Genomic DNA, 144,179 nt, shown 5'->3' on the forward strand with positions numbered 1-144,179 from the left:
TATATAAACAAATGAGGCAGTGTAAAAATTGTTTATACATTACACAGTCCTTATAGAAAAATAAATACCTTAGAGGAAATTTTACATCCAAACATTGTTTTAAACTTTAAAAGATCTAAGGAATATAATCAGGCAAAGTCTCTAGGGTTGTGTTTCCTAAAGTTTAATGTGGATTCATGTAACTCAGAGAGCTAAATTCATGCACAGGTTCTTATTCAGGTGGTCTCAAGCAGGGCTGGAAACTGGTTCTAACAGTCTCCCTGGGCTGTGGATGTTGTTCATCCATAGCTCACACTTTGAGGATTAAGGGCTTGAGACAGAGAAAAATGACAAGATAATCACATTTAAACATATTCCTATGTTATACAGAAAGTTCTTTTGATTTCTGCTCAGTATTAAAGAGCTAAAGTTGAGAATGGTAGATACTAGGTTCTGAACACGATTCAGGAAGAAGATTCTACAGTATGCTAGTGTAGAAACTCGAAGTTGGGCACTACTGAAAAGTTTTCTTAGGACTGTATGACATTATTCAATCTGAAAATTTTTTCTCTAATCCAGGAGCACATCACTTCATCATTAACTAATCTAACGCTTTGATTTACTGATTCTATCTTCATAATCACAGACTATGTTTACTTTCAGAATTCCTCTTATCAGATCTTTCCTAAGATCATTGGAATAGTGCACATCTAATTGTATCTGTAGAAATAAATGTCTGGTTTTGCACAAATAAAAATCCTTAGTATTTACAAAAACCTTAGTATTTACAAAATCTGATCATTACTGTATCACCACAGTTTTGATTTATTAAACATTGTGATTTTTGCAGTTCAATTTCTCCCAAAATGCTTATCCCAAAACTAGAAATCATTTTTCTCTCAAGAGTCAGTAGGGCAAATGTTACAGAGAAAGCAGAGTGAGGATTTTAAAGTGATACCTTCAGGCATTTTTTAAGCTGAGGAAGGTATGACTTTGTGGCAGGCCAAAGCCTTCTCTCCTTCCATATCAGAGCTGCCAGGTACTGCATTTCTTCCAGTCTCTTCCGTTTCCTTCCGTGTTCCCCAAATACCTCAGCTTGCTCTATCTTCTCTATTTCCAGCTCTTGCTCTATCTCCTTCATGTCCAGGCGCTGTCTATTCTACTTCATAAGATAAGTGTTTCGTAGAGAAATACTAGGATTCTCATATTTCCCTAGCATGTCAGAGGTTCATCTGGATGTTTTGAGTCTTAAAGGGTAGCATTTTAAGTTTAAATTCTAGAGTTAATGATCTGAAGTTATTTGTAATTCACCCATGGCAATGGGCCAAGTAGTGGTCCTCTTGGTTTCAAAGGAAATCCTGCACTGGGAAAAATTCAGTAGAAAAGGCAAACTATATTGAAGGCAATAGGGAGTGAGATCATCACTGTTAAACTCAATTCTGCTGAAATAAAGGGCAGTGGAGATTACAAAGGCTGAAGTGAGTTAGGAGGAAAGCACTGGAGGATACTGGACCACTCTTCCATGTGTTTGCCTACTGACTTAGCAAAGGTAAACTAAGTTTTTCCTTCTTCAGTGGAAGATTTTTTTTTATCCCTTGGGGCATGGTGCCTAATATCCACAGGAGTTTTGCTCCTACACTAACACAAAGTCTTGTAGAGAGGAAGTGGGGTTATCTTTTTGATATTTACATTTCAGAGTGGGTCCTGCATCCTTCAGAAAGACATTCCTGACACGAAGGTTTTATAGAGACTTGCAAGTACAACGCAGAGGGCCAGAGACATTTATAATTACTTTCCTTCTAATGCAAGTGCTCTAAGAAAACATGGGTCAAGAGTCCAGTGCCGGGGCCAGTGCATGCTGTCAAATCTAAGCAATTCACGGGCAAGTTGTCCACTGGTAATATTTCTGCTCATTTAGAATGTACCATTAAGGCCTTGAGAAAGTAGTAATCCAATATTTGATATGGGCAGGTGGGAAGTGTTCTCACGAGAAGCGGAAGTTTCAGAGTTCTTCTGCAGAGCTGTGAAGGCTTTGGTTGAACAGCCTCAAGCACTGGTGGTTTGACAGTCATGACTAGTCTCTGGGTGACAGCCAACCCATGTGGGAGCCTAATCTGCACACCAAACTCTTTTGCTTTGGTTGCACCATTCACAAAACACTGTGGTACACTCTCAGACGCACCATTTGCTATACCACCAATTCCCATGCCTTCCTACTTTCCACAAAGCATAATTCATGTGTTCCACAATTCTGAAAATTCATAGCCAGCTCCAGGTGAAATGATCCAATCTTGCTAAAGGTTCCGTCTCCATAATGATGTTTAGGCCATTAATAATAAAACTACAAGAGCTGGTACTCCCACTCCCCCCATGATCTGATAACATTACACTTTTAATTATTTCCAAAACAAGGGAATGGAAGTGCTTGGCAATTAGTCCTTGTCCCAAACTTCATTCCCTTTGGAAGATTTAGCTAGGCCCTACGTAAAGACATCTTTCCCTATGCTTAGCAATATGATTCAACGATGGCCTGAAATTGGTTTTAGGTATGTTTTTTGTTGCCTCTTTTTCTAGCATACCTTACTGCTCTCTCTCTCTCTCTCTCTCTCTCTCTCTCTCTCTCTCTCTCTCTCTAAGTAAGCCTTCCATTCTGTGCACCTTTTTTACATCTTCAATTCTTTCATGCATTCAGGCAATAACATGGAATAAGCCCTGGTTGGGGCCTCATTGCCTGCAACACTGTTTGCATTAATTTTTTATTTCTGTTGGAAAGAACTTCTACATATTCATCTTGATAACTATAATCTCATGGCTCTAGAAATCATAACTCTAATGTCAGGATGTTGGCAGAGTCTCACATCCCTGAGAACTCTCTAGGGCTTAAACTTGCCTTGGTTTTTATATCTTCTGGTGGGTTGAACTGTCCCTTGACCTATAGCTGCATAAGTCCAACTTGTGATTCTGTCATCACATGACTTCCTTGTTTTTCATATTTTGAAATTTTTACTAACTGCATTCAGAAAAACACAAAAGTAATACATAGCATTTTAAAGTATTATTATTTAATATATTATGACAAAATATTATTCAGTATATAAACATTAGGATTATTAGTCAGGTATGTTTTACGCTTGTTGTCTCATTGAGACATTGAAATCCAGGGGCATTTTTGCATTGAATTTTACATTCAGATTTGCAGGAGCCACATTTTTAGTGCTCATGGATTAGTAGTTTAGACATTGCAGGTATATATAAGTGAGACTTAATGGCTCTGAATCTCTAAGGAAGAGTTTATTAACCTTAAGTGCAAAGTTTTGTCTGCTAATTCTTCTGCGTCTTTTAGAAGTCACCTACTAGCTATGACATTTATCTGTCATGTGTGATGTGTTATTTTAAATGAAAATATTCAACAAATTAAATGCTTAGAAATTTGACAGAGTGTAGTTATGAAAAAGAGAGAAGATCTGAAAGTTTCAATTGACTAGATATTTTAAAATGTCACTAGGTTCTTAATGGTTTATAAGTACACCGGAAAGCAAAATGTGCATCAATACAGTGTGAATTGCTGCAAACTAATTTCACAAAGCACCATTATAAAGACCTTCTCATTCTCCACTCCAGAAGTTTATTAAGTCAAATGCAGTTTACAGTTGTGGAGGGCAAAAAGAGAGGAATGTACTCTATCAATTCATTGACGTCAGGATGAATGGCTTCTGGTGAGATTCTTTGGTAAAGATTTGTCTAAATGGAAAGATGGGAAGGGAAAGAGAAAGAGACAGATATCTTCCACCCACTGATTCACTTTTCAAAAACCATTACTAAAAAGAATGAAGCCAGGTGTAGACCAGGATCCAGGTACTCCCTTTGGCTCACCCATGTCAGCAGAAGAAGCCTAAGACACATGTGGCCTTCTGCCTCCTAGACATGTTAACAGGAAACCAGATCAGAAGTATAGAGTCACCACGACTCAGACCACAAACTAGAATACGGACATCTCACAACAAGTCCTATCATGCCACAATGCTCAAAATGTTCATGGTTTTGTTCTTCTTCCTGTCCAAATTTTATACACACACTGGCTTTCCTCCCAGATGTCAAGTGTACCACTCTTCAAGGACACATAACTCACATCACTCTATCTATGATGCATACTTATTTTTAGTTAAACAATTGAAAAAATAATAATTTTCAATATGTGTGTAATTGGGTAATTTTGTCATCATTGACTCACCTAGAGCTGTTCATTTAACTTCTTCCCAGATTGCAGTTTTGTATAATACATAATTGTTTTCGAATGGTTGCCATGAATTTGAAAAACCACAGAGAGGATCTATGAGAGGAAGAATGGGTTCTGTCTTCTTTATGTTTTCAAGTACATATATTGGTGTATAGCTTCATAAGGGTATTCTGTTCTTGGTATCTACTTATGTCTCACATGAGCAGACAGTTGTTCACCTTGTAAATAGATAGGCTGGAAACCTGCCACATGAACATTTGGAAGTTGACAGCCTGTATTCTCTGTGATTCTGCCTTTCAAATAAAAATGACTTGCTTAAGTGAACAACTGCTTTATGATAGATGATGCAAAGAGCAGTCAGAATATGGAAGCTTAAGGGCCAAGTAGAAGTAGCATACCAGGACAGGGCTTAATAGGGTTGGGATGTCTGACTCAGCCTTGGGTTGTGGAAATTCTAGCTATTGCTTCTTCCTTGCTGTTTTCAGAGTCAAATACAGGCATTTGCCTAGAACTCCTTGAAGTTGTACACCCTAGTGCACAGTTTTGCTCTTCTTGAAGTAACTTTCCAAATTGACGAGATAGTATTTTTTATGTCAATCTCGATTTTTCATACTTAAAGTCCATTAATCGACTTCTCTTATAAAAAAGACAGAAGCACTCTGAAAAAAATGCCCTAAGGAATATTCATGTTTTAGTTCTTGTTTAATCACACTGTGATATATTTTTAACTTTCACTCCTCATTCTTTAGATCTGAATACCATAATATCTTCTGAAAGCGTGAACAGCATTTTTTATTTCTCTATACATACTTCTCACATTCTGTTGTCTATATCAAGAATTTTCGCATAATTCTCTATGTAGGTAATTTTTCTATCTCTCAATTTAATTTTCTGTTCCTTATAAGGGCTTCTTTAATCTTCTTTCTCTATAATGATCTTTTGTTTGTTCTACTTAAAACTTTTTTTATTAACAAATATCATTGATCAATAATGTTAGAATAATTTCTTATTGTAAGCTTTCATGAGAACAGAAGATATGTTTTCTATGCTTATGTCAAGAGGTACCTCAAGCCCTAACAGAGGAAATCCAGAATCCATTGATGGACCTTTGCTTTACTTGTGCCTCCATGAAAACACTTGCTTTGGCAGCACATATATTAAAAAATAGTGATGACTAAGGTGATATGTATTTGCCTTCTGGTACAAGTTTAAGTTATGCATTATGTGGCTGGGATTTCAGAAGAAATTTAATAAAAAATGACCAATTATATGTCAATGTAAATGTGTTATGTGATAGAAAGACTATCTATCTTCTATGGTAATCATCTAATTTTATAAGAATTTTGTTGTTGTTATTGGAAAGGCTGGTTTGCTCCCCAAGCAGCTAAAATGGCCAGAGCTAAGCCAATCCAATCCATGAGCGAGGAGCTTCTTCCATGCCTCCCACTGGATCCAGGGTGCCAAGGTTTTTGGCCATGCTCTACTGCTATCCCAGGCCATAGGCAGGGAACTGGATGGCAAGTGTAGCATCTGGGAACTGAACTGCTGCCTAAATGGGATCCCAGCACATTCAAGGCAAGGAAGTGCTTGCCTTGGAAACATTGAGATGGGCCCAAGTTATGTAATTTTAAAGTAGAAGATAAGAAATGTTAAAAAAAAAAAAAAGATCAGTTACAGGTATTTTACAATAAAATATCAGCTTGTGTAATTGACCAAGCATTAGAATTCTGTGAACTCTCTTCTCACATAGGTCTTGTGTGCTTTGCTGTTTCTCTTTGTGTTGTCCAATTTTAGAAATAATTGTTCGAGGTCCATTAGACAGTAGCCACCGCACTGGATACTACATCACTCTCATCAGTGCCTGAGTGGGTTTCTCATTCTCCATTTTGTCGCATGTGAAAACTGATGACCTTGGTATGGTTTCAGCAAGGATCCTGCAGCCTTGTTTAGTGGAAACACACCTTAATATATTCAAAATGGAGTCAATTTATCTATTTAGGTCTCTTTTCTTCTACTGTAGTTCTAAATAAAATTTGGTGTTATGACTTCCACTACTATCTAACTCTGTTTTTTTTTGTTTGTTTTGTTTCATATTTAACCTTAATCAATTAACCTTTGAATGGAACTAAACTGAAGGTGAGTTTGTTTCCCCTTTGAATTTTCCTTTGTACAATACATTGGAGAAAAGAATTACTCCCAAGAATTTTCCCAACATATTGCACAAAGGAAAATCCAAAGGGGAAACAAATGCAAAGTGAATTCAAAACTGAACTGAAATGCTTATGCAGGGAAAGGCAACTGATGAGCAGTTAATCCACTTCTCGGAGTGTATTCCATCATAGCGTGTGTGGGTTGAGTCTCAGCTCTGCTCGCAATTGTAGCTTTCCGCTAATGTGCATTTTGAGAAGCAACAGATTATGGCTTACCTAGTTAGAACCCAGCCAATCAGAAGATTCTGACTCCTGCTTTGTTTCTTTTTTTTTTTAAGATTTATTCATTTTTATTACAGCCAGATATACACAGAGGAGGAGAGACAGAGAGGAAGATCTTCCGTCCGACGATTCACTCCCCAAGTGAGCTGCAGCGGGCCGATGCGCGCCGATCCGATGCTGGGAACCTGGAACCTCTTCCGGGTCTCCCACGCGGGTGCAGTGTCCCAATGCATTGGGCCGTCCTCAACTGCTTTCCCAGGCCACAAGCAGGGAGCTGGATGGGAAGCGGAGCTGCCGGGATTAGAACCGGAGCCCATATGGGATCCCGGGGCTTTCAAGGCGAGGACTTTAGCCGCTAGGGTACGCCGCCGGGCCCCTCCTGCTTTGTTTCTCAGTTCTGCCCTAACTATAGGAAGAATCAACAGAAGGCTCTTTTTTCTAATCTCCCTCTGTCTCTCCTCTATTCTCTCTCTTTCTCGCTCTCTCTCACACACACACTTCTTTTTCTTTCTGCCTTTCAAAAAAAAGTTAAAAGAGACAGTCTAAGCCACCTTATAATTTGCAGCATGTCTATTAAATTATTTGGAGATGGAAGGGGATAAAATTCAAGCAAAAATGGCTATAAACAGAAAAAAATCATCCATTTATACCAGAAACTGATTTTTTGAGTCATGATGGGTGCAGCGGCAGAGCACAGGGCCTAGATTTATCAAAGGCTCCTGGGTGTCTAGGTGTGGAGCTTCTCAGGGATGGGTTCCTACTGCTTCATTTTAATGTTCTCCTCCTTGTTTTATGACTTCTGGTTTCAGAAGCAGCTAGCCATTTGGATGACAATATTTTAAAAAGAACATCAAAGCCAGCAGCGACACAGCCTGGCTGTTGGTCTCCTGAATTCCTCAAAGACTCCCTATGCCTATCGGAGCTTCTAAGGGACAGGCTGCTTCTACACAGCTCCAAAAGCACTTCTTGTGTTCTAGCTGCTCAGGTATCAGAGGCCAGAAACCATACAGGTGATACAATTGAGACGGGAGACAGAACAAAGGGACTGGTCTTTTTTCAACTCACCTGGGTTATGGAGAGGGGACCATCCAAAGGTCTGCATGAGTCTCTTCAAGGTATCAAACACAAGCACAATACTTGTAGGAGGTGCCTAAGAGTCTCAGTTCTCCTCCACCAGGAAGAATCCAGCCTAAAATATGAGCAGGGAGCTGGGCACGTGGATGCCGTGTGGGGTGGTCAGCATTCGGAATCCACCTGGGGAGTTTTAAGTCACTGAACACCTGCACCCATGGCCTTGATCCTGAAAGGAGAATGGCAATGACAGGAAAGAGCAAATACATAGTTGGGGACTACAGCCTCTGAAGCTCTAAACAGCCGCCCTTCCTTTATCCACCTCCCTAAAAATACAACCCCTCTGGAATTTAGCCTTAGCCAGGCCTTGGCTAGGGGGCTGCAATGTTCATGCAGAGCAATGGGTGCCACAGATCACTTCCACAGGTGCATTCCCACTTGAGGGAAAGCATACTGACCTTGTGATGGTCAGTTGAATTGGTCATGTAGCTCTGGTCTAAGAACCAGAAGTCATTTGTGAGTCTCATGTTGGGTGGTAGGGCTCCCCACAGGGAGATAAGTAAGGATGAACTTGCTTTGGGCAGTGGGAGCTGAGGAAAACCTTTCAGGTGACTCCTTCAAAGAAGGAGGAAGGTATTCTTTATCTGCTTGTAAGTTGCCCCATCCTCTGAATCAGAAGATGCCAACCCCCCAGCTGCTTGAACTAAAGTTTTTCCTATTCTACAGCCCTTGTATAGCTTGTGGTGGTCCTAGAGATGGAAAAAAAATAGAATAACAGAAAGTCTGCCCACTTTCTCTAATGCCTACAATAGAGATTCAATTGTAAGATAGTATTGTAGGGCCCAGCATGATAGTGCAGTGGTTAAAGTTGTCACCTTGCACGCCGTGGATCCCACATGGGAGCCAGTTCTAGTCCCAGTGGCCCTGCTTTCCAGCAAGCTCCCTGCTTGTGACCTGGGAAAGCAGTTGAGGACGGCCCAAAGCCTTGGGACCCTGCACCCATGTGGGAGACCTGGAAGAGCTCCTGGCTTTGGATTGGCTCAGTTCCAGTCGTTGCAGTCACCTGGGGAGTGAAGCATAGAACAGAAGATCTTCCTCTCTGTCTCTCCTCCTTTCTGTATATCCACCTTTCCAATAAGAATAAATAAATCTTTAAAAAAAGATAGTATTGGAATTAATGCTTCCCAGGTTACACCATCAGAGAGGGGATATTTGGGCCAGGCCTCCATATTAAAGGTGGTTAAGTCTTTTTTTCCTCAAGATCCCAAAAAAGTCTGGAAGTCCACTAGTGAGAAGCGAGATCCCACTCAAGTTACAAAATAGATACAGTAAAAAGCATAAGGAAAGAGCTACAACCCATCTCCCTGTCTAGCTTGATCCCTAAAGTTGATCTCAGAGCTAGGGGCCAGGCCAGTGTGAACCCTGTATGTGGTCATCACAGGAGTGGCCCTGCTGACGGCCAGGACAGGTTCTGTGAGCACTGGGCCTACCATACCTGTCTGTCTTGCCTCACCTGCCCTTGACCCATCATTTCATCCTACATGAAGGCTCCAAAACACTTGGTCACCCTTCCTTTAACATAACCTCTTTTTTTCCCAAAAAATTTTAAGATTCCCCAGAGCTAAGAAGGTTGTCTCTTACCACTTGGATTTTCATTCCTTGGCGTGGTCAAAATGAATGGAAAAGGAACAAACATTTTGTTAGGTCTTAGTCTAGTTCAAAATTAGTGAGGCATCTAAGAGCGACTCATGGGACTGTGCCCTGTAACAGGTCTGAGGAGGATGTTCCATTCCAAGAAAGGACAAGTTGCTTTCCTGCAGTAAAAGGGGCAGTAACAGCAGCATGGGTAATGGTTGTTTGAAGACTACGTTTTCTAAATTGCTTCCCTAGCTCATTTGGAAACAAAGTTTGAGAGAAAAACATTAGAACTTAGAAATAATAAGTGAAAATCCAGGTGAAAAGTACCAAATGGGAGCTTGATTTTAATTGTTGCATAGAGTACATATTTCTTTGCTATTCTAAAAAAAATATCCTTAGCTGGCAATGCAACAAGGAATGAATATGAATACCTAGAGAAAAAATATTGGATGAGGAGAAGCAGGATCTATTTGATTATAAAGAATTCCAGTTTTTAAACAGCATGAAGCATACTACTCTGTGAGGATTTGGGCAATTAAATTGTCATAAAAGTCCAAGAAATTCAAATCAAGACATGTTTTGCTTCAGATGATGCAGGTGGTAATGTTCTCAGAATTTTTATGTTGGCAAGACTTAATAAAGACGTCAAGAACTGGAGGCAGAGACGACGGGGCTAGGAAACTGATTTTATTTACACTATATTGCATGTTAAGGCTTGATGGGGAGGGTGATGCTGTGATCTAGAAGGATGAACTTCCAAAGGGTCACTCTTCAAGTCTGAGGGGTCATAATTCTAGCTTTCTACATTACAAAAAAAATTAATGAAAACTTTCAGTTTTAAATATTAATAATTTTTTTTAAAAAAACTGACTTTTATGTGTCAAGATCAATTCTATCTTAAACTTCAAGCAAAGGTAGTCTATTTTCATTGTTCAGTTTAAAATAAACTATTTCACTTAGATATTAAAAAATTGTTTATATCCAAAATAATGCCATATGATATAATCATACAGATGTGCATGCATTAAAATTGTAATTCATCTAAACCTTGAAAAACATTTTCATTACATGTTTTCCAATATAATGCTAAGTTCCCTTGAAAATGCTTCCTATTTTGCTTGAAATGCTATTAAGAAAACAGCTATTATTAAGCTAAAAAACAATAATGCTGTGTTGAGTCACTTCTAGCTAAATTTTATTTTTACCTTCCAACTGTAATCCTTTTTTGCATATTTCATCAGAATTGATCATCTTACAAATATTTTAAACCGCCTTCACAAGCACAGATTGTTTTAAGGGGCCAAAAGAAAGAGGAGGAGAACGATTGGAAGGTAATAACGACAGAAGGAGGGAGCTTGGACATCGTTAATCTCACGTGCAGTACGCATTCACTCCCTGCCACATCCAGGGAAGAAAGCACTGGGTTCCTGCTCCATGGGAGAAGACCCAGGCTCAACAGCTGTAAGATTTACCCAAGGTCACGCCAACTGTTACAAGAGCTGACAAATAAGACTGGATTTCTATGGGAAATGCAATCATGAAAACGTATCTAGAATGGTCAGTAGTCAATTTGTTTTCACAAATGACTTCTCTTTCGGTTTCCGCTTTTCTCTGGTTGAATGAAAGCAATTCTAAATATGTGAAAGAGAAGGATGTGTTCTGAGGGATGGAAGGGACTATTTCCTCAGACATTCAAATAGATCGCTATTGACCAAGTGGTGCACCTGTCACAGAGTTTCTTAAGCCATGTCAGACTATATATACATATATATATTTATATATAAGCAAATTATATTTATATATTGTATATACATACCTTATATACAATATACACACATGTATTATATATACAATATGTATACGAGGGCATATGGCTGCCAATACACACGTATTAACAAAGGCGGGCTAACACACACACACACACACACACACACCAACGAGAACAAATGGCTTCAACTAAGCATTCTGATGATGTTTTCTTCAAAGCTTCACAAGAGCCAAGGAAGCTAGATGAGAGCTCATGCAATGCCTGCATGGTTCAATACAATTACAAAACACACACCGAAGAAGACCAAAGTGGAACAGTTTCACATCAATCCTTCCTCAAGTCCAAAATGCTTGGAAGCATCTTTCATGTAAGAGAATTAGAGTGAATTAAATTCATTGTTTCCTGAAAATAATTTTAGGATATTTAAACATAGAAAAGTTGAATAACAAACCTGAAATTGTGAAATCAGGAGTAATTTAGATATCATTTCACTTTCTACTCAAATTTCTTCCTGTAAGTGCTAACTTCCTTTTGTAACTTGTAATCTCCTTGGGGAAAGAAGAAGTTTTCTTTCCTCATAGATAGTTAATGTTTATAGTCTATTTTCTAACGTACTTAAAATTGATAAAATATTATACAAATACAAATTATCTCTAGTGCTAGTACTAGCAAAACTGGTTAAGAAGTATTACCTTCATATATCCTGTGAGATCAAATGATTTTTGAGCCTGTATGATTTTAAGCTATGCTTACATCTGAGCAAGTAAATTCAGAACTAGTCCGTGGGATAATAAGCACGATGCTGATTCTTTAAAGCCTTGTCCTTCAAAATCAAAATCCTTCCTCGGTCGTAGTGCAGGAAATATCTTTCTTCTGTGTTTCCGCTTTTAACAAACATGATCTATTATTTTACTTACAAAGTCATGATATTTATAACCATTTCTAGCTCTCAATTCACAATTCAGTTGTGAGGAAGATGTGTGGAAAACAACTCAGAAAATAATACTCAGCTCATAAAGTTTAATTTATGAAGAGAGTTTTATATGAAGGGTCTCATAAGAGTTTGAGAAACACATACAATGTAAAAACTATGCATGGACTTGAATTCTTTTCACAAAATGTACGTGTGTTTTATTTCAATCTTCCATTAACATTTTGAATACCCATATGTGTGTTCTTAATCTGTATTGATTACTAAGTACATAGTGGATGTTGATGTATATTAGTTTAATATCTACTTTTATTTGCATCTCAAACAGAAAGAATAAAGGTAATTAAAACAGCAATATAGGAAGACAAGAAAATAATAAGTTGCTTTGATTGATGGGCAACTTTCTTCATCGATTACTAAAATACACTTGCATATGCACTATTATGTATATTCAATTTAAAATTATGAAACAGAGACTTAAAGCAAAGCCACAAGGCTAGGCATATAACTCACTGGTTTAATTAGAACATCATGTATAAGTTATGTTACTGAAAAAGAGTATAAATTTATACCAGCAGGAGAAGCCCAGGTCACTTTTTAAGTTTATTCTTATTCTTGGTTGTTGACTGGCTTCACAGAAAGAAAAATATTATGCACAACTGCTCAATACTATTTTATGTCTGCCCTCACTTTCTCATTTCCAGTTTACTCATCTTATGTTCCATGGATACCCTATGACAAGAATAAGGCACATAAAATTAGGTAACATTTGGGCCTGGCATGGTAGCCTAGTGACTAAAGTCCTCTCCTTGAATGCGCCAGGATCTGATGTGGGCGCTGGTTCTAATCCCGGCAGTTCTGCTTCCCACCCGGCTCCATGCTTGTGGCCTGGAAAAGTAGTCGAGGACAGTCCTAAGTCTTGGGACCCTACACACGCGTGGGAGATCCAGAAGAAGCTCCTGGCTCCAGACTGGTTCAGCATCGGCCCCGTTACGGTCACTTGGGGGTGACCCATCAGATGGAAGATCTTCTCTGTCTTTCCTCATATTTGTGTATCTGCCTTTACAATAAAAATAAATAAATCTTTAAAAATTAGGGGACACTTATGCAGCACTTCCTGTGTGTCATGTAACTTTATTTGTAATGTTTAGCTCACATGCAAAAGCAAGGAGATCTGGCCCTACCCAGGCAAATTGAGGACCGACTGGAAATTCAGTAAGTCCAAGTCCAGTTTGATAATATTTTATGGGCCATGGATGTTGTTATATATATCCAAATGATGGTTGGCGGAAAAAAGGCTTGACACATGATGGTTTTTACAACTCTCCTGATTCCTGATTCACACTCTTGAACATGATGCAATATGCTCTATGAATAATTACTATGAATTTTTTTAAAGTAAAAGAGATCAGATAAAGTCAGATGTGAAAGTACATGGTAACTGTTATTTACATGTACTTAAAATGTTAAGTACGATGTGGAAAAATATGACTCCTCACAAGTAAATTTCACTACCATGTTGCCTAGAGACACACAGATTCCCATTGAGAATGAACAATTTTCTTATTTTTTCACCTGTTTGCTTATTAAATAATCTTTAATAAGGTACTGCCCTAACTACTATGGAAATCAGACATGATGCCTGTTGTTGAAATAAGTGGGGAGAAGAATAAAAAATTAAATAAATCCATATTTTTTATTTTTATTTATTTTTATTGTTAAGGTAGATTTACAGAGAGAAGAGAGACATAGAAAATGGTCTTCCATCTTGGGTCACTACTTAAAAAGGCCAAAATGGCTAAGCTGACCCAAAGTCAGGTGCCAGGGAATTTTTTCAGGTCTCCCACACGGGCACAGGGTCCCAAGGCTTTGGACCATCCTCTCCTGCTTTCCCAGGCCACACAGGATGCTGAATGAGATGTGTAGCAGCCAGGACAAACAAACAAACAAACAAACAAAAACAAACAAAAAAAACCCCAGCAGATCCCATATGGGATTCTGACCTGTGCAAGGTGAAGATTTAGTCACTGAGCCATCATGTCAGACCCGTAAATCCGTATTTCTAAGTTATGATTCTTCAGAACAGCATGATTACCTCAGCCTGAGAAATTTTAGTCTAATGAAAAGAATTTGTATTTCATGGGGAGAATCCAAGTACCTATGAAACTGTGTCACATAATACAATGTAATTAATGAATTAAAAATAATAAATAAATAAATAAAAGAATTTGTATTTTATCTGACTGTATTCTACTTTATGTGACATTTTCAGCAAGGATCAGTTTGCTTGGACATCATTGACATCTTAGAGATTATCATAGGTTCATCCTGCACAAATAAGCGGAATGTCAGGGAAAAAGACAATAGTTCTGTTTCACACAGTGCTTCAGATGTCACGTACAAGCAACATGAAGGACAGCTAAACACTAAAAGCTTAAGAATAGAAAGCCTTTGCAAGTGGCAAACTGCTGAAGAAAAGGTAGAAAAAAAATAAAGAATGTGGAAAACTATTGAAAACCTCTTTCAGAGTGCAGGGACTTATGAAGACAGTCATTGTATTTTGAATTTTGAACTGAAATTATTTTTAGTTATGAAATATAAAGTACATATAATTTCATTATTCAGTGACGTTTTAGTGGCTTTAATATGAAGTTAAGGCGGGCCTAGTGTGATAGCTCAGATGGTTAATCCTCCATTGCAAGCACCAAGATCACATATGGGCACGGGTTTGGGTCCCTGTTGCTGCACTTTCTGCTTCCTGCTGAGGACGGCCCACAGCCTTGGGACCTTGCACCTGCATGGGAGACCCAGAAGAAGCTTCTGGCTCTTGATTTTGGATTGACTCAGCTCTGGCCATTGCAGCCATCTGCGTAGTGAACCAGTGAATGGAAGATCTTTCTCTATGTCTCCTTCTCTCTGTAGATCTGTATTTCCTGAGAAAATAGATTTTTTTTAATAGGGAGTTAGTGAAAATCCTGAAATCAAGGCTTCCAATCAATTAATGGGTTCCATTCTAATATTTATTCATTTGTCCTACATAAAAAATGCTATTACCTGACTATGTTTAAGGAAATATCTTCATTTTTAGCTTTCACTCTTTCTCTAACAGCAAGTATTGCTTTGTAATCAGCACGTTACATGACAAAATTGAGCAAGAACGGCAATGGTTACCCTAGGTTTGGAAATAGTGATGAGTACAAACAGGATTTTGAGGGGCAGGGTCTGGAACAGGGGTTAAGCACTGCTCAGGACACCCAAATCCCGTCAGAGTGCCTTGATTGAGTCTTCCAACTCCAGTTCTCTGCCGATGCATGCTCCTGGAAGGCAGCAATGATGGCTGAAGCAGCTGGGTTACTGCGCTCCTCAGAACACCGCAAAGGACTCCTAGCTTCCGGCTTCATCCTGCTTAGCCTGTTGTTGCAAACACTTGAATAGTAAAGCCACACATGAATGATCTCTCTCCCCCTCTGCTTTTCAAGTAAATAAAGGAATTTTTTTAAATTAATGCTAAGAAATTTGTTTCTTTTTATGATCAGAACACTTAAAATCCATGACTTCACTAATTTTGAAATATGCAGATTATTATTTTGTCTAGCCAATCACTCTTCTTTTTCGCTTCTCTTTTTCAATTTTACTTTTGATGATGTTTACTTAATTGGGAAGGCTGCAGGCCCATGTGGACTACCGATTAGGATGGTAAGAATTCAGGATTAGGGGAATTTGGGTGAAACCATTGCTGTCCATTGCCTGACATAGTCTTAGAATATTGATTTGCCAGATATTTGCTGTTAACACTTGGCTGGGGTAGTTTTATAATTTGTTCTACCCTTCATCTTCTGCCATGGTACTAGATGTCTTATGCATGCCCCAATGTACTGCTGCATCATCCATGCTCATTTATGAATGCCATCTATTGCTCCGTCTTAGCAACTGAGGTGGCCCAGCTCTAATGCATTTCCTACACAATCAGACCACAGATCCTCTGGTTTTTCCCATGGCTAGACTCTCTGAGTCCAGTGATTCAGTTGGCAGGTGGGGTGGGGGAGACATACCCAAAGAAACCTCACCAGAATTGACCTCAGACATGACTCTTGTGTGTACTTGCCAGTACCTGGTCCTGGTCTGTCCGTCACCCACGTTAGCCTATGCACACAGGGATGGCTGCAGTTACTGGGTCAGTTCTCTCTCTAGCCCCATCTCATATGCAAACCAATGGATGCTGCACCTCAGCCCAACACTGCTCCCCGTACACTTGTCCCAGTTCTCACACTCACCAGTGGGAGCACTAGCCCAGCAAGTGAGTCCTCATTGCTCTGCATTCCTGTCCAGGTTTTATGTGTGTACTGGGGGGAGCTGCAGCCCAGCCCGGCATGACCAGCCTCACACTGGCATTTGCTGGCAGGTTCCAGCTCATGCTGATGGGTATTGCAGTCTAGCCAAGCCCAGCCAGTCCCCAGTCCTGGCTCTAATTTGCATTGTCTGGTGTTGTGGCCCAATCTGGCCTGTCTTGCACCCCATCCTGGTTCACAGATCTGCTAGTGGTTGTTCTGAACTAGCACAGCCTGATCCATCCCCATACCCGAACCACATATATGCTGGCAGGTGCTCTAACCAGGCCTGATCTGGGTTTCTCCCAGCCTTGGTTCTTGTGCTCACCTACAGAGACTGCATCTTGATAAAGGAATTGCCCCAGTTCCACTATCAAGTCACCTCCCAGTGGCAGATCTTGCCCATATTGCTGGTTCTTGGCTGGCCTGACTTGGTTCATTTCCTTTCCTGGCAGAAACAGTGGCTATGTCTGGGCTGCCCACAACCATTCCAGTTCTCACTGTTGGGTTCTACAGCCAGCCACACCTGGCCCACATCCAAACCTAGCTCCCACATGGTTCAGTGGGTGCTGAGACCTAGGCCAGCCTTTCCTCCACACACTTTGGTTCTCATGAACATCAGCAGGTGCTGGAGTCTAACCCATTCTGCAACACCCCAGACCCAGTCCACACACATGATGAGGGACACTGCAGTCATGTCCAGCCCAGATTGATGCCCCCATTCTGGCTCTTGCGCTCACCAGTGGGAACCACAACCCAGCCGGGGCATGCGCTTAGTTCCTCAACCGGAACTGTTCCCAGCCACAGGTCTTATGCATGACAGTGGTTTCTCTAATCTAACTTGGGTTAGCCCATCCCCTGTCTTGGTCTTTGTTATTGGATGCTGCAGCCTGGCCTGGCCCTACCCATACCCATTCCCAACTATTGCTGGTGGATTCTCCAGCCTAGCCCTTCCTAGTATACCCTAGTCTTTGACCCATGCAAACCGGTAGTTCTGATAGCCTAGCCCAGCATGACCAGCACTCCATGCTGGCTCATGCACGGGCCAATTTCCTACTGCTGGCCTGGCCCTTCCTGGTTTGGTCTCCCCACAAAACTCCACCCCAACTCCTGATACAACCCATATACTTGTTTACAAGTGGAAGTTCATTGCCCAGTCTGACCAACACCCAGGCCTGAATCACATACTCACCAGCAAGAGCTACATCCCACCAGGAGAGTACCACAAGTTCCCCTACCAAGTCCTTGCTCAGACCCAGATCTCACATGTGCAAGCAGGTGCTAGGCCCTTACCTACATTGTCTGCCCCCTCCAACTCAGCCTGTGTATGAACTTGTGGATGTTGCCAACCAGCCCACCCCACATCCTGTTCTTTGGTGTGCCTGCAGGTGCTGCAGCATGAACCTCCCTGACCTAACCACAATCCCAGTACTCCTGAGTGCTGGAGAGTTCCATGTTCATGCCTAGCTCAGCTCTTCTCTACTCCTAGCTCTTGAGCAAACCAGTGGAAATTTCAGTTCCATAGGGGTGAGCCCACATATTCCCTCAAAGAATCTGCCCCCAGACCTGGTACTCTTACATGTTGGGTAGAGTCATCGCCCCACATAACATCACCTGTTCCCTGGCACTACACTCACTGGCAGGTACTATGGACTAGTCTTTCCAAATAACCCCCCAGCCTTAACTTTAGTGTGTGCCAATGAGTGGTATTTGGCAGGGTTTGATGCTCAAGTCTCCCACACAAGCAAATATATTGGTCCTCAAGATCCTCCCGTTCAAGCTGCTCAGCCTCAGCTCTCTCGCTTACCTGCAAATATAGTGGCCTTGTCCATGAAAGTCCCTCAGAAGTGTTTCCTGCCACTCATCCCTCTACCCCTTTCTCTGAGCAATCCACAGTCCCTGTGTCTGGGAGCTCAGGGTTTCCCCAGCCTGGTCTTTCAAGCTCAGTCCTCCAGTGAAGACATGGAGCTTTGCCTGCCAACCAGGGCCCCAAGCTCCTGGCACACATGCTGGCCTGTGACTCCAGCCCTCACCCATCCAAGATCCAAGTACATTCACAGTTCCCCTAGCCCAGTCCACTATCAAACCATACCAGCATGCTAACCTAGGGCTCTCACCTCTTCACCCTTTGCCTCACCAGGAAACAAGCATGTGGGCCCTTCACCAACCTGGACAGGAGCCCTCAGATCCCTGTATGCCCCAGCTCCAGGCCTGCCATCTTCCAGGCCTCCGGCCAAACCTCCTCCCAAGCCCCCATGAGCCTGCTTACAATGGTGCTCATTTTTAGCTCTTGTTTTCTGGTGTTATTTCAGTAAATATTGACTGCAGCAACTAGGTTGTTATTCTGTTCCTACCATGTTTTCTTTTCCAAATAGAAAAAAGCAGAACTGGGTAACTCATTCTACTTAGTACAGGATTCTTTGGTTGTGAGCCATAGATCAGAACCTTTTTGTGTACAAGCTCTATTTTAGCCAGTAAGTAAAAGTGGACTCAGCACTATAATTGTAACTCTTATGATTGGCTGAGGGTATACTATCAACCCTGAAAGAGATGAGCTTGGTGGTTAAATACTATAATTAATGTTTATTTTGGGTCTTCAAACTAAAGGTTTAATTAGCCTCCGCCCTTTCTGTTTACTGATGAATGCATTGCCTACACTGAAGAGCTAATGTCTTTGCTAAGAGCTACTGCCATTGTTTATTCAAAATTTCACTGGACTCTTAACTTCGGACCAGAAATGGTCTCCCCAAGAAACTGTTCAACTCATCTGGATAATAAGTAGCTGGACTCTATGCTTGGCATATGTTTGCAAGGAAGGAATCTTGATTGAATTTGAACTGTAATACTGCATCAAGATGGAGGAATCCACCAGGGGGAGAGGAGAGGGAGGGATGAGGGATTTCCAGAGCCTATGAAACTGTCACATAATGTGAAATAATTAATTAAAAAAAATTCACTGGACTCTACTTGACTTTGTGGTTGAGTTCTTCAGGGTTATTTGAATATAATTTCAAAGTGAAAAAAAATTTATGCTGCTAATACCACAAGTGTATCACTGGAAATTAAGAAATGGTAGTATACTACTTTAGAAATTATTTTCAATACAATTTTATTTTACTTTGCTTTTAATCAGATACACAGATACATATATATGTAATATAATTTCCGTGAGCTATATGGACAAACATTTAATTTATTCTATAAGTCATACTATCATTCTCTTATTTAAAAAAATACTATATAATACAGTAATTGAAAAACTAAAGTTGCTGTGTTTCTAATTTCAAAGATGTGAAATGCATACTGACTCAACAGTAAAGAGAAGTAGTCAAGCGTGTGATGTTTACTTAGATAAAATTTTGTTGACAATCTTAACTGTTGATTCTAGCTAAATCAATGCACTAGATAAATAATCTTTCAAATTTGTCTGGAAGTTTTAAGGCATCTAAGTTTTCTTTCATGTTTAAACAACTTAAAATTTCTACTCTAATTAAAAAAATAAAAATATACCTATAGTAACTGTTAACTTCATTGTGCAAGGGATTATCTCCTACTTGATTTAAAAATGTGATTCTTCCTTTTGTCTTAAAATAGAGCCATTTTCATTTTACAAAGGAACATTTACAATCTTTCATACAAAAACAAGATCATTTTTTAAAAAGGATCTGCTTATTTGAAATTCTGAAGTACAAAGAGTGAAAGAGAGAGTCCTTTTGCTGGTATACTCCTCAGATTGCCAAAACCTGCTGCTGCTGCTGCTGGGTCTGGCTGAAGCCAGGGGTCAAGAGTGTTACCCGGGTCTCCAACATTCACCTAGGCCCAACTACGTGGGATACTGGCTTCACAAACAGCAGGTTTACACAATATGCCACGACATTGCCTCCACAAAGCTTTTTGTACACATGTTTACCTTTCTAAGTAGTGACCCAGAATAATAATATTTCTTTTTTTTTTTTTTTAAGATTTTTTTATTATTATTGGAAAGCCGGATATACAGAGAGGAGGAGAGACAGAGAGGAAGATCTTCCATCCGATGTTTTTTTTTTACTCCCCAAGTGAGCCGCAACGGGCCAGTGCGCGCCAATCCGATGCCGGGAACCAGGAACCTCTTCCAGGTCTCCCACGCGGGTGCAGTGTCCCAATGCATTGGGCCGTCCTCAACTGCTTTCCAAGGCCACAAGCAGGGAGCTGGATGGGAAGTGGAGCTGCCGGGATTAGAACCAGTGCCCATATGGGATCCCGGGGCGTTCAAGGCGAGGACTTTAGCCGCTAGGCCACGCCGCCGGGCCCAGAATAATAATATTTCTTGATCAATAGAGTTGTCATAAATGGATGTCACTTTTTAAGCCATCTTTGATGTCATATAGATTGAAAGGGAGAGAGACTGCAAATAAGTTCAATGTAAGATAAGAATGGAAGCATCTGTGCCTTAAAACAACAATGCAGACTGCATCTCTAGTTCAAAGAATCAGATGTAAACAATCCCTAGGAAGTCCCTTCTAAGGGCAGTGAAGCACAGGATCATGTCATAGATCCTAATGAAGTCAGCTTAGTGCGAGTGTGTGTGTGTGTGTGTGCTGAAGAGTAAGATGGAGAAGAGAGACAGAACAAATGCAAAGGAGAGTGGAGGAGAAGTCCACAAAGACAGTCTTATAATCAATTCAGCATTTTAAAGATAGTGTGCCTCTGATACGCACCGACACCTCCCAATATTCTTAGTCTCCTTTAAACCACATTATTCTATCTATTCTTACAGGAACTCTGTTGTATAGATAGGAAAGTATGGGTGCAATGCATATGCATGGCTATCATGCGTAAAACCCAATAATCAATGTCTCTATTTCTTTTTTTCCTGTTTTGGTTCAGGAATAGGATTAAGGTAGGGTTAAATCTTTTTCACTTAGCTCCTTCAAAATAAAAATTATATTCTGTGAAGTTTCTAAGAAAATCAAATTCACAACACATTGTTTAGTATTCGAACCCAAACTATGTCCCTTTTTGTGATTTATAAGGGTTTTTGGTGTGTTCACTGTGTTTGAGCAGGTAACATTCGGGTCAAGATAGTATGTAAGCCCAGAATATTTGCGAACATGCAGTTCAGAAACAGGTTATGTGCTCTCCACCTTGATGTATCGGTAGGCACAGCTGTGCATATTTTAGGAAAATAATATAATGTGATGGAGGAGGAAACTCAGTGACACTGGGTGTTAGTAGATAAAGCATCTGCTTTGCTTTTTCCATGCTCCCAGCCTGATGTCAGATGGCATAGCCAAGACAACCAGGCAGCAAGGACCTTGGGTTCTGATACACTGGGTATGGGAGGGTCCCCAATCTTCAGAGAACTGTGAATTGAACAACAAAATTCTATTGACGGAGATATTTCTGTTTGTTTCTATGTCATACAGAATTTACCCAACAGAAGAGAAACTGGATATTAAATCCCTTCAATATATATCACACAAATTAAATTTGAGACGGCAAAGTAACACTTAGCTACCAGAATTATAGGTGAAAGGTATCTAGCTAGTGGTAATAACTGAAGACATGAGGAGTTAAGCACGAGTCTGCATCTTGCAGTCATGTATTATGCTTTTCAAAGTTACAGGTAATTGTCATAAACCAGTAGGTAAATCATTAGACAAATATATTTATAACTTTAGCTCGACCCATTCTTTCAACCCTGACATGCTCCTGAAATATTTATATAAGAACAGTTATGAGAACCAGTGATGAATCTTATTTTTTTTAGTATTTCAGCCAACTTATAATTAATCTTTTTATTGATTAATAGGTTACATCACGTGTTCCTATTATGTGTGGTACAAGTGTGATAAGATAACATTTACAAGTACAATTTTTAGATTTGACATCATATTATCTTATATTGAGCAAACCTATGATATTTGACCTTTTTGATTGGCTCATCTCTCTAAGCATAATGTTTTCCAGTTGGGCTCATTTGGCCACAAAGAAATATATTTCATTTTTTTAATAGCTGAGAAGTATTCCGTAGAGTAGATGAACCATAGTTTCCTTATCCAGCCCTCTGTTGATGGGCATTTCGGTTGCTTTCATGTTTTTGCGATTATTCATTGTGCTGCTGTGAACACAGGGGTGCATATTGCTTTCTTGTGTAACAGGTCTTTTGGATACATTCTTAGAAGTGTTATTGCTGGGTCATATTGTAGTTGGATTTTCAGTTGCCTGAGTATTCTCCTTACTGATTTCCATAGTGGTTGGCACTAGTCTCAATATATTCCTTTAGCTGGAAATTCATGCTTTCCTGTAGGATTCTCTGAATGCTCTCAGGTCAATACTAGGTGTTCCTAAAACTGTTAAAGTTGTCCAGAAAAAAAAGGTTCTTATGCATTTTTTTCAAACACTATAAAATTGAAAGGATAATACAAGATGATATAATCTAATTCTACATCCTCATGTGACTTCTTCACTGGTAATTCCCTAATGTATTGACATATAACTTCATTTTATATTGATGCAGTCAGTTTTGTAGGCAGTAAAATATGGGGAAATAATGCTCTAAGGAAGATAGCATGTCACATGCTGAAGCCAAACATTTTACAGAATTTCAAGGAAAGGAAACAATTACTACTGCTCAGTGGTTGAAGCGTCGAGGTTATATTTTAAGAATATTGTATATGTTGAGTTATTGCAGTCATCTATATAACATAATTTTCACAGTTATACACATATTATTAAAATAAAGTGTATGTGTTTTCAAAAACTTCATGGAAGTATCAATAATTCACTATAATGCCTTAAATATAGGATATGAGTAAAAGCATAGAATGTAGCTTGAATGCTTTTTGATGGTAAAATGATTAGATTTTTGTTTTGTTTCATGTGACAGAAGACCAGAACTAAGATTTAAGACTAAAATCACAAATCTAATGTTGAGATAGTGTTTAGATACCTTACAGTGAATAAATCTATGTTAATCTCTGGTCTATACAGGAATAAGAATTAGAGGTATAGATTTAGGTACTATCAGAGTACAGTAGGCTACTTTACAGTATCTTATGCAAATCATAATCAGACTGAAAGGGGTGAAGCAGCCCTTTCCAAATTTAAGCCTATTTCAGATGAAACAGAATAACAACAAAGTGTAATCATTGAATTTAGTGAGTAAACCATAAGCGTAGGATGTTACAGAAACCTAAAGAAGACAACACTCCATGAGGCTGTGTCCAACCGTGGAATGCTCCCATGAAATCAAGGGGGAAAGCATTTTTAATATGTAGCCTCATTTAATTCTCAGAAAATCTGTGAATAGTACTAACTTATATCCAATTATGAATAAGAAATAATGATTTGTCCAATGTGAGTTAATAAGTGGTAGAAGAATTAGAGTGGAGCTTCAAAATATAGATACTCCTCTTTCACACTATAATAGTAAGTCTGTATTATCTCTTACTTTAGCAGTTATTACACAGCATCTTTTGTCATTTTCAAGATGCGCAATCATCTAAAATCTAAAACTTTTCTTTAGGAAAAGCATAAAGCATGTACGCATATACTGTTACTGTTCTCCATATTGGTTATTTTTTAAAAATTGGCTAATCAATATTTTCAGTGTTTTCTGTGGGAAAATGGTTCAACCAAGTTTTGGGAGTACCTGCTACTCTCAATAAAACAGGCCAGTCATTTTCATGATCTTAATTCAATGCATTTATGGACTTTAAAAGAAACTTAAATTCCCTTGCACCATTAGGTCTAGACTTTATGAAAAAAAAACTATTTTAGACATGAATGAAAGCCACAAAATGGGCTTTCTGATAGTGCCAGAAAAAGAATACTAGCTTCCGGATTTCAAAGTATTTTTTCTTCATTTCTAACTTTCACAATGAGCTACAATGCTGCACCTACAATAAATTTTGATGTATGAAGGTAATGTGAGCTGGAAAGATATTTGAAATTGCACAGAGAAACGTGCATGAATAACAAGTGCACTCTGAGCAGCTACTGTGCAATTACTGGCAGGTGGATATTCAAGGTGCTTTACTTTCTCTCTATATGATTAATCTGCATGGCCAGTCAAGCTTTGATTTAACATCTAATTTCAGCAGATGTGGCTTATGAGTGTTGGTTTTATAGACATTGCTTTCTCAGCTTATTTGAGAGAAAAGTAAAAATAAATATGTCATAAATATAGGAGCTGATATTAATAGACTTACTAAGCAAGAATTGCATTACAATCCCACTTCTAAGGAGAAATACAAAAATGATGCTTCCAAAAAAGTAACTAATGTCCATTTTAACATTATATTAATCAATATTGATTAGTTTCTAAAATACATATGTTTCTTAAGAGATTAATTTTACAGATTGTAAAATTGAGATCTGCAATAGTGAAATGCTTCTAGTTCTCACATAATGGTCATGAACACAAAAATTCAGGCTATAATTCATCAATTATAACAGAAAAAAGCTAAATTATGACTTAATCCAAATCTCTTCTCACATCATTTATGATGTTAATCTCATATTCAGCAGTGAATCGTCAAAATTTTAGGAGACTTTTTATTATAGAAGATGACATTTTGGGAGGAAGGGGACCAAATGATTTGAGCGTCACTATGTATTTCTCATCACAAATGCTGAACTGAACTGAATTGGCTGTACTGATTATTCAGTTAATAAATCCATTATTGTTGCATATGGGTAAGTAGATGACATGACTTCATTTCATATCTGGCAACAGCCTAGATCTGTAGATATCCTTTACACAGAGTGACTCCACAGATGATGTGTCCAAAATCATTAAGCCACATCATGAGAGTAAGTTGTTTTTACCAAAATTATCTTGGGCCAGTAGAAAGAGAAGTTGGAAATAGTGTTCCTTTTAAAGTTATCTCCATAGGGCCCGGCGCAATAGCGTAGTGATTAAAGTTCTCACCTTGCACGCGCCATGGATCCCATATGGGAGCCGGTTCTAATTCCGGCGGCCCTGCTTCCCATCCAGCTCCCTGCTTGTGGCCTGGGAAAGCAGTCGAGGATGGCCCAAAGCCTTGGGACCCTGCACCTGCATGGGAGACCCAGAAGCGTTCCTGGCTCCTGGCTTTGGATTAGCTCAGCTCTAGCCATTGTGATCATTTGTGGAGTGAAGCATTGGACAGAGATCTTCCTCTCTGTCTCTCCTCCTTTCTGTATATCCGCCTTTCCAATAAGAATAAATAAATCTTAAAAAAAAAAAGTTATCTCCACATTGAATTACGGTTTCCAGAGAAAGAGAAAGTTTGTCCTACTAAGTCGGTTAATCAGAAATAATACCAAACATCAATATTTGTTGTCTCTCAACACTAGCTGTTATTATTTTAATGTAGCGATGGAAAATGATTACACATTATGATATAAGAAATGAAATGTGGATGTAACAGAAACTCAAAATATGAGAAATTCTTTGTAGCTGGAAAGTGGTGGAGAATGAAAGATTGTGAGGTTCATGTTTCAAAAAAATGATGTTGATTAACTTATTGGAAATGTGATCCTGGATATGGATGCCAATAAGAACCTAAAGGGAAGTGAGGAATGTGTTGTTTGTTACTAAAGGGAAAAAAGAAGTCTTTGGATATCATAACAGAGGGTTGGGAAGCTTCTGCATCTGGAGTAACACAGGAAATCTAAAGTACATCTTATGGATTAGATGATTTAGCTAAGGAAATTTCCCGTCAAACTATTAAACGTACCCTTTTCTTATATTTGACTCATAACAAAACTTGAAAGAACAAAATTATGCTGAAGAAAGAAGTGAAGCCTGAAAGACTCAGGATTTGATCATTTTTAAAATGTTCGTCCTTTAAAAATATCAAAAGATGTTAAAAATAAGGAACTGGTTCTAAGTAAAGATCATATTTAGAGCACCACAAGTCAAATATAATTCCAAGGTAAAGTGAAGAGTGCATGTGTATAATCCTTTGTTAAGTTCTGGGAAGAACAAATAGCTGCTGTTTTACACATCTATATATTGAAGATGCCTGAGAGGACAGTTGAGTCATGCACACACAAACATAAAGGCCAAGTGCTCTCTGCAGGATTCGGGGCATTCCAACACTACAGCTTCTACAAACCTTCATGGTGTTGTGCCTCAGCCATTCTGCAAATATGAGGTTTATTTGCAAGAGATGTGTACACGGGCCCTTCTGTGACGAAGTCACCCCTCTTCCTCAAGAAGACTCTCAGAAGACCCAAAATGATTTTAAAGTAATTTATACACAGAAATCTTACTTACTTTCTTTGAAGGAAGCAACAGAGTACACAATGCAAAAAGCATTAAATCTGAATTTACAGTAGTAGGCGGATTAAGACTATTCACTTTAAAATCTATACCACATTTTATATATATATATGAAAAATCCCACAAATTGCAGAACCATAAACATAGATGGTCGAATCAAAGGTCTCAGACAGTCATTTTAGGGCAAACATAGAATTGAGTAACAGATAAGATATTTTTAATTTGTGCCCAAAGGGATCTCAGAATTGTGCAGGATCATACTTGTGTAACTTTATAGGATTCCACACTTCTCTAATTTCTGTGTATACCCGGTTCCTTCTTAAGGTGGTGTGATTCTTCACTATGAGTTGATATGTTTCCCCCTCTTTTAAAGATTTTTTTATATTATTTTAAAGTGTTACAGAGAAAGAGGGAGAGATAGAGATAGAGATTTTCCATCTTTTAGGTCATTCCCCAAATGGTGGAATCAGGCATAGCTGGGCAAGATGGAAACCAGAAGTCAAGTTTCCTGTGCGCATACCAAGCTCTTGGAACACCCTTTGCTGCTGTTCTTGGGACACTAGCGGGGAGCTACATCGGAAGTGAGCAGTAAGGAATCAAACTGGCATGCTTTTGAATGCTAACATTGCAGGCGGCAACTTAACCCACTACTTCATAAGATGTAATACTTTTGAGGACACTGGGATGGGATGGGTACACAGACATGAACAATTTTGCAACAGAAGTTTGACTCCAGCAGCCAGCCTTAAGATGACCTCCATGGATTCCCTCATCTTTGGGTAATTCCTTTCCACTTGAGCAAGCATAGGACCCTGTCACTAACAGAATGTTTTCAGAAGGAATGCTACATTTCTGCTAATCTTAGGCTATAAAACTGCTCTGTAATCAATCTCACTCGTGGTCTTTTTCTCATAGATCACTAACCCTGTGGGATACTGTCAGGATAGTACGTTGAAGTGGTGAGCAGAAAAGCAGAATGTGAGTGGATTAAATAAAATGCATTGAATCAAAAGAATGGATACGACCACCAGCTTGAAATCCCAAAAACAAGCCTCAGAGTCACATCAGTGCTAAAATAAAACAACTATGGTTTAAAAACGTCTGTACTTGGGCCCGGCGGCGTAGCCTAGTGCCTAAAGTCCTCGCCTTGAACGCCCAGGATCTCATATGGGAACCGGTTCTAATCCTGGCAGCCCCACTTCCCATCCAGCTCCCTGCTTGTGGCCTGGGAAAGCAGTGGAGGACGGCCCAAAGCTTTGGGACCCTGCCCCTGCATGGGAGACCCGGAAGAGGTTCCAGGTTCCCGGCTTCGGACGGCGTAGCACCGGCCGTTGCGGTCACTTGGGGAGTGAATCATCTGTCTCTCCTCTCTGCATATCTGACTTTGTAATAAAAATAAATAAATCTTTAAAAAAATAAAATAAATAAAAACGTGTGTACTTAAGAAACCCTGGTCTAAGACAAAAGGTCATTTCATTGTCTTTGGTTTGAAAGAAGCAATTATTACTAGCATAAAATATGCTTTGCCTTTACTTTCTCCATAGCCTCTCAGTATATGATGACAAAGCACCACTGTCTTCATCGTGCATGACTCTGGGCATAAATCATCATTCTCCTTAATGGTCAGATGCATACCTTGTAACAAAATGCCAAACATTCTCCATTTAGTGAATTTTCTCTGTATAGCTTACCGAATGCCCATATTTGCTTTAAAATTGATGGAACTATCAATGAACATTAAACATTGCCATGAATAAAACCCCAATACAACTATTATTCTATTCTAGGTTTTGAAATTGTTCAATTAGTGCTAAAGTGTAAATTAATATGCTAGAATTATGCTACCACCCGACTTTCACACACTCCGTTGCAGTTTGATTTATTCACAATATGATGTTGGAGGAACCATTTAATTTCTTTGAATTCCTTCTCATCATCTATAACTAGGGATTTGAAACTGCCAAGTAATGTGTATTTCAAAGGAATGAAACGAGCACACCTAATAGTCTGATTACACATCTTGGGAACTAGGGTAAACAGCAGGCTGTTTTCTTCTGTTCTCTTGTGTGTGCTCCTGTTCAACAATTTAGTGCCTCTGTGAGATGGAATGTTTTCTTTTCACTCATATTCGAGATTGATGAGATTTCCATTGGAATAGCCCTTTTTGGGATTTCTGTATAGAGGCCTCTGTAATATTTAGGTAATTGACAAATCGGAGAAGAATGCATAAGGCGTGCCCCACCCAGCTGATTGTCTTTGTCTGACATGGTTTACCTCCAGAAAGTTTGGGATTTTTTTTTGTCTCGTGTCTCTAGACCTTCTGGACAGAGGAGGCCCTGTTCAACACTACCTTATTCTGTCTATGCACTCTTGTTTGCATCTGAGGCTCAATATTCGGAAACTTCCTGCTTGTAATAAACCTCATCTCTTCCAACCAAGTCTTTACCAACAAGAAGCAAACAAAAAATACAAAGTGTGCACTCTTTCTGTTAAATGCTTTTTCTTCATTTCCTGCTTTGCAGGGACATCAGGTGGGGAAGGAGACTGCTGTGCCTGCGGGATGCTCAGAGGACTGGGGCACCCCAGGTTGGTACTGTTACTAGCTGCCCTGGAACTTTGACAGACCCTGAGTGCCGATAAAATAACCTGATTTATCTCAGTTGCCTTTGCTTCGGAATTCTCTGAGACTTGGAGTTTGTGAGGTGGTTTGCCTTTTTTATCCCCTTGATTAGAGCAACAAAGAAAAATAAGACAGGATATGAAATCTGAGGACTGTCGTTTCTGAATTTCCTGTCTATCTGAGGAAACTTCCTTCATGAGTCATGACTCATTGTCAAAGTTGGGCCTCTCCATCTTCTCACTTCTCAGCATTCCTCCCCAGTTTTCTCTCTCCTTTTGCGTTTGTGCATGTACACACACACACACACACACACACACACACTTCCCAAACCTTCAAAATCACAGTTCACCTACCAGTTACTGTATGTTTATTTTGCCCCAGTTTCTATGCTTTATCATTTCGTTTTATATTTACACATTCCTATGTCTTTGACAGAATTAAAGAGACAGAGGCACATCAGCAGGTAGACTTCCCTTGTGTTGATTCTCCTTAAATGCCAACAATAGCCAGGATTGGCCTGGTGAAGAACCAGGAACACCATAGAGTTCTCTAATGTGAAATACGAACTGAAATGTGCAAACATTAATCACTCCAAACTACACTGTATTATTAAGAGGTTCATTCTATTTTACTGAACTGCTATTCTTTTAGTATATAAAATTCTTTAAGGAAACAACAGATCCTTAAAGAAAAGGATGCGGGCCCGGTGGTGTGGCCTAGCGGCTAAAGTCCTCTCCTTGAAAGCCCTGGGATCCCATATGGGCGCCGGTTCTAATCCCGGCAGCTCCGCTTCCCATCCAGCTCCCTGCTTGTGGCCTGGGAAAGCAGTTGAGGACAGCCCAGAGCACTGGGACCCTGCACCCGTGTGGGAGACCTGGAAGAGTTTCCAGGTTCCCGGCTTCAGATCGGTGCACACCGGCCCATTGCGGCTCACTTGGGGTGTGAATCATTGGATGGAAGATCTTCCTCTCTGTCTCTCCTCCTCTCTGTATATCTGACTTTGTAATAAAAGAAATAAATCTTTAAAAAAAAGAGAAAAGGATGCTTAATTGTTATTGGATGGATAAAGCACTGGATCCTAAGAAGAATTTTAAAAAAATAATTAGGGAAAAGACTAAAGAAAGCTTACTACAGTTTTGTGAAACTGCAGTTTTGTGAAAGTTGTTTTCTGTGCCAAAGGATAAGAAGGTTTATTGGGAAATGGTAAAATGACACAAAAAGCAGTTGATGAGGTGGTAACTCCTAGAAGAGTTATGTGAGCGAGGATTCATAATTCTTAAACAATCTTACAGCATAATGTACCATTGATACATTACAATATTTGTTCACAGCATTTATTTCAGACACAGCAAATTTCAATCTATACATGCTGTCAGAATACATCCGCCAGGATAAACTGAGGTGGCAGATGCGACGCTGGAACCCTGCTGAGAAGAGGCTGCAGGAAGAGAAGGCAAAAGGATCCTGGCCCAGCATGCACGCTGTCCCCAGTGAGGCACTGGGGGTGTTTTCACACACTCCTTGATGCTAGGTGAACATCTGTGCTCTGTGTAGTCAGCTAACCAAGGACAGAGAGTATTCCTTATCTATCCCCTATTGCAATAGTGCTTTGGTCAAGGTGCCTTGTTATCTTTCGTTGAACTCCCCACTGACAGACGTGACCTAAGTCCTAGTTGTGTCTAAACTATTGTTTCACTTAAGTATTAAGAACTGTAAATTAACTGTGTTGTCCAAGAGAGCACTGTTCCCTGTTTTATTTTTGGTCGCATCTACTTCCCAGGAACCCTCAAGGTAAACTTATATACAAACTTTACATCCTTTTAAAAAATTTAACTATGTATTTAAAAAGCAGAATTACAGAGACAGAGAGCGAGAGAATGAGTGAGAGAGAGACAGAGAGAGAGACACACACACAAAGGAAGGCCTTCCTTCTGCTGGTTCTGTTAGGAAAACTGTGCACTCAATGTTGGGAAAGAGGCACAGAAAGCCAGAGAAGCAAGAAGCAAACTCATAACCAAATTGGATTTATTAGGGGTAAGTTCAAATAGGGCTTACATGAAGCAATTACATGGCAGAGGGCCAGTAGTTCCAAAGGCTGAGCAGTTTATCCTTTTGAATCTTGGGGCATTCCTACAGTAGGGGAGCAGGAGAAGCTTTCTTAGGGCATTCAACTGATAGATTTCACTCCTGAGGGGTGGTGGGCAAGGGATGAAGAAATGCAGAGACCAATACGGGGGCTAATTAGACAGGTCTTTTGAAATGTAGTGTGGAGCCCTTGGTAAGGGATAACTTTATTGCCCCCCACCAGGTTCATTCTCCAAATGTCAGCAAAGGCAGGAGCTGGGATGGTTTAAAACAGGAGACATGAGCTTTTCTCTAGATCTCCTTCTGGGTCGAGGGGTACAAGCACTTGAGCTATTCTCCACTGCTTTCCCTGGAACATTAGGAAGGAGCTGGAGTGAGGGCTGAACATCTGGGACTTGAACTAGCACCCGTATGGAAGAACAGCACTGCTGGCAGAGGTTTTACTCACTACGGCGTAGTACAGCCCTCACACACTTTTCTTAATCTCTTACGACTTCATTCATTATTACGGTAATAGCTGTTTTCATTTCTAAGATAGTATGTTGGCAAATTTTATTTTTACTTCTATTTTTAGGTGTACTGTGTTTGTATAACACTTAACACATAGGCGTTGATAGATAGCAGGCCTTCACTGAGTATTAAAAAAAGGAACACAACTATATCAACCAATAACAATGTGGTGAAATTTTCATTATTTTTTGTTCTAAAGTAGAATAAAAATGAGTTTTCAATTCACTTTCTCTCTAATATGCTAATATAATGTTATGCTATTGTAATCTTACTTTTGATATAATTGATCTAAAATAATTGGCTAGACATGCATCAAATGCAAAAAGGTATGATATATTTATACCACCAAGTTAAACAAATTCCTACTTGCTTTTCAAGTGCATTGGAATCTGGAGGTAGACATAAATTAGTAAAATGGGAATTAAACTTATATGATTGGTTTCAATGCAGTAAGCGTAGACTGGAATGAGAATAAGAAAAGTGGTGTCTAATGACCTATTAGGGTTTTCTTGAGTCATTTAGGATCAATAGATAAAGTCCCATGCAGGCAGAGAGGTACTAAATGTCATGAGCTAATCCTGAGTAATTTCAGCATAACTAAAATGGCTGAGAATTGAGAGCTTGAAAAGCAGAGTTTCAACAGGAGTTATAAAAGCAAGTAGTGATAGATGATGGTATTGTCTTACATGCTAGCTTTTCTAATGAATGTCAGCTTTATCTGAACTTAGGGACAGCAATTTCAGTATATGACTTAATAGATCAATAAACAGATGCATAAGTGAAATAATTATTTCAAGAAAAAAAATGCGTTTGCTGGAAGAGAACCAACTATCAGTAGAACTATGAAGACTGTCACTATAGTTCTTACCACTTTGAGACTTAATCATGTTTAAAGCTTACTAATCATATATGCAAACTCCTGCATTATACTGAAAGCACGTGGACAAATAAAATTGAGAAGTAGCTAGACATTAATATGGAAATCAACTTCTAATGAGGGCTTTTTAAAATAAGGCAGTGCTTTGTCACTAAGGTTAAAAGGGGGCAATTTTATTTAGTTAGGGAACTCAGCTAATACGGGGTGTTCAGTTATCTCCTTACATTCATTTTACAGGTTCTTGCTCAAAGAATATCTATTTCTTCATTAGCTTGTTTAAAACATTAACATGTTTACACTTGTTCATAATAGAATATGTAGATGACCTCTGAAGCAATCTACCATATTCAAACTCAACATTCATATTAATTTTCTGAAGACTCTTGATTACTTTATAGTGCTAATTATGGCTATTCACGTGTCATTTACTTTGAAATGATGTGTATGTTTTCTTCTCATACAGGAATGCTTAGTTTTGCACAGTGGAGTTCTATTTCAGTAAGCCTTTCTGATTTAATGGCTGATTTTCCTTGGAAATAATAGGTGTACTTGTACAATGCACAGTAACACATATGTTTAATACAGATAACTGGCTGTTTGTCAAATTGGGTCTAATTAAACTTTTTCTGCATTATGGCATTACTCTGAGTGCTATTAGGATGGAAAACATAAAGAAACTGGATCTTCTAAGTAAGTGCATTTGTAAAGGTGGCATTTTCTGTTTCATACCAGCTTTCTTCCATTTGCCAAATGCTAATGGCTGAAGGTGCATGACTTAAGCTTAATAGTATGTGCCTTACAAACAGATATTCTGTGATACAACTAGGAAATAAAATATTAGTATAGTGGAATTTTAAAGGAAAGCATTTTATTTTGTATCTTCAGATATTAATTTATATGAACAGATGATGATAGGGAAATGGAGACGATCTTCCATCTACTGTGTGACACCCCTAAGGGACACAGCAGGCAGGGCTGAGACAGGCTGCAGCCAGGAGCCAAGAAGGCTTCTTTCTCACAAGCCTGACTAAGTCCAAGTACTACCTTCTCAGATTCATCAGTCGGAATCTGGGTAGCAGCTGGAGCAGCAAGAACTGGAGCTGGCACAGCAAATGAAGTACCGGCTCCGAAAACAGCAGCTTAACACAGTCTCCCCAGAAAATACATGTCTTTTTTAGAACATTCTATTTTTATAGGAGTTCCCCTCATACACAGAACGTGGAAAGCTGGGGAATTTCCTAGCTAATAAATAAAATCTACAAACAGCATCTGTTACAGGAAAAATTGAAGACGGAAGAAATGTTACGTGTTGAAATTTTTATATTAGGCAGAGAAATCTTCAGAAAATCTGATTTCTCATAAGCAAATTCTCATAAGAAAATATACTACTCATATATTTTCATTTTAATATGTAGCATATACCACATACTAGTCATGAAGCTAGTCAGGAGGATCATTTGCTAGAGTGCAAAATGCCTTCAAGTGTGTGTTGCCTGGCTTGCTAACGGACTGAATGGTTAGACTGAAGTAATGAAGAAACAGTTCTACGGAATGATTTACATTGAAAAATCAGCTTTTGTCCTTGTTACCACCAAGCTTTACCTAACCCATTCCCATTTAAAAATTTTCCTTAGTAATTCTTCTAACTGGAAGACTTCCATATCAGAGACTGACAGAGTTGATAGTTCTCAGATCTGTAATAGCATACTCTACATCTCAATTGTTAAGGCACCTTGTAATTTGAACACTTTACATGTTGTTGGATTACCACTCCTCTGTACAGAGAGGTGTTGTCATTTGCATAATATTGGTATGAAAGGGAGTAATGGATGTTGATTAGTAATACAGGGCATTGAATCACAATGCTAAGGCTCCAGTCCCAAATTTCCATGTATGTGCTGGCTTTGGCTCAAGCGCTACTTCAATAGCTTTACTGTTTCAAATTCCTAATCACATATTGGGTACATCCGGAAGAACACAAAGTTAATTTGGATCAGACATTGTTCTGATACCTCACAGATATTAGTCCATTCAGTTATCACACCAAACATATCTATAAAGCTTTAGGATTTGGGGTTAACACACATTAACTTATTTATATCATATAGATAAATTTTCAGTATTGAGTCTAAAGTTAGTGTTTTCTTACTTATGCATACCTTTATTAAAATATATATATAAAAAGTTGGCCTGGCACAGTAGCCTAGTGGCTAAAGTCCTTGTCTTACACGCACTGGGATTCCATATGGGTGCTGGTTTATGTCCCCCAGCCCTGCTTCCCATCCAGCTCCTCTGTTGTGGCCTGGGAAAGCAGTAGAGAATGGTCCCAAGCCTAGGGACCCTGCACCTGCATGGGAGACCTGCATGAGAGGCTCCTGGCTCCTGGGTTTGGAGCAGCTCAGCTCTAGCCATTGTGGCCACTTGGGGAGTGAATCATCAGATGGAAGATCTTTCTCACTGTCTCTCCTCTTCTCTGTATATCTGATTTTCCAATAAAATAAATATATATATTTTCAAAAAGATAGTATATATTTTTAAGCATTTCCTAAAATAAGTTCTTATCCAGAGTGGTGTATTTTGCTATTTTTCCAGTCAAAGTAACTTGCTTATGTAGTACTTAATCAAATGCTATGAAAAAAATGTGATTCATACAAAATTTTATGTAATATTGTTCCAATCATGTTTCTAGAATTTGCAAAGTGTACTGCAAACCTCGTGTGTTCCTTGTTTCGGTTTTTGATATTATCAGAAGTTGCCAAAGGATTATGTTCTTTTCACAAATGGTCTTTATGAGGTACACTGATTACATTCAAATACTGCAATTGTCCAGTCATGCCCTCAAGACTAACAATTAGTTATTTTGCATATGTAGGTTACACAAACTATGGCTCTCCAAACTAGAAACAATTTTAAAGTTCTATAAATTTAAAACTCATTTTATCTCCAGAGACATGAACAAATGACATTTTCTACAACCTCAGAAATTCTATAATTATTTCTGTACCTCCTGACTTTAGATGCATTCATGAAAACATTAGTAAGGCAACAGAATGTAGAAATACTCAATTATTCAGTAAGGTTATAAGGAAATTCTTAGTAGTAGTTTAGGTCAGCCACAAATTGTCAGCTACACAGTAAAGCCTTAGCAGAGAAAGTATCCTTAGCTATGTCAGATTTGCTAGATTTTCCTGGGGTGAAAATAAGACACAGTTAACCACCTTATTAGTCTAAGGTACAGAGTAATTGAAAGTGGCAGGCACATTGCTGGTATTTATCAGAGAAAGGCTTATAACTCAAAATCATGAAGTGTTAGAGAGAGTTCCTACCATATGTAAAACAATGCATTATTTTATTGTCAAGAAAATATTGCTATGAACACATCATGAAAACATAGCTGGAGATTATATATTATAAAGCATTTGTTTTGTAATCTGGAGCAGGCCCCTACTCTCGTTACATTTTGGTAACAAATACTTTGACATGAACCCTTTCACCAGGATTGGTGTGGATCTCAGAGTGCTGTACAATAGTGCAATTGCATAAGCAGAATTCACTTAAAAGGCCCTTACACAGCAAATTTTGTAGCATCCATGGGAAGGTAGACAATAGGCATGTGTATCTAGTGAAAAATATGAGTAAGAAAGATATGAACAAGAATACTGAAAGTCAAAATGTAAACAAAAGGAGAATTTTGATAAACAACAGAGAAACCAACATGTCAGCATTTTCAAGGACCTCTTAATTTATAATGCAATAGAATTAATTGCATAAGGAAACACAACTGTCTTCATTGGTCAATTTCTACATTAGAGGTTAGCTTATGTAAACCCACATAAAACAGATTTTAGGTACATGACTAAACATTTCCATATACAGCTCCAGGTAATACAAGTTCACGTACTCTGTTGCACTTTGAAGTTTTGTTAAGTGATGAGTTATCAAGTTATACTAAGGAATAAATACTCAAAGTGTTTTATCATCCCTTGATTGTGCATCATCCTGAAAGGAGAAATCAGTGGAACATATTTTATCAACAACCTATCGAGATCTTAATACATGAAAGAAATAAAAGTGCAAGTATATTTCCTTTGTAACACTGGCTAGACATAGCAAAATGAAAGAAGAGTATGGCTATTTATACAACATAAAAGAGAGGTCAACATAACCTTCAGAAACAAAATCAGAAAAGTACCTTTGAATTTGACTGAAATACTACAGCTATCTGAAGCAAAATGATGATGAATTCTGTCTCTTAAAGCTAACTGTGGCAATTATGAGATTCTCAGAACAGTCTTGGAAATGATGGATTTAATGTTCTGCTACATAAAAGACAATATAAAAGCACTAGGCTGGCAAAGCTTGTTCACACTGAATGTCCTTTTCCTTTGCAGAAACAAACGACAGTGAGAATGACAATCCCTAAGGACAGTTTGGAAGCATCATGTATCTGAAATATTTTTTGGAATTTCAAAGAAGAAATGAAAAAAAAAGAAAATGTGCATAGATTATGTTTTCTTCATGTGTCCACTGGGGTTTAATAGTGGAGAACTAACTGAAAAAAAAAAAAGGGAACATTAGTAAAAGGAGATATACTTTGTGGGGAAATCTGACCTTGTACAATCTGGAAATAAGACAACAAAATAGTGACTCAAAGGAATAGTAACAAAAATATTTGTACCAATAATTTTGAGCAAGAGATATTATTTTTATATGGATATCTACACCTAGAAATGTTATTCAAAGTCAAAAAGAAAGTAAATGTCAACTCAAGAATCAAAACATCCACCTGACCATCAGAATCTGGGGACTAAATTAACAATAACTTTGAAAATAAGGCTGCATCACTCAAAAAAATGGTCGTAATGAAACTTCTGTACGCCATTGCTTACAGATATTAACCACTCCTTGTACCCTTACTCCGATCCAGGTAATCCTATTCATTTTATTGGTAAGCCAAAGTAGTTCAGTACTGTTTATAACCACATTTATTGAAGAGATATCTATTCAGGCATTGAGCTACCTATTTCTTTGGCTTTGCTATGTTTCATGGTAAATTTTACATTTAATAAAAGAGGCCAAAATCCTATCCAATTCAGTAATGGTGTTTGTGTCTCTCATATCAACACAAATGTCTAGATTCAAAAATCAAAAAAATCAAAACTAATGAAAGTGTGTATAAATTCCAATTTTATACCATGAATTCCATAAAAATATGTAAACAACAATGGTAAGTTCTTAAGGAGGCAGATGCCTTTCTAATAATTACTAGTACTTAACAATGCAGAACAAATGCATTTATTCTGTTCCGTTACTCTTAATGACAATATATTATAATATAGTACCTAGAATAAAATGTTTCCGAAATTGTGCTTTTCCCATCTCAAAATTATGTACAATTTACATATATAGGCATGATTTTTATCTTATTTGTTTTTATTTTTCTCACTTATTTTATTCCTTATCCTATTTTAATGTTTGATTGTTTTTTATTTCTACATTTTCTCTTTTATACTTGTTCAGATATTTCGTTGCTCATTCAAAAAACTTAGTAATTTTTCATTCCTTAAGACAGTTCACATATTATTTTTATTAATATATAGCATTCCAAATGAATTTTTTGGAAAGTAAATAAAGTCCTGTATGTAGCATTATAAAAAACTGCTTTTCTCTTGTCATTCTTACAATGCAACCATTTAAAATCAATGTGCATATTGTCACAGTATTTCATGCATGGTTGTTTCTTCTTGCTAATTGGAGCATTACTTGAAAATTATGCTTGGCTGTATAAAGTACTCACTGCCATGCAGACAAGTTTACAGATGTAAAGAAAAGTTTAGGAGGTTGCAATGTGTGAATTTTAAAGATTAACAAATTGGAAGAGAAGCAGAGTAGAACAAATGTAGAGCAAAGAAGCCAGCATCACTCAAATTTCTACTTTCTAGAATAACAGAATTTTAAAAAGTAAATGCATTTTCTACGTTGTAGGCAGCGTTTTAATGTTTCCCTTAAATTAACTCACTTAATTCATATAACAGTTTTACAGAAAAGGTACAGTTGTTATTCCTATTACGCAGATGAAGAAACTAACAGCACAGCAGAAAGATTTGCCCCAGCTTTTACTGAGGACGTTAGTTAGAATCCACAGCCTGAGTTCCCTCGAACTAAAGAATATGCAGAATCTCAGAGGATGAACGAGAGAGAGAAAACTGGAGGCTTCAGGATGGCCCATCCAGGAGTGACAAACTGCAACCACATTAGCAGACTTTTCTAAATAAGTCTATCACTTTGTAATACTTTTCACATTGTCAGCTTTATTGTGTAAGGTTTTTGATAAGAATGCTTAACGGTGAGTTTATAGAATTAATGTTAACCTTTAAACTCATGGTAAGAATAAGAGAAGCAGTAAGATTCAGTTACATCAGTTTAAAGAATAACATGTTGGTCTACCATGGACCCTTCAGAAGGAATAATTTTAAGATGTGTATGTGTATGTGTGTGTAATTTTTTGGACATAATCTTAGTTTTTCCAAGGGGCACAGATAGGAATTGTACTTTTTTTTTCTATTTTTCTAAAAAGGGATCATATGCAAAGCAACTTTAGATAGCCGATTCATAATTCTATTGAGGTAGTTGTAACACACATATGCACAACTTTAAGAAAAGAGGAGATATTTTTCTCTTTTGATAATAAATGACATATGCTGAAGGGAATGAGAATTGAAGGTCACAGGCTAGACCTGCTTGCAGTGGTTTCTTAGAGAGGGAAATCATTTGGACAAAATTCATAAGTAAGAAACCACTCTGATGATTGCCTATAAAAAGGCCGCATATTTTTTGAAGTACTTTGTTATTTTGGATTTTTAAAACACTGATTTTTGCAATGAATTGTTATGTCAGCACTTTATGTAACTAAAAAGGAAAAGTGTGATGAGGCTGCGTTACTCTTTAAGGAAAGCGCATTGCCCATCTCTGGTATTAGCTTTCAAACCAGCTATTTCTAGTAACAGGTCAGATGTACCCGCTGGCTATTCTCCCAGGCACTCCTCAATTCATACTTTATGCTGAATGGGCTGCGTATTTTGAGTTCATCTATTACTTTGCCACACAACATTTACTCTAACATTTAAACATGATAAGCTAATGTGAATCTACTTGGCGAGTTTTTCCTGGTAAGATATGTAATAAATTTTAAATAGTATGGGATCTAGAATGGTTTATTGAGGAAGAACGTGTATTTTCTATCAAGGAAAATTATAAACTGTATCTCTGCATTGTAGGTATACTATAATATTGTTACTATGTCAATTGTTTGTTTATACTCCTATTCACTGGTGCTTGGCTGTGAAATCATGACAAACCTGACTTTTTCACTCATGATTTCATTTTTCTTATCTTGACCCAGAAAGCAGAGGCTGGTGTTGTGGTGTAACAGGTAATGCCACCACCTGCGGCACCTGCATCACACATGGGAGTCACCCGGCAGTCCTGCTGGCTCCACGACTGATGCAGACACAAATACAGACACTAGTAGAAGGAAGATTTTTTTTTAAAGGCTTATATTATAGGTACCACCTGTATTAATATAAGAAGAAATACAGAATGCAATCTTAAATGAATGTCAAATTCAAGGGGATACTTCCTAATGTTACATATGCCGAGAAGTGGATTTTTTTTAATGTACCAAGAATCAAGACTAAAGACACAGACAAATGGAGAGGGTGTTTGACAGACCATATTCTAAGAGAATATGAGGGAAAGTGGGGAGAGAGATGAGAAAAAAAGATCTTACCTCAGTTTGTAAAACAAAAAGCAATAACAACAAATTGTCTCTAACTTTGAGACCTGGAAAGTAATTGAATGATGAATGAATATACATATTTCTTTGCTAAGGTTTATTTTATTATTATTTCTAAAGCAGATTTACAAAGAGAAGGCAAGACAGAGAGAAAGATCACCTGTTCACTCGTTAACTTCCCAAGTGACCGCAATGCCTGGAGTCTAGCCAATCAGAAGCCTGAAACTTCTGTCATTTCTCCCAGCAACTTGCGCCATCTTCTGTTGCTTACCCAGGCCATAAGCAGAAAGCTAGATAGGAAGTGGGACAGCTGGGACATGCCCAGACTCTATAAGGATTGCTGGCACTACAGCAACAAACCTCACCTACTATGCCATGACACCAACTGCTAAGCCATTTTAATAAAGATATGGTTAAATATAATTTTAATATTGGTGAACAGAGTTTTGTTGATGAGTTATACATCAATAGTTTTCTTCCATATTTCCGTTAGTACTATCACTACTCCATGTATTAGGTATAGAAATGTTACAGCAAGGAAAATGTTACTCTTGAAATAATTATAATATTTAAAACATTCGATTCTTCATTGAATTTGAGATACTATCTCTTGATAGTAAACAATGGGATCTCTAGCTGCTTATTCACTAGTTTGAGAGATTTTAAGATGTGGCTATATTGTTGCTGTTGGTTGAAGACTTAAAAAATTTGGGAACGTTCTTTCTAATTATAAGTAAAATTATACTACCAGGAAGATGAAGGAGAAAACATGGATCGCTGCCATTGGTTGGATTTTTTTCTTAGTGAGTTGGGAAATAGTTTCCGTTACTACAAATTCCACAGCTATGTGTTACAGAATATATTTTTAAATTTTCTAAATATTTGTTAATATAAAGAACATCTCATTTTAAAAATATTTTCTTGTGTTGGAAAGTCAGATATACAGAGAGAAGGAGAGACCAAGAGGAAAATCTTTCATGGGGTGATTCACTCCTCAAGGGTCCACAGTGGCTGGAGCTTTGCCAGGAGCAAGAGCCAGGAGGCAGGGGTCTCTTCAGGGTCTCCAATGAGGGTTTAGGTTCTTAAAGCTTTGGGATGTTCTCCACTGCTTTCCCAGGCCACTAGCATAGAGCTGAAAGAGAAGTGGGGCCATTGGGATTAGAATCAGCACCCATGTGGGGTCCTGGCACATGCAAAATAAGGGCTTTAGCCACTAGGCTACTGTGCCAGACCCAATCTCATGTATTTCACAGAAGCAATTCTAAGAAGACAACCATACTTCTGCCCACCTGTCCGTGTGTGTGTGTGTGTGTGTGTGTGTGCGTGTGTGTGTTTCTTTTTTTACCCTTCATTTTTTGCAGGATGTCCTTATATTCTCTACAATTCAAATTCAGGACAGTTTCAACAAGAATATCAGCCCCTCAAACTCATGCCTTCTTGTTTTGAATATTAATTGAAAGTCAGACAAGGGCCCGGCACAGTGGCCTAGCAGTTAAAGTCCTCGTCTTGAAAGTGCCAGGATCCCATACGGGCGCTGGTTCTAATCCCGGCAGTTCTACTTCCCATCCAGCTCCCTTCCTGTGGCCTGGGAAGGCAGTCGAGGATGGTCCAAAGCCTTGGGACCATGCACCCACGTGGGAGACCTGGAGGAAGGTCCTGACTCCTGGCTTTGGATCGGTGCATCACTGACCGTTGCAATCGCTTGGGGAGTGAAGCATTGGATGGAAGATTTTCCTCTCTATATATCTGACTTTGCAATAAAAATAAATAAATCTGAAAAAAAAAAGAAAGTCAGAGTGGACTCCTCCATCTGCTGGTTTATGCCCCAAATTTCTGTAATAACCATGTCTGGCTGGAAAGCAGAGGAGGCTAGAGTTCCAAGTCTGCTGTGTGTGGCAGGGTTCCAGGGGGTGGCTGGAGTTGGAAGCAAAGCCACGATTCAAATCCAGGCACTGTTACATTATGTTGGTGTCTGTGGAGTGTTGTAACTGATGCACTTGTTGCCCACTATATGAGACTGTCTTAATACCCATTTATATCTTGTCATCTAATACAAAATCTAACATTTCAGAGCCTCATCATGTGCTAATAGATCATGCCAACTAAAGACCATTAGGAACACATAATTAATCATTCATTACTTTGCTATAGTAAAAACAGAACACATTCCATAATTATAATTGATTTTTAAAAAAAAGGTTATTGGGAAAGGATATTTAGTAGATTTGGAACACTTGGATGACACATAAAATTTTCATTATAGGAACTGATAACAGTTCTTCATGGTGAGGGACAGCATTGCCTGCAATCGAAGGTACCTTAGAAAATTCTGTTGCCTTCTTTTTCTTTTTTTTTTATTGATTACATTGCATTATATGACATTATAGGCACTGGGATTCCCCCCACCCCTCCCCAAACCCCCCAACCCCCATCCATGGTGGATTTCTCCACCCTGTTGCATTACCACAGTTCAGATTCAGTTGACATTCTTTCATTGCAAGCATCTACCAGGCATAAAGTTCAGCATCTTATTGTCCAGATAAGCTCATCAGTTTCTTGGGGAGACTATCTCTGGTCTGAAGGTAGAGCTGGCAGACTGGTTTTGATATTTCAACAGATCTGAATTGCTGCCATTCTCACCACTCCAAGCACAATGTGGTCGTTGGAGAATCCACTGATTGACACAGTCCATCATAGAGTCTCCATTTGCCCAGCATTTTCATTGCCAACATATAGCTGAGATGGTTGACTTGTTCTGTCCTCTGTCATTTGATGGTTAGCGTTCTGAGTCTGAAAGCTCGATTGGGAAGATCCCCAAAGAAACTTTGTGTGAGTTGTTCCCAGACCAGATTCTTGTATGTACTGGCAAGAACCGGGCCCAGCACAGTCCATCGCTCCTATCAGCTGGTGGTTGCAGTTGCTGGGTTGGTTCTGTTTCCATCGCTGTCTTCCACTAGAACCAATGGGTGTTTGCAGTCCAGCCTGGTTCTGCCCAGCACATACTCGGCCCTCGCTTAAGCCAGTGGGGGCTGCAGCCTAGCCGGAGCGACCCACAATAACCCCACCAAGCCAACCCTCTCCCCTGGTTTGCCAGTATGTGTGGCAGACTAGTCCAGTCTGTCCCACATTCCCTTCTGCTCTCATACATGTCAATGGGTGTGAGAACCATGTCCTATCTAACCAGGTCAACTATCCAGCCTTCACGGATGTTGTTGGGTATCTCTCTGTCTAGCCACCCCAGTCCAGCTCGTGTGCCCCTTGATGGGGAACCTCAACCCAGCTAGAGAGTCCCCTAAGCCCCCCAACTGGTCCTGTTCCCAGCCACAGACCGCACACACGCCAGTGGTTGCTCTGACTCAGTTTGGCATAGCCTGTCACCTGTCGTGACCCTTGCCCTAGACACTGTGGCTCATGCAGACCAGTTGGTGCAAAAACCTAGGCGGGCGTGACCTGTGCTCCATTCTGGTTTCCAATCTTACTTGTGGCCTAAGGTTTGCTCAGTACTGCCCGGTGCACCCGTTCCATCACCTTTTCATACACACTAAAGCTGGCCTTATTCCTGGGTGTCCCTAAGCAACAATTTCAAATCATAAAAACCCCACAGCTCGCCGCTGGGTGGCCAGCAAGCAGAGCCTGGCACCCTTTGGTGCACTGGCCGCCCAAAGCCTGGGACTCAGTCACTGCCTTGCAGCAGTGGTCAAAAACACCTTACAACACTGCTCGCCTGGCACTATTTCTTTCATGCTTTGACCAGTGGGACTTGAGACATGACGTACATGTGCCTTCTTGTGTACTCTATTATTCTTACTTCATGATCCAAAGTTTAAGTAAATAAACCAGATACTTAGATTTGAATTTAGGGGAAGGAAGGGGTTCTTTATAAATTAGACCATTCTTAATGGACAGATTCATAACTGAGCTCGCAACTAAATTCTCAGACTGTTAAGAGAAATACCACTCAAATTATCTCAGTCCAATTGCTCAATCACAGAAAACTGATGTGAGTATACGATTATTTAAACAACAAAAGTTTGGGGTTTTCCTTTACTTGTGTCTTAAAACTCAACTAAAAAAATAGCATGAATAGAAAAGAGATAAATTTGTCCATCTTCATTCAAATAATAACTCACTCAATTTTTTGATAACTGGACACATTGTTTTCCACAAGTTTTACCTAATAATTTTTTAACTTCTTGAGAAGATAAACCATTTTCAATGGATTGGGACTCTCAAGAGCTTTCTTAAACTGGAATAAAAACGAGAACAAGTAAAATATTGGGAAAAATGGAGCTAGACCACACTGAGAAATGACTAGCCCATGAATGTGTGCATCATAACCACGGAAACATTGTTGAGGAAGAAGAAAAAGGCTTAGGAGATCTAAAACTGTGCCTTGATCTAGCTTCAAAATATGCAGGACTATTTGCACATGTTTTAAGTTTTTTTTTTTTTTTGTATGGGAAAACTCAATGGCAGTAACTTAAAAGTCTGAATTGCTTATAAATTGAAAATAATTTGGATTAACTCATTGTGAAAATGGATACTTCACTAAAAGCATGAAGCATATCATATTTTAGTAAAGTACCAGCTTCATTGAAGACTGTTATAAAATAAAGTCAAAAGCCAGATTTTCCCATAGCTATAATTTAACAATTTGGAAAGAAAATTAATGTGTCGGTGTTTGTCTTTGATTAGTACAACACATTTTATTCAAATTGACTTGTTATTCCTTTCTGTTTCTGCCAAAAAATACCTGGTAGACACTGACAAAAAAAAAAAAAAAGAATATTGTGTGAGCCAAATTTCTGACATTCATTTCCTTCAGACATTACTTTAGTACAAAAAAGGACAATCTGGTGTGCACAAAGAAGAGATAAACATATTTGAAGCCAAATCCTTTAACTTAAAGGTTTAGTAACAGAGAATGATTTCCTTAGGAGGTGAGTCTGTTCTTTGAAAAATCTAAGACTAGAATCATCAGAAAGCAGAAGTAACACATCTTGCCCACTGTAGACCTGTAAGTAGTTAAGGACACTGGAAATGGAGAAAATTCCAACTGTTAGAAATGAAAATTAATTTTTGACATAGGGTGTCAACACACACACACATGCACACTCATGCACACAGAGGCTTTCTTATACACACATGATCACACATACACTACCACAAGAAAAAAAGAAAAAATGCAATGACTCTTCAAAATCATAACCTAGATAAGTTAGAAATACTATCCATTCTTAATTATATCTGAGCCACAGAATACAAGTTCAGCTCTTTGAAACAAAGTTATAAATAAATAGCTAACGTAGGCTTGCACCATCAGAGATTATCAAAGTGATTTTTGAAGGTGAATTACAAAGACAAAGAGAAAAAAGAGATCTTGAATATTTTACAGTGTAATTTTTTTAGTTCACCCAATTAAAGTCTATTTCTTTAACTTACAGCTAGAGGTCAAATATAACTAGGGGCATTTTTAATTAATAACAGCTGTGGCAGCAAAGGACTGTAACATTACTGAGGAAAACTCAATGCACGAGGCTAATTTACCTGTGTTGCAATGTAAACTGTATCTTTTTAAGAACAAAACAGCAGATATTTATTATACAATATTATCAGACACAAAATTCAGCTTTATATGTGTATATGCAAGACTGAAATTCATAAACACATATATGAAACATGGAGAATTTTGTTACGTACAATTCATCTTTTTCCCTGTAGCAGAACAAACAAAATCAAACCAAACCAGGAAAGCAGACATGTAATCAGGCAGCTAATACATGCGCATAACCAAAATTGACTCTCTGGGTTTGAGACCTAGTCCCAGCTCAATTGCAGCATCCTGTCAGAGCAGACTAGGGAGGGCAGTGGCAATGGCTCAAGGCGCTGGTTTCTCAACCCCAGTGGGCTTCCTTAGGCTTGGTTCCTGATTGCTGGCTCTGCGTCTGGCACAGCATCAGTTGTTGCTGTTATTTGCAGCGAACTAGTGAACAAGGTGTCTCCTTTTATCTATTCTTCCTTTCCCACTATCCTAACCCATGAACTAAAGTATGTAAATAAATTAATAATAATAATAATAATAATAATAAATAATGTCATGTTATCCAGATATTTTAAAGAAGAATTAGGATGTTAAAAGATTCCAAAATGATTTTATTTTAAAGGTAGAATAAAAATCTCTGTCTTTTTTTTTTTTTAACAAATATCCATGTAAGTCCATGAAAGCATGTAAAGAAGTGTAGGTTAATCCGTACGCTCTGGGTTTTGGATGCAAACACAGCTTGGATTCAAATCTCTGTCCCGTCTGTTAATGTAGACACGTTTTCTTAGTTCACTAAGGAATAATTGAGTCAAACAAAACATCCTCTTTTAAAGACTGGATTATTTGCATTGTTACATGTAAGTTAAAACAGTACCTGGTCCAAACCCTTGGAAAGCACTGCCACATGATGGAAAAGACCGTTTGTCTTTTCCTCCAACGAAGAAAAGAGTGAAATTCAAAACTCTGCCTGTCAGCTGGAAGTACTATATTCAGTTATTCCAGTCATATAGGAATAGGAGAAAAACTATTTGAAAAAATTTAAAGGGACAGAAAGAGAGAGAGAGAGGCAGAGACAAGGGTGTAAGGTGCTGAGAGTTAAAGAGGGTTATCTCTCATCTTCTGATTCATTCCCCAAATGTTTGCAGTGCTGTGAGGTTAGCCCAGACTGAAACTGGAAGCTATGAGTTAAGAACCTAATCCAACTCTTACACATGGACAAAAGGAGAAAAAATCTAGAACTATCATCCATGGAGCATAGTAAGTCTCCTCCCAGGCACTTGAATATGACATTGTGGGAGTTCCATCTGGCAATTTAGTAATGCTAAATATATATAATTTTTTATAGCTCATTTAACTTTATAAATTTTCATTAGTATTGGCTTTTATAAAATATATGATCTGTTTATTAAATAACATGTTGTGTCAGTTACTAAAACTTATTAAACATTAATGTGTGTCACTCTAATTATGTTTTAGTGGAAGAATTCATATAACGAAAAATTGGATAAATATTAGGTATCCAAAGATAGGTATTCAGAAAGTAGCTAGACATGAGTGTCATGACTCAGGAAAAGTTTATGGGTATAGCCTAAAAGTTAACAATAAATGTTTAAAAATATCTGATTACAATAAATGTTTCAAAATATCAGATTGGATGTTTTAAATTTATTTGGGAGGCAGAGAGTAAAGAGACATGGAGAGATCTTTCCTCTACTGGCTAACTGCTCATTAAATCTGCAACAGCTGGGGCTGGGTTGGGGCTGAAACTAGATACTAGAAACCTTGTCTAGCTGAGCAAGAATCTGCTCCTTCCCAGGTTCTGCATTGACAGGAAGTTTGATTCATGAGTTGAAGTTAGATAGTAAGCCCAAATACTCCTAGGGAATAGGATGAGTGAATTATACATTCTAGGCATGCTGTCCACTCCCTCTCAGAAATCAAGGATTCCTAATGTAAATGTAAAGCTAAGGACTGGAGCCTATGTGTGGCACAATGAGCTAAGCTATCACCTTCAAAGTTAAGGACTTATCTGTATATAGAAAACTACATTGATAGATAAAAATAACCGTTAAAGGTGCCACCTCGTCTTAATTATCTCATTTAATTAGGCTTTTAAGCTAAATCTTAAACTGAGTGAATACACTGGTAAAAGGTTACTATCCTGGAAGATCGCGCTTGCACTCAATGTCCAACATTGTGTCAGGACAGAAGGATCTGGCGGTGAAGATGCGGAAGAGTTGAGACATAGATAGTTGGAGATTGTAGAATGAGAGCAGTTAGCCAGGGACTGACTTTTAGAAAATCACTTAAACATTTAACAAGAAGAAATATAATGAAAAAGAGAAGCTTGGGGTAGAAGAGATTGACTGGAAATAGTGATATGGTAAGGGAAAAACAGATTTGCCAGTGTGCTTTAATATTAAAATAACCTGAGTATTCAATAATAAGAAAATCCAAAATATCTATTGAATTTGTTAACATTTCCAGTGTTGGAAATTTTAGAAAGAAGGTTTTAGTACTGGTGGGTGAAGAAGTAAATGAGATAATAGGGAAATAAAAATAAAACAGATTTTGCATATATACATCATCACAAAGCTTGTAGTTCAAAGAGGCTTCATGTGAATGAAGGCCACAGGGGTTTCATAAAGGTCTGTGTAATGAGGACAGAGATCTAATGTATTTATTTTCCAAAGAGACAGAGCTCTCAGAATCATTTATTGCCCTTTTAAATGTTCTCTGTATTACAGCTAATGATAAAAATAAAAATGTTCATGATGGTACTTTAACTGAGCCTCTGACTTCTGGGAAATGAGGAACTCGTTTTGACTGCTGCTGGAGATTGCTGAAAATTCAAACTTTGATGCTTCTAAAATAATTGTCTCTATCTCTCTAGGGATATGGAGTGAAGGTGATTGGGTGAATAGAACGTCTGCCTGAGAGTTGATTCGATGTTTTCCTTTTCATGAGACAAAAAACTCCTGAGGCAAAACCTGCGAATTGTTGTATTCTAAGATTGTTTTTTAATGCAATAAAATACTTCTTGAAACTTAAGAAAAAACGAGTTTTATTTAAAATGTTGTTAGCAAGACCCTGTAATCCATAAGAAAGGTCCCAAAGAAACTGTTGAGAAGAGTATACACTCAGACTAATTAGTCTGTTGTAACCACAGGCCATGCCACTCAGTACACATCAAACCCTCAACGAAAGGATCTTGAAGCCAGTGTTGAATATTTCTGATGCAGTAGCTTAAATATATTTCTTCTCATGAATGTTTATAAGCACTAACACTTTCTGAAAGTTTACAAAAGAAACAAACACAATTGTAAAGCTAATGTCAATTCAGTAACACAAAAGATTAGCAGGGCAACTTGGAGGTCAATGTCACAAGAATGCAGAGAAATCATGCTTTTTCATCACATACAACACGACTGTCTTGGCAGAGCAAGCAACAGAACTGAATTTGTGCTGTGCCTATCCCTACAAGAATGTTACATTAGTTTCTAAGTAGATCAGCTCTGGTAGCCAGAGGACTCCTTTTCGGGGGTGTGCATTGATGTGAGTTTTTACAGAGATTTTTATTTGGGAAGAATTGCTGTGTATATTAAATTTTTGTATATACTAAATGCGCAACCAATTTTCAGTGGGAGAATGAAGAGTTAGGGTGCAGCCCTTAAAAAACTGAACATTAACATATCAAGGATAAGAAAACAAAAGATGTAATTCAGTCAAGACAATGATTGACAACTTTGCCAGGATATTAGGGATTGAAATGGTGAGCATTTGTAGAATGGGCAGTGACTTGGTAAGGTCCGTTACGTGGTAAATGTGACACCATGGCAGAATGCAAAGAAAACAGAACAGACATTCAGATAGTTATGGGAAAGTACTGATTTTATTCAAATTATTGTTTTTAAAGAAAGAGCAGATACATAAGGGAGACATGGACATATTTTATTTTCAGTTTGTTAAGTGGTTTATTTATTTCTCGGTTAATAAGAACAACCAGAGTTTAAGATAAGAACCAGGACAAGTATGAAGTCAGTGTGTCACAGCTTCCTCAGTGATGCAGCCTTCTTTCATAGTGTCTCAGAAATTCTGAAATAACTGCAAAAGATCTTTACAAGGATTAGAAGTCTCTAGTGATATGGCCTCATCTTGTTTTAGAGCTCAATTTTGAATGGGTTTTCCTAGTTTTATCTTGTAATTTGGAAATAAATGTAGGTATTCTGCTATTTCTATAAAAACTCCTATACTTTGTCATTAGCCTACAATGGACATTAACCCATCACCACAACCCTAGGTCTTTATCTCTTTGATTTTGAACTGAATATTTATGTTGTGTCTCCATTTGACCATATGGTTTATGGGGCTGATTTACTGTTTCTTGAATTTTAGTGACAATTTACACCTAAAATTAGTGCTTATTGAGTAGTTTAGATCAAACAGATTAAGTTACGATGAAGGCCTATAAAGAAATTATCTCATACAACATACGAGTTGTTACAGTGCCAAAAGACAGTACTAAGTTAACATGGTTAAGGATTTTAGTGGAATAAATATGTACTTTTATAGAAAATACCAGCAGCAATATTTAGCATCACTATGTACAGAAACAATGAAATTTTATTCTCTACAACCCTGCAAGGGATGTATTTTTATAGATTTCATAATATTTACATTGTATTATATATATATGTAATTTTTAGAGGAAGGACTGATTCTACTGTCATAACTAATTTGCTATGAGACATTTAATTGCAGATGAATACGATAACGGCACAAATTTGTGTGACTGCTGACTGACAGAAAGGTGCAGTAATCCCTGGAAGTCCATTTCAAAACCTTTCTCTTTTTACCACTGTTATAGACAGATTTTCATTGCTTCCCATTGCTGTCTATAACACAAAATTATTATTGTATTCAGGGGATTACTGTGATATTCATTTATCCATTACCAAATGTTTCTTGACTTCCTGTTGCATGTACATATTACGCTCTGTACTATAATAAAATATAAGTAAGAATAGATTGCCCCTTCTCCATAAAGCTTACTCTTCAGTAACAGAGCCTTCATAGTATGAAGATTGATATTGCTGGCGCAGAGCAAGCCAAATAATATCCACCACCTAATTCTATGACCTTGGGCTTCTAAATTCTCCTCCTTAGTTTCCTCTTCTGATAAATTTTTCATATGATATTATATGGAAAATACTGAACATGGAAAATAGCACATAGTACAAATTGACTTTAAATAAATGCTTTAATTTAAATGCTCCAGAAAAGAGCAAACTTGTGTGATCACTGACCTCATTTCTGGGTAAAGGTGTCAGCAAGCGATGTCTACATGGTGAAGGTTCAACCTAAGAAAGCTAACATGTGCTTGCTTTTAGACAAAATGTGACTTCTACTATGACCATGAAAAGGGAGAGCAGGACTTCGTGTCAGACAAAAAAATAAATTCTCTAGGAATCTTTAAACAATGAATGACCCTAGATCAACCCAGTTCAGAATGGTATTCAGTCAACTCTTGACCTCTCCCTTGGGCCCATATCAGTACAAACCTTTGAGGTTAAAATAAAAATGGAGACAGAGATAAGTGCAGGTAACATCCCGTTCTGAAACTCTCCAGATAATAGACCTTTCCTACTTGGTTTGGCTACATCAATTTATTTTCCGGACTCTTGGTTCTGAAAATTTATTATATCAACTAAGAATAAGAGACAACAATAAAAACTATACAGGAACAAAAACAACAAAGCCAAATTGAGTGATAAATGTATCCAATGTTTACGTTTGCATATCTACACCATTATCTAGAAAATGTAATCTATTCATTTGTGTGTTTTAAGAAAAATATTTTAGGAGTTATTCTGATATTAACAAACATACTAATGCTTGTGTTTCCATTATATAAGGATATGAAAATGCGTCAATAAAAGATTGGCTAGAAATGCCATATTTAGAAACATATAGTAAGAGCATAGAGTTCATGATTTTGTTGTTTCAGGACTATTGAAAAAAAGTAATAAAATTTATGCATAATAGTTACAGGCATTATATTTCTCTTCATGCCTTGGAATTGCTAATAGATTTAATACTATAACGAAGAAGTGAGAGAAGCAGCATGGCACTGAGGTTATAATTCGAGTGTAATGAAGTTGCGACACAGGCTCTTGAGCTCAGATAGACCCAAGCCAGCTCTGAACTCGGGGAGAGGACACTTGATGGTGAGGCCTGGGTTTTGTGCTGGTGTCTCTACTCCTCACTAGCTGCAGGTTGCTGCAGTGGATGAGTCCTATCCTCAGTGGGGAAGCTCTTTTGGGTAAAAGAAAGCCCTAAGCCTGCAACATTCCGGGAAGGTGCGTGAATAAATGTATTGATTCTGACGCAAGATGCTGCAGGAAGCCTCATGATATGTGGCAGGTTGCCTCTGTACCTCTGCCTGCCCAGCCCATGTGGGACGCTATGGGCACAAGACACACTGTGTCTCCAAAGGGAACCTCTGATGAGAGTCTAGGCTAACTGAGACCCCAATCTGATCTGCTCACTGGGCATGCAGCAAGAGCGATGAGCTAAACACCAGTCTTTATTCTCTGCCTCTTTAACGAACTGTGCTAGGACTTCCTTGGTAAACAACTCTAGGAAGTCAAATGTTACATTCATCCTGCGTTTTAGCAGGTAAGTAGTTTACCCTGAGATGTAGCTTCCTGTGCTTCATGAACTGTAGCATCATTGGAGGGGACAAAGGGATAGATTTATCTTTTAGCTAGTCACAACGTCGTTGCGGGGTGGAAGTACTGTTAGGACCGCCATTCTGCCTGTCCCCTTTCCCTATCCTATATAAGCTTCTGACTTCTCTCAAATAAGTGGACGCTCTTCACCACTAGTTTGTCTCCAGTGTTTCTGCTGCAGAACACTGTTGCCTCACCCTTAGGTGGTCTTGGGACCTGCTGGACAGAAGATCCCAAGGAATGATCTTTCCAGCAAGGGTTACTGGATTTTCTCAATTGGGCTCTCCATAAATAGAGGAGGCTTCTCCTTTATTGCAGCCTGTCCATCCATAAATATTTTCATGTAATTGAGCTCTATCCTTTTTCCTCTCTTACTCTGTGCTTCTTTCTCTAAGAGAAGTAGCTAAGGAACCTATAACTTACTATTTTAAATGCAGTTGTATGGTTATTGCAAGAGGTACAGAAGGAAGAAAAGAGTGCCTCTCAGTTGTTCCCTTTCCAGTTGACACTGGAGGAAGTAGTCCTTGTAGGCAAACTCTTTGCTTTTTAAGATCCGGGATTTTGTCTTTGTCAAAGAAGATGCCTGAAGGACACCAATGTGTGTTACAAAGAAAAGGCAGCTTTCCCACTTAAACAGACCACATAGAGAGCCTACAGGTTTAGAATAAGCAGGATGGTTTAAAGGCCAATCAATTGATAAAAGAAATGTCATTTTATTTTTTCCTGGTGATATATCTTAAACTCCTGGGTCTAGCTAAGCACTGGGCAGTGGCACAAAGTGGAGATAGATTTTTGGATGTGTTGATATTCTAGAACAAAGAGAATCTATCCACTGAGTTTATGGAAGACATCAATTGTCCAAATTTCTTTGTTTGACAGAGAGTGGGCACGGTCCTTTGTGTGTCTTAGCTCTAAGGCTGGAGGCAGTTTTTCAATGTGAAGCAGATTCACTGGTAACTGACGACCATTTGGAATGCAACTTTCACTGATTTCTATATTCACAAGATGGTGTAGGAGAATTCGACATAATAAGTGACATGAAGCAGGTGTCTGACCAAACAGCACAGCATTGTAAAGCCAGGATTTATGGTGATCTCATCAACAAAAACTCAGAAAACTGCCCAAGGAAGAATAAATCACATCACATTGGTACATGCCTAACTTTTCTCACAGTTGAGAGTGTGCATTAATCAGTAGAATAAACCAACGCAGGGCATCCTGCTGCTGAAAGTGCACGAACAGACCCCAGGATGACCAGATCCATTGCTCTTTATCGCAGTCTGTTTCCATTGCAGCATATGCTACACATCATGGGAATTCAACAAAGAGAGAGAAATGTGCAAATCAAAGGTCACCCAAAAATTCTAAATGTTTTTAAAACTGTAGAGCTTAATCTAAAGTATTACCCAATGAATGTCCTTTAGGTGAGTGTTGGGTGGCCAGTGACATCTGATTGTCTACTTTTGGTTTTCTTTCTACTGATTATGCTGTTTACAGCATTGAAGTATACAACTTCAATGATTTAAATTTAATTTTACTTACATCAATGTAAACATAAAGTCCCCTACTTTATTTTTATCTCACACAAAAGCCACACAAGGAACTGTAAATGTTTTAAAAATGTAGAGCTTAATCAAAAGTATTACCCAATGAATGTCCTTTAGGTGAGTGTTGGGTGGCCAGTGATATCTGATTGCACTATTACAGCACTGAAGTATAGAACCTAGTTAACTCAAATTTGATTTTACTTATATCAGTATAAACACAAGTGTAAATGAACTTGGTTCATTAAAATATGAACTCTTTGACCTGTAGAAAATGTGAATCCATTACCATGGCTGATTGGGTTTTTATATTATTAAGTAGTTTGCATCTATTTGTAAATTAATATCATGTCTTATAAGCTTGTGTGACTACAATTCCCACACTCTTTGAATCAGTTTTAATATTTTAATGGCTCTATTTGCTGAGTTACCTTAAATTGAAGTGAGAATGGATGTATTAGTTTTATTCTGGGATTTTGTCTCACAAAAACATCAGCATTTTAAGTGAAAGCATTCACATAGGTACACAAATAGGAGCAGTATTTATTCAACAGTAAAACAGAAAATATGCATTTGTACATGTTTATGTCCTTCCTTCCTTCCTTTACTGCTATTAATAAATATTCTTTTGGTCTACCAAGTGTTGTAGTTTTTCATACAGATGAATTTTTTTTCAGTTAAAAACATATAAAGTTACAGGTTATGATTTGTCCTATATTCAATTATTTAAATTTTTGTATTTGGAAGAGACCTAAAATTTTTAAATTATGCTTGGGAGTCTTCTATGTAAATTAAATACTGTAATTTGTATTAGAGTTATGGTTACTGTTTAGATTATAAATTTCTGAACTAGTATGATATTTCAGAATCAATATACTCTCTGAAATGTTGCATGTGCTATCCTATTTTATTGACTAATCCAGACACAGGAAAACAAACTGAAGAGTACTTATTCTCTATGTGATGTGATTTTCACACCAATGAAGATTTTGCAGTCTGAAGTGTAGAAGAAGTTCCAGAGGGTATAAGAAAAAAGTAACATGCTTTTGGAGGACTTAAAAAGCAGAAATAAATACACATTCAATTACTTTTTAAAAGATTTATTTATATATATTAGAAAGTCAGATATACAGAGAAGAGGAAAGACAGAGAGGAAGCTCTTCCATCTGTTGATCCACTACCTAAGTGGCTGCAATGACCAGAGCTGAGCCAATCCGAAGCCAGGGACTGGAGCCTCTTCCAGGTCTCCTATGCGGGTGCAGGGTCCCAAGGCTTTGGGCCATTCTCGACTGCTTTCCCATGCCACAAGCAGGGAGCTCGATGGGAAGTGGGGCTGCCAGGATTAGAACTGGTGCCCATATAGGATGCTGGCATGAAAGGCAAGGACTTTTGCCACAAGGCTACAATGCCAGACCAAAATTCAATTTCGCTAAAATAGTTATGTGAGTGGACATTGTGGCACAGAGATTTACTCCTCTGCTATGTCCTGCAGGCCAGTTCTTGGTTTGAGGTTTAGTACTCTGCTTCCAATCCAGCTTCCTGCTAATGTAACAGGAAGAAATGCGAGATGGCCTGATTCCTTGAGTTCCTGGCACCCAGATGAGGGATACTGATGAGTTTCTAGATACTGGATTCTGACTGCCCTGTTTATGGCAGAACCTTGGGGGAATGACCCAACTGCTGGCATAAGTCTCTGCTTTTCTTTCTCTGTGTTTCATTCTACCTTTAACATAAGTGAATGAAACTTTAAAAAACTTATGTAGTTCAAGTCAGGGTAACTAACTGTCCTTATCAATGTTTAAACACTGTGCCTTCTGTATTCTTATTCTTCTAAAAATATTCCTGAGGGGCAAGTCTCACAGACATTCTGCTTATTAACCTCGTTAGTACCTTCTCATGTACAATTTGCTGACTAACATGATCTTCTGGAAGAAAAGCTGTCATGAGCAAGAACTTTCCCAACGCACTCACATAAATATTGCCAAGCGAGCCTCAAGTGAACACAGGTAATTTTTATGCATTTGCCAAAATGCCTATGAAGTATAAAATTCCCCACGAGCAAAACCACATAATGAGGGAATCTGAACAATTTTTGTTATAATCTTTTAAGATTTTGTTCACCTGACATTAAAAACTCCTATACAATAAGATTCCATTTTATTATATTTGTGATTTGACAATAAGTAAAAGTATGCTTCAGTTTGTACCAATAAATAATCATTAATTATAACTGAAAACATAAGGTCAAACATACTCCTGCTTATTCCTTTGATTCTCATTATAAGCACGTAGATGAAAATGATGACTTTTCAAGTATCATTTGGGAGAAAAATGAAGATCAAACATTCCAAGGAGAAATAAGTAGTGGTTTTGCTTTAAAGATAGTCACTCTATGATACATTTTTATGGAGTTCATAGAAACTGACAAAACTGATATTTCAATTGAAATTGATGCTTTAATATGATTTTTTCCTGGCAAAAATTATTGTTCTGATGGGATTGTTTTTCTTTTCTTTCACTGTAAAATTGTTAACAAAGAATATGTTATCATAAACATATGTGGTATAGTAGCACAAGTATACCAAGTATGAAGACCTCATATGGAAGCAAAATTTAAAACGTCTCCCATGATTTTAATATCATGTGCTAATACTCCTTTGATGATACCACAGATCATTCATCTCATAGCTGATCAAATAGAAGGAAATCCAAGGAGCCTTGTTCTAACAAAATGTACCTTCTACTGAGGTCTAGAGAAGTCAGGCATCAGTAGTGCGGAAGACAGGCAGCTAGGTATAGAGCCTCTATTCTAGAGCTGCAAAGTGATGGATATTGTCAAAAGCTCCACGAGTTTGAACAGCACCTTTAGTTCCAGAAGGAAATTCAGGCCAAGTGACATTTTCATTTCAGTTTTCAAAATCCTGGTTCAGGGTTTCAGAGTTAGTCCCTATGAAAGGAACTCAGTCAAGTGAAGCTAGCACATTTGATATACAAAAATCTAGAGAGGAAAGATAGACATTTGGGTGTACACTGAGTGTCCTCACCTGGTGGAGGGGAAGAAGTCCACAGGACACCTCTGATCGCCTCAGTAGGACCAAAGTACCCAGGATCTGCTTTACCAGAGTTGAAACCTCATGGTTTAATCAATTGCCAAAGTCCATATCATATAACACCATTACATTCAGGATAACATTTTGAGATGCCTTTGGAAGGAAGAGCTATGTCCAGACTATTTGTTTTTCGCTTTTCTTTATAACTGAGAAACAGTAAATGGGGAACATATGACATTTAAATGCTCAGATACTATGGGAATCATTTAATCATATCTGGATAATCATCATATTTATTCGTCATTTATTTGCATTGGCAACATTCTCAAAACCCTCTCTAGCAGTTATTTTGAAGTATTTATTTGATTCTTGCCAGGCATCGTTATCCACCAAGCTGCAAACATTAGGAGTTATTTCTCCTACGCAATAGAACTCTGTTGATTTACCAGCCTTCCTTCATGCTCTCCCCCACTCATCCTTCCCAGACTTTGGGAAGCACTCTTCTATCATTTATTTCCATTACACCAGCGTTTTAGTCACATCCTACAGGGATATGATGCAGTATCTGTTTTCTGTGCACCAGGTTTATTTCACATTACATCCTCTAGTTTTATCGGCAAACGACAAATTTTCATCTTTTTTATTACTAAATATATTCTGTCACATAAACTTCAAACTTTCTAAAGTATTTTCCTTTAAAATATTCTCAACATTAAAGTACACATGTTTCCATCACAACGTTGTAGCAACACATTCAATACATGCATATTAGATTATTTTGCATTTTCTCTTTAAACACTTTGAAATTTTTATCAATAGTAACTGTCTGTTTTTATAGTGTATGATGTGTCATTTCAATATATTTATAAAACATGTACTGATGTGATTTCTTTAACATTAATGTGCTGTTGAACACCAAGATTGACTCCACATGTTGACTAATGTTACTTGGTGTGTTAATTTAAATTCCGTTGATATTCCTCTGACAATATACTGAGTAATTTGACTGCTATATCATAATCACAAATAATGATTTCAACCCAATATTTCATAATTTTAAGTTTTACTATTAGAAAGCTATGTGATCCAAATAACTACTGAATATATTTTTTAGTGAAAGTACTCTGTTTTTCACATAATGACATATCAGAAATATATTCAAGGTAATTTTTAAATATTCCTATAAACAATCAAGATAAATCAAGCATTAGACATTCAGGTATTTTTCTTCTCAGAATACAAGTTGTTTACTTAGAAACACAACATTCTAAATCTTAAATTATAGATGACTCTGTGCATATCAATAAAAGGGAAAAAATTAAAAGTTTAAAAATATTTCATACTTGACTATCTCTTCCAAACACCTGAACTTTATTTTGCTCAAGGTTTTTTATAGGCGGAACATCACTATCATAATCAACTGGGATATTTGGAAAGGTACACACCAGAGGACTCCCAGTCTACAGGAGTATTGAAGTATGTGTAACAACAACATCCTGTGGTAATTTGTACGCTCATTCAAATCTCAGAGTAATGACTACAGATCAGAGTCTCTTTATTTACACCCTAAATTACATACAAAAAAATGTTTTAAATACTCTCATCTTCTTTAAGGCTGAAGCTGCCATCCATATAGAGATTTATCCAAATTTTCTTAAAAAAATATTGAGGTGAATACTGATCAAAACAGAAAAATGAGAAAAAGTAAAAACAAGAAATTCCAATATTTCAGGACTCGAGAATATAAGATACTAAAGATGGAAGCAAAAGAAAGAATTGTCAGCCGATGTTTCTCACAAGGTGAAGAGAATAAAGACAACAACACTGACACAAGGAGTTCTAATATCCGAACTCATTCATGACCCTGGTAAGACCGATTTCAAGAGTGACAATGCACAGTTTTTCATGAATGGCTCCAAAGAAGAGTACATCTAAATTTATATAGTGGAGCTTTGCACTAAAGAAAAGATAATCAGGTCAAGGTTGGCTTAGATGTTGAAAGGGATCTAATGGTTGTTCTTAAGAAAATAGACATTAGCAACTTGTCTTCTGTGTTACTGAGAACTATTGTTGATGTACACCAGTGAGAGAATTATTACTAAATCAAGGTCATTGATAAGTAAAGACAGATATCACCAAGCAGTTGTATGATTCAGAGGAGATAAAAGCTAATATGGATAGATTAACCGCATACAAATAATTGGAAGTAACTTCTATTTTCTTGTTGTCATTTGGAGGGACAGATAATGTAAGAAGGATAATGTACATGCATTGCATGTTTGAAAGGGACAGTTGTGATAGACAAATTGTCCAGGAACAACTGAAATATATGAAAGATATGCTGAAAATGTTTGGAAAAGACAATACATGATGCATGATCATAAAGATTTATAATCGTACATTAAAAGACTAAACTTTTATCTCTGAGATTTTGAAATCAGCCTTTTAAGTACAATTGATAATATTTAAATATACATGTAAAATGAAATATATTTTGTCAAATCCTTTGAACGACAATATTTTGCATTGTTGAATTTTCAGGGCTTACAGGAGAAAATTTAAAACTAACTCTTTCTGGAGGCAACATGCCAAATAGCTTGCATTTGTTGACTCATCCACAGCTAGCTAAAACATTGAAATGTGGCTATTCCCAGTGGTAGATGTTAATCATTTGGATCACTGCTTGCTCTGGAAGCAAACTGAGCAGAAATTGAAATAATTCTCTCAAACCCAAGGAACAATCTCACAGGAATTGTCTTATTTTAGATTTCTTGGGTAAACTGTGCTAGACTTTAGCCTAAACTCAGATCATTCTATCAAAACCCAATGTTGTCCATTGTGTTTCATAAGTTTCACATGACCTGCAACGATTCCTTCCAGGAGGAATTTGATGTCTTTACTCCCTGCCCCATAGGTTTATTTATTCTTCACAACAGGTAGCGACATTTCATTCAGTATTTATTGAACATCTCCTGTGGGCACAATACTAGGAAACCGGTGATAGTAAATGAGGCAGATTATATTGTTAGCAAGCAGATGTTGGAACATTATTTGTCACCTGTGACTAGTTGGTGCTTGAAAATTCAGCAAAGCGGCTGGAATTTTTTATGCGTATGAGCATATTATTTGCAGGAGGTTGGTAAAAATGTAGTTCATTGGAGATTGGCTTTCAAGTGAATAAATTCATAAAACTAATAACTTCAAATATTAGAGCTCTGTTTTCATCAATAGCAATGAAAACATGTTCTCAATGGGAAGTAAATGCATGTTTATTCCCCACATTGCACTTTCCTCTCAAGTTATATAATACACAAAGAAGAGCTACCAAAATGCACCTTGAAATATAGCCTGGTTAAAACCCTATAGACAATAAATATTTTTTTCAATTTCTTCTTGGTTTTCATGCATGAGATGTTTTATTAAATTATATCAATGGAAGTAATTTGAAAGGATTTCTCTCTTCTCTCTCTCTTTCGCTCTCTCTCCTTCTCTCCCATGTTACATTAGCACATAACCAAATTTTGCAAAAAGCAAAAAAAAAAAGCAAAACAAAAACAAAATCAACAAAACAACAGGATATGTGTTTGGCATAAAAATAGGAGATCACTTTACAGCTGACCCATATGGAGTTCACACATTGACCTTGTACAGCTTATGCTGTTGTAGGCATCTGGGGAGTCAGTCAGTGGACAGGCTATCTACCTACCTGTCTGTTTGTCTATCTGCTTGCCTACTCATCTACCTATTTATATTTGCCCTTCAAATAAATAAAGAATAATACTCTTTCCCCCAAGAAGATACTTGCATCGGTGATAGAATGGCCGTGATCCTTTGAAAATCATATGATAAAACCTTACTTGCCAATGTGATGGTGTTAGGAAAATGAGATATTGGAAGGCAACTGGATTCAGATGGAGTTGTGAAGACAGAGTCACTTTAATGGAATTGGTGTCTTAAGTCAACATACAGACATTTGAAGTTTGTTTCCCTCTGCTCAGGAATAACACCAAAGGGAGGCAATATGTGCAAGACAAGAAGAAAACTCTAGGTTTGCAAACAGTCCTGGCATTCTCGTTGTCAGTGTTTCATGTCTGGAATCATGAGCCGTAAATGTCTCAAATTGAATCCACTCAGTCTGAACTCTTCTGTTATAGCAGCCAAAATTAGCACAGAATGACCCCAAATTGTAAAATATATTGGATCCCCATAGTTATCCATCAGGGCAATGAACCATGCCCTGATGGCTCTCTCTCTCTCTATCTCTCTGAACCATCCCTTTTTGACATTTTCTTTCTCTCTCCCTTCCATGTGTAGCTTAGTCTTTCAAATAAATAAGAAATAATTTTTAAGCAATTAAGTTCAAATGTATTCTCCAGGTCATCATCCATGTATGTTATATATTTTAATGCACTTTAAAAGCACACATTATATTCTTAACTACCTAAAATAAATGTATTACAATGCATAAATGTACTGCATCTCACCCTAACATGGGGCTTAACTTCTGTATCCTGTGTATTTAATAATAGAAAAACTAGAATTCATCATTGTTTGATTTAATTTGGGGAATTTTAATTTAAAACACAGAAATTCCCCTTGCAAGAATTTCAGCATTTACCAGTGAACTAAAGTGGAAAGAAAGGAGTTAGCATGCCTCAGTCACTCATTCGAAAAAGCATATGGATTAACTCAGCATATGAGAGAAAATGCATGTAAAAGCTATAAATAGAAATGCCAGGAGAGTAGTTGTCACTGCTTTATGTAACGCCCTAAGAAATTTTTTTCTTCTAGGTGGAGTACAGAGAAAATGTTACTTGAGATTGTAGAAACACATTTACACAAGGACCAGAGAACGTTCTCAAGAAACATAATTCTCTCCTGTATTTATGTTATGTAAACATATAACCTAGAAATTCACTCCTAAAGGATCTCCTGGACTGGATCAAATCAGAATCAAAAACTTCATTTTCTTAGTCAAAGGACACAGAGCAACTGTCCAAACAGCAAAGCAAAGGCTGTCCTAGAAAGAACAGAAGTGGCAAAGGAGAGCCATCCTCTTGGATCACAATGGATTGTGATTACATCTATACAATTGTTGAGAATTCACATAAATGACATATGCAAATAAATGGAAAACTATAACAAGACATTAGTGGAGAATCTGTAAGATTAAGTTAAACAGCGTTTGAATATTGGACATTTGCACATTTTGATACCTTGGCTATGCTTACTAAGGACAGAATTACTTTATGTTTGGATGGTGGTAGCGCTGTGTTTCTCTCTGTAGATATCAATTAAAGGATTTGTGATTTATTGGTGAATTCTACAACTCCCTGTCAGAATAAATGAGAACTTCCTGTAATCTAAATCAAGATGTTTAGTGAAACCCCAAAGTTTGCTGGATTCTCTCTCTTTTATTATCGCACAGCCTTTGCTATAGTAGGCACCTTGAGAATAATGTGAGGAGAAGGTGGGGGAGGAGAAACCCTAATGCCTATTAAAGAATTTTAAAAATAAAGAATTTAAAAAAAATTGGCCCAGTGCGATAGTGTAGTGGTTAAAGTCCTCACCTTGAACGCGTTGGGATCCTATGTCAATGGCAGTTCTAATCCCACTGGCCCTGCTTCCCATCCAGCTCTCTGCTTGTGGCCTGGAAATTCCTCCAGGTCTCCCACGTGGGTACAGGGTCCCGAGGTTTAGGGCCATTCTCCACTGCTTTCCCAGACCACAAGCAGGGAGCTGGATGGGAAGCAGGGCGACAGTGATTAGAGCCGTCGCCCATATGGGATCTTCTCACATTCAAGGCCACTGGGCCTCCGCGCAGGGCCCAAGAATATTTTTAAAGTATATGCATAAAACCACAGTTAGAAATTTTATCTGAGTTAAAGATTGGTTGTTAAATTCTAATTTAAAGAGAAATAGTTTGTATAGAAAATATTTCCCATTTACATCCTCTGGAGATTTTATGATGATGATTAAGAACCCTATCTTCTGTATATTCATCTCTAAGATTAAATTCTTTATAATTAAGCGAAAGCAGCGTGCTGTGATGTTTCTAACTAAAAACAAACAAATCACAAAGAATAAACTACCTCATTAAAGTTAAAAATATAATGATTATATGAGTATTTTTTCCAAAAGGCTAATTTTCCTTTGCAGTCTATAACTTATTAAAATATGTTCAACTTTTAATTAAAAGTAAGTTTCTAGGTGCTTGTTGCTGATAAAGTTAAAAATCAGCACAGGCTTTTGATGTACTTACAGAGATACCCCAGAGATTACAGGAAAATATACAATTGTAAAGAGTTAGAGTAAAGTTAGGAAGAGGGTGCCATGCTTAGCATAACAGTTCAAGCATCTGCTAGGGCTCAGTGTCTCAGATTGGAAGGCCTGGGCTAGAAACGCAATGTTGGCTGCTGCCTTCAATATCAAATCAATGTGCATGCTAAGAGGTGGCAGGTGAAGCTCACATAACTGGATCCTGCCACCTATATTGGGCAACTGGTTTAATTCCCAGGCTTCTGGTTTTGGGCTGGCTAAGCCACTGTTGCTACTAAGATTTCTGGAGAAAATCAGAGAATGGGAACTCTCTGGAAGTTCTCTCCAATCATTTGCTCTCCTCTTTTCTCCCTTCCTCTCCACCTCCCTCCTCTCTGGTCTCCTCCACTGCCCTCTTTTCTCTCTGTCTCCTCCCTTCCCCTGCCCTCCTGTTTTCTTCTGTTCTCTCCCTTCCGCTCTCCCCCACTTCCCTCCCCTCTTCTCCCTTCTCTCTCTCTTTCTCTTTCTGTTTTTCTGTGTTTCCATGAATACAAGTTTCTCAAATAAAAGTAAAATCAGGCAAAAACATCAGAAGATGAAACTAAATCTTTCACTTCATTTGGGAATGAAATAAAGTCTAGAGCTAACTATAAACCCAATTTTCCAAAATGGTCTTTGTAGAGCAAACTATTCTTCTGACTTCCATAGTCAGCATTTCATCTGGCATCCCCCATTTTCATGTCTTATGTAGATCTAAGTTAAGTTGACCATATCTGAAGCTGCAATCCTGAACTCTTCTTTCTTACCCTTTCCACTTCCTGGGACTTGATCATTGAATCTTTCATCAGCTTCTTCACCTGAGCTCATCGATAATGCTAAGGCCACACATACTGATATATCATTATCTTTTCTCACACCCATTTCTCTTCAGTGTAGTGATATAAAAATTACAGCACAAGCGTGGTTCAATTCCCAGGTTCCTTAGTTCTTTAAGAATGCACTAGATGGCTTGTGCCATTGCTTACAAATATTTGCTGCATTGGATAAAGTATGTATCAATAAATAAAGTTCATATTTTTGTTTTTATCTTCTAATTCTTTTTTCCCATTAAATTTTCGAAGTTCCCCTTGGTCAGTAAAGTTTGCAAGCGTGCGCACACACTCATGCCATATAATTATCAGATCAAATATATGCTTCTTGGGTGAATAAATGAATGAGTAATCAATAGTCAGCTGACCATTACTGCACTAAATACTAGAGAAAAGCTAACTCTTACAGCAAAATTTATCTTTAGTTTGTTTTTCACTTTGGAATTTCATATTGCAAAATATGGCAGCTCAGGTTAGGGCTGGCAATGAAGGAAGGAATATACAGCAGTAGTCACACAGCGAGCCAGAGATCTGAGACACAATGATTTATTCACATAGTTTTTATTTAAAAAGTTAATGTAATTGGATGATGAGAGCTCACTCCACCAACATTAAGCCAGTCCTCACTTCTCAAGTTCATGGTTGGGTCAAGTTGCTACCTTGTTCACGAAACACTTACTTCTTTGAGAGGCAGAGTAACAGAGAAAGCTATTTTTACCTGCTGATAGATAAATTTTCTATAGATAAGTAAATTTGTACCTGCATCAGGTAGAAATCCGGAGTGAGAACCTTATGAGTAGCAGAAGCGCAAACATGCAAGCCATCATCTGCTACCTTTTCAGGTGCCTCAGCAGGAAGTTGGATCACAAGTGCAGTAGCTGGGACTGTAACTTGTTCTTTCCTGTGGACTCTGGCCTCTGAAATGGAGTCTTAATCCACTGAGCTGCAACTATAGCCACAAAGACTTTGAGATTTAAATGTATTCAGGAGTGAAGGAGTCAAATTCTGACAAAATCATGGCCAAGCTCGGGAATCATCTGAGAAAATGAAGTTAGACTGCCTGAATTAAAACTGAACTAATCACACCAGTGTCCTGATTCTATGAAAATAACTAAGGCATTATGTATGAGACCAAGTTCTTTCTTGTTCTTTATTCTTTCTGCTATGGGAATTATGGATCTCATTAGAATAACAACATTTTTTAGGTCAATGTATTTATCTCATGAAATGTTTCTGCATTTTTTAATTTTAAAAGTGTCCAACTACTAAAAGAGATTTATTTTTGCCCGAACAAAGGAAACTTTCAGTAAGACTCACTTTTACTCCTCATACAACCAGAGTAAACTTCAAAAAATTGACATTAGACATAAAATTTCGGCACACTTACGAAGAACCCTCATCTTATTAGACTAGGTTCTAGAAAAAAAAAATGAAATCAAAGCAGAATTTTTGAAGTATTTTCTAGGAAGTTCAATTTTTGATTTATTTATTACGAAGTGCAATTTTGCTAAGAAGAAAAGAAGCAAAAATTAGAATTCACCCAGATCAGCGGTGTTAACAAGCACAGTTCATTGCTTTGTTTTCTAGGATGTCTTTATAACTTACTGTTGGATTGGATAATATTTTTGCAATGGGAACAGTTATCTATTTGCTTTGGTCTCATACCCAAGAGGGTGTCATTATGGGCACTGGCAAGCATTTGGCTTATTTTGCCTGGTTGCCAGGGAAATTAGATCTGACACAGTGGTGGCATTCTTAGAGGCTTGTGCCAGGAACATTCACAGGCTTCATTATTTTCAGAGTTTTATATCCCCTTGTGGAACAGGTGTGGGATATGTTGGCTTAAATATAAGATGAACAGATACTCTAGTTTCTCCAGCCTTAGATATTAGAGGAGCAGAAAATGCATTTTAAGGGATAGACGAGTTATTTTTGCTAAAATCATAGAAAATGATCAGGTGCCTTCATGTACCACTAGAGGATCCCACAGTTATAAGGCCTTTAGTATGAAAATCATGGAATTACAGCTACAGTCCTAAGGATATGCACACTAGCCAAGATGATCAGAAATCTTCCACTGAAAAGGGGAAATCTAACTGCAATCTAACATATTCTTATCAAATAAAAATACCCACGGCCATTGTCAGCAATTCCCACCCTTCAGGTGTGGGTAGGTCTCATTATGTTTTGAGTATTTTGATCCAATTTAAACTTAGACATCTATGGTGATTATAAAAAATGTTTCTGAGTTTATTGGATGTATCTTGCCATTTTGTTTTAGATATCATTTTAGATTTGCTTTAGCTTTCTCGTGGCAACATACGATACAGAGCATTATTGTGAAAAGAGGATCATATTTACTTCTGCTTTAAGAGAATTTACGTTGCTGAAACACTCATACAAAACTGAGTTGAATAATCTGGAAAAAAACAGTGAGCTGAATATGAAATCTTTCATATTGCTTCACTCTTAGTCCGGTGTAGATCCTAGTAGACCTGTTATCTTCCACATTATATTCATGTGTTCCATTTTAGTCATTTCAAAGGATCCCTTGTTCTGTTCTCCCATCCATGCATGAATCCTCCAATAGTTGATGGTGCCTCTCAATGTGATTAAATTGGAGGATGCTAACATTCTGAGAAAAGCATGCTGAGAAAAATATACAAAATGGATAAATTGGTGGTTTTTTAAGAGTTTGTAATCAAACAAAAGAGACTAGGAGTCCAAGTTAACTTAGCAAATGTGTGAGTGGACTAGTGAAAACAGAAACAATATTCTCTAAAAGGAAGTGTTCAACCATGCTAGAAGAAGCCAGACTAAGTAATGTTATATGCCCTTGCTTCACTCAATTTGCGTTTCTAGTGTCTAAAGGATCACTTTAACCTCTGTACCTGTTGTCTCCACACTTAAGCATCATTTCACCTTTCACACATTTTCAACTTAAATTTTAACACCTTATTTCACTGAACGATTTTTTTTTAAAGTAGAGAAAAATGTAAACTAAAAAAGCAAGTAAGTTTATTGTGTTTCAAAAATTCTGGAAATAAGTGTGTGGTTTCTTATTCTGCATTTCCATGAAGTTTTGAACCCCTCTATACTTTCATTGCCAAAATAAATCTTCCAAACGCATTTATCCTTATAAACATATATGCAAACTTATCAAACTTGACATGCCTGTAATTAAAATGAGGACTTTCTTTTATAATCCCATCAGTAAACAGCACCTGCATTTTCTTACTGCTTTGATCTTCAAGATATAGAATCATCTTTGGTCTACTTGTAATGATGTTTCTCTATCTGTCTATCTATCTATCTATCTATCTATCTATCTATCTATCTATCTATCCATCCACTTATCTATGTTTAAAACAATGAAATTCCTGCAGGTCGAGTTTTGGGAGTCAGATTCTAATTTTCTTTTCATCCATGGTGCTAATAACCAAGTTCAACCTATCGTCATATTATACCTGAATTGTTCTAGAATGCTTCTGTTTGATCTTCTTCCCTTAATGTTTTTCCAAAAAAAGCCGTCTGACTTTGTAAAACTGTAAGTCTCACTGTGCCATTTTTCAAATTAAATTCCATCCCGATAAATAACAACTTTCATCTGACATGAAATAAAAAATATATTCCTGAACATGTGGGACCAGATATTGTCAACTATCTCTTGCTATTACTTAAATTTCATTTGTTACACCATCAGCTGGCACACTCAAATAAATCCATTCTTTCTGCAGATATGCTCCTGTGTGACTATTTGCTATTTTTCTAGGTCTCTGTTCAAATATCATCTCATCAAAGAAAACTGTCTAGCTGATAAATTGGTTCTCTAACATGAAAACAATAAAATTGCTCCATTCAAGGATCACAAGCTAAAAGCTAGCTAAAACTGCATAATTTAATCTAAACAGTAAGGTATTCAACATGATTCTCTAGTTCCTTAGTATGTTCAGTATTTCTTTGTTAATAATTACCAGTAGAATAGATAGTATCTAAAACAACTCCTAGCTTATAATGTGAGTAAGCATTTCATTTTTGTTGAGAATTTGAGGGTTGTAGAAAAAAGCTTTTCTCTTCTTGTTTTTGTTATTTTTATCATAAATCTTCAGAAAATTGAATAAAATCACTTTAGATAAACATTTCTTAGTGAGCTAGTAACTCAAATGAAGGGATGACATCTATATGCTAGTCCAAATATTTCAAGTAATTTTGACCTTTTATGAATATCTTTGGTTATTGCTATTAGAACTTTTAGATATTCTAACAAAACCCTCAATGTTTTTCCCATGTAATTTGAATATATATTTTTATAAATTTTATAAGTAGAGATGCCACCATTTATATCCCATCTTCCACTGTTATGGCTTGTATAATCAGGGAAGTTTAATTTAACCTTTCTGAAACTCATTGATTTCTTTCCTGAAATAGTTTCAGTTCCTAATCCGAAGCGTGAATGTTCATCAAACACCTAGCTTGGTGCCTAGGAATAGCAGGTGTTACATAAAAACCATCTATTGTTATATAATATCAAATGCAGTTTTAGCAAGTGTATAAATCTTAGCATACTGAGAAGAGATACTCTCTTCTGAAAGATGTAGCAATGAGAGATTTTTTCTTGTTTAATTATATGTGTTTTTTCCCTAGCTACTGACAGTTCCAATTCCTCCTTTCTAAGACTTCACCATTTAAAGAAGAAAAACATGAATGCTGTGATTCAATGATTTTCACTTTTTGTTACTGATAAGTATAAAAATAATTAAAGTGTTTATTTTCTCAAGGTACATATTTAAGTGAGTGATATAATAAGGAACCATTTACAGAAGCTCACTTCTGAGTAATCTCATGGATAAAATCCAAACTCTGACATGACAGGTTCACCATATTTGATAAGCATATGTATTCATGATTTCTTTGCCAAAATTTATTATTTATTTATTTTAAAGGGCAATACAGACAGACAAAAAGACAATTCTATCCAGTGGTTCACTTCTCAACTATGTGCCATGGCTGGGCTGAGTCAAAGCCAGTAGCTAGAAACACAATCGAGAACCCCACACAGGTTTCAGAGATGTAACTATTAATACAAGCAACAACTGCTACCTTGTAGGCATTGACAAGAGACTTAATTCAAGAGTAGAGCCAGGATTTAAACCTTAGGGCTCAGTTCTTTTCAAGTGAATAGGGTCTTGGATTGGTTTTTCATTTATGTTATCTCATGTTTTTCAGTTTTATCATCTTCTGATCCTTTTTCAGATGACCTTTGAAACACTGGTGAATCTGGAGGTGCTCGAGACCCTGTGGCCAGAGAGTGAAGATGGAAGCAGAGAGAGAAGAATGAAACAAGTAATGGTAGTAAAATAGATGATTTTGTGTTGACTCAATGAGTAAGACTGGCAAAGTGGACCAGTGTGTCAAATATAAAATATTGTTTATGTTCTTAAAATTCTTATAAATATTGTTATATTCTTTTTATTCTTAAGCATTTTTCATAATCAATAAAATATGTTAAGACATGAATCTAATCACATTTCATTTTTTCACCTAGCGTTTCCTGTGTCAATCTTAAAGTGAAAACTGTGCGTACTCTCCCTTACTGTTCTGTGTTGAGTAGTGTGATTGGATCAATATCATATGGGGTCACTTAGACATGCACCATACAATGTTAGCAAGCGCTCTAGTTCTCTGAAGGCTTGACGGAGCCAGACTTCCAAGATCATCACACAGAGCTGGTAACGCATGCTGACTGTTGCTAAAGGTTCAGTTGTGACGAGCCAGACTTCCAAGATCATCACACAGAGCTGGTAACGCATGCTGACTGTTGCTAAAGGTTCAGTTGTGACTTTAAAGACAGCTGTTGATTGGATGGTCCTTCCACATGTGAGGTGAGCATGGTGCGTATTTCAGAAGGGAACCTTGACGGTGACTTTCCTTCCAAGAAGACTGAAGGAAGGAGCGAGGGTTCTTGCAGATCAGCTTTCAAACTCCCAACGCCTCACTTTCATTGCATTTCCTTGAAGAGACACATTACAAAGCAAGTTCACACGAAAGCAGAGATGAGATAGATTCCACTTCACAACAGCGAGAATATCAAATAGCAAAAAGCATATTTAATCTAGTTCAGTTGTGATGAACTTGCTATGCAGCTATGGTTACAACACCAGTTATCGTTTTTATCAAAATAATCGCCATCATTCATATAAAAACTTTTTCCAAATTCTAATGAACATACGACATTAAAATTACCATCTTTACTCTTCCGGGTTAAAGATTAAAAACACTAAAAGCTAAGTGGCTTGAGAAGGTGATCAGCAACATGAGAAGGTAAAAAAAAATATTTTAGAATTTTTGACTACAAAATCGTAAAATGCCATACATAAGAAAAGTAACATATACATCCCCCTTCAAAAATTCAAGTTCAATAAGTCCTTTTTAATCTCAGTAAATTATAAAATCAAGAAGAAAATAGTGTGCTTTAAATAAATCAAATAATATGTAACTATGATAGTGTTTTACTTTCATACATATTTTTGAAATGGTTCAATTTTACAATAAAAAATTGGATGCCATTTAACATCTTTGAATAAAAAGTAACAAGAAAGTACGCTTTTCCTTTAAGATCAATAAATACATTCAAGTATTACAATTTCCCCAAGATTTAATATTATCTACTGTTAATGCACACGTACTGTGTTGGTATGCAATACTTAACTTTTTCTTCCTCAAATTCTAACTTTAATGGTGTATAGGAAGCATATACGCTAATTGTATTTGAAAGAGTGAATATCCTCATTTCAAACTGACATCTCAATGGAACAATCGACAGAATATTGGCAAGACTTTGAGTAAAGGCAATATTTAATTACAGATGCAATCATCTGTAGCTGTTTCTCAAAAAGCAGGATTGTAGGGAGCCACTGAATAAGAACACTCAGGAGAGGCATCTTTCTCTTAAAATGAAGGCCTATATTTGATCATACTAATTAAATCATGTCTGTTTCATTTTAAAAATGCAAACATCCTACTTGCCCTAAGGATACGTTTTTTTTCAGCATGTGGAATATGAAATATTATTCTGCTTCAGGAGATAAAAGCAATTTAATTTGAGTCTCTCTGGGAACTAGAACAGGAAGTCACTGAAACATCCATGCTACTGTCTTTCTGTACATTGTCATTAATACACTAATGTCATTAATATACGTGACATTTGTGCATACTAAATGCACTAAAAGTGTGCTATAATTATTTCTTTTCCAGTTGTGCTTGTATTAACTCACTTTTTCTTACAGATTTAATTTAAACTACACTTAGCTTTAGACAGTAATGCAAAGTAAAAAGAGGAAAAACTTCTATAGACAACTAGGTAGGCGTTATTCAGCATATCTTTTTTCTTTCTTTCTTTCTTTTTTTTTTTTTTTTTTTTTGTAATTCTGGGATTTAGAAATCCCGTTACAATCTCTTGAGTTTTCTAGAACAGTTTCACAGTCCATGTAGGCTTTAACCAATCATAGCATGTTGCCTAATGGTGTTAATGGGAATTTATTTCTTCTTCTAATTAAACACAGATGTAGGTCTAAAATTTAAGAAACAGAGAAAAGCTGTATTGCCTTGCCAAACTCATAATTTCTCTTTTTTTGCACACCACTGGGTCATTGACAGTACCCAGGAGTCTAACACAGATGCACATTAATTACCCGTTCTCTAATTACAAGGGTACCGATATAACTCCTCAACTATTCATTACATATTCTTCTCAACTTCACAGAGCCCCAGAGACATATGTAGGAAGCACACCACTTGGCAACATTAATTGAACCCTATTAACTCATAAAATTTATGAAAAGTGCAGCTATTAATAATAAAAAAACCCTCTTTCATTTAGTCCACTAAACCCACAATGTACAAATGATCATTTTCTTAGTGCTTGTATGTTGGATATCGGACAATGCAGCTGCTCACAGATTGTTAATTATCAGAGGCACGTCGATGGTATTAGAGTAGAATGCTAGTGGTTAAACTGCATGGGCAATTTCCCATTCTGAAAGTTGTGCACTGTGGTAGTTATCTGTATCAGCAAATGTAAATAGGATGCTTAACCAGAAGTTTGATTTTTAAAAATCAAAAAGTAAACAAAAATTAGGAAAATTAGGAAAATGGTTATTTAATAGTGTATTTTGCATTGGAAATCATCACTTTTTAACATCAAATCCACTTTTCTTTATTCACATCTAGTAGTGATTTGGGAGATTTATTATTGCCGCATGTAATCCAATCCTCAAAACCTGGACTGACAGTAATACATTTTGACTGAGCAAGTCATTTCAGGCTTATAGCCTGCAACCCCTACATGAACCTCACCTTTAACCATTTAATCTCTTCGGTATTCTACCTACTTGTCACAATTGGCACAGTTCCATCTTTCTTTTGCTTGAAATACATCAAATTATTGTGCTTCCAGCTTTTCTAAGACTTCTTGAAACCTTATCCTCTACATACACTGATTAAACAAATGTGAAGTAGTCCACAAGTCACCACAGATGCAAAGCTGAGTCAGAGAGCGTGTAAATGACACAGGTTGAAGAAGACAGAACAGTAAACATCAACATCACAACAGAGTAGAGATAAATGACAGTAAATGTGTAGAGGGAGAGTATTTTGGATTTTTATACACCTTATCTAATTTGCTGTCTAGCACATGTTATCATTTTTGCCTATTCATATTTCTATTAACTTACATTTTTCTGCAATTAAATAGCTTGCTGTTTCTATTTTAGCTTCAGATGTTTATATTATAAACCTTTATTAATATGGAATAGACTAAAAACCCAAGAACACAATTAATTATGTTGTACTGTCATTTGAAAATTTAAATATGTGTTTTAATAATAAGGCAGATTATTCACAAATTTCACTATTCTATTTTAGCCCTATGTACTGAAATACTGCTCAGAAGAGTAAGATATTTTTTGTGTTGCAAAGAGAAAAAAACAGTGCAAATATTGCTTTGAGTTCTTTTTCCTTGATACTTGGGATTAAACTATAGAATCCACTAAATATATGTGAATATGGCTTTAATAATTAAGTATATGATAAATAACTTTTCTTAACTTTAGCTCAAAATACTAACGAGTGCATTTCTTTAACAGATATTATATTAATATCAGCTAAAACCATCTATTACATAGAGCATTAACTTCTCCCATCAAAGAGTCCAGACCCTGATGGGTTTAATAATGAATTCTGCAAAATATTTAAAAAGGAACTAAGTTCAATATTTCTCAAACTATTCCAAAATATTGAACAGGATAGAGAATTTTTTTTTACAAAGCCAGCTTCTCTCTAATAAAAACGAAACAATACCAAGACACAACAAAGAAAACAACTGACCTACTTCCTTGAGGAAAAGATTTGCAACAATTCTCATCAGGGAGGTGCTAATCAAATTCACAAGTAGGTGCTGCCACACTTTTGTCAGAATATCTAGTATCCAAAGTGATAGTGATCACTTAATGTCTCTATCATCAAGTGGCAAGGATGCAGAGAAATGGAAACATACATTATTACTGCAGGAATAAATTAGTATAGCAACTGAGGGAAACACAATGGAATACTCCAAAAAATAAATTAATAAAACAAAGCAGAAACAACAACCAAACAACCCTAAAAATAGGCTTGTAATATTATGCAGTGATTTGGCTAATGGGCATTTACCCAGAAGACATAAATACATTATATCAAGGAGACACCTGTACCACCACTTTAACAGCAGTGCTGTTCAGAGCACTTGAACTATGGCATCAAACAATTTGTAAAGCATTAGATGAATGGATGAAGAAAATTTGTAGACCACAAATACTCCCTTTTATGTAGGAAGTAAAATTGAAAAGAAAAATAAATGTATAGTCATGTAATTTTTGACAAGAGAACAGAAAACAACCCAAGGAAGAAGCAAGGTCTCTTAAAAAAATGCTGTTGGGACAAGTGAATAGCAGCCTGTGGAAGCAAGAAACAAGACGCCAAACTTTTCAGCATACACAAGGATCAAAGCTAAATGGATAAAGGCCCTAAACCTACGTCCTGAAACCGTCAAACTATTAGAAGGATATGCAGAAAAAAACCCTACAAGATACAGGCACAGGCAAAGATTTCCCAGAAAAATCATGAATAGCACAGTAGTCAAGACCAAAAACAAACAAATGGAATTGCATCAAACTAAGAAGCTTCTGAACAGTAAAGGAAAAAATCAACAAAGTAAAAAAAGAAACCAACAGAGTGGAACAAAATCTTTGCAGACTACAAAACAGACAGGTTAATATCCAGCATATACAAAGAACTCCAGAAAAACTGTAAAAACAGAATAAGAAAACAGTTAAGAAATAGGCCAAGGAAAGGAGCAGACACTTTTCAAAGGAACAAATCCAAATTGCTCAAGCTCCCTATCATTAAGGAAAATTCAAATAAAAGCAACACTGAAGTTTCACTTAACTCCATGAGAATGCCCCTCCTTCCCCAACACACACACACACACACACACACACACAACCATCAACAACATTTGCTAGCAAGCATGTGGGGAGAATGAAAACCTACCCTTTGCTGGGGAATTGCAAAGTGGTGTAGCTGCTATGGAATTAGGTATGGAGAACGAATACTCAGGAAACTGAAAATTCAACTACCATAAGACCCAGCAATCCCATACGTGGGAATATATCCAAAGATCTGATGCATATACATGAGACAGCAATGTGCACCCCTATATTCATTGCAGCAAGATCAACAATCGCAAAAACATGGAAACAACCTAGAGGCCCCTTGAAAAGGGCTAGGATAAAGAAACTGTGATACATCTACTCCATGGAATGTCACTCAACTGTGAAAAAGGATAAAAATCTATTATTTGCATGCAAATGGGCCTAACTGGAGACCATTATGCTAAATGATTGGGGCCAATCCACGAAGGACAGATATTATATGTTTGCATTAACATAAGACAACTTCCATCAAAAAATATGTAACATAGAAAAACTAAAGGAGAACAATCACACACATGTAACCTTCCAAAGGATATAATGGAGACAAGACTATCAGGAATCAAAGAAAACAGAATGCATCTCTACTAAGGAATGAAGGCAGACTCCCAAACTTCTAAATATACCCAGACAGCAAAAGATTGCAATCTCTACTACTACCTATGCCAACAATGTCATGACCCTTGTAAAGAGCAAACGGTTGGAGTAATTTCTTGCCATCTGTAATTTTAAGTCGTTGTCCCCTCATGATGCTCACTGCTAATATGGCTGGGGAGTTGTTTTGCTCGTTTTGTTAGGGAATGGTTCTTTCTCATTTCAACGTGCAGTTTTTTCATTTCAAATCCAATTATTTTTGCTGCAAATGTTACCGTCTAGCATTTCCTAATCATTCGTGTCTTTTTCAACAAGTCCTTGTGATTCACTAATAGATCACTGATATGAGACATTTTGATTGTAAGCACCTGATTTTTGTCAACATCCCTTTCACCACCATTTTTTCTACATCTCATGAACATTGATATTCTTGTTTCTATTGTGATTTCTTCAGAGCCACATGAGTCAGGCAGCAGCATCAATTTCTACAAGAATGTTTATTCTTTTTTAATTTTGTTTTTCATCACTTTAGTCATACATTGGTCATTCTGTAGTATGTTATTTAACTTCAGATTCATGTAAATTTTGTGTTTTTCTCTGTGTTGTGGATTGTGTTTTATTATTCTGTATTTAAGGGATGTAGAGCAGAAGTGCAGCAGGGACTGACATGTCCAGATGTGGAGATAGAGTGTTATACGCATCACTGCATCTAGACCAAGGATGATCTGCCAGTGAAGATGTTGAATACAGCCTGACAGTAGAATGCTGGACTCTCTGACATTGACCATGCCCACAGTGTCTGGAAACACTTCAGTATTGGAGTGATGAACGTTTACTGTTCATGAAGGGCTATGCATTGTAGTATTATGGGGGAAGTCCATGGGTGAAAGGAGACCCGGGAAACGAAAAGAGAAATCCCAGCACATGGAAGTCTGTCATAAAATAATGATAATAATAATAATAATAATAATAATAATAATACAAGAAAAATTTAAAATAGGAAATGTCACATATATCAGTTTTTTGCAGATGTGACATTTTGTTAAAATTTGTTGTTAGTTTTTGTCACAGAAACTATTAAAAATATACACCAATGTGAGTTGCAGGCTGTCTGATTATGTTAAAGTCTACTTACATTAGTGAAGCTGAATTTCTTTTCATTTGACTGCTACTTATAACTCTCAAATACATTTCTGTTAATTTATAGCCTTATAACTTATGAACACTTATAAAGTAAAGGTATGTTTACCTAAAAAATTTAAGGAAAAGAAAAAAATTCAATAAGAGGTTCCCAATGACTCATATATATATATAAAGATATATGGCTAATGGTAGTTGATTTTTTTTCTGTAAGATAATTCTTCTAACTGCTATTTTAGCTTAAAATGTCTCTTTATCAATAAATATTTAATAAGTAAATAATAAGGCCTAATAAAATCATAAATGAGCAAATGTTATTTGTACAACTTGCAATTCTGTTTTATAGATATTTCTTTAATTTATGGAGATATGTAGAGAATAACTCACATTCTCTCAGCCTCTCAACTTACAACTTTTCTGTGATGCCATGAAATACTTCAGTTTCAAACAGTAAGAATTAACCTACATCTAGGATCTGTATAATTGTCATTAAATAGCATTTCAGTGCAGCCCTGTCAACTACCTAATCGGTTCCTCAGGTTAAGAGAACTATAGCATCTTGTGAGTCTGCAAAAATAAACATGTCTTAAAGAATTCCATGCCATTAATGAGATACAAAGCACCCAGTACATTCTAAAAAATTTAATTCCTCCAAGTGCAGTTTCAGAAAAAAACAGGGTTTTTCTGCTCAGTAGGTCAATGAAGAAAATTATATGTTATTATGTATGTTAAAGTGTGATTATTTTTTCCTGTCCTAGATGCTGTAAGTACGGTTTTGCTATAGTGAAAGACACATAAGAGAGGCAATGGAAAAGTTAATAATTAGTACAGTTTTAAAATAAAAATAGAGCATTGATAGAACACAGACCCAGAAAAATTAACCTGTGGTTTGGTTACTGTTTCCACTGCAGAAACAGTTAAGTATAACGTTGAAAGCTTCTTTCGTAGGATTTATTAGGAAAATTCTTCAGAATATAGCGATACTTTAAATCAAGATAGAAGCTTGCCAGCAATGTTAAGGTGTTTATTCCTTTATGAATCACTACTTCAAAGCCAATGGACTTCCAAAGCAATATCTGTTACAATCCCCATTGTGATTTTGTGCTTTCCGAATTATACTATTTTTTCAATATTTATTTCAAAAATTCCTCTCCTCCAAAGTGCGTTTGCATCAGCAATAAATGAGAATTCCTGTCAGTACACATGCTCACCAGCATTTATTAGTGTCTGTGTTTTGAATTGTGGCTGTTGCAAAAGTGAGTATTGGTATGTCATAGCCCTTATTTGCACTTCCCTATTAACAAGCAATGTTGAACATTTTTCCCTATGATTACTTGACATCCATGTAACGTCATAGGTGAAGTGCCTTTTAAGGTCATTTGGCCCATTTCAGAGTCTAATTTTTTCATTGTTGAGTTTTAAGAATTTGTACATTTTGGATAACAGCCTTTGTAAAACATATGCAAATATTTTTGCGAGTGTATGCTTTATTTATTGAATATATTTTATTTCTTGAATTTTCTTTTTCAAAACAGAAGTTCATATTTTAACATAGTCCAAGTTATCATTATTTTATTCATTAGAGTTTTGGCATTGCTTTTGTGCCAAATATCTAGGTTTTCTCCTATAACATCTTGTAAGAGTTTTATAGTTTGGGCATTTACCTTTGGATCTTGGACTGACTTTGAGACAGGTTACAAGGAGTGTAATGTCTGCGTTTCTCTGTCTGAATTAATTCTTTCTTTGTTTTTTGATATGTGAATTGATAATATGCTTTGGCATAATTTCTGTGAAAATTACTTTTGCCCCATTACATTGTATTGGAATTGTGGGCATATATAAACTGATTATACTCATATGTTTCTGAACTCTCTGCTATGCATCATCGAACCATGTGTCTATTATTTCATCACCACCCGGGACAAGCATGGTGGAATAGCATGATAGCCTCTGGCTGTGGTGCCAGCATTCCCTGTCTGTGCCAGTTCCAATGTCAGCTGTTCAACATTCATTCCAGCTCCCTGCTAATGCAGTGGGGAATTTGTGGAAAATAGTCCAATACCTTGTTCCTCTGCAACCACTTGGGTGCACTTCTGATACCTAACACTCTGCAAAATATTTTCCTCAACACAAATGCTTTCAAACCACCAGCTGAATGACCACATAGCACAATTTCTCAGAAATCACCAGGATATGCTACACTTTACTGATATGATTATTGATCCCTAATCCAGCACTGATAAGCAGCTTGATGAACACCAAATCTGTTAATAACACCATGACTCAGTTTCTACATTTGATACATGCACCAAAAGGAATATGCATGATACACCTTAAACCATACCTAAGTTGATTCCATTAGAGAAGTATTATCCCCAAGCCCCAGCAGCTAAAACTAATATGATAAAAAAAAAAAAAAAAACTTGCATGCTCCTGGAAAAAACATTTAGCTGTGTATTGCTTTGAATTTAGGAAAAAAAAATTCAACATGAGAACACACAAAATCAGCAACAGAGTGGCAGCTCTTGAGAGGGTGGATGAGGAATAAATATGGGAAAATGGTGAGAGCAAAATTATGGCTGGTCTTGTTAATGAATTTTGCTTTACTGATGAAGAGCAGAGAGAATAATTTTTTTAAAAAATTGTGTTAATCATATAGCAAGAATCCCTGAAGCCCATAGTGTTTAGGTTTTTTTATCTTTTTTTTTTTTAATTTTTATTACAAAGTCAAATATACTGAGAGGAGGAGAGATAGAGAGGAAGTGGAGCTGCCAGGATTAGAACCAGCGGCCATATGGGATCAAGGTGAGGACCTTAGCCACTAGGCTACGCTGCTGAGCTAGCCCATATTGTTTAGCTTAGTTTTTCACTAGACCTTGGGACATTCGTATGATGTATTTTAATGTTTGATGTAAATACTAAAAAGGTACAGTTTGGGATGTTCAACAGTTTTGATGCTCAATTTTCTAGCCAAAATAAGGTTGTATTACTTTAGAAGGAGAAACAAGTAAATAGCATATAGAAAGAGAAGGAAAATAGTGCAATTTAGGTTAAAATATTGATTCATTCCAATAAAATCAAACTACAGTGAAACATACCTATCTAAAAGTAGGTTTCAATAAGATATTGGATTATTTTCATATTATTTTACAAGGTGAAAACATACACTGTAGAATAAATTTGTACCTAACTATGGCTTCTTATATATAATGCTTTGCCCATGGGGAAGACTTTAATTCCAATAGAAATCAGAATTGTCACAATTTACTGCATCAATTAGGGCTTTGAAGGTTAAATAAAGACAGGATAACTTTTGGATACAATGAAATTAGAAAGAACACAGTTCTTTATAAAATGCCCTCTCCTAGGATGATATCTTCATTGCTTTCCTTAATCACCATCTCTTCAAGGCACTGCATTTTATACTATTTTCATTTTTGAAAAGTATTTCTAATTTTATTAGCATCTTGTGAAGAGACTCATTTGCATGTAATTAGTTCCTTCACAAAATGATTTCTCTTTCTGAAATTATGCACCAGCACATTACAGAACAATCAAATTATCAGCTTCTCTTTCAAGGATCAATTCTGCACTCAGAAATGATGATGAGCAGGGTTCTCCATCATTAAAATTGCATGCAAATTCTTGGAGCTGTCAAAGAACATCAATGGTTGTTATTTAATGTGTTTATGACTATCAGGAGTTAAAGACATTTTGTCACAGACAGAATTTTCTAAGAAGTTAATCTTTCCATGAATAGAGTGTGTGGTTGATGGCCTAAAAAAGTCAAACAAGCAATCAAGTATTTACTTTGCTCCTAACACAGTCAATCTGCCACCTTTTGAATCTTAATATAAACACTACATGTGTTTTAAATGAAAACTGATAGATTTAAGCTCCATGGAATTTTACCCTATAGAGCACTGAGTTGTGTGGAAAGAAATCACAATAGGAATTAGTAACAGTAAACTTCTTTTTTCCCTTTTTGGTTTAATTTACCTTTTGGAATGCACTACTATTGACATATTTATTCTTTTTCTTGAATACAAAGGTGACTTATCTGAATATTTTCTAAACCATTCAAATTCATAAAGTTCAAATAAAGTTTCAGAAAATATGCTGTTTTTAAATAAATGCAGGCAAATTACCTCATAAGAGAGCATGCATATATATGTGTATAATTTTACACACACATATATATATATATTTATAGATCAGAAGCTGACTGTTTTACAGACATGTATCTCTTCTGTTATCTCAATCTGTTCAGTGTTTCTGAAACTTTTCTGGGTTATCAGGTGGGTGTGTCAAGTGCAATCGGGACTTAGCAAGACATGCAGGAGAGTTGAGCATCTTCAATATGCTTTCTGTAGAAACACTACTGAGGTTTGGACCCAGTGTTACTTTTAGTAACAAAATTTCATAGCACACATTTTCAACAGGAAAGTATTTCCCATTGTTTGCAGTAGATAATAGTCCTGGGTTATTTTGGAATCCATGAGACTTGTTTGCTATGACTTCCACTTCCTAATTATGTATCCTATATGTGACAGAGATCAGCAAATATAAGTTGTACATAGATCTTGCACTCCCCAGATATTCATAACAGTGCAAATGCCTAAAACATCCAGAGTTGGGGCAGGCTGACATCAGAGTGGAGAATTCAACACGTGTGTTTGACAGTGATGTAATGACTGAACCCTTACCTACTTCATGCCAAGCTGTTCTTTGGCAGAAGGCTGGGATCTGGAGTGGAGTTGAAACTTGAAACTAAGCTCCCTAAACCTTGCAAACAAGAATCCCAAGCTGTGTCCCAACCATTGCAACAAGCACATTCTTACCTATATAGCTTTTAGGCAAGTCAGAGATCTTGATTCCACTCAATATCTACTCAGTATGAATTCCTGATAATGAGGCTTTCAAATCTTGTTAAGGAAAGCATAGTATATCACATATAAGATGCCAACACTAGCAGGTGGGGGATTAACTTGCAATGCCCACTCATCCATAATTAATATAAATTTTACTTAGCTAATAATCTTTATTCCTTTGTAGTAAATCTAGAAAGGTTTTATGTGTGTATGTGTGTATGGCGTGTATGTGCATACATATATGTGGTGCAGGTTATTGGGATGTAATAAATGCATTATGCATTTGACAAGGAGATGAATTTTGAAAAGGACAGGATGAAATCTTGTGCCGTAAATATATGGGCCTCCCTGAAATTTATATGTTGAAAGAAATCCGTCACCAATATGTTAGCTTTAGGTGCAGCACTTAAGACATGATTAGAATGTGGGGCAGCATCCCAATTGGTGAGATTAATATCCTGTCAAAAAGATACGAGAAGACTGGTCTTGGTACCACATTTAAAAATGAGTAGTGTACAAACCAAAAAATGAGTTCTCCCTGGATACCTAATCTGTTGATGCACTGAAATAAAATTCCTTGATGAACATGATTTTTTGTGATTTGCAATATATAATGTAGAACTTAATTAAACATCTTTGATTATGAATGATACACAAGGTTAGTTAGATGTTTTTCAGAGATTAGTGATAATTTGCGATAAAAAGCATAGGCAGTATCCTTGAATTCTATTCAACTCTGTCATGCAATAGCTATAACTTACAAAATTACATTTCTATTTCTGTAACTGAACATTATTAAGACAATGTTTCAAGGACAATATATCTAAGAATATATTACATTTTGCTAGAGTGAAAGATTCCATAGTCAAAACATTTATGGAATGTCTAGATAAGCAAAACCATATGCAACTTTACATTTAGTCATTAAATTTAGTGTAGTTCAAAATCAAGGTAAGGCTTCAGAAAGCTATTCAGAGATTGTCATATAACTCAACATCACTGTGGTATTTTGCTTTAGAGATGGATTTACTATTTAGGAAAAGGAATTATATAGCTATTCATTTATGTGATTAAGATACTAAAGCATACATAAGTCACTATGAAATTTTTTTTTTTCAGAAAAAAAATGAGAATTCTCCTTACACATTGGTTCACTCCCAGATGCCTGCAGGTAGCTTTGGCTGGGCCAAGATAAGCTTAGGAGACAGGAACTCAATTTAAGTCTCACGTTGGTGACAGGACAACCATCTGGACCAGGGTGCACATTGAACAGGAATGCTGGAATCAGGAGAGAAGCCAGGATGTGAATCAGGTGCTCATCCACGTGAGCCAGACATCCTTTCTGGCATCTCACCACTAGTCAAATACCTGCCTCATGACGGTATGTTTTCTTTCTTTCTTTTTTAAAAATGTATTCATTTGTTTGTTTCAAAGTCAGAGTTACAGAGCAGGAGACAGAGCCAGAAAGAGAGATGTTGCATTCACTAATTCACTCCAGAGGGCCACAATGGTCTGGACGGGGCCAGGCAGAAACCAGGAGCTGGGAACTTCCTCCCAGCATTCTGCACTCTGCAGGGTCTTAAGAACTTGGGCCATCTTCTGCTGCTTTTCCCAGACCATGATCAGCGAGCTGGATCAGAAGTGGAGTAGCCAGGATAAGAACTGCTTCTCATAAGAAATGCCATCATCGCAGGCAGTGGCATTACCTCTATGCTACAGTGCTGGCTCCTTTCCTATTCCTTTTTTTAATATATAGCATTTATTGTTACTGGAAAGGGAGATTTACAGAGAGAAGGAGAAAGATCTTCCATTCACCGGTTCACTCTCCAAGTAGCCACAATGGCAAGAGTTAAGTTCATCCAAAGTCAGGTGCCAAGAGCTTCTTATGGGCTTTTCATGTGGGTGTGGGATCCCAAGGCTTTGGGCCATCCTCTACTGCTTTCTGAGGTTACTAGCAGGCAGCTGGATGGGAAGTAGAGCAGCCAGGATATGAACTGGTGCCCCACATGGGATCCTGGCTCATGCAAGGCAAAGACCAGGCTAATGTACCAGGTCCCAACCTTTCCTATTCTTAATATAAAAATGTATTAGGTATTCAAAAGCTAAAAAAGAGCAATCAAGAAAATTCTTAAAAATTAGCTGAGGGATGCAATATAATCATGTAAATTGTCATTCTTTTAGTATAACATCTATTATAATCAAGATGGCATGTTTATTTTCTTAACGAACTGCTGCTGAGCAAACTATATTTTTAAAAAGCAGTCATTAAAATAACACGCAAAAGGTATTAGTAAGCGAGAATTATAAAATTAGTTAAGAAATTTTTATATTGTGAACTTATTTAAAAAATATTGCAAAATGATTCTTCGAATCCTTCTTCTGGTCCTCTTAATATTACAGATAAAAACAGTGTCAACATTTCATTATCAAGTAATATAGTTTTCCTATGTATACTTTCATGGAAAAAGTGATAAACTAAAAACAAAATAGTTGTTGATCAGTTTTACTTTTGGCTTGAGTCTTAATTTTTTTTTCAATTTTCAATTACTTTAGATGTTTCACTAAGCTCAACACAATTCATAGATGATTGCATTTTGCCAGAAGCCGAATTTGAAAAAGCCATATTTTTATCAAGCAAAAAATTCATAATAATAAAGTTGAAGTTTTGCAATTTTACCGTGTGGCATGCATTAGAATCTCTAAAAGCCATTTTGTCAATTATAAGATAATTTCTTCTTTAATAAGGAAAAATGCAATGTCACCAATGACTGCAATTTTCTGTTAAAACAATGTTCAATGATTAGTTTCTTCATTTAAAATTGTTACATGATGAGAAATTTCATCATTCCTATTATAAGTTCTTAAATTGGATTGTGAACCAACTGCTAATTGTGAAAAATGAGCAAGAAAGATGTTTCTGTCTTAGAAAGAACATCTCAGTAGATGCGAATTCTCCCAGGGACAATCCAGAGACTGCACGTCCCCCTCCGGTGTGCCTCTCCCTCCTGGCCATGGGTCTCTCTGGCAGCAACAAGGCTCCTCTCCTGTTGTGGATGGGCTCTGCATCTGTTGAAGGGTCCTGGGGAAGAGTCTCTTCCTCCTCTCATTAGCACTGTCATCTCTCATTTAACTCACAGGCTTTCTAATTCTCTGCATATCAGTTACAAAGCAGAATTTATTTCCTTCAAAGTCACCTTCCTACTCCCCAAGATAAACTATTTCAGATGACTTTAGATGAGCCTATTAAATGTTTAATTAGTCCTCAAAGTCTGTTTCAAGTTATTGCAAATTCTTCATCCTATATACAAAAATACAGTGAATGCTTAGAGGAAATTGAAGAACGTGCAGAGACCAAGGGGTCCTCCTGCACTTCTCTAACTCATGGATTGTGACACTTACAGGTTCCCACATTCACGTTCTTCCACATGAAAAGAACACGAAAGTCACCCTTTCAAACTAAAGTACAGGTGGACATTAGGCCTAATTGTCAAGACCCTGATTTAGAAGCTTCAAGGTCAAATTTTCTCTCTGGCTTTGGCTCTTGGCTCCAGCTTCCTGCTAATGTAGACCCTGGAAGGCAGCACAGGATGAATGAAGTAGAGGAGCTTCAGTCACGTGAGAGACCTTTGAATTCCTGAGTCACAGCTTCAGCTGGTCTCAATCTCCACTGCTGCAGGATTTTGAGAAGTAAACCAATGATGGAACATGGCTCTGTGTGTGTGTGTGTGTGTGTGTGTGTGTGGTTATTTTATTGCTTCTCCAATAAATAAAATTTAGAACTCCATTACAGTAAATGCTTTAAATTATGCCAAACCTAGCCACAGGAGAGTTGGACCTACTTTATAACAAGTACAACAATTTACTGAGTTATTCCTATTACTCCCCCTGTGCTAAAAATAAATATTTTCCCCTAAATATATTACACAAAAAGTGAAGAAAAAAATTCTCCTTAAGCCTTTCCAGAAAAGCATGGTGATAGTTAAATTACTATGCCTTATGTGTCATTTATATTATAGAAACAATTGACAATTTGAAATAAAAATTGTTTTCAGTAGTTTTCAATGATACAGATTTCCTCAATCAACTATAAATTGTTTTAATGCAAGGCAACAATTTTCTTGTAGCTTAAAATCAAAAAATGAAATCCAGGGCATATGGATTATATAAATAAATTAATATCTAATCATGATGTCTAACTATAATTAATGCCATTTTCTCTTCTAACTTAATCACTTTCATTCCTTTCCTCATAATGAAAGATAAACATACTAATGATTGAACCTCTCAATTGTCAATATATATCATGTCTAGATATTGCAGATAAATCTATGGTCTTTATCAAAACAGTAGATAAGCCATAATAAAAATTAAAATTTCTCTTCTTTATTTTAAATATGTACTCATTAATTTCAGAGGGAGATATCTTTTATTTTTAAAGCATTAAAATAAATTTGAATAACAGTTACAGAGAAACAGAGGGAGAGAGCAAGACCTCTCATCCGCTGGTTCACTCTCCAAGTGGCTGGCATGGCCAGGGTTGGCCCCAGGAGCTTTATCTGGGCCTCCCAGTTGGGTATGGAGGCACAAATCATTAGGCCATCTTTTATTGCTTTCCCAAGCACATTAGCACTGAATGGAATGCAAATAAAGCGTGGATTTGAATCAGTTGTTGATACACCACAGTGCTGGCCCACGATAGATCACTGTTAATACGTGAAATTGACAATTTATAGTAGCTCCTGTGTCAGTTTCAACTTGCATAAAGTTTGGACATCATCATTCTCATCATCACAAGACAGAAAAGGAGAAGATGAAAATCAACAATTAATTGACCCTTTCGAACAGCTGAGTTTCAAGGGCAAATGTAAAACTGCCATCCAAAAATCTGAAAAAACTGGCAAATACGCAAAGACACAGTGAAGATTTGCTCAAAAGAGTCAAAAGCCATGGAGCCATGTTTACAGGAACAGCAGTCACTTTTTGACTAATGTTGCAGGTTTTATGGACATCTTCATCTTAAGAGACATTTGTTCTGCAATCAGAGGGATGACCTCTCATGTTCGTTTGCTTTCTGTTTCTCCCAGTGAAGATGCGAGGAAGATCCTTCTTGTTTTTCTAGGGGTTAGGGAAGCATGAGCATTTGCTGTGTAGTATATCTATTTTGTCCTCAATGGCTTCCATTTAAGTGGAACGATTTTACAAAAATCTTTCTTGTGCAGATAAGTAACAAGCAGTGTCTATTTCTGCATTCTTTGGTGCCCTAGGGTCATTGAGAATGAGAGGGGAGAGTCCACACAAAAGTAACTATGGATGACATTCATAAGCTAGAAACGCAGGTCCTGAAAATAGAAGTTTAATTCTGAGATTACAGAATTCCCCCTCCCCTACACCTTACCAGACACTGGTGAGTCTCTAGAACAATAATGGGTTAGCTAAAAGGCACAAACTCTCTCTGTGCAGGACATTTAGGGCAGCCCCAAATTTTCAATAAACGCACATATTAGTCCTTAAAAAGCAATTTGACTTTATTTGAATCAAAAGATATAACAGAGAATAGTCTAAACTCTTAATCAAATCAAATGCCTATTTAATCCTATCATCTAGGTTTTAAAATAGAATTCCTAAAATCTGTCAAAAGAGAAAGAAAAAACGTAGTTAGAAAAAATAATAAACACAAAACCACGCCCACAAATGCCATAGATTTTAGAATTATAAGACAAGAAACTGAAAACGGTTATTCTATATTAAAGCTTCTAATGGAAAAACAAATGCTTATAGGCAAAATGCAAAAACAGATGGTGAATGGGGAGGGTGCTGTGGTTTCATGTGTAAGTCACTACTTGGGACATCTGTATGTTGGGGGGTATGGTTAGAGTCCTCGCTACTGTGCTTTCAACCCAGCCTCCTGCTTCATGCCCCTAGGGAGCAGCGATGATGCTCAAGTATTGGGGATTTGTCATCTGTGTGGAAGATCCAGATGGAGTCACAGCCTTCCAGCTTAGGCTTGGCCTAGACTATTGGCGTTGAGAATGAGCCAGCATGGGGAAATCTTTGCCTCCATCACTAAACTTCTCAAATAAGTAAGTGAATCTCTAAACTAAGCGTTAAGTGGCACATCACAAAAGATCTGAAGTCTGTCTTTGATGGCCTATCAGTAGCTCTACTGAGGAGGTGAGCTTGAAGACTAATTAACAGAAGCTTATCAAACAAATGTAACAATAAAAAAAAAGAGGAAATAGAAAAGATGTTCAAGAAATGTTGACAGCTTTAAAGAGTACACTATGCATAATTCGAATACCGAAAGAAAAAAAAATTTCATGTGAAATATTCCCATTATAATGGTTTTATTTTCAAAAAATGTATTGTAGACAAAATCCCAGAAATCTGGAGATTCAGTTAGTATACAAGGTACTCAACATTTTGGAGATTCAGTCATATACAAAGTACTCAACATTCTGATAAAAATAAGGCTCCGTGAAGTCTTAATAAAAGTCTAAGAGATAACTATAGAAGAAAGAAAACACAATAGATTTCCTAGCAAAAAACAAATAAACAAAGGAACACAGTAAAATGTCTAACATATGAAAAGAGAAAAACAAGTCCACCTATTTGGAATTGTATATCCAGTTACACTGTGCCTTCAGAGTGAAGCGGCTAATGATTAGCACCAGAGCACAGCACATTAAACTGCTGTTTACAACAGCAGCAGCCCATGTGCAAGAGCCAATCTGTGTCCTGGCTGTTTCACTTGCAATCCAGCTTCAGGTTCCTGCACCCCAAAACACAAGAGAGAGGTGCCAATTACTTGAGCCCATATTGCAAGTTGACCAAATCTATCCCCAAGCGGTCGGAGGCCGACTGTTAGAAGCTCAAGGAGTCTTTATTCGCCGGCTAGCACTGACCAGTGGACTCTCCCATTCCACCACATCTGGAAGAGGGGAGCAGCCCTTACTAACTGCGTTCAGGGGTTTCTAAGTAACAATATCCAATCACTCAATCAACTACAGTGGCACAGAACATGGATACCTAATCACTTTAAACATTGTGCATCCTCAACTGTCCAATCAGTAAGAGCTGCATTCCACTTAGCAGGAACAGCACGACCAAGCAAACAGTTCCTTCCAATTTTGGTTACTGAAGACAGTTTGGGTTAATCAAGTTACTGTTTACTGCCTGAGCTGTGAAACAAAGGATCTCATCCAAAATGTGATAAACACTCTCACTTCTCTTTCAGGACTTTCCAAGAACCCAAGGATATGGCAAAGGTCAGGTTATAGACATGTCCCAGAAATGTGTCAGAAGGCCTAGCTTTACTGTCGCTATTTTCTATTGTCTGCGCTGTCACATCATCACTAATGGGGAAAACTCAAATGGAGTCCTGTCTGCTGGCTTCAGCTTGCTCCAGGCCTGTCTATGGCAGTCATGTGGGAGTGAAATAATGAATGGGCCATTTCTCTCTCAGGTGCACATGCTCTGTGTCTCTTTCGCCTTCCATGCTTCACCTTTAAATTATTAAGTAAAATAAATCATTAAAAAAAAGAAGAGGATATGAAATAACACTATATCTGAGGGATTACAACAGAAGCAGAAGTCAAATGTATCATAGAATCACCAGAAATAGAAGGTAGGAATTGTTAGCTTTCCAAAGTCTCTGCATTATTTCTAATAAAATATGACAGAAGGTGTATCTTCTGATGCTGAGCCTAAGTGTTAGAGCATCATACACACCCTTTCTCTCAGATTCATGCCAAACTGTACTCTGTTAATATAGCCTTGATAACTGCTATAGAAGAAATTATAATCTGTAACTCCGTTTTCCAGATTTAGTCTGCTAATCTGCCTGGAACTGCCAAACGTTCGTATCCTGTGGCTGGCTGTAGAAAAGTGAAGAAGTCAGATGTTATCATAGAAGTGCGATGCAGATTCACACTTTCAAAAAACAGAACTCAGCTCAACAGCCCACTATTGATGAAACATTATGAGATAGTGTTTTGGTATGGCAGATAAAGCCACTGCCTGTGATTCTGGGTTATCATATGGATGTCTGTGTCTTTCAAGATGGATCCACTTCCCATCCACTTTCCTGGATAAGTCTAGCAAAGCAGGGAGGACCAAAACGTGCTTGGGACTCTGTCTCCCATGTGAGCGACCCAGGCGAAGCTCTTGTTCATCAACTCAGGCCTAACCCAGCCCTAACTGATGGTATTATTTGGGGAGGTAACCAATGAATGGAAAATCTTGTTCATTTGTAGCTGTCAATAAAAATAACTTTTTTTTTCATTAACTCACTCATATGCTGATTTCATTTCCTTGGAGTAAACTCCAGGAGTGAGATGGCTGGATCATATGGTGGATCTATGTTTAGATTCAAAAGCAGCTCCATACTGTTTTCCATAATGTTTCTACTAGTTATCTGCACTGCCATGTTCACCACAGCTAATAGCTAAATTGCCATCACAATAGTTGATTTATGGTTATAGTTTATATACATTATGGAACACTACTTAGCCAAGGTATCTCACATGAGTGACAGAACCCAAATACTTGGGCTCTTCATGTTACTTTCCCCAGCTCATTAGCAAGGAGTTGGATTATGAATGGCATATTGCCCATGATTCTAACTGGCAGCCATATAGGATGCCAGTACTGCAAGTTGCAGCTTAACCTCCAAGACCACAGCATCAGTCATATGTGGGATTTTTTTTTTTTTGTCCTGAATCTACTTAATTTCTCCTGTTGATTCTCAGTTTTCTCTTTACAGGACACTGTGGGAAGTTTGAATCTGAGACCATAAAGCCCATTGCATCATACACATTGAACTGAGAGTTCCCAGAGTCCAGTCAACCTTAAGAAAGGTGTCTTGTCTCAACTGTGAAACCTTCTACCAAGTCAGTTTTAGTTCTCCAGTTGATATTCTTTTCATTCAATTATCCTATTAAATCAAACGATAGTTATTTGAGAAAATCAAAATAGATGTGGACATTTGGTTGGATTCTGATGCTTTATGAAGTGAAATAAAATTAAAGCAGATTTTTCTTCTGATTACCCTCTGTATGAATTAGCAAGCCCACTGCTTTTTCAGCTGATTCATTAATTGACTTCAGTTAGAAATCTTGCCAGAAGGAGTAGTGACTGAACAATTGACCTTAATGTGAATAATCGGTAAAAATGTTGGAAAGCAAAGACAAAGATGTTAAGAGGAAAAATAAAGCCTTTACGTCTTTTTCTACTTACTGTGTCCTAATGGGTAAATTAGGCAATGAAGATATTTTGCTTCTCAATTAGTAAACTAAAGTATACTTCAGAAACAAAAGATTAAAGAAATAAGTAGCATGTATGAAGGATGAATAAAATACAATCTCTATTCTCAATTACTCTAACTTCTTAACTGCTATTTTCAGCTTTTAGCCCAAATGCTACCCTGCCTCATGGACCTTTGCAAGAATGAGATGCCATCTGAACCTACCTTTACGCTAACCATTTACTTAGGTGTCTGTAGCGCTCTCTAAAGCACACATCTCTCAGTTTTCTTCATTATTTTAAACTTTTTGAAAGAGCCTTCATGGTTATCAAGGTTATTAAATGATTCGTGAGGACAAGGATTTCATTCTCTTGTTTTTATTCAGTAGTCTCAATCCTGTAATTCCCCTCCTGTGAGCAATATTTGCCATTTGACTGAATAACAAGCATTAATGAATTATTATATAGATATAATATAATACAGCAGAAAACACTGGCTCGCTTCATTCAAAAATCGTGCAGAACCCATTTCACAACCAAGCATAAACAGAGTTCTCTTTGATCTGTCATACATATCATAAAGGCATGTATAAGGTTTCTTGGTGGATATGTGTGAAAATTGTAAAATTGAAAATTCTGTTTCCATAATAGTTATACCCTGTTTTCTTCTTTAAGTAAGAAGAATAACTGCTTTTACTGGGTTATACGGTATTATAATATCTAAAATTCATTCTTATATAAGGCTGTAGAAAACTTCTAAAAAATATTGAAAATCTCTGTTTTTCATATTTAATCCCAAATTGTTCTTACTTGTTATTATTATGATTCATGTTATAGCTGATAAAATCTGTTGTAGAAAATTTTGTGTACAGCTTGTTTTCAGAATAACCTTTGCTGAACTGATGTTGTGTTTAAATAAAGGTTGAAATGGACATTTCATCGTAAAAAGACTTAGGTTCTGCCACTATACACATAAGCTCAATTTTACCATCATCATTAAGAACTGAAGTACATTTATAGTCTCACTGTCATCATCAAACTTGCCTAACAAAGATGCATTATTTTCCATCAAATTTCTTCTCTTTCCTATTAGGGTGGATTATGGAAATTGTTGAAATTTCACCTGTGATTCATGTAAGTTATAGAAAATTATTATAAATAATATCTCTAAAATTCATTTATACCTTTGAAAAAGTGAAGCAACATTTAAGGAAATATAATAAGAGAAGTTCAGAATAATGAAAAATTATAATTTATTTCAAGATTGTATCATTTTCTAGGTAATTTCATTCTTCTTTCGTTATATTATTATTTTAGTCTTCTTAAGTTGGAATAATTCCTAGGAAATAACTCAAATGATTTTTATATGTCAAAGTTTTCAATACAGAAGGAAATTAAATCATAGGAGTTTTATAATTTGTCTTTCATAAAATCTTCCAATAAACCCAGAATATAATAATATAGCGAATGTTTCTTGCTAAGTACATGAACACGTCTGAATGGGAGACAGTCATTTGATCACACCTTTGAGACCCTGATGTGGGGAAGAATGTTCTGAGGGGGTTAGTTGAGTGGGTTTGACAGTTCTGAGATATTCTCAGCTGAATTGCATCGGGATTGAAAATTTTTTCCAAGGTTTATTAGACCAAATCCATTTGGTGTGCTTCCATAGGTAAAACATTTGCTGCCAAGCTTGGCTAAGAGAGTTCTCCAAATTTCTCTGCTTTTCATCCTCTAATGAGGCACTTGGCATCTTCTCCTGGCCTCGTTGAACTAGCTATCATGTCCTCCATGGGCCTGTAGGCCTGCTATCCACTGCACAGGCTTCAGCCACTGAGGAGACCCAGTCCTGATACCTGTACTCCAAGGTCAAACCACATGTTTTGTCATTTTCTCTGTGACCAAGATCTGAATCCAGCCATCCGATTGGAGAGGTCTCCCAAAAAACCTTGCCTGGGGTGACCTGAGATTTGACTTTTGTGTGTGCCAGCCAGTGAAGGATCAAGTTCAGTCTGTTACCTGCACCAACCAAGGCATATACAGGTAGATGATGTTGTCTGATCTGTTCTGCCCTAACCCCATATCTCACATGAACCAAGACATGTTGTGGCCCAGTCCAGCCAACCCATCACAGGCTTAGTCTTCACACAAACCAGCAGGTGCCACAGTTTAGTTGGGATTACCCCTACTATTCCCCAACAGGCCTGCTACCTTCCCCAGCACCAGTTTTTGCATGTGCCAGCATGTGCTGCAGCCTGGCCCATTCCATTCTGCATGCCATCTGGCTTTTGTACACACCCATGATTGCTGCAGCTTAGCGCAACCCAACCTGCCCTCAGACCTGGCCCAAACAGATGTCAATTGGTGCTGCCACTTTGACCAGCCCTGGCTCTCATGCTCATCAGCAGGAGATGTGACACAGCAGAAAACTGCCCACAGTTCTACCAGGCCCACCCCTAGTCCCAGATGCTTGCCAGGTGGGCATTATGGTCCAGCCTGACATGACTTATACACAGTGCAAGTGCTTGTCAGCTTGTGCTGTGGCCTTGTTTGGCTGGCCCACATTCATTCTGGCTCTCTATTTTGACAGCAGGTGCAGCAGCATAGGTGAACCTGGTCTGCCCTCAGACCTAGCCAAAATGCCAGCTGAAGAGTGCTGTAGCCCTGCCCAGACTGGCCTGCCACAGTCCCAGTTTTTATGCTCAGCAGTGTCCTCACAGGGGTCTCTCCGAGGTTCCCCTACCGGACCCATTCCCATCCCTCGATCTCTTGCAGGCTGGCAGACACTGAGGCACAATCTGAGGTGGCCTGCACTAGTCCTAGCTGTCCCCAGAAGCTGCAGCAACCTAGTTCAATCTCAGCTTCAGCCTTCATGTGAACTGGTAATTGTTGAGATTCAATCCAGGCTGACATGCACCCCATCCTGGCTCTTGTCCCAGTGTGTGCTATGAACTGACCCAGCCAAGGCTACCCCCAAATCTGGCCCAAATGTATGCTGGTAGGTTTTACAGCCCTTCTTGACCTGGCCTGCCCCCAGCCTTGGCTCTTGCATTCACTAGCAGAAGCTGAATTATTATTTCCTTGTTTAGAAAATAACTCAAAATTAATCCATCATTGGCAGGCATATCCTTGCTTATAATATATCTGAAAACTTGTGACTTAATGACTGCATATCTAGTATGCAAATGGATGGAACAGATAATTGCCAAGTTTAGGTAGAATACATTGTGTTTAGGATGGAACTGATACTGTCATAAAGTGATTGGCTAAATTTTTACTTACATTTGAAGCAAATGCAAATTTCAAAGATTACCCAAATAGCAGCATAAAAGCAACCATCAAACAGTTATTTGCAGGTAAATTTACATTATATTTGGATTGTTTTCATAGTATGTGTAGTTTGTTAATGCATACTTTCATAATCAGATACATATATTAACATGAGTACGATATTTGCTATTATACATTCATTTTCCAATGGTCTTATCTCAATTTCCAGGCTCATGTTTAAATAAACTATGGTTTGAAAACACAGAAAAATTAATGGGCTCCAGTAAATTAACGTGTTGCAATAATGCCTCAGGTTTGATTAGTCTTAATGAATTCCTGTTCTAAACATTTATCTAGAAAATAAGACACAGGTATCCCTAAGCTTCTAGGGCAGCTACTAACCTGGAGCTAAACTCTTTGAAAAACACTGCATTCATTATTTAGGTAAAGCCACTCTGAAAACTATCCAATGTAATCAGTCTTGAAACATAAATAGAGGATAAGGGTACTTTAACAGCTGGGAAGCTTTAGCAATTATCAAATTAGTTTTCATTTGATTGTTATGAATTTGTATATGTGGTCAGCTGCTTTTAGAATTACTAGGGTGGAAAATAAGTTATTAGAAAGAGTAAAACATTGAGCGTCTCCTTATGTTTTTATAACAGCAGGGTAATGCATAGCTTATTCTACAGAAAGACTCCGATTGTCACATAGTTGCAGGCATAAACATGAATACTTCAGTCTGAGAGTCATGTAAACTGACTACTGGGATTACATTTTAATTAATTTGGTCTCTTCGATATCAAGCCCAGTTATAACAGATGAGAGCTCAAGTGGGCTGCATAGAGTGTTCTAAATTTTCCTTTATTCACCTTCCTCAGCACACTAATTGATTACTTGTATATCAAAACCATTATTAAAGTTCTTCTCCAAAACTCCCTAAGCAATCATGGGAAATTGCCAGCATATTTCCCAAATCTCTGTCCCCCTTTAGGCATTCCTGCAAACAGCTTAAAGGAAAAAAAAAAAAAAGAAGACAGGCAGTTAGGGAAGTTGAAATATACAACTTAATAAAGCAACTCACAATATCAACATTAAATATTGCATTCCTAGTTGCACCCAAAATAGAATGTTTTATTTGTCCATAGCTCATTCACATGGCTAGAGGAATAGTATTATTTCTCAGATGTTCATCCAGGGGGCTCCGTGTTTAACAGCATATCACTTTTCTTCCGTAGTCCCTGACTGTCTTGATCAAAACATTTCAGTGAATCCAGGGACATACCTTGCTCTTGTGAATCTAGAGTAGCTCCATGAGCCAGAGTTATTTACATGATATTAAGATGTGGTTATCATACAGATTGGATGCAAACAAGTGCAAATGAGCAAAAACTGGGTAAATATGAAAATCATAGTCTCAGATATTTTAAAAGTAGTTTGAAAAAAAAAAGTAGAAGAAGGCAAAGAGATTGGAGTAAGGGTAAGTGTGGATACATTTGAGAAATTTCCTCAACCTTCACAGAACTTTATGATTTAAACCTTCTTGATTCATTATCATATCAATAAAAGAACTTAAGGAAAGAAAATATGTAACACAAACTTTAGGGGACTTGGGCTAGATTGCAGGCAAGGTCATTGAAAGGATTTGTATTTCCAAGCATCTAAACATCGGAGGGAGTGGATTTGATTGACTTGATAATTTTTGACCAGCCCTTAGCAAACAATTTTCCCATTTTTATCAAAAGCAGGTGGTATGAATGTGTCAGACGAAAAGTCAGTTGGCCTTTAGAAATCACTTTTTATCTCTGAGAATTCAGTTTCTAACAGCATACAGTAAGTACCTCACTTGACATGTTGTCAGGTGCCCTAGTGTGCTATTTATGTGTCATGTACTCACTCAAGATCTCTGGATACTGATTGAGCATTGATGTTTTGTGGCAATCTTGCAGCAAGTGGAAGGGTAGACAGTGTTTTTATGATGCAGTGGTATTTTATGGGTAAAAGTATATGTTGTGCATTGCTACAAATATTGTGACGAGTGTGTGGAGTTGATGGTTTGCAATTTTATTCCAATTGAGTTATAATAGTGGAGACTGTTTCCCAAGGTCCATTTGATAGTTCTGTCTAGCAATTGGACAGTGCCTGATGGTTAATGGACTGACAGACACAAGCAGGGAAGCTTCCTGACAATATTTTTGAATAAATGGGGTAAATTTACACAACAGATACACAGAGTGATGAGTATAGTACTAAACAAGTCAGGTCCTTAAAAAAATATATATCATGAATGGGCATCAGGTTAAGTGTAAATTTCATTATGATGTGACAGGACACTCAGCATGCGAGTACAAGAGCTTTTGGCTTAGAAATTTCAAGGTTCACATGTATGAAAGAATTAGATACATTATTTCATATGAAGACAAGAGACCAAATGGAGGTGGACATTATATCACGGTGTATGAGATGACCAAATGGCCACAAAAGCTGGCAGGGGGTTGGGAGTAGGGACTGGGCCAAATAAAAAAACAGTAACAAAACCCCATCTGGATCTAGCAGGTGGGTGGCATAATCACTTGGGTCATCTTCTGGTGCCTTTCTGATTACATTAGAGGAAGCTGGGTTGGACCTCCTGTGGTCAGAGAAACTGGTAGCTGAATGGACACTGTGACATGGGATGGCTGCATTCCACCCAGGGGATTAACTACTTTTCCTGAATTCTGTGGACAAAGATTTATTTTGATTTTACATTTGTCTGATTGTGCATAATCATGGATCTGCAGCAAGTTATTCGAGGCTATCACTTTCCTGGAGGACTGAAGCTGCTCAAATGGGATGTGAATTAACTTAGAGGAGAAAGATTTGCATCCTGTGAATCTTACGTAAAATGTTAAAGCATGTGATGGATATGTTTAGTATAAACAAGCACGTATTAAGAAAGATGAAGCTTAAAAACTGAGAAAGCTGGGTCCAACGCTGTGGCCTAGCGGCTAGAATCCTCACCTTGAACACACACCAGGATCCCATATGGGCGCTGGTTCTAATCCCAGCAGCCCCACTTCCCATCCAGCTCCCAACGTATGGCCTGGGAAAGCAGTCGAGGACGGCCCAAAGCCTTAAGAACCTGCACCTGCGTGGGAGACCTGGAGGAATGTTCCTGGCTCCTGGCTTCAGATCGACACAGCACCAGCTGTTGAGGTTACTTGGGGAGTGAATGATCCGACAGAAGATCTTCCTCTCTGTGTCTTCTGCTCCCTGTATATCTGACTTTGCAATAAGAATTAAAAAATCTTTTTAAAAAACTGAGAAAGTTAATATGAAAGGGAATCACAAATGACAAAGAAGGTTGTTAGTAACAGTCAAGTTTCATGCAGAATAGGTAAGGATTACTGAGGTGCAGTAAGGCAGAGATTGCTAAACTGTGTCGAGCTGGAGGTGCCTGCAAGTCACAGGCTCCTACATTATGCTACTGTGTACCCTCAATGGTCCATGAAAACACCCCTTCCTGGGACACAATGTCACCTGCGACCTGTGGAGGGGGAGAGGTGCTATGTGAATAGCCTATTTACAGAAGTGGGCTGTACCGACTGCAGGTAGAGGAGATGTTGTGGTACTATCTATCTAATTCTCCTCCCACACTCATTTTATTTTATTTTATTTTATTTTATTTTATTTTATTTTATTTTATTTTATTTTATTTTATTTTATTTTATTTTATTTTATTTCATTTCATTTCATTTCATTTCATTTCATTTCATTTCATTTCTGGCACACTCCCTCTCTGTGCTCGTCTGTGTGTGTCCTCTTTCTTGCCTTTGAAATAACCTGTATCGCTTCGTGCTCTGCATGTTTGCCAGTACTTAGCATGCTTCTGTAGGCAGAAGGCAATGACCTAAAATTAGACCCTACATGGCCATTTCATTACTAGAATAAGGGGATTTTGCATACAAAGCTAGATTATTTTAAACTGGTTAGATTTAGAGGGGATACCATTTTGTCTTACAGAACACATGACATCTACACAATTCAACTATTTCTAACTAACGTTTGTGAAAGAAAGCAAAAGAAAAACTCTTCCATTAGTTTCTACATTTTTGAAAACAGTCTAAAACATGTTTTCTTATGCTGTTTCTAAAATTCCTCCGTCTTCTCAAGGCCAAAATGGTATGTCTAGCTTCTATTAATGTCCATCCTTCATTTAATATTTCATTCTTTTGCGTAATTACTACAAAAAAGGACAGAATGGTCTATTTAGAGTTGATGATGCTTTATTTAGATAGGAATATGCTTATTTCATAATGTAATTAGGAAATTACAAAGTATTGACAAATATTAAATGTATAGATGGTGCAGAAAGAGAAACTAGAAGAGAAATACAGCAAAAGGGTGGAGATCTTTGTGACACAGGAAACAAAGCTTCTGGGGTCTGAAAAGTAAGGCTTAAGACAAGGTATCAACAATATACAGATTGTTTATATACATATGAGAATTGTTTATACACATAAGATAAACCTAACTATATAGCCCAACACTTCACTCTGAAAGGGCCTTAATCAATAGGACATTTGTAGTATGGTATTTCACAAAATTCATGGAAAATGAAATTAAATGATAAATGTATTAGTGCTTATATCTTTTGAAACCCATGCATAGATTTTTTACAATTTACACTTTGTGCAAACTTTGTAAAGTTCCCTGACACAGCTATGAACAGGCTATTCTAGCTATGAAAGATTCCACTATGCCTCACATACACCATAAATCAACTGAATACAATAAAATAAAGCAGCTAAAATGTGTAAAACATTCTGACCCCACTAAGGTGCTAGTAGAAAAAAATAGCTATAAAAGATACTTGCAGGCTTTTTCTTTAACTCTGAAGTTATATTACGATTTTTAGAGTTAACATGCTACTGTGAACATTACAACTGCCTTGAACACTATTACTTCATTTTGATTTCACGCTTGGGAAATGCAGATTTTTGATAATCACAAAAGAATAGCTTGCAGAATTTTTCTCAGCAGAATATTTTTGAGTCAATGCTTTCACAAACAAAGCTAATCCACACTGGTTGAATTGAGTCTGGGGTGTCAACAGGCCTGGCTGCTCAGCGTTCCTCTCCTTCCCTACTACAAATCATTAGCTACTTCTGTGGAGCCTGGAGTTCAGGGGAGCTTGGCTTTGAAACTACTCATCGAGGGAATATCAAGAGGAAAAAACTTAATGGATCATGATGATAATGGTTCTTTGGAAGCTGACAGCTTAAAAAACAATATTAGCAGCTATCCATTTAAATTACCAGGATGCAGAATAGTTCAGTGTTTCCTGTAGTTCATAATCAGCCCACACACTGTCAGAAGTATGTGCTAACTTATAAATGAAGTTCGATGTGTGTGTTTTAAAGAAATATCCATCATCTAACTTAAAAAAGGAAAACCCTGCAGTTCTACCCTTGCAATACTATAACACAACAATGAACAGGATGTAAGTATTTTCTATCTTTATTGGTTGGTTAAAAAGTCTTGATCTGACAGTGGCTTCATTTTCTATTTCTATATATTGTTTACATTTTGTTTGTTTACTATTATCTGACTACTAGTGTTAGTTTGAACCTATGTTGAATAACGTCTAAATTATTAGACGTTATTCAATATAGTTATTTTTATATTTAATATCTTAGACAAGTTATGAATCATGGGGACTCCAGGATGATGACAGAGATGATCTGTTTCACTTTTGTATTTAGAAGTTAAAAATGGAGATCTTCACTTTGTTACACCAGAAATTACTAAATGTTCATGTTTACTATCAATTTAGCACTGAAAGTCAAATTAAATATTCCGTGATATATATGGATTACCATATCTCCATGCCTCACTCCTCTGTCACAGCACCTTTAAATGTGCTCCAAATCTAAAATCAAACTCATAAGAAAAAATAAAACATACATTGTCTCTTCTTTGAATATAGACAGCTGTGTGCTCATGTAATTACACCAATATTAGTAGTCTCACTGAGTTACTAAGGATGATTTGCTGCATGCCCGAAACATGTTCTTGATTTGAAGTTGCTCTAATCTTGTAACCTTGACCAAAGAACTTTAAAATTGAAAATCAGATAATTTATAAGATGGAATTAAGTATGTTAAGTACTCCGCAGCCAATTAACTTAGTGACCTTCTAGGCATAACCTGGGGAGATTTTGTAAAAGAATGCAAAAGAGAGAGTATTGGGCTAGTGCCTTTTATGACTAAAGAAAGCTCTAATGATGAGCATAATGAAGAGGAGTTCATTAGCTGATAACTCACACATTTGATATATACCAAGTCATTGAGTAATTACTTCAGTATGATTTCTTCTTTTAACTCCATTTTCTTCCTTTACATGACTTTTAAAAGCAGTTATGGTTAAGATCTCTTAAACTTTAGTTCGCATTATTTATATGGATTTACCCAAAAACTCTAAGTAATAAATAAAAGGCACAGTGTGTGGACCATTTACAATATCTTAAATAACTTTAATTTTACAATTAAACAACTAAAGTAATGATCTCATTTTAAATTTATACTAAGCATATTCAAAAATATCAAATGAGCACTTTTTAAGTCACAGGTATTATATTTGCTAGTATTTAGTAACCAAAATACACTGGGAGTAGTGTTCTTCAGGAAAGGACATTCGAGTGGGGAAGAGAGAGGCTGAATTAGCAAGGAAAAGAGCAGACTTATTGTGGTGAGAGAAGCTGGGAGAAAAGCTTAACATGGGGTTACTAGTGAATCACAGGGGAAGGTTTAAATTAAATAGAATGCTAGTATTCGTGAGTAAGGTGAAAGCAATAAATGTGAAATGTGGTGAGGCAGTAAGTGGCCTGTATAGATGTTAGGAGAAATGATCAAGGCAGAAAGTTTATGAGAAAATAAAAACAACAAAAAGATTGAATGGTTTTACAGGAAAACTGGAGTCAGTAAGAGATGATGATGAAGACAAAAAGGATGTAAACCACATATGACATTCTTTTCAAAAATCATTTTATTTTTATTTGAAAGGCACATATACAGAGAGGAGGGGAGAGAGAGAGGAAGATCTTCCATCTGTTGATACCCTCCTCAAGTGGCAGCAATGGCTGAAACTGAGCCAATCTGATGCCAGGGGCCAAGAGCTACTTCTGTGTCTCCCACTTGGGTGTGGAGTCCCAAGGCTTTGGGACATCCTCGACTGCTTTCCCAGGCCACAAGCAGGGAGCTGGATGGGAAGTGGAGCTGCCGGGAATAGAACCGGCTCCCACATGGAATAAATGTGCGAACAAGACAAGGACTTTAGCTGCTAGGCTATTGCACCAGATCCCACACAGGACATTTCACTCACTATAGAGATTATGGCATTGACTGGGAACAAGAAAGAAAACCTTTGGTAGTCCGAAGTAAAAGGTTATGACTTTGCTTCTATTCTGAAAGGATTACTTTGATTGTCTTGTTGTGTATGGTCCACAAAGTTAAGAAGCAGGGACACCGTTTCACAATCTCTACGGTGATCAATGGTGGTACTATGGCAGTGGTACATGGGGAGAAAAATCAGGTTTTAATAGAGCCAACTGAAATGACTATTGTAAATGTGTGCTGGAGAAAACAGAGCTGTCATTGTCAAATGGGATTACAGGACTTTCTCTTGCACAACTATATGAAGAAATGAAAATTACAATTATAGACTATATGATTTTTAAAAATACTTTTTCAAAGTTTATCTTACAACTGCATTTAATTTTTGAAATATCATAAAACATCAACGTATAAGATATTTCTTATCTTAAATTCGGCCTAGGAGGCTGCTAAGCTAAGAAGAGTATACTGTAATGCGTAGTAGTCTGTCATATTTATTTTGGGTTGTTCAATTTTCTGATTCACTAATGTTTTTTAGTTTTTATTATTTTTTAAAAAGTGTTTATTTTAAAGTTGGATATACAGAGAAGAGGAGAGACAGAGAAGAAGATATTCCATCCGATGATTCACATCCCAAGTGACTGCAATAACTGGAGCTGTGCCGATCCAAAGCCAGGAGCCAGGAGCCTCTTCCAGGTCTCCCACACGGGTCCAGAGTCCCAAGGCTTTGGGCCCTACTGGGATGCTTTCCCAGGCCACAAGAAGGGAGCTGGATGGGAAGTGGGGCCACCGGGACACGAATCGGCTATTCCTAAATGGGATCATGGTGCATGTAAGGTGAGGACTTCAGTCATTAGGCTATTGCACCTGGCCCTAAAAGAAAATTTTGAAAACTGTTTAAAGATTTGGGATTTATTTTTCAGGTTTTAGTGCCAGATAGTTAATTTAAAAAGTGTTTTTTGTTTGTTTGTTTGTTTGTTTTACATTTGGAAAAATACTAACTGGTATTTAAATAATAAGAATGTTAATAAAGTGAAAACTGCTCAGTGTGTATTGAGTCCTCTCCATTGTTCTCTAGGATTACAAACACTAAACTACCATGCATATTCCTGGCTTAATTTGTTTTTTCCTTGCTTAAAGATTTATTTTGTTTATCTGAGACACAGAGTGACAAAGAAAGAATCCATCCATGCCCCGTTTTACTCCACAAATAGCCAAAATATTTGGGGTTGGGTCAGGCTGAGGCCAAGAGGCAAGAACTTCATCTGGCTCTCCTATGTGGGTCACAGGGACACGCGGGCCGTCCCTGCCTGCTTCTCCAGGTGCTGTAGCACAGAATCTGATTGGAAACAGAGTAGCCAGGACACACATCCATGCTGTGGTATGTGAGTTTAGTCTTACCCGGAAGAAAAGCACAGGTTAATTTTAGGGTTACACTTACAGTCAGGGTGGTGGATTAACCTATCACTGTTGTGCTATCCCCTAGGTTGTTTGAAAAGATTGCTTGGCAACTATTACACCACAGGAAGTTTATGTTCCTGATCTAATTATGCTTCACATGTGATAGATTTTAAAATAGAAATTTTTCCATAATTTTGGAAATCATATATATGTATACATACACATAATATACATATGCGGTTACAGTTATACACACATACGTCGGTATGAGTGCGTGTGTGCTTGCACGTATGTGCTTCTCCTGTTTCATTTGACATGATGGCCATCAGCTGCCAATACACTGTTGCAAGTAAGAAGATTCCACATTTTTTAAGGCTGAGTAGTATTTCATTGAGTTTCTATACCTCATTTGAAAAAAACAATGTTTTTAAGGGAATGGGCAGGTAAGATGTCTCCATTTCTTGGCTGTTGTGAATAATATATCAATAAACATAAACATGCAGATACCTATTCACAGATATTTCATTTCTCTTGGATTCATACTTAGTAGGGAGATTACTGGAACTCATGTTAGTTCTGTTTCCTCAGTAATTGAACTACTTTATATTTCCAAAAGCAGTATGATGGACTTTCATTTTCCCTATATTCTTGCCATTTGTTACTCTTATCTCTTTGACAAAAGCAAATCTAACTGCATTTATGTAGCATTGCATCATGTTAAAAAGTTCTCTTACTTGGAAGAGATAGACAGATGGTAGATAAATATAGGCAGATAATGTCTCATCAAATGATTTATTCCTTAAATGTCTACAACATTGAGCATTTGTTTGGATAGAAGTTAGGAAACTGGAGGCATGTCTGTGATTGCCATATGAAAGAGGCTGTAGGGCCCGGCGGCGTGGCCTAGAGGCTAAAGTCCTCGCCTTGAAAGCCCCGGGATCCCATATGGGTGCTGGTTCTAATCCCGGCAGCTCCATTTCCCATCCAACTCCCTGCTTGTGGCCTGGGAAAGCAGTTGAGGACGGCTCAAAGCTTTGGGACCCTGCACCCGCGTGGGAGACCCGGAAGAGGTTCCTGGTTCCCGGCATCGGATTGGCGTGCACCGGCCCGTTGCAGCTCACTTGGGGAGTGAAACATCGGATGGAAGATCTTCCTCTCTGTCTCTCCTCCTCTCTGTATATCCAGCTTTCCAATAATAATAAAATCTTCAAAAAAAAAAAAAAAAAGAAAGACTGTAGTACGTGCGTGAGTTGTCACACCGTGGTTCTAGGGCACACAATTGCAACTGGAGGTATTGGGATGCAATCAAAACATTCCTAATTGGAATTCAGGTACCTTGAAAGATAGAGTTGCATTGACAGAAAGAGAGAGGGAGAGAAATGGAAAAAGAGCAGGGTGGAGGCAAAGACTGAGAGATATTTTTGTCCATTTGTTCATTCCCCAGATAGTCATTGTGAGTTGGGCTGGGCCAGGCTCAAATTAGAAGTCAAAAGGGTCTCTCGAGAGGGTGCCATTAGCAGTGAGCTGGATGGGATGCAGAGTGGCTGGCACTGAAACTGGAACCCATATGGGATGTTCACACCACAGCTTTACCTACTATCCCTTAACACCGTGCTTGAACTTTCTCCCATAGGGTTGGTGACATTTCAGATGGCAACACACTCTACTCTGCCCTAGTGGTGTTACCAACTTGCAAATACCTTATGCAATTCTGCGCAGTCTCTTCACTTTGCTGTTTTTTTTTTTTTTTTTTTTAAGGGCAGGAGGTTGCAGAAACTATTTAGTTTGGTAAATCAAATTTGTTTTTTGTGCTTTGAGGATCTTAAAGTTCCATGCCAATTCCAAAACTGTGATACATCTCTTCTTATTCTTCCCTCAGTTTCAAAATTTTAGATCTTACATGGGTCATTTTGAATTGATTTTTTGTGCATGGTAAGAGATGGGATGGGAAATCTAATTATTGTAAATGTAGATATTTAGGCTTCCCCACATTATTCATTGAAAATATTGTTTTTATTCGTAAGTGCACTCTTAAGTACAAAAATTCATGTGTGATTTTAAATGATCAGTTTAACCTGGCCATGAGTAATTAATTCACCTTAAACTGATACCTGAATTGAAAACATTTCAGATCAAAAAAGTAGTAATTCTGTTGTCTCTGGCTTTGGTACATTTTTGAAATAATATTAGTACAGATTGTTAATGAAGATTTAAAATTCATGTTGACTGTTATTAGCTGTATTTTTGTTTTTGTTGACCAGATGGATGCTAATACTAATTAAACTGCAGAATTAAAAAAAGCAATATGACTTGATAATAATGTTTTTTATCATGCCCAACACCTGCATATCTAATGTGCCTTAATTATGTATATTTACAATTTGGTCAATGGTTTGCGTTTGAAAAATCTATTCTAATTTTAAATGAATCTGATAGTTCATAAGAGCAATTACATATTTAAATGAGACAATCATTGCCTAATTGGCATATCTCAATTTCCACTGAGATGGGCCAGTTATCTGGAAACCACTGTAGACTTTAATATCTCCAACAGGGAATTTATGGACTATCAAGGAAACACAGTGGATGAAGGCGATATAATCTAAAGTTCATTTTCTAAAATGACTTTTGCTAAAGGAGGGATTGTGCTCTAATGCATAAATTGCACGGAAACTAAAATATACATCATTTCTAGAGGTATTTTATTTACCTCTAGACTTGGTATTTTTGGTTTGTTTTGTTGAGGAAATGTAAGGAAATTAGAATGTTGGAAAATGATTCCATCATTATAATCATCTTTATACATTAAGAGCATTGCACTACTTTGTGAATTTTTCTGAGGAGCAATGCAGGTGGTCATCACATTTTTAAAAACATATGAACACTGGGCCCGGCGGCGTGGCCTAGTGGCTAAAGTCCTCGCCTTGAAAGCCCCGGGATCCCATATGGGCGCCGGTTCTAATCCCGGCAGCTCCACTTCCCATCCAGCTCTCTGCTTGTGGCCTGGGAAAGCAGTTGAGGACGGCCCAATGCATTGCGACCCTGCACCCTTGTGGGAGACCCGGAAGAGGTTCCAGGTTCCTGGCTTCGGATCGGCGCGCACCGGCCCATTGCGGCTCACTTGGGGAGTGAATCATCGGATGGAAGATCTTCCTCTCTGTCTCTCCTCCTCTGTGTATATCTGGCTGTAATAAAATAAATAAATCTTTAAAATATATATATATATATATGTGATGGAGTCCATGCAGTAGGTGTGAATAACACGAAGGTGTGAAGAGAACAGCTCCCTGACTGGCAGGGCCCAGGGAGCTACCAGCTGCTTAGCAGGGCTAAGTGGATTCATCTCTGACCACCTTGATGCAGTTTTCACTCCCCTTCGCATGGGCACTCAACCACCCCACTAAGAATTTTATAATCTATTGAGGCATTGTCTGCCCCTGTGAGATGGCTTTTACAACCAATGTGAGCTTAAGAGTTAATGTTACTGAGGATGTCCTGGTGAGTGGGCCTTTAACTACACACAGGAGTATAAGTCTGTGCTGTTTACCCATTGCCATAAAATCTGGCCCAGATATTTAGCATGCTTTCTGGGGAATGGCTTGATAAGAGGAACCCTAAAAGTTATCCTGTTACTGTGACCCTAAAGGTCATTCTGCTATGACAAAAATATAGTTACTGTGACCCTAAAAGTCATTCTGCTATGACAAAGAATATAGCTACTGTAACCCTGAAGCCTATCCTGCTAAGGCAAAAAATATAGTTACTGTGGTCTTAAAGGTTAGCCTGTCCTTGCAATTCTTTAGAATATAGAAAATGTAGTTGTTTTAGTTGTTTTCATAAATTTTTAGCTAGAGGAAATACGGGGTGATTTCACTAATATCATAAAGATATATTTTTGATTATTGTTTGATCATTTATGAAGTTGTAGAGCCTGCAGTTGTAGAGGAATGTAATGTTTATAACCTTTTGTCTTAGATCTTCATGTTTTTTCTCTCTTGATGTATTTCTCCCATTTAGTGACAGATAAGTTGTAGAATAAGAATTGTATTAGGAGTGTATTACTGCATAAGATGTGTTGTCTACTGAGAAACTCTTGGTTGCAACATTGGAATGGATAATGCCTTGTCTAATACTGAAACAATTTGTAGAATTGTCTTTGGAAACACTCATCCATTGTAGAGTTGAAACTTAAATAGAGTAACTTAGCTCATTGCTAACTGCAATTCTTTCCGCCGTTTTTACCCTTGCTTTACTTGTTTGGTTAACAAACTGTGTGAGCTTACAGACCTATGGCCAACTAATGTCAATAACCCCGATCCCCATAGACCAAGGCCCCAGTCCTTTTAACTCATACGTAATTCAAGGTAGGGGTCTGGTTGACACAGATGGTGCCTAGGTTATAGCCCAGACCTGAGGAGAGCAGGTGAAGACTGGCAAGCCAAGATAAACAAGAAATGTGGAATCCTTCCTCAATCATTTCTCAAAAAGTTGTAAATTGTGCCCCCCTGAAGCTATGTCAAAATGCCCCTGCTTTTGTACTGCTTCTGTATAAATAAAGCAGACAGCTTTCTCGCTAAGTCCACTACGATCAAGGAATCTGGTGGTCCGTCTCCTTTCTTTCTCTCTTCACGCCTCATCCACGCACCCTTCCCGAGTTCCGGACTCAGCTGGAGCAGGACTCCGGCATATATGAACACTTAAATAGCAAAATGATGAAACTTCGACTGTTCTTGAGGGACTATACTACAATAATAAAATAGGGAAAATCAGTGAGAGAGAGGAGAATTGGGGATTGGGGGAAGAGAGGGGAAAACCTTGAGCCTGGAACCATATCACAAAAATTTACCAAAAAAAAAAAAGTTTTGCTTCAGTCTATATCTATAATCTATTTTTCTCTACATGTAATTTGCTCCAAAAATAACAGTTTGTGAATAAATGTCACATACTAGTATAGTGATATGATATTAATTATTAATACCATATTAATGTCATGTTGATGCTGGCTTTCAAATTTGATTATTTTGTTTTTTTCACCATTTGTTTGGATGCCATGTAAGCCAGTATAAAATATCAAATTTATTGTAAAAACCCCACAGGTATTTAGAATTTAGTGTAAAATATGGCATTATTAAATTGGGGATTTTTGCCTGTAAATTATAACCTTAGTTTTGTTCAGAACCAATATATTTGCTGTATAGATTCCTAAGACATAATATACAGTATTGATTTTCACTATAATTTTTCAACATCTTAGTTTTTTTAAGATTGATTTTTTTTTATTGCAAAGTCAAATATACAGAGAGGAGTAGAGACAGAGAGGAAGATCTTCCATCTTATGATTCACTCCCCAAGTGACCACAACGGCCGGTACTGTGTCGATGATCCAAAGCCGGGAGCCAGGAGCTCTTCCGTGGGTGCAGGGTCCCAAGGCTTTTGGCAAGTTTGACTGCTTTCCCAGGCCACAAGCAGGGAGCTGGAAGGGAAGTGGGGCTGCTGGGATTAGAACCGGCACCCATATGGGATCCTCGGTGGTCAAGGCGAGGACTTTAGCTGCTAGGCCACGCCACCAAGCCCCCAACATCTTAGTTTTATATTTATTTACCTCATAAGTCTAACTTTTTTTTTCTTCTTAATATATGACATAACTTTTTCTTTCACTTTTACAAAGATAGGCTTGTTAGCATATTTTTATTTAAATAGTATGTTGCTTTAAGAAACTTTATCAAGTTTTCAAGATGTGAGTTAATACAAGTACATTACTTATCTGAGTCAAACATCTCTTTATTGTAATGTTTAGTTAGTATTCTGTGAGTAGTGTTTGAGAAGCACTAATAAAATATAGATTTGAAATAAAATTACCAACTGTTAATGGGCTTATAGTTAAGAAATAAGTAAATAATAAATTACTGTTACTGAAATCTATAGTTGGAGTTCTTGTTATGCTCAAATATTATCTTTTTAATAACATTATAAATTCTTATATAAACGAAAGAGTGACTCATTTTTAAAGTATATTTTTAAAAAGTCTTTTCTCTTTTAATGCATGATAGTACATTACGAATTTTTCTAATGGCAAAGATGTAGCATATGCATTTTTATCTAATATCCCACTCTTAGGTGTATTGCTGTCTTTCTAACCTACTAGTGATTACATACGTTGCTACAGATACTTTGATATTGCAAGCAACATTATGAAGAGCACTTTGCTTACTGTATTTGCATTTAGCTTCATTGAACTGTAAATTCTGTACCATGTTTCACAAAATGTATGTTTAGGTTTGATCTTGAATTTTACCTTGGGAAACAATAATCGTCTCCTCTATTTTGTTTTCAGTGTTTTGTTTAAAAGAGTTATACAACTTTGCTTAATTGCCATTATTCTGTTTATAGTACTCAAATGACTTAAAATTTATACCTTCAAACTGAAGCTAATGTCGGAATTGAAAGAGCCATTGAAACAATGTTGGACTCCAGAGTGCTATTTATATGTCACTAATTATTTTAAGCATTAACTTAAAAGGATTAATAGCGCTTTCGCCTCAATTCCTGTATTTGTTTTTGGCCTTGGTATACATTTAAGATACACTTCTGATCGAGTCAGTGGAAGGATCATATTTCTAATTATTTCAATAACAAATCCATACTAATTCTTTACTTTGAACAGAAAAAAGCATATATTAATAGTCTCATGCATATTTTCCTGATATCCAAGGTGTTATTATTTCATTACTCTTATGTTTCCAATAATACTTTGTTATGACTCAAAATTATGCTTGAAAATTTTATACATTATAGATTTTATTCAAAGTCCTAGTAAAATATCATGCTAATATCAACATACCATAATCAATATTTATTGATATACTATCATATACTACAAATATTTATATTATATATGGAGGTGAAGTGCCTAACCAATGTAATCTGTTTCATAATCACAGTATACTTTCCTGTACACATGGGTGCACAGAATAGAGACTGTGTTGTTTAGTCTTCTTTTTCAGGATATGCTCATCAGTTTCGATTGGGGCCAAAGCAGTTGCATTGGAAACTGTGACTTAAAGTCTAGGAAGACTCTGGAGAGGCATAGCTTTCTTCTTTGGTCGGCCCTTCACCAGTCATGGGAACCTTGCAAGTCAAGAAGCTAATGCCAATTTAGGCCAGTTAAGATTGAGGACTACACAGAGAGAAGAGACACAAAAGCAGCTCGTCAGTGTGAGAGCCTAGAGCGATGTGCCAGTTCTGCACTATGCACCAGACTATGGAAGATAATAAATTTCTGTTCTTTTTCTTGCTTTTTATTTCTGAGAACAGAAAAGGAGGTTAAACATTTAAATGCATATTCCTTGAAATGCATGCATGTGTGTGTCAAGTGTGCCAGGTGCTTTATACTTTAACTAATGAAACCAAATGGATAAGCGTGGAAAGAAGCAAGGACAAAAAATCCCTAAATTTTTGTATTTAAAGTATAAAGCATAAATATGTGATACAAACTTAGATATGACTCTAAAAACCTATGATAACTTCCATCAAAGAATATACTTTGTATGAGTATCATTTAGTATTTTTTGTTGGTTCGATGAATATGAAAACAGCATAAATGACATTGCTTTATTTAGACGTCAGGTTTGACTTTTACTTTCCTATGAAAATGCCCTGGTGGCACCATTTACTTTGTGAAGAGGTAATATTCAGAAGATTAAAATAAAAACTATGGACATAACTATTTCAAACTTTAAAATTCTCCTTGAGTTTCTGAAGGGGGCTTTTTAGAACTAACTTGGGAGATGCAGCAGGAGCCCTTTGAAATATAAACATTCAGTTTTGTTCTGTGTTCTGAAGTACAAATCTTGCTATAAAAGAATTTCTAATTTACCCCAGTGGACATGTTAGTGAATGTGGAATAAAACCTTTCCTACCTGCTAGTGTCTACTTCGTTATTGCCTATTAAAAATCATTCACTGCTGTTATTCCCATGAATGAGGCACCGTTTCTATGATATTGGAAAACTTCTTTCAAGGACAACACAATAGATATAACGGAGTTTGGCTTTCTGTTGGCTGAAACATTTTGCTTCACTCATTCCATTGAAGGAGAGTTAATAATGACCGTGGCTAGAAAGAATTCTCTAAATTTGGAGAAGAAATGCAATGCATCCTTGAAGATTAAATCAGTGCTTTTATTTTCTTCTTTTTCTAATCAGCTGCTAAAAAGGTCTGTTGTCAAAGTTTGCAGGACACCTTCCCTAGAATTCTCAACTTTAAACAGAATGATACTCTTCGGTGCCGGCAGCATGATGTAGTGAGCTAAGCCTCCATCTGTGATGCCAGCGTTCCATACGGGTACCAGGTTCTGTCTCATCTGTTCCATTTCCCATTCCATTCCCTGCTTATGGACGAGTAAAGCAGCAGAGGATACAAGTCTTTAGGACCCTGTATCCATGCTGGAAATCCAAAAGAAGCTCCTAGATTTGGATTGAATCAACCCCAATCACTGTGGACATTTGTGGAATGTGCCAGAAGATGGAAGTCCTCCCTCTCTGGCTCACCTCTCTATAATTTTGTCTTTCAAATTAAAAAAAAAATTAAAAAAAAATTAAAATTAAAAAAAATTAATTACCCTTTGTAAAAATTTGTATCTTTGTGTTTAGAGATGAGCTAGTTTAGTGTGGTTATTTCAGGTTCAATTTCAAAAAGATTACTGATACTTTAATCTTTAAATGTGAGAATTCTGTTTCAAGTAATGGATCTTGTTTTGGGGATTTTGTGTTTTAATTGTTAAGCTTTTAGGGCTCGGCAGCATGGCCTAGTGGCTAAGGTCCTCGCCTTGATCCCATATGGCCGCTGGTTCTAATCCCGGCAGCTCCACTTCCTCTCTATCTCTCCTCCTCTCAGTACATCTGACTTTGTAATAAAAATAAAATAAATCTTTAAAAAAAATTGCTAAGCTTTTTAAAATTTATTTTGCTGATTTGAAAGGTAGAGGTAAAGAAGGAGAAAAAGAGAGGGTTTCCGCCTTCTTGTTCAATATCCAAGTAGACACAGTGTTTTGGGCAAAACAGGAGCTTCTTTTATTTTTTTTTTATAGTTAATAAAATTTATTTTTATTTCATAACTTCATTTTGCATTATTTTTTGCTTTATTATTTTATTAAATACAGTTTTAAACCCAGTTTCTTTTCCTGTACCTTCTGGGACTCCAATAACTCTTGTATTTGGCCTTTTAATAATGTCTCTTAATTCTTGAATATTTTGTTTTGCTTGACCTAGCTCTACTTCCAGCGTTTTTTCCCCTTTGTGAAAAGAAATATCTTTTAATTCTGAGATTATTTTTTTCTGCCTCCTTCATTTTATTGTTGAGACTTTCCACTGTATTTTTAATTTGCTCCATTGCATCCTTCATTTCCAATAATTTGGCTTGATTTTTATTTCAGTGTTGCTATTTCCTGTGTGACATACTCCTTAAACTTCTTGAACTCCTTTCCGTGCTTCTTTTTTTATATTTCCCACTCAGATTCCAGGGTACAAGCACATGGCCCAACTCCTGCTGCCTTTCCAGAAATAGTAGCAAGGAATTGGATCAGAAGTTGAGCAGCCAGGCATCAAACTGGTTCGCAAATGGCATACTAATATGGAGGCAGTGGTTTTATCTACTATGCCATAATACTGCCCTGCACAAAATATATATTCTCCAACAAACCTCTGATGATTTACATTTTTCTAAAAACCCTAAATTCTTAAGTGGATTTTGCATTTTTAAAATGATTTTCTAACTCTTATAACCCTCCCAGGCCACAAGCAGGAAACTGGATGGGAAGCAGGGTGGCAAGGATTAGAACCAGAGCCTATATGGGATCCCAGCTCATAGTGCAAGGTGAGGACTTTAGCCGCTAGGCAGGGGTGCTGGGCCAAAAAATAATATATATATTTTTTTCAATAAAAATAAGGAACGCTCCATGAATTTGCGTGTCATCCTTGCGCAGGAAGCATGCTAATCTTCTCTGTAGCATTCCAATTTTACTATATGTGTTGTTGAAGCAAGCACATAATTATTTTTTTAAAAAGATTTTTAAAAAGCAGCAAAAGCTACACTGTGATGAGTAAAGTGAAACATTACCATAACATAGATGAAGGTTAGAAAGAAGCCATAAGGATAGTGGGAAACCTGAGATCTGGTCTAAGATGACTATGCCAGCTAGTGCTATTAGAGTGGATGAAGGGACAATGATCCCACATCAGATTGACAGATGGCCAAAAAAGCTGGCCAATGTTGACCAGAAGATGTCCCTTAGAACTGAAGGGGCAGACACTAACTTCCAAAGCGCCAGGCAGTGTGTTTCAATTTGCCTGGCTCAGAAGCTCCAGTTTTCTGTTTATGAATAAAAACAAACTCTTTAAGATTTTATGTTTCTTTTCTCTGGGCATTTATAATCAATAAACTTTTTAAAAATGAGTCTCCTTTTGAGCATATGAATAAGCTATTTAAAGGTGATCATTATATTGAAAAGGTTTCCTTGAACAATGATGCTGGAAGATAGGAATTGTTTCAAATACATACACAAAGAGACAAAATAAGTATAATTTTCAAAACCACCCAGCTTTAAAATAACAAACAAGTTAATGACAAAACCTGCTAGGAGTTATAATGGGTATGATCTTGAAGGATAGATGAGGAAATCTATACCCCAAATGAAGTATGCTTTATCCTTACAAAATCAGCCTCCCTAGATGCCTCCAAATGTTTTCATTTATTTTGTGTTTCACTGATTGTACACTGTCTGTGTCATTACATTTCTTCATTTACTTCCTTTTCTCTTTTAACATATGAATATGATCTTTTCCTTTGCAAAACAGTCAACAAAACAATATTCCTTGACCTTACAGCATCCCAACTTGCAGCCAAATTTGTTTTCCAATTATGAATTCAAATTCTGGGAAACAAAGTCTGTCCCAAGGATGAGCACATAAGTGTTGGCTGTGTGGTATCCCCAAAATGTGCACTACTGAGTGTCGGGGTTTAATTCCCACCTGCAGCTCCTAACTAAAGCTTTCTGGGAGGCAGCGTGATGACTAGTGTTTGGGTCCCGTCCCCTATGTGGGAGACTTAGCTTGAGCTGTTGGCTCTTGCCCTCAGTCCAGGCCTGCATTGAGAAATCGGAAACATTTAAATGATGAACGTGAAATTGGAAAATATCTCTCAATCTGGGTCTGTGCCTTTCTTCTGTCTCGGAAGAATACATAAGTCTGGAGTTTATATATGCTCCATTATGACCATCCAAGCTTTCTGCAGGATACGAAAGCAACAGTGATACAAGAGGCATAATACTTGTCTCAACAATACATTACAAAGGAAGTGATGAAATAATTGTGATGGGTAGTCTATACTTTGGGGAATCTCGCTCTGTGTGCACAGTGACTTCATTGTTTTCCTTACTGACATAAACAGCTGTATGCTTGCTCCATTTTCTCATCAGTTTAACTTACTTTCACTGTAAAAAACCAAGTGAAGACTGTATGGTCCTTTAACACAAGAACATTCAACTAAAGACTGGATTCCTTTCTGTGACGTTATCAAAGACCTGATCCACTTTCACTGTCTCTTGGATCATGGTTGCTGGCAAAGTCCTCTTGTTTTAGGAATACAAATATTGTTTTCAGTTCCCTTGTTGATTTTTGTCCTATTATTTAACAATTTTAAAACTGCCACAAATTCCTTTTCTGTCCCACTCTCTCAAATCCACGCTCATTCAAGATTTTGTTGCCACTAATCTATTCAGTGGGAGATTTCAGACATCAAGGTCACCAGGAAACTCCCTGTGGGAAAATCAGAAGTTAAATTTTTTATCCTCAACTGAAAGTCTCACAAACAGCATTAGATGAATGCTGTTGTCTTCTTACACGTATGGTTTCTTTTTGATTTCCACAATGCTCTTTTCTTCTTATCTCCATGATTGCTTGTTACCTGTAAAGGTTAGATGGGAGCTAAAGTTTAGGAGAATCACACATTTCTGTCCTTGATTGCCTTCTCATTTCTAGTAACTCATTCTTCCCGGGTGATTTCATCCTGTTTCATGATGCAAGCAACCCTGATCTCAAACCTAATTTCCCATCTGAAATGTAAGTTTATATATTAAACATATACGTCTCTATCTAGTTGCTCTGACTAGGCTGCAGTTCCCACTGGTTTATGTGAGGGCCAAGTATGTGTTGGGCAGAACCATGCTGGACTGCAACACCCATTGGTTCCAGTGGAAGTCGGGGCTGAAAACAGAACCAACTCAGCAATTGCAAGCACCACCTGATCGGGGCAAAGGACTGTGCTGGGCCCTGTACTTGCTAGAATATACAAGAATCTGGTCTGGGAACACCTCAGACAAAGTTTCTTTGGGGATCCCCCCAATCAAAATGCCGGACTCAGAACCCTAACCATCAAAAGACAGAGGACAGAACAAGTCAATCAACCACCTCAGCTATATGTTGGCAGTGAAATACTGCACAAATGGAGACTCTATGATGGACTATGTCGATCCGGGACCTGGGGTGGGGTGGGAAACTGGGTGGGACTTCTCCCTCAATATCCCCCTTTACCTAAGATACATGAAGAAAACAACATGCAAATAAAAGTCTTACCCATTTTCCTGTAGCCCTTGAACCTTTTTACCCTAATTAACTATGTAAAGATTGTCTGGGCTCGGCAGCGTGGCCTAGTGGCTAAGGTCCTCGCCTTGATCCCATATGGTTGCTGGTTCTAATCCCGGCAGCTCCACTTCCTCTCTATCTCTCCTCCTCTCAGTATATCTGACTTTGTAATAAAAAAAAAAAAAAAGATTGTCAAAAATACAATAAAAATAAAAAAAATACTTCTACATAATCATCATTTGAAAAAAGGTACATCCTTTATATATACTGACTTAAAAAAAAAAAATGCCCTCCTGGATACAGCACCAAACTATTCCCTTGCCTAATGTAAAAGGCAAACAAAGTAAAACAAGAATATTTTTTAACATATTGCCATATTCATTCCATATGTAAACATACATGCACATATATTCTCTTTATTTGCAGAAAACAAAGGTAATATCACAAAAGCAAGGATACATGACAGCGATCATACTGCAGAATCAGGAAGATATGCTTTCATGTACATTCTGTGATTGAACAAAACGATGTTTATCACTACATACACAAATGTTACGAAATCGAGAAATTTTTTATACAGTTTTCCTTTCACAAATAGAGGGAAAACACACAATATTTCATCATGAATGTTAGACCAGAGCAGAAACTAGAGCTGACAAATATCTGAATTACCTCTAATGCATAAGGAACATAGGGACTGTGATCAAATGTACAGGAAGACTGTCACTTGCATTAATTTCCTATTAATATAAAAGGTTAGGTAATGATAGAATTTACAAGAGAATCAGACATGAAAGTTAAAATGTAATTTTCAGAAAAACACAGGCTGTTTCTGCTACCCTATATTTCCATTTGCCTCATTAGAATGAGATCATTGGCATGGAAAGCTTATACTGTTGAATTCTGCCAATCTCTGCCAAGAAATATTCAGCATGGATTTTAAATAGTTGTAATTGAACAACTCACTATTAAGCATAGTATATGAAATACTTTATAAAAGTAGTCAACTTTAGAATTATACCCATGTGTAAAAAAGAAAAGCATTCTTTTTAAAGCCAAAAAAGTCAGTTACTAATGTTTCCAGGTTGCCAGCATGATTTTTACCCAAGCTTTTCAATGTGTTCTTGTATACTTCTTCAATTTTATGACAATACGTCTATTTTCTCTCATGCTTTATGCTTCCAAATTGATATGAACATCGAATTACTTCTGAATTGAAAATATTAAATGAATTAGGTTGCTCAGTTTGGTTGGTAACTCAAAGTGGTGTTTCAGGAGAGTGTCAAAATAAAATATGTATTATTTATGGGAAATTAAAAGTCCTGTTAATATCGAGTTGTGGATATGATGACTCATCTTCAGTAATCCTTGGAAATTCTTACTAATAATATGTGTCTGTGTTTCAGGTATCTGTTTCTAGTATTTAAAATGGAAATATGCAAATGTTACTGAGAATAATATAAATGACAGAGGTTAAAACTGTGAGAGGAGTTCAGAGATGAACAGTAAAATCATTTTGATTATTCCCCATGACAGGAATAAAATATGAGTAAGGCAAAGGAGTGTCTGAATATTAACTTAATGTTTTCTTAAGTATTATATTAATTATGTCACTCCAAAATTTATACAAAAATTCATTATTAAAATACTCTTGGATTAAAATTTTAAAAGTATTCAGTTTAGTTTTATTTGTAGTATCTAAGAACTCTAATATATGGGAAAAAGTCAAAATACATAGGATATGTATGTGTGACTTTTAAAATTTCCCATTTATTCATTAATCCAGAAACCGTTTAGACTATGAGCTTTTGATTTTCTGGTCTGTACCAGACACTATTATATTTGTTGAGGGTATCAGAGATAGTTTTTTCTCCTATAGATTCTAGGCTCGATGGCATGATAGAGGGCATATAAAATAAAGCATTAAATTATGAAACAGGATGTCTCAATCTCAATACTAGAACTTTGTACTAGGTAACTTGCTGTGGGAGCCTAGCCTGAATACTGTGACATTTAAAATACTATCCTCTGCTACACATTAGATTCTGGGATAAACTTCCTCAGGCACAAAAAAAGGTATGCTGGCAGCTGGAGTCTTTCATCCTGCAGGTGGGAATACATTCTTGCAAATGCCTTGTGTAATCTCATCATTGCGTGTATACCGTACACTGCAGTTGCACACACCTTGATGTCTGTGTGTGGCCTCTTGATACAAACAAGTGTAAACACTAACTTTAATAAGACTGTTATTAATGTGACCCTGTATATTATTACAGTGGTGCTTTGTTTTCATATAAGTATATTCAGTACATTTTAAACTCTTGGTAAAATACAGCATCACGTACTGCATATAACACAACGTATTAATTTTTGATTGATTGTACAATAGGTTTATTTAAAACAGTATCACCACAAATATGTGTGAGATGCTATGAAAACTACAATGTCATGAGGAGATAGGAATTTTTCAGTCCCATGATAAACTAGTGGGACCAACTTTGTACATGTGGTCCATCATTTACTTAACAATTATAAAATATTGTATTATCAAAAATGCAAATTTCTCCTGTACAAAAAATATACAAATATGCTATTTTATAGGACAATAGGTGGGTTGTATAACAATAGAATGGAACTGATGTTTTTTTATGATATTATGACTTGGAATAACAGATTCCTCTATGCTTTCAATAATAAAAATTTCCTTATATTTTATAAATCATACAGCAAAGCATTTAGATTTTTATAATTAATAAATTTCTCCTTTGTAATTTCAAAGATTCAGTATTCTAAGCAAGGGCTTTTGAAGATTTATTTATTTTTGCTGAAAAAGCATATTTACAAAGAGAATGATAAGTGGAGAGAGAAAATTTTTCTTTCTGCTGGTTCACTCTTCAAATGGCTGCAAATCCTGGAGCTGAACTAATTGGTAGTCAGGAGCCAGGAGCTTCTTCCAGGTCTCCCTTGAGGGTGTAGGATCCCAAGGCATTAGTCCATCTTCCACTGCTGCCTCAGACCCTAACCAGGGAGCAGATCAGAAGTGGAGCAGCCAGCATGGCGATGCATGGCTATATCGGATGCTGGCACTTGCAGGCAGAGAATTAGTCAAGTGAGCCAGGGGACTGGCCCTTATAACCAATGTTCAACTGTATCTATTGGTTTCAACTGAGCAAATGATTTCCGACTAGTAAATTGTTTAGACCAAGGTTACTGAGGGAAGATACAGGCCAAGTACAAGTGTTATGCCATAAGATGTCAAATAGTTATAAAGGCTACATCATATTTTTCCTATGGCTCATTGTTAGCATAATATAGTTCTTGCTATATGTACATATTTATCCTGTTGGCAATCTCTCAGATATACATCCCTACCTGTGTATATGTGTAATATATGTAAAATATTTCATTATTGAATTGATATGTACAATATATCCGTAAAGAAAGGGTTATTAGTTTTCCACCTCAACAAATCTAAACAGGAACCCAACAATCAGATTTAAATATAAAAGCTAAAATGAACTCTCTGAATTAAAAAGGATTTGCACATTTAAAATAAACCACGTAAGTAATTTAAGATTGATGAAGTCTGTTTTCTTCCACATTTCTTTCGTTGATTTAAAAAAATGAGTAACAAACAAAATACTAATCTTAGTGTTGTCAAGATGGAAAAACTGAAGAATAAAATGAAGATTATTCTTGAAAGGTGTTGAGACATTGATTTTCAAACTTCAGTTTCTAGTTTTACTTATTTCAAGTAAGTATTGCAAATGACTACCTCACAACTACAGTTTTGAACTCAACTTTGGGAAATAAATGAAGCATTTTATTTTGTAATCATTTTCACTACACATTTCAAAGGAGATTGGTAAATTAAGAACATAGCATGGATGATATCTGTGTTTTTAAAATCTTTCAGTCTATAATACACACTGTGGTTATTTCATGCAATTAGTATCTTCTAAACAGACAATTATAAAGACAATTAAACTTTTAAGTTCACTTTCTAGAAAATGAGCCTTATTTCTATTTTGTTCTGTGCTGCTTCTCTACAGCCTGATACCGTGACAGGAAACCAGCAAGCATAAGATATCCTCAAAACTACACAACCAGTGAAATGAGAACATAAATTTCAGTCATCACCAGACAATGTTTATACATTTGGAAGATTAGTCATCCAAATGATTCGCCCCCAACAATGAAAGGAAATCACGAAAGAGATTTTTTCACACTAGTGAAGGGAAATGAAACAAGCACAATTGAGGCAACCTTTTTCAGTTTAGTATGAGATCTTGTTGAAGCAGGATTCTAGTGGAAAATAGCATGATGAAAGGTCAACTTTATGTGACATTGCATTTGACACAATGTAAATTCGGAATGATTTATTCAGTGTAAAGCCAATTGAATTAAGCCTAAAATATCTTGGAATTAGATATTTTTTAAATGTATAGAATGTTATAGTCAATTCTGTTTTAACAAGAAAAAATATTAAAACCTGGGGATAGGGTCGTATTATGGTTTTTGTGGATTAAAACATCGCCTATGAAAATGGAATTCCACTTTGCTGCCAGTTTGAGTCCCTGCAGCTCTACTTCAGACACAGCTGCCTGCTAATGAGCCAGAGAAAGCAGTGCAAACCTGCCTAAGTGCTTGGTCTACCGACTCGCATATGGAATAAAGGGAGGGAGTTCTTGGCTTCTGGTTTGGCCTAGTATAGATCAGATTATTACAGCTATTTGGGGAATGAATCAATGGATAGAAGACGATCTATCCCCCCACGTCTCCACTTGGTGAATGTGTGTCTATGTCTTTCAAACAAATAAGTAACAACAGACGAGGAATGAAATAACTATTACAATATGAAACAAAGAAAACAATCAGCAACAAATCATGGAATAGAAAACCACAAATTTTGACTTTTGTGGAGATTTTACCTTCCCAACTGACTTCAAATTAATGAATAATACTCTGGAAAAAGTGCTTCCCTGGGGCGGAAACACTTCAAGTAGTGGCTTAAACCATCGAATCTTAACACCAGCCCAACATTTCTTTTAAACTGGGTATGATTTTAAGAGCAGAAACTCTACCACATATATTGAAAAATAGTTACAATAAAATTAGTCATATGCTATAGTTGACACAGAGTGTTCACCTTTCTGGACTTTAGTCTTCTTTTTTTCTTTTTCAATATGGGCCAATAATAGGAAAGGCAGCAGACATATCTTCACTGATTATTTTCTACTATTATGAAACAAAAAAGGACTATTGAGTTTGAAACTCCAGTTTTTTTAAACTTTTTTTTTTTTATTAGAAAGTCAGCTTTATACAGAAGGTAAGACAAAGAGATTTCATCCTCTGGTTCACGCCCCAAGTGGCCACAACAGTCCGAGCAAGCCTATCTGAAGCCAGGAGCCAGGAGCTTCTCCTGGTCTCCCTTGTGGATCAACAGTCCCAAGGCTTTGGGTCATCCTCTACTGTTTTCCTGGACCACAGGCAGGCAGATAGAAGGGAGGTGTAGCAGCAGAGACTTGAACTGGTGCCAAAATGGGATCCTGTTGCAGGCAAAGCGAGGACTTCAGTCACCAGGCTACCGTGCTGGGCCCATTCAATAATATTTAAAGTATGTACCTAGACCTTGTAGCCATTCCGTTAACCTAAGCATTTTGCATCAAGTGTAAGTATATTTAAATACTCAAAACACAGTTTTGTTGCTGTGAGAAATGCTTGGAAAATATAGCATGGAGTTTTCTGGAGTCCATCATCTGTCCTTCTATAATGTAATATTAACTTCGAGGAATGTTGAATATAGCAAGCTTTGGCTCAGGAGCGTTAATGCACTTTCATCTTTCCTACTCAAATTTTCTTTCTTCAAGTTTAATTTTTCTGGTAATTGTTATGTTGCTTTTTCTATGATTATTATGACATTTAGCTTTGTCATAATGTTCTTATATTGATAGGATAAGTTACCTAAGCTCATTCAAAGTATTGAAATGTTCTTAAATATTTTATCATATCGTTGGTGCCTTTAAGACTACAGCCTTTCCAGGATGTTCTTGGAAATCTCTTTCTCCATCTCATTGACTCTGCTTCCCTGCAGCAATATATTGGCATTTCTGTTGAGAGTTTCTAGTTTATTCAGTGATGCAGAAGGTAACAAACACGCGTTCTTTTTACTCCTGGGAAAATGTTAAAGTTCAAGAGATAATTCCATCTTTCCCCTGCTTGTCTTTGCTCTTTTTCTTTCATTCATTGCTTCTTTATCCTTTATGGTTTTTCTGCCACATTTTTGTCTTCAGCTAGTTGTAAACAAACTTAAAAAATATAGAGGATACACTGATAATCTTTCAACGAAAAAATTACCAGAAATTTAGTGCTGATTTTTGCCACAGTTCTGTAGGGTGTCACTGGTGTGGGCACAGCTGGATCAAGCTCACTGTGAACTGTCCATGTTCCTGTAGTTGATTGACCTGCTGGTTGGAGGCACTTTGGTCCTGGATGGCATTTTCTAGTTCAACTTATCCAGCCTTGCAGCCTAGAGCATAATATGTAGGAAGAACAAAAAAGCAAAATCAAGTAAGTTTCAATACATAAATCCTTAAAAAATCTTTTTGTGCCAATAGCCAAACCTATTGATGAAAACTCTTCCTCAGGAGTCTATTTTGCTAGGTGTCTCTGCATTAATGAGGAAAAGATAAATTCCAACAGTGGTCAGCACAAGATGAAGACTAGTACAATGAGAATCTTCAGAGAATAATGATCGATTTTGAAATGCTTAATGTAAGTATAGACCTAATATATCTCATTTCACTTAATATCGCAAAACTGCTGTGAGGTTGGCTGAATTGTGTGACTGGCTCCCAGTCAAAAAAGAATGGAGCTGATATGATTAATTCTTGCTTCTCTAGAAAAGGTGACTGGCAGACTCAGGATCTAAATAAATACACCTTTTTCCAATGGCTGTTGCTTTTCTACTTTGTAGCTTGTTCCCATAAGTAATAAGACACTCAAAGACAGAGAATAGTCAATATTTACTGACAAAATGAAGAGATTTTTTCACAAACCAGAAATCAAGTCTGCTTGAAAGAAATAGTATTTAAATCCTGCATGTGTCTCAATGATTCAGCATTTACCTTGAGCTCCCACAGCTGCCTCAGAGACAGGCTAATTGGGGAAAGATTAAGTCAAACAGAACTAAAATTAAGAAAAATTAGCTAAAACATTATGAAAAGCTGTTATTCATTGTATTCTAATATCATTGCTTCAAACATTTGCCTTTCTCAATGTCATCACTGAATTTTGAAAACAGATTGAATTCATTTCCTTTCTCCTTAATTTCTAAAAATTTCTGTCTTAACTGCTGATAATTTCTCAAACACCTGTTGCCTTTTCAATTTATTTTTAGCTGTCAGCTTGCCAGAAGTCTTGCCTTTTTTCAATATCCTATCATTAAGTACATGTGAGAGGTGCTACTGCTCCAAGAGAATGTGCGTGTGTGCATACGCCTCAATTTATAAAGATCATAACAATTTGTTTTTATTATTGAAATCATGCCAGGCCCAAAATTAACTTTTTCCCCCTTTTAATTATTATTATCTTATGATACAGTTCCATAGGCTCTGAGATTTCCTCAAATTAACTTCTAATATATGTTATTAAAACTTACTGGAATAGGACCTGGTATAGTAACCTGGTGGCTGAAGTCCTCAGCTTGCATGTAGCGGGATCCCATATGGTCCCCTGATTGTATCCTCGGCTGCTCCTCTCCCCTTCCACTCCCTGCTTGTGGCCTGTGAAAGCAGTAGAGGACAGTCCAAAGCCTTGGCACCCTGCGCCCACGGGGCACAGGCTCCTTGTGCCTGGCTTTGGATTTACTCAGCTCCAGTAATTGTGGCCATGTGGGGAGTGAACAAGCAGATAAAAGATGTGTCTTTCAGTCTCTTTCTGAAAATCTGACTTTCCTGTAAAAATAAATAACTCTTAAAAAAATAGAAATACATAAACTTGAGATATTTATTGCAGTTGTGATTTATGTGTGTGGTTTGAAGATGAGTTGACTGATTCTTTTTACCTGATTTGCTAAACAAAAATTAAATTTTTGGCTCACTGAATACAGTTAGATGAGAAAGAACTGCTTCAGATATCAGCTATGTTTGTGGCCCAGGGAGCTCACATGGAGATTTTACAAAGAAACAAAATAAAAGCAGCAACAAGTCAGATCTCCCGACTCAAAAAAAAAAAAGTGTAAGAAAGCAACTTAAGCAAAAGTCAAGTAAATGAATCAATTGTTCTTGTTCTTTTTTATTTTTTTATTTATTATCATTTTATGACACAGTTAAAGAGGCTCCTGGGATTTCCCTTATCTCCTCCCCAAATTCCCCCTCCCCCACCTAGTTCACCTATATCATTACTAAAGTATAATTCTTCATACATAGTCATATGTCCATTATTGCGCACATGGACAATGGCAGAGAGTCCAGCATCCTATTGTCAAGATATAGTAAACAGTTTCATTGTAAGTCCATCTTTGGAAGTAGAGATGCATACTACATTGTATCCTCACCTCTGGATATGCCAGTCTCCATTTCACAGTTACTGTACATCCTCTTAAATGAAAAGTCACAATACAAAATCAACAACAGGAAGAAAAAAGAAATTAACAACACCATGAAGTTAAATAACATGCTACTGAATGACTAATGTGTCACTGAAGAAATGAAAAAGAAAATCAAGAACCTTCTTGAAGAAAATGATGCTACTGTATGATCTATGAGTCATTGAATAATTTAATCAGAAGAAACTGCTTTGAAGAGATGAAACTAAATGAAGATGAAACTAAAATGTGTAAGAAAGCAACTTAAGCAAAAGCCAAGTAAATGAATCAACTGTTCTTGTTCTTAAGGATGACTAAAAACTAATGTCTGTTACACTTGTGATGCCAGTAACAAACCTCAGACCAGACTTACAAGGGAATGGAGGACATTTGCAATGGTCCATGTAATAGAAAACACTGATTGGTGTGAAATATTTTACCTTCCAAGGACACTCTGTAAACAGACAAATCTGTAATTGCTTTGTAGAACCCTTCAAACTGCTGAGGCAGATTTGTGAATTCGGTACAAAGCTGAACAATACTTTATGGAGTGAACAAGCACTGAATTGATTGCTAGCACAAGCTGGCTTGGAAAACAACTTAATACTAGAATTCTGATGACCACAGCAAGCTACAGAGGAAGTAAGTTTCACAAGAAAATTTTTTTAATTTGTACCTATTTTTTGAATGGTGAAATAGCTATGAATATAGTTTTTCTTTTCTGAGTGACAATAATGTAATTAAATTGTTGTCATTTTTGGTGTATATGAAAAAGCAGTTAACAAACCCAAATGGCAAATAAACATATGAAAAAATGCTCAAGTTCCCTGGCAATAAGGGAAATCCAAATTAAAACATCAATGAGGTACCACCTAACGCCAGTAAGACTGGCCCACATGAATAAAAGCACCAACAACACTTGTTGGCAAGGTTGCGGGGAAAAGGGATCCCTACTCCACTGCTGGTGGGGCTGCAGGCTGGTACAGCCTCTATGGAAATCAGTATGGAGAATATTCAAACAACTCACATTCAACATACCGTATGATCCAGCAATAGCACTCCTAGGAATATATCCAGAACACTTGTTTTATGAGAAACCAACATGCACTCCTATGCTCATAGCAGCACAATCAGTAATTGCAAAAACATGGAAGCAACCAAAATGCCCATCAACAGAGGATTGGATAAGAAAGCTATGGTTCATCTACTCCATGGAATACTACTCAGCTATTAAAAAAACCAAAATGCAGTTCTTTGTGGCCAAATGGGCCAAACTGGAAACCATAATGCTAAGGGAAATGAGCCAATCACAAAAGGTTAAATACCACATGTTTGCCTTAATTTAAGATGATATGATGTTATGTATAACATGTTATGTTTTGAATGTTATATGTTGTGTATAAACTAAATTGAAGTATAGGTGAGGTGGTCACAGAAGGTGGCTGGGAACTCGCATTTACTTTTAACATATTGGTTACTCATTACTATGTCAATTAATTCCATAATGATGTAAATTTTTGCTGATGGTATGTTGGAGCTTTCAATTGACTGGGATGATACTTTGCTGGCTCTGTCTTCAGACCAGAGAGGGTATACCTAAGAAGCCATTGAACTTGACTGGACAATAAGATGCTGGACTCTATGTTTGGTATATGCTTGCAATGGGGGAATCTCAACTGAACTTGAGCTGTGGTTATGCAACAAGGTGGAGGAATCCACCATAGTGGGAGGGTTTGGGGAGGGGTGGGAGAACCCAAGTATCTATGTAACTGTGTCACATAATACAATGTAATTAATGAAGTTAAATAATAAATAATTAAAAAAAAAAAAGAAAGAAAAAGCAGTTAAGGAACCTGAAATCTTCTGGATGTAAGAATTCCAGTTTTATAAATACGGATCAACAGGTTTGGGACGGAGCAATTCTGCATTTGTACTGAATATGCCATGTAAAACTTGCATCTTCATTTACGCTCATCTACTAATTTTAAAAACATGAATCAGGCAGAGGAAAAAGAAAATTCAGACATTTAAAAAATGTTATTCTTCCTAAAATACATGAAAATGATAGATGTGTCTTTTATTAGGTAGGAAAATTAATTAATTAAAAATGGCACAAGAAATTGATGAAAACTATATTAATTTTGATAATCATTATTGGTATGTCATGAAAAAGAATATTCAAATATTAAAATACAGAGTTGCCTTTAAAGCCAAATTTCAAGATAATGTAATAGGATAATAAAGGAAATGATGTTGTTAAACCTATTCACAGATTTGTTTGACACGTGTTATTTTGCTAGTAATTTTATTTTGTTTTATTTTATTCTGAAATGCTTCCAGTACTGAACATAAGTAATAAGGTGTATTTATTGAGGAAAGCTTATGTGCAAAGTATATTTTTATCACTATAGTTGTGTGTTGTCACAACTCACATTTCAAACTTCCCATTGCTCCAATGCTAGCAATGAGACCAGAAAGTAATGTCTTATTCTTTCTTAGATAGACGCCGAAATATGGAATTATTATATTTTCTGTCCTCATTTTTCTTTCATACCTAAATATGTCAACTAAAATAATTAAAAATATATAAGTTTCACTGAGTACTTATTATAGAAATAACCACTGTGCAAATGTGGATAATATTTATTTCACATGACAGTCTTTCAAATATAAGTACATTATTATGAGCATAATACAGATCAAGAAACTGAGTTTTAGAGTAAACATTTTTCCCCAAGGTTACATAGCTAGCTAACCATGTAGAAAGAGCAGTGATCTGAATGCGAATGGGAAAATTGTCAGAATGTAAGATGCGCGTTCTGTAGCTTTTTGCTGCTTTTATAGAGAAAAAATGCTTGCCATAAGCATATGGCTAGCATGGATATCATCCCAACACATGGAAACTTTGTTACAAAAAATAATAAAGGTGTTTCAAACTGAGAGTAGAGCATAGTGGTGAAATAAGCCTGTGTGATTACAGAGTGGATCAATGTTTTAAAAAAGTAGAAACAAACGTGCAATCACGTATCTTATCAGTCACATTGCAAGTGGTGAACATAAGGCTTAGATCCTTTCATTGCCTTCTAGTTTTGTTAAGACTGGTCTTTTTGCTGAGGAATTTAAAACTTAAGAAAATGATTTATGAGGCATTGAAATGACTCACCAAAGTTACCACCAAATAAACATGGAAACCAAGGAAAATTTTTGATCTTTAGACTCGTATGAATTCAAAAATTATTACTACTATAAATAGAATCAGGAGAAGAGTGTCAGTTTGCCAAGATTCTGAAAGATGTTAAAGAATGAGATTAAGAACAAATTGCGGATTTACTAGAATTTATTCTAAGTTTTGAGTTTATTCTATCAGTAATATATATCATTAGTAGGAGATGAAGTGTAACAATAAAATTAATGTCTTAAGAAGATGGCTGTAGACGAAGTATGGAACTAGAGTGGGAAAACATCTTATGAGTAAAGCATTATAGAAAGGCCTAAAGTGGTTTGCTTGTGAGTTAAAGACATTGAGTAAGCAGTGCAGATATATTTTTAATAATATCAAATTGATTTTTAGACATTGTAACAATGAAATTTACAGTACTTGACACGTTGACAAAAGAAAGAATTCTTATATGATAAGCATTGCTCTCTTATGACCATTCAGCCAATTGATCTTCCTACAACCATAAGAAAAATGTACCATTACTATTTTTAAGGAAAACAAAGAAATAGGCAGGGGAAGCATTTGATTCAGTGGCTAAGCCACTAGTTGGGACATGCCCCCACCCGAAACCCTCCATTCCATCTTGCTGTGGGCTTTGTTCCTGGTTTCAGCATTAGTTTCAACCTTCTAAAAGGAATCGCATCCTGGGAAGCAGCCAGAGAACACCTGCGTCCCGGCCATTCACTTGGGGAGTCTGGTTTGAGTTCCATCCTCAGTCTGCCTCAGCCTGTGTGGTTGTGGATACTTGGGAAATGAACCCCTGGATATGATAGCTCATTGATATCTCTCTGTTGTTCAAATGAATTAGTTAATTCACTAATTTAAATTTAAAAAGTTACATGGGACAATTAAATTTTTGTCCTAATTAAACCTCACAGAGTACGGAGTAGATCAAGCTTTGAATGCTGTTATTAGGTCTTATTGGGCATGTTTACACATTAAACACATTAAATGATATTTGTAAGGCAGCAAATGCAGTATGTGTTTTTTTTTCTTGGAAAGCACAGCTCAAAATATAATTTTATGTATTCCAATCATGACAGGCAGCTCACCAGCAGGATGTCAGGGTATTGCCCACAGAGGCCTTCATTACGGGACTTTAATTAAAATTAAAAAGTGATTTTTGCCAATCATGATGGGTAGCCAGGAGCTTTTTCTGGATCTCCCATGTGGGTGCAAGAGTCCCAAGGCTTTGAGCCATCTTTGACTGCTTTCCCAGGCCACAAGCAGGGAGCAGGATGGGAAGTGGGGTGGGCAGACCACGAACCAGCATACATATGGGATCCCCGGGTTGTGCAAGGTGAGGACATTAGCCACTAGGCTGCTGCGCTGTGCCCTGAGCTTCCATTTTTAAGGCAAAGAAGCTTGGTATTAGCTGTCCTTCCAAAATCATCAACTTCTAATTCATAAAAGTAAGCCTTATTGACAAAATAGTACTTAGACATTTTAATAAGAAATGCAATTCTTCATACTTAGTCAGTTTCATAATTATTTTGTCATAAAAAACTGGGTTCACTGGAGGTATCTAGTGAACCACAGAATTACTGCAAATTGATTTAATTATACTACACATGAACTTAAAGTCATTGAACTTCAGTAGATTAAGTTTTCCATGGTAAGGACTTGGAAGCTATCATTGTTCAAATTTAGTTAGGAAATCCTCTTGGCATTTTGAGAAAATGTGAGTACATGCCGATCATTCTTTGTAGTTTCTCAATTGCTGTGAAATATCATTCTTGGTGTGAAGTTATGCTTCCACACATAATATTCTATGTAATACATCTACCATACACACCAGTATATTTGTGTTACACATGAATTCTTTCTTATGTGTATTCTTTCGTAAATTAGAAGGGTCAAGTTCTCAATCATATTTTCCATCGTTCCAGAAAATTAATTAGTGAGAGAATGTTTTCTACCAGGGGGTACTTCTTAACTTCTTATTACTATACCCATTTCAGCGATGCACACACTGAAATTAAGAAATGGGGAATTAAATAAAATGAATGAATGCCCAAGTCTTCTAATTCCAAGATACAAAAACTGTTCCAGTGATGCAAATGTAGAGAAATTTAATCTTTAGTGTTTGGGTTTCCTGATGCTGTACTGATTTCTTCTTACGGAGTTTTAGTATAGCATGCTCACTCCTCATATTTAGGTTTCAGTTTATGCCTCAACCCCATTGTCTAATTTATGAATTATGAAAATGTGATTAGAGAAGAAAGTTCAACTTCCACAACAGCAAAATGAACACGCATTTCAGCAGTCATTCATGAACTCTCTCATTTGACTAAAAACTGTTTTGACCTTTTAATATATTGAATGTAAAAAAATATTTTCAAGGAAGGATTTCAATTGTTGATTCCATTATGAAAAAGGCCCATTGATTTTTTTTTCTGAGAGTTATCAAAAGGAGACAAGGCCAATGTGATGCTATTCATTGTGATTTCCATAACTATCTCTACAGAGAGAAATGGCAAAACTCTGGACTCAAAGAATCACAATTTATTTCACAGCGTTAACTCAAAGCACATCTGCGTGATGAAACTAAGACTTGACTATGTTTGGCACAGCTTTGGATCCTGGCCTGTTCTCCAGAGAGGATGGCATGCAGTGTCTAATACGTCCTAATTTCAGTGCTTTATTCAGTTTTTGCTGTATAATTGCAACAAATGTCTTATATGCTGCATAATGGAAATCAATTATTCTATTATGTGTGGTTTAAGATTAATCTAACGATACCGCTGTACACTCAGATAGGCAGGTCATTTTGGCTATTAGAAGAGAAGTTAAAACCCATGAAAAACAATCACAAACGTCTTTCTTTCAACAAATGTCAATTTTATAATTTTGTGGCATTAGCTTACTTCTTTCCCGTTCATAAATCATAATTCAGTTAGTTTTGGGAAAAGAGCCAGAGGCAAACACTTTTATTTTATAAGATTGTAATGTGAACATTTACTTAGTGCCATGCTTCATGAGCTGTATGCTTCCAAAAGATGAAAAATGACTGTCGGAATTGGTCGGTGAAGATTATATGTATCTTGCTCTTGTGTGAAAGCATTTTAATTGTGTTATTAGTATTTCACTCTATGTAATCAGTGATTCACATAATATATGATAAGATCAGTTCATATTGACTTTTTTGTCATAATAGGTCAATATTAGCTATATGTTTTAGGTTGATTCATTGACACCTTACTCATGTGTAATGTAACGTCATGCTACCTACTTAGATTGAGGTAAAAATGACAACTCAACGTCAATGTATACTTGGAAATGTATACTTTGAGCTGAGCATGCTAATGGATGATCTCAGAAATACTGCACTTTCATCCAAAATGCATTTGCCATTATCTTCTTAATAGGTCCTATTGCTTTAAATCTACAAGGAATGCAAATAAATTAAAATTCTGGACTCATTAAAGAACTCTCCAGTGAGTTACTTCAGTTAAATGTTCCAGCAGGCATGTTTAGCCCTTCTTTGGGGATTGATAAAGTTCCAAAAGTCTGTAAATTAAAGTTCTGTGGAGTGCTATCAAATATGCATAATGAAACCCTAGCTGTAAATTAAGAAGATTTATATGGCTGCATTCTGCTTACAGTATTCAATAGGAATGCCTCACAGGTTTTTATGAAGCAAATAAAAATGTTCCTTTTCTTGAATTCCATTTTAAATGGTCACTATGGATTTGTTCTTATATTACTTGGTTCACACGTTATAGAATGAATTGTCGTTTTAAATCTATAATTCATCCTAAAGGTTTATCACACAAAATCATCAAATCGCCCGTTACTGCATGCATACTGCTGCAAAGAAGTTTCCTAAAGACATATGAACAAGTCAAGCAGAGTCAGCGATAAACGTATGGTATTCACGTAAATGGTCTTCCAAAACAACATCCAGGAGTGAAGATGTGGCATATCAACAATCTTCCTGTACTAGAAATACTGGCTTTACCATATCAACTCTGCTGTTAGGGGAAAAATATATATATTTAAAGAAAAATGAGATCTACGAAAAGAACATTAACTCAACAATGTTTCAAAGAACCTTTCTCTCCCCTCTAATTTCCATCACAAAAAGGTTAAAAATAAAACTTCAGTAAATGAATTAACAGGAAGAAATGGATACTTATTTCTTTGTTTTGGAGTCCATCATAGAAGGGTGAGTTCCCAATAATCCACGGATATTTTGAAACAGGAATCTCCTCTTTTCATTGGGGATAGAGACATTGACTGTAGTCAACTTCAAAGCAAAAACAAGTGATTTTGGGGGGGGGGCATTCATGAGGTCTAAATAGACCAGTGGCCTGGAAAACAATTTCTCTAGGTACTTCATGTTCTTTGACTTTTTCTGTGGTATGATAATCACTTTTTTTTTCTTCTGGCAGATTCATGCTCTATGTTGGCAAAAGAAACTTGGAGAATGCTCTTGCCTCCAGTTCCTACTCCACATATGTTTTCAGGTTGAAATCCAAAGCAGCACATCTTGGGATCATTTTCCAAGACCCAATGCTGACACATAAGCAGCACATATAATTCTGTTGATGCAATGAAATTTTGTGTGCTGTATAGGACATAAGCCTAAGTTCCATTCTCTGTATTTAGAATCAAGGCATTTGAAGAAAAATTCCAGAATCAACAGTATTCATTGCTATCCAAATTAAAGAGTTGCTGAACTTTGTGACTGAGAAATAATACCAAGAAGAAGTATTAATTAAAGATCAGAGGAATTCCTATCAAGGTTGGGGATCTTTACATATACATCTTAGCATGCACCAGAAAATTAAAAATATCGGCATATGAAAGAGTTGACTATAGTCTAATATTCATAGCAGCTCAATTCACAATAGCTAAGATATAGAATTAACTGAGATGTTCATCAAATTCGTACTGGATGAAGAAAATACGATTGAACCCTGTCTTTTCCAAGAAAATGGATGCAATTGGAGAAGAGTATGCTTAATGAAAAGACAGGAACTTGGAACTTCATCTGTGTCTCCATCATGGGTCACAGGGCCAGGCACTAGATGCTTTCCCATCTACATTAACGTGGAGCTGGATGAGAGGCAGAGCAGTCAGGACTGAAATCAACACTTCACCATGGGGTGACAGCATCACACAGGGCAGCTCAGCCTATTGTGGCAAGATCATTTCTCCTTCACTGTTACGAAAGTTGCAACTTGATATATTAGACATTCAGGAGATTGTCTCATTGATTGAAATGGATTGGGGATATATATTTATGCTTTTAAGTAAATGCACATGAATTGTTAGCCTTTGCACATAGTCATTCTGTTTCTTATTTATGTGCAACTTCACATAATAAAATCAGAGGTTAATAGCTAACCGTTCTAATAATCCTTTCTAATTGTGAAATGCTTTAGAAATCGTGTAACCTGTGAAAGCTCATGAGCACTAATGAGGTTACCTAGGATATAGGATATAGTAGCTACACAGTAAGCATTTTTTTCAAGAAATATGGGTGAGTAAATTCACCTGGGTAGCATTGGTACATGACTTACATTTCTTATAAAAAATAACATGGTGAAATATAGTAGCAAGCACATATTTTCTCCAGAGTGGTGACCAAGTCCGTTGCCTAGTTCAGTTGAACTTCTCCCTCTGTCAGCAGAAAGAGGAAATGAACTTGTTTACATACAGGAAGCACCCTGCATATTTCCATTTTAGGACTTTCACACGCCTTTTCCTTCCACCTAAAGCAGGGGTTTCAACCTGTCTAACAGCCAGATCATTCTCTCCTTTACTTTCCCGCCCTTCTTCTCTCTGTCTCTCCTCTTCCCTCTCTTCCCTCTCCCCTCCTCTTTTTCCCTGGGAAGGGCAGAGAAAAGGAGATGAGGGTACAGATTTGGAATTCATTAGTCCATGCGATACACCTAAGCTTGTTGGGTGACTATAATTGGAAATGGGATGTGTTCTGAGTCTTGCTTTAACTGTCAGAACCTGCAATCATTCTATAGCAGACATCTCCGATAGTCTACTTTTCCTCCAGACCGCTGTGTCTGATGTATCCTCAGGACATCATTAGATAGAGTGTCCCATGCAAGGAAGAAAATCTTTTCCAAAGCCTATCACAAGGCATCAAGATTTTAAAGAGAAAAGATGCACCTCTTCTGGAAAACAAATCAGAAGTAAGAATAAATGTCATCCTGGCAAGCTCTTTTGTTCTGATAACAAGAACTCGGTTTAGGCTTTGCGAGCTGCCAGAGAAAAACAACTGAATTAGAGAGAGATGTGGTATAAAGTTTTTCTTCTTGTTTATCAGAGAAATTTCAAATGTTTCTCAGCATCCTTAATAAGATCAATCCATGGACAGTTTTGTGATGGATGTACCACATTCTGGCCCTCCCACACTATGACTCTCAGTGCAATACAAGAATGAGTTGATGGTACACACTAAGCAGGATTCATTTTTGAGGTTGGGATGGTCCCTCAGTTTTTTCTCTTCTTCAAACATCTGACAAATATAGTTCTATTCTGAGAATAATGAAAGCAAACAAACACCTTTATTTTATCTAGTATAATTTCAGGAAACTCCCTCATAAATGATTAAATACTTTGTATTTTATGCATTATTAATAATAACCAATAAGTAATTAAGTAAATTTGAGCCATAATTATTGTCTAAGATGCCATTTGTTAAAGGCCAAATGTGTTATTATGTTTTAACATATGTATTTTAAAAAATCAAGATGTGGATTCTTTCATCAATGTAAAGAAGCAAATAACTAAAATGAGAAGAATTGCATATCTTCCATCTGCAAGTTCACTCTCCAAATGGCTGCACTACTACTACTCAGAGCTGAGCTAATTCAAAGCCAGGAGCTAGGAGCTTCTTCTGGGTCTCCAACATAGGTACAGGGTCCCAAGGTCTTGGGTCATCCCCCATTGCTTTCCCTGTCCAAAAGCAGGGAGCTGGATCTGAAGCAGAGCAGTTGGACATGAACTGGTGCCCATATAGGATGATAGTGGTTCATGGTGGAGGATTATCCTGTTGAGTCACAATGCTACTCCCCAGATTAGCAAAGTCAACAGAACTATTGATGTTTTCACATTCTAGCAATGTTACTCATTCGGATAAAACAATAAAAGATTAACTACATTTTAATGTTCCTAAATATTCAATGTGTTGCAAAATATTATTCAATAATTGTAATAATTCATTTTTTGTAATTACTCTATGAACGTGTTTTATTACATAGCATCAGAGACAGGAATGCAGAACTTCTGGGTCTTCACATGAGTGCAGAGGTCAAAGGACTTGTGTCATCCTTCATTGCTTTCCCAGATCATAAGCAGGAACCTGGGTCAGAGGTGGAGTAGTTGGTGCCCCTATGGGGTGCTGGCATCACAGGGGGAGGCGTAGCTCACACTGAAATGTCTTTCATTTTCACATCAAAATGACAGTATTTAACCTTCATTCTTTGATAGTATACAATTCTGCTGGAAATGTCTAAATATATAGAACAACAAAGAATATTGAATTCATTCACATCAGAAATTTAAGATATGTGCATGTAAACATGTATTTTAATGAATATTCAGAGATAAAATATCTGCTATGAACATCACACTAATAAATTCAACCACATAAGAGAAACACACATTTAAGAAATACAATTTAGCATACCCCAAATGTAATGAAGTTGAAAAAATCATCCATCTTGATGCTTGTTAAAGATCATCATGTGTACATGCGCCTCAGAATGTTTGACCCAGTAATGACCTGTGTCATATATGGCTGCTGGCGTCAAAAGACAATCGTAAAGTTAAAATTTCTACCACATTATGCCTTCATCATCATCATTACTTTGTAGAAAATTTCAAAATCTATATCTGTAAAGTGATTATAATGGCATAAATATTCTATTTAGGTATTATTATATACACAAATAATTACCATTGTATCAAAATTGCATGCGTTACTTAATACAGTGACACACTCTATAGGCACATGCACAAATTGTGTGACGGGCAGGAATTTCTTTATTTTGCTTTTACCTTTCTCATAGCAAAAACATGAATCTCTCTGCTGTCATTTGTTTGGGTACAAAAATGATCATCCCCATGTGACAGGAGGTTGCCAGCTTTCATCCATTTTGTCTAGGCCCCTGGCATGTCATTATGCTGACATATGCCTACCCAGACGACAAGTTCACATCTTGAGTTTCAGCAACAGAGCTTCTGGTGAGATTTCACTTGTATCCTTTGGAAAAGAGCTGACACTGATTAAGTATCCTACTCAAAATTTTCTCAGCCAAAGAAAGAAAAAGCTGCTCCACGCCATTGGCATGATGGACAATCCTGAAAACATAAATAGCTTCAGGAGTATCTGCAAAAATATTGTCTTGGGTGTCTGGGTACATGACTCGCTTTGTGATCCCAGTGTGCCAGACACTTTTTGCCACATGCAAAGCCGATGCCGGTATTTTTACATTTGAATGTGTTACTCATCCATATGAGATTAACAGATGAACTCACTTTTACTATCCAGAATTCTGTAAATAGTTTCCCCCTTTGAAACCCTAAAAGGAAAAGTTTTCATAATTGAACAGAAGGGTGAATTCACTGTGCCCCTTTATTATTGAATTTTCATGTCTGTGTTTGGATTTTCAGGCGTATGACATGAATTCAGTTCTTCAGCTCAGCCTTCCTTTATTCAAAAGGTGTTTTCTCAGCTAAAGCAGTGGTTTCAAACATCCAAACATACTTCTTGATCTGTAACTATGACTCCATATACTTGAATCTTTGTGTGGACTATGAAGGGCTTTTATATATAATGCCATTAATAAGGTAAAAAATCTTCTGTATTGGATGGTCTCAATAGCTGCTACTTGATATATATTTCATCCTGTACTCGGAGCAGCATTTTTTTGTTTTGGATCCTGAGACAACTCTCATTATTGATCTTTCATTGTCTTTCAGCACCATTAGAAACTATTGAATGGTACTATTTGATTATAAGAAAACTATTCACATTGTAAATGTGTTCACCCCAAAAACAGCTCCAAAGCCTGGAGCTGGGCTAAAGTCAGGAGCCAGTAGCTTCTTCTGGATTCCCCACATAGGTGCAGGCACCCAGCCCGTGGGCTGTCTTCTGCTTTGTTAGGCTTGTTGCGTTAGAACTGTAAAAACCAGGACACAGACTGGTACCTATATAGATTGCTGTGCAGTAGATGGTGGTTTTACCCACAATGCCACAACACCAGCCCCAAACATTTATTTTCACATTTTCCCTATACCTAATTTTTTTCCCTTAAATATCCACATACCATCATGTATCAATTGAAGTCCCAGTAAATCACTGTTCACATTAAGGGGCCTCCTCCAGTGGCCCTATTATTAACTTTTATTACTACTAGATAATTTCAATCATTAGAGACAGTGCACCTGTTTCATTGCCATGCTAGAACTGACATTTTTCTTACCCTCTGTGCTAAACTGTGAGCACTGTTAAAGAGGAAGCCTAGACAAAAGGCGGTCTTACTGGGGATCTTCAGGTTTGTTGGGGTCTTAGACGTGCGATGTAACTCTGCCACCTACAAGTGATAGCTTGAAGCTGTGTTTTGGTCCACACGTGCAGTGTTGAGCCAGGGAGTGGCTATCAGAACCACCATCCAATCACTGTCAATTCTGTTTGATCCCAAATAGCTTAACTACACTCCATATTGTGCTTTATTATTGTTTGGAGTAACTCAGAAATAGTGGAGGTCACTGGAGTTAGAATGTGCCTCTTTTCTTTCCCAGACAAAAGCTAAGAGTTAGTTAGTGCTTTTAATTGCTGCCTCCTTGCGGAGCCATTTCAGATGGCAATAGTATGCCATACCACTTATCTCATTATATCTTTGACAGGATAGGCAAGATTCGATCCTTTGAATAGTGATCAATGAGATCTACACAGAAATGAACAAAAATATGTATCAAACATTCCTGAGATTTAATCTTCTATTGCTGGTACTATTGCCAATTGATGCATATTCCCTACCTGCCCTAGGAGATAGCATGAATCTCAGCTGATCACCAAAGTTATAACGATGGTGGAACTAAGCCAAAGACTAACATCTAAACAGCAAGTAGTTAAACTTGAACTGACACACACTATATTGTGAAGTAGGTCTCAAGAAACTGATCAAACAGTAAGCTAGAACTCCTCTCCTTCGGATATTTTACAGGTTCTATTAGGAGGAAGTTAAAGTCTGTAAACAGAGCAACGTATTGAACCTACGTATTTCACTAAAGCACGTGAGCTACTTAGTAGGCATTTTAACTGGTAGGTTTAGTGCTTAAGAAAACTCATCAAATTTTTAAATGATTCAATGAATGAGTTCTAAGCACTAACTAACTATATTCACTATTACATTTAGTAAAGATATGAAAAAATGTGCTGCAATGAAATTTAAATTCTAGCAGGAAATTACATTTGTAATCTAAAGCAATTTTAAACTGCAAAGGAAAAAATTTAAAAGGTGTTCGAGTATGCACTACAATTAAGTGCTCTCTTTTTTTTGCCTAAAAGCATCATTGAGAAAATCAAAGTATTCTTATATCATGGTAGTAGTATTTACTGCTAAATGTACCTTTCCTTTTGATAACTTTAAACAGTTTAACAGATTTTTATAAGATTTTAGTGCAGGATGGCAAGAATATATTGTATTGAGAATCTAAAGCTTTTTACTTACTTAAATGTTTATAGTGTTAATCTTATTTTTTATGCAGTTTTTTGAAATAAACTGAAACTTTGGAAATTTCAACTAATTTTGAAACCTCCTATACATTATTTATGAATATTTCTTCCCTTTTTAATCTGATATTAATGTTATAAAATAATTTGTAGTTTGTTGACTCTTGTCATAAACATAATCAAATGTACAGAACATTCTCTTTGATGTAAGATTATCCTTTGATTATTAATGCTGATATGCTCATTAATTTATTGGATGGCAACACAAGATGGAAATGTTCAAATAATCTTTTTTTAAAGTCTTTTTTCTGTTTAGTAGCTGATAAATACAAATCTGTAGGAGTTGGGAATAACAGAGTAATATGTAGGGACAATATTGTTAAGGATATTTATAATTTTTAAACATGACAAATTACAAGAGTCAGTTATCGTCAACTGAAAGCTTATGAAGAAAGTGTCTTTTTTGTCCTCTAAGTATTTATTGTAGTTGTAAAGCAAAGAAAGAGAGAGAGAGAGAGAGAGGGAGACGACCAAGAGGGAGAGAGATTTGACCTACTGATTCTCTTCTGAAATGTTTACAATGAAGGACTGGACCGTGTCACAACCAGCAAAGACGAACTTCATCTGATGACCTACATGGAGCGGGCAACCCAACCTGTGACTCAACCCTTTGAGTCAGAACACCATCCCAGAGAAAAATGTGCTGAGCCAAAGAATACTTCCCCCTCTCTCTTCTTCTCAAGCTTTCAATTCTCAAATAAAAGATCAAAACCTTCAAAGCAGAATGACAAGTTTCTGAGTTCTATATATGTAATCACACATCTATGCACAATGGCTTTTTGAAAACCTGTAATCATGAATTCTTTGTGATTTTTAAGAACACCAGGGAAATCATTGCAGTAAGAATGCTTGATTAATGGTTCTGTTATTTAGATAATAATATGTGAAAAGGACTTGTAAAAATTAGCTTCATTTTAGTTAAATTGAGTGTATGCGATTCTGGGAAAACATTCATGATGGTAAAAATAGTTAATAACCTATTGCCCTCATGTAAAACACATCAATAAAATGTATGTTGTTGGTAATTATGATAAAAGGCTTAATACCACTTGCATTTTTTTGGTGAATTCTTAAAGCAACATTGTACCTTCCTAATATTTATAACACTATTGATCTTCAATCTACATTTGCCAGATATAATTTGATATTGATAATTTCAAAGGCTACTTTGTTGTAAGTGAAACCATTGGAGAAGTTTTTCGTTTTGCTTTGCTTTGTTTTACATTGTATTATCATTATCATTTTACAATACAGTTCCATAGGCCCTGAGGTTTCCATTACCCCTTCCACAAGTCCTCCCTGACACTGAGTTCCCCTAAATTATTAGAATAGTATAGCTCTTTCTAGACAGTCATTTATCCAACATTGCAGGCATGGACAATGGCAGATAGTCCAGCATCCTATTGTCAAGATATAGTTTCATTGGGAGCTCATCTTTGTCTATAAGTAGAAATGCACACTGCATTGTATCCTCACATCTGGACATGATAGTCTCCATTATACAGTTATTATACACACTTCAATGAAAAGCCAACAAAAAAAACAACAACAGGAAGAGAAAAAAAAGGAATTAAAAACAACATGAGGTTAAACAACATACTTCTGAATGACTAGTGTGTTGCTGAAGAAAAAGAAAATCAAACATCTTCTTGAACAAAATGATGCTGCTGTATAATCTATGAGTCACTAAAGAATTTGAGCTTTGAAGAGATGAAACTGATAAAAAGCATCAAAATCTGTGAGCCATAGTTTCTGCTGATCTTTGTTGCTGAGATGTGTTTTCTGTAGGCAACAAATAGATGGGTTTGTTTTTTCAATCCAGTGTATTTATTTATGACATTCGATTGATGAGTTAATCCATTTACATTCAGGGTTAATATGAACGCATGGTAATTTGGTCCTGTCATTTAGCAATGGGTTATTAAATTATTTAGTCTTCCATTGTTATTTCACTGGGATGTTCCTCAACATTTGCCTTTGGTTTTGGTGGGTGCTGCTCTTCTCTGTCAAAAGAACAATTGTAAGTATCCTTTGTAGAACAGGTTTGGAAGAGGCATATTCTTCTAAATTTTCTTTGCTATGAAAAAATCTTATTTCATTTTCAAAGACAAAGGAAAGGCTTGTTGGGTATGTTATTCTTGGTTGACAATTTTTGGCTTTTATAATCTAAAATATGTCGCTCCATTCTCTTCTGTCCTATAGGTTTCCTGTGAATTCAATTGGCATTCCTATATATGTCAGTTGATTTTTTTATGTGCACATTTAAGGATTTTTTCCTTATGTTCAATTGCAGAGAGCTTGATGATCATGTGTCCTGGTGAAGATTGCTTTTGGTCAACCCTGTTGGGAGTTCTCTGCCCCTCCTGGATGTTGTTTTCCAATTCTTTCTCCAGATTAGGGAAGATTTCCTTTACTATTTCATTAAGTACTTTTTTAAACTCAGCTTTTATGTCTGCACTTCTGTGACTCCCATAACTCTTATATTTATCCTTTTAATAGTGTCTTTTGGTTCTTGAACACTCTTTTTTTAGCTTGATCCAGCTCTGTTTCCAGCTTTTTTGTTAATTTTCCCTGGTCACAGGAAATATCTTCCCATTCTGAGATCCTTTCTTCTGCCTCTTTCATTTTATTTTGGAGACTCTCCACTGTACTTTAAATTTGCTCCACTGTATCCATTGTTGATTGATCAGCTTTCATTTGATTCATTTCCTGTGTGACATATTCGTTAAATTCCTTGAACTCCTATATTACGTGCTTATCATTGTTGAGAAGAAGCTTTAAAACAAGCTTTTTGAAATCTGTATCCCCCATTTCCTTGATGTCTTCCTGAGTGAACTTAGGTTGGCTAAGGGTTTTGCTCCTTTGCAGAGGAGTGTTCAGTAATATTCATTGTGCCTTTGTCTCTTCTTTTGCTTTTGGTCATTGTACTTCTGGCTAGCAGATTCTTCTCCTTGGGGCAGATTTCTAAGCTGTGTCACCCTCAGGTCTACAATTCAATGTTACTTATTGTGGTTGACACATGGCTCTTTGTTTGCAGTCACTTGTGACACTCCATCCAGCAAGTTCTGTTCTGGGTTCTTGCTAGACTTCTGCCATGGTCTCAGAAGCTCCAGCTCGTGGCTCACCACTGTCCACCTCTTCTGATTCCATGCTGAGGCTGCACCTTTGTCAGTACGACCTTTGTGTCTCTTCCAGTTCAAAGAATTCCCAGGACACTGAGACACCAGTAGTCCTATTTAGCTAGGTTGTTGATGGTGCTGATCTTGCTGTAACCAGTTGACTGTTAGGTCTGGGGGCCACATGGATGTATTTTGACCTGTAGGAAGCCAGAGACAGTATTATTTTCCTGTGGGACCCATGCAATGCACTGAGCTCAGTGAGTTTGCTCCCAGCTCAATGCATGTACAGCTCACTGTTGTCCCTGCAGTCTTAATACCTTTGCCACACTGTACAAAATGGTGACTGATGTACCACTACAAGAGTTCTTGATCTGCTGGCTGTCAGGTCTTAGTGCTACCAAGACCTGTCTTGGGTGGAACCTGTAGGATGCCATGTTGTTGCATTTCAGTGAATCAGAAATGAGCTCACCCCCAGCCCAGTGCATACTCAGTCCTTCCCAAAGCGTTTGTCTCTTCAGACCAAATGGCACCTGATTTGGCTCTAGGGTGTAGACTGGGCTTTGAAATTCACCTTGTTCCTGCACTAGCTGTCTGGGACCTGCTGCTCTGTCTCTGCTTCTTGTCAGTTCAAACAGACCGGGAGGATGAGTAATTCTTTTTTTTAAGATTTATTTATTTATTTATTTATTTATTTGCAAAGTCAGATATACAGAGAGGAGGAGAAGCAGAGAGGAAGATCTTCTATTCGATGATTCACTCCCCAAGCAGCTTCAATGGCTGGAACTGAACCAATCTGAAGCCAGGAGCCCACAGCTTCTTAGTCTCTCACGTCAGTGCAGGGTCCCAAGGCTTTGGGGTGTCCTCAACTGCTTTCTCAGGTCTCCATCAGGGAGCTGAATGAGAAGTGGGGCTGCCAGAATTAGAACTGCTGTCCATATGGGATCCTGGCACATTAAATTCAAGGACATTAGCCACTAGGCCACAGAGGTGGGCCCAGGATGTGTAATTTTTTTGTCTGGGTTCACTTTCTGAGATCCCTTCCCGTCTTGTTGCTGGTAGAGTTCCAGCAATGCAGATAGCAGCTGTGGTGTATGTCACTGCAATACCACACCATTGTGTCTGCTGCTTTCTCATGTCTGACAGTCTCCAGGTGCCCCTCTGCTGTCATTGTGTTCTCCTATTTCCTGGAATGTGCCCTCTTTGTTTCACACTGGCTAATGTTTCTTCATCTGTTTAAACGTGTCCTTACACTATTCCACCATCCTGATTCTTCCATTGCAAGTTTTGCCAACACATGTCCTGCAAAGGAAAAGCATTAACACAGTCTCAGAGGCCAGCTGGTTGCCTGCCATCCAGTTGGAATATCTTGCTGTTTCGAGTTCTTTTTTAAAATCTGATTTTCAACATTGCTTTCAGAAAAGTTGTTTTTTTGGTTACACTGTGTGGTATAATGAGTAGCTTTCCATTTTTACAGAAGTTTGTGGCCTAGCTGTTCCAGTTTTGGTCAAGATCCCATGGGCATGGCACAATAGCTTAGGGGCTAAAGTCCTCCCCTTACAAACCTGGGATCCCATAGGGGTGCAGTTCTAATGCCAGATGCCCTGCTTCCCATCCAGCTCCCCGTCCCACTTCCCATTCAACTCCCTGCTTGTGGTCTGGGAAAGCAGTAGAGGACTGTGCAGGACCTTGGGACCTTGTACCAGCGCAGGAGACCCAAAGGAAACACCAGGCTCCTGGTTTCCGAGTGGTGCAGCACCGGCTGTTGTGGCTGCTTAGGGAGTGGATCAGCGAATGGAAGATCTTCCTCCCTGTCTTTCCTCTTTGTATATTTGACTTTACATTGAAAATGAATAAATCTTAAAAAAAATCCTTGTTAAAGACCTGGTAAAAGCACCAGAAAGGTGAAGTGTTTGGGCATCTCCCATTCAGGTAGAAGATGCAGGTGAGGTTCTTGGCTCTGGGATTTGGCCTGGCTCAGAAGTAGCAACTGCAGCCTCTTGGGTATTGAGTCAGGAGAGATGATCTGCATGTCTCTTTCTTTTAAGTCTACCTTTCAAATGAGTGAATAACAGTTTTTTAAAGTTGTTTTTTCATTCTAGTCTTAATTTCCTTCTATGAAATGCTAATTGTCAATTTAAAATCTTTCTTAACATTTTGTTTTAATCTAGTTTGCCATTAAACATAACAAAGCAATTGCTTACAAAATGAAAAAAATAGTAAAGATTATGACAACAATTGGAACAATTTGTACTTATGCTTCTGTTTCCGTTTATACTTTTTATTTAATACATACGCTCATAAAGTAATCAGAAGAATTGATAACAAGGACTGAAGAACTGTATTGCAAGCTTTATTAAAAAATCAGCCACTACATCATGAATAAATACTATTACTGCTAGTTCTGTAAGTTTTAGAATGATGTTCACCTTGTAAGATTAATTATTATTTCTAAATGTTAGGGTTCGAAAGAAAAGACAGAAGACAGAACAGGTCAATCATTCATCTCAGTTATATGTTGGCAGCGAAATATGGGGCAAATGGAGACTTTATGATGGACCATATCAATCAGTGGACGACCTCATCGAGTGAAACTGGCAGCGATTCATAACTGGAGAATTATTAAAACCACTTGAGCAAATATCTCAGAGCATGCCCCACATCCGGGACTTGGGGTGGGCAGGAAACCGGGTGGGGCTTCTCCCTCAATATCCCCCTTTACCTCAGATACATGATGGAAACAATATGGACATAATAGTATTACCCACTTCCCTAAACCCCCTGAACCTTTTTTTTTTAACCGCAATTAACTATGTAAAGATTGTCAACAACAATACAATAAAAAAAATAAAATAAATGTTAGGGTTCTAAGAAAATTTAACACATATACTTCAAAAAACATTTACATATACATCTCAAATA

The 144,179-nt window shown here is 37.0% G+C and overlaps 1 non-coding gene across 1 annotated transcript; it reads right to left on the minus strand.

Annotated features, from left to right (window-relative positions):
* Positions 1 to 112,868: 112,868 nt before the first annotated feature.
* LOC118760033 (U6 spliceosomal RNA) lies at positions 112,869 to 112,975 on the minus strand. The gene has a single exon (XR_004996530.1). It is a non-coding gene; the product is annotated as a U6 spliceosomal RNA (small nuclear RNA).
* Between the last annotated feature and the right edge of the window lie 31,204 nt (positions 112,976 to 144,179).

This window comes from Ochotona princeps, chromosome 11 (genome assembly GCF_030435755.1).
Source record: "Ochotona princeps isolate mOchPri1 chromosome 11, mOchPri1.hap1, whole genome shotgun sequence".
Lineage (NCBI taxonomy): Eukaryota > Metazoa > Chordata > Mammalia > Lagomorpha > Ochotonidae > Ochotona > Ochotona princeps.